The sequence below is a fragment of the Micropterus salmoides genome, unplaced genomic scaffold (assembly GCF_014851395.1).
Source record: "Micropterus salmoides isolate LMB-PRFRI ecotype aquatic unplaced genomic scaffold, ASM1485139v1 Ms_hic_scaffold_1, whole genome shotgun sequence".
Taxonomy (NCBI): domain Eukaryota; kingdom Metazoa; phylum Chordata; class Actinopteri; order Centrarchiformes; family Centrarchidae; genus Micropterus; species Micropterus salmoides.
The window spans coordinates 45,236,599-45,374,129 of NW_024040040.1; the positions used below are offsets into that span (position 1 = coordinate 45,236,599).

General features: G+C 39.9%; 5 protein-coding genes and 1 long non-coding RNA gene across 14 annotated transcripts; 2 read left to right on the top strand and 4 right to left on the bottom strand.

The window, feature by feature from the left end:
* The first annotated feature begins 12,725 nt into the window (after positions 1 to 12,725).
* On the top strand, positions 12,726 to 15,983 carry LOC119911851. The gene is made up of 4 exons (XR_005446056.1): positions 12,726 to 12,854; positions 13,346 to 13,396; positions 15,578 to 15,649; positions 15,832 to 15,983. It is a non-coding gene; the product is annotated as an uncharacterized LOC119911851 (long non-coding RNA).
* cdv3 (carnitine deficiency-associated gene expressed in ventricle 3) lies at positions 15,766 to 20,478 on the bottom strand. 2 transcript variants are annotated; one of them, XM_038730805.1, is made up of 5 exons: positions 20,049 to 20,478; positions 19,198 to 19,271; positions 18,550 to 18,686; positions 18,165 to 18,327; positions 15,766 to 18,068 (listed from the first exon to the last, which is right to left on the bottom strand). In XM_038730805.1, the coding sequence occupies exons 1-5, from the start codon at positions 20,232 to 20,234 to the stop codon at positions 17,942 to 17,944; spliced, it is 687 nt and encodes a 228-aa protein (XP_038586733.1). In that variant the 5' UTR covers positions 20,235 to 20,478; the 3' UTR covers positions 15,766 to 17,941. The 2 variants fall into 2 exon arrangements, with proteins under 2 accessions (XP_038586733.1, XP_038586726.1); XM_038730798.1 differs by having other exon boundaries at positions 19,198 to 19,274.
* Positions 20,479 to 22,322: 1,844 nt separating this feature from the next.
* On the bottom strand, positions 22,323 to 70,761 carry tmem108 (transmembrane protein 108). Of its 2 annotated transcripts, XM_038730791.1 has the most exons (6): positions 70,228 to 70,761; positions 58,002 to 58,252; positions 41,964 to 42,047; positions 27,838 to 29,124; positions 26,597 to 26,748; positions 22,323 to 24,680 (listed from the first exon to the last, which is right to left on the bottom strand). In XM_038730791.1, exons 3-6 carry the CDS (start codon positions 42,001 to 42,003, stop codon positions 24,564 to 24,566), a joined length of 1,596 nt encoding a protein of 531 aa, XP_038586719.1. In that variant the 5' UTR covers positions 42,004 to 42,047; positions 58,002 to 58,252; positions 70,228 to 70,761; the 3' UTR covers positions 22,323 to 24,563. The 2 variants fall into 2 exon arrangements, with proteins under 2 accessions (XP_038586719.1, XP_038586713.1); XM_038730785.1 differs by lacking the exon at positions 58,002 to 58,252 and having other exon boundaries at positions 70,228 to 70,760.
* A 1,802-nt stretch (positions 70,762 to 72,563) lies between these two features.
* topbp1 (DNA topoisomerase II binding protein 1) lies at positions 72,564 to 87,647 on the bottom strand. Its single transcript, XM_038730827.1, has 28 exons — positions 87,239 to 87,647; positions 86,886 to 86,979; positions 86,638 to 86,772; positions 86,408 to 86,551; positions 85,666 to 85,847; positions 85,199 to 85,392; positions 84,731 to 84,907; positions 84,440 to 84,606; positions 84,179 to 84,342; positions 83,592 to 83,836; positions 83,137 to 83,471; positions 82,412 to 82,584; positions 81,624 to 81,835; positions 79,559 to 79,875; positions 79,260 to 79,445; positions 79,058 to 79,173; positions 78,439 to 78,562; positions 77,461 to 77,619; positions 77,158 to 77,251; positions 76,876 to 77,077; positions 76,529 to 76,758; positions 75,684 to 75,826; positions 75,413 to 75,509; positions 74,705 to 74,868; positions 74,052 to 74,180; positions 73,842 to 73,931; positions 73,128 to 73,289; positions 72,564 to 72,794 (listed from the first exon to the last, which is right to left on the bottom strand). Exons 2-28 carry the CDS (start codon positions 86,970 to 86,972, stop codon positions 72,666 to 72,668), a joined length of 4,557 nt encoding a protein of 1,518 aa, XP_038586755.1. The 5' UTR covers positions 86,973 to 86,979; positions 87,239 to 87,647; the 3' UTR covers positions 72,564 to 72,665.
* Positions 87,648 to 89,164: 1,517 nt separating this feature from the next.
* LOC119911861 (dnaJ homolog subfamily C member 13) lies at positions 89,165 to 121,198 on the bottom strand. Of its 6 annotated transcripts, none has more exons than XM_038730848.1 (57): positions 121,029 to 121,198; positions 118,161 to 118,241; positions 111,111 to 111,186; positions 109,969 to 110,118; positions 109,452 to 109,493; positions 109,151 to 109,351; positions 108,829 to 109,035; positions 108,427 to 108,522; positions 108,156 to 108,247; positions 107,730 to 107,896; positions 107,219 to 107,298; positions 106,935 to 107,104; positions 106,801 to 106,833; positions 105,948 to 106,047; positions 105,672 to 105,779; positions 105,380 to 105,535; positions 105,236 to 105,292; positions 105,024 to 105,145; positions 104,728 to 104,803; positions 104,463 to 104,558; positions 104,212 to 104,352; positions 103,367 to 103,381; positions 102,424 to 102,506; positions 102,053 to 102,206; positions 101,736 to 101,839; positions 101,476 to 101,635; positions 101,305 to 101,367; positions 101,114 to 101,215; positions 100,831 to 100,935; positions 100,176 to 100,378; positions 99,785 to 99,869; positions 99,514 to 99,668; positions 99,148 to 99,193; positions 98,900 to 99,054; positions 98,604 to 98,805; positions 98,386 to 98,501; positions 98,118 to 98,196; positions 97,892 to 98,027; positions 97,506 to 97,690; positions 97,313 to 97,387; positions 97,069 to 97,188; positions 96,080 to 96,475; positions 95,880 to 95,993; positions 95,457 to 95,573; positions 95,005 to 95,182; positions 94,821 to 94,912; positions 94,635 to 94,734; positions 94,474 to 94,548; positions 94,271 to 94,383; positions 93,975 to 94,144; positions 93,819 to 93,861; positions 93,557 to 93,730; positions 93,267 to 93,446; positions 92,341 to 92,481; positions 92,100 to 92,243; positions 91,893 to 91,992; positions 89,165 to 90,288 (listed from the first exon to the last, which is right to left on the bottom strand). In XM_038730848.1, the coding sequence occupies exons 2-57, from the start codon at positions 118,226 to 118,228 to the stop codon at positions 90,191 to 90,193; spliced, it is 6,816 nt and encodes a 2,271-aa protein (XP_038586776.1). In that variant the 5' UTR covers positions 118,229 to 118,241; positions 121,029 to 121,198; the 3' UTR covers positions 89,165 to 90,190. The 6 variants fall into 6 exon arrangements, with proteins under 6 accessions (XP_038586776.1, XP_038586767.1, XP_038586796.1 ...); XM_038730839.1 differs by having other exon boundaries at positions 103,367 to 103,384; XM_038730868.1 differs by lacking the exon at positions 106,801 to 106,833.
* Positions 121,199 to 124,281: 3,083 nt separating this feature from the next.
* lztfl1 (leucine zipper transcription factor-like 1) lies at positions 124,282 to 130,885 on the top strand. 2 transcript variants are annotated; one of them, XM_038730889.1, is made up of 10 exons: positions 124,282 to 124,582; positions 124,891 to 125,015; positions 125,199 to 125,393; positions 127,627 to 127,684; positions 128,179 to 128,250; positions 128,346 to 128,411; positions 128,494 to 128,571; positions 128,883 to 129,041; positions 129,204 to 129,307; positions 129,843 to 130,885. In XM_038730889.1, exons 1-10 carry the CDS (start codon positions 124,580 to 124,582, stop codon positions 129,859 to 129,861), a joined length of 879 nt encoding a protein of 292 aa, XP_038586817.1. In that variant the 5' UTR covers positions 124,282 to 124,579; the 3' UTR covers positions 129,862 to 130,885. The 2 variants fall into 2 exon arrangements, with proteins under 2 accessions (XP_038586817.1, XP_038586810.1); XM_038730882.1 differs by having other exon boundaries at positions 124,283 to 124,582; positions 128,865 to 129,041.
* The last annotated feature ends 6,646 nt before the right edge of the window (positions 130,886 to 137,531 follow it).

The following is a 137,531-nucleotide window of genomic DNA, read 5'->3' on the forward strand; positions in this document are numbered from 1 at the left end:
ATCATGCCATTTCTATGAAACTGGTTAATTTATTGATTATGTAACTGCTGTGTTTGACATCAAATGTCAATGTCTTTACACTATATACACTTTTTATTGTTTAATTAAAGTTATTCCATGATTATTAAGGTTACTGAACTTTTGATTAATTTATAGTTTTAATTTATTATTTGTACAGTGGGATGGTATCCGGGAGCCAATTGAAAATACTTTTGGGTTTGCACCACCACATGCTGATGGAGAGGACACCCAGGTAAGAAAGTGAAAAGGATCTAACTTGAGAACAATTCTGTAGTTTGTTTATTCTATATCTTGTGTCACTTAATTATTCTCATTGTAATCTGCTAAATGTTCTTCACTGACTTTGCAATAACTGAAATGTCACTTTCTTATTGATCTTAATTTAAGGGCTAGAAATGTATTTTATTTTCTAGAATTGATGGCAATAAAATCAACTTTTTTTATTATGATTAATAGAATTGATGAACAGGCAAGTGAAAAGATCTACACCATGTATCATGCCATTTCTATGAAACTGGTTAATTTATTGATTATGTAACTGCTGTGTTTGACATCAAATGTCAATGTCTTTACAATATATACACTTTTTATTGTTTAATTAAAGTTATTCCATGATTATTAAGGTTACTGAACTTTTGATTAATTTATAGTTTTAATTTATTATTTGTACAGTGGGATGGTATCCGGGAGCCAATAGTAAATACTTCTGGGTTTGCACCACCACATGCTGATGGAGAGGACACCCAGGTAAGAAACTGTTCAGAACTCAAGGATTACAAAATACATAAACAGCACCCTTTGAATATTTCAGAATTTATCATTTGATGTTGCAAGTCAAACATACAATTTGCTTTTTAGCTTAAATGTTGTTGATCTTATCTTTTCCAGGGAAAAACAAAACAATGAAAGAGGACACACGGCAGGGGGCTCAACTCAACAGCTCATATTTTAAATTCTGATGGAGAAGTACCACCATCAGGAAGAGGAAGAAGCAGATTTGATCATTCTGCTACTGCTTCTTTTGACTAAACATTTTATTAAAAACATTGTGATATTTTCCTTTCATTTCTTAGTTTGGCTAATTTAACGTCAGTTAAACTTTATGGATCTAACCCCCCAAAAAGTTAAATTTAAATAATTTATCCCAATTTGAAAAAATTTACACCAACTATGACATATAGATAGCGCAAAAACAAAAAGAAAAGGCTGGCAATATATATTCTTCTTACTTTCAACAAAACAAATTAATCGTACTAACAGGTACTGTCTGTATATTTAAAGCCTGATATAACTTATCTATTTGAGCCACAGAGCTCCTTCATTCCCATGAACACACACACTGACTCAATCCCACATGCACCATCCTGCTGTCGTAAATACTCACTGCAGCACCAAATGTGTGGCCAGGTGTTTTAGGAAAATACAGAACCATTTTGCTAACTACAAACTATATATTTCAGAGATTTTAAAGACTTGCATTTAAGGAAAAAAAGACTTTGGGCAGAAGGTATACAAACAGGCTGTTGTAGTCGGAAAGTTTTGAGAGATGGGCAAAACCACATTTTATGGGATTTGTTACCAATTTAAAAAATATACTCAAGCCAAGTAAGAGATGACACTTACCAGACTGCTCAAAAGTGGGAAATGTCTGAGTTGAAATATCCAACTTTCAAGCTCAAAGCGTTCCAGGTGCATGGTGGTGCCTGACGCCGAAAGTGAACGAAATACATGGCTAATCGTGACAAACTCTTTGTCAAGTGTACACCTAATTGCACCCTCAGCACCGCCCTCTGTGTTAATTAATTTTATGGCCGAGTGAAGTTGTAATCCTCAAAAACTTCCTAATGTTTTGGCTTTTTTTTATATATTTTACTGAATAACTCTGCAGAGAAGATGATTTTCAGAGATTCTTTACTGTAATCAGCTCCCTAATAAACATACATTCTACATCAAACATTTCTACATCAATTTACATGCAGAACAGGTTTTAATATATGCTAGCATGAATCATTTTAATTTAAATAGATGGAAATACATTATGTTGCCTTTTAGTTTGTGTTATATGTGTGATTCCATGGAAGCTTCACAAGTAGGAAATCCAACTTCAAGTGGCTTTCCTAGTTGGAGTTTGCAATGAATGCAGCATAAATACAACATTTTTTTGCAATACAAAAGTGCAACAGACTCCACCTACACACATGGAGACTATAAAGCAGGTGAATGAGCAGACTGGAGGCTAATTTATGTTTAAGATGAGAGGACTTACACTACTGTGTCTGGTGGGATTCATTCTGGCAGCCACGGTAAGACAGTGAAGTAAGATCGGTGGATTTTCACAGAGATTCCTGAAAAAGAAATAACTTTAATAGATTTGAAATATTTAAACACTGCTATTGCTCTGTACATGTTTTTTCTTATCATCTAATGTATAACCCTTTAAATAAAAGTACTTCACTTCTTACTTTGCAATGATTTGACTTTGTGTAACTTGATTTGTTACCTAGAACTGAAAGGTAGTCTATGTTTGTCTTTCAAATGTTATTTAGTGTGCTGCACATTTACCATTGTAGGACTATTGCTTAATTAGCAGGTACTTGTTAAACATAGGTCTAAGAATAAGATTGTTTTTCAAGAATCAATAATAAGCTGGAGCATTAATCATACTTCTGCTGTCCCTATGAAACTGGTTTATTAATTCATTATTTTGCTACTTTGTTTACAATCATATGTCAAAGAGCTTGCAGAATCAGAACAAACAAAAAGGCAAAGGGATATTATGCAAACACCAAATATTCTGTCTTTGGTTTAGGGTTATATGTTTGTTTAATTCTATTTATTTTATATATTTGCTTTATATTTCATTTTAGTGGCATAAAGGAGGCACAGTTCAGAAGAAACTGCAACAGAAGGCAAAGCCGGTAGGTGAAAAAAGTGACAGCAGGAGAAAGTGATGTAATTGAGTGCCCGGTCCAAGAGATCACTGAGAGGACTTTTGTATAATGAGTGGAGGATGAATAGCAGTAGTTATAGCCAGTGGTGGAAGTATTCAGACTAGTACCACTATGTAGTAATACTGTTAATAAAACTCATTTAAAATGTTACTTAAGTACTTATCTACTTAAAGTAATGTTATTTTAAAGTTACAGGACATTGGCATCACTGCAGTAAAACAACAAAAATGTTTAGATGTTTAAAGTATCGGCACCACTTTTTTCACTATTAAAAAAGGAAAAGCACTAAGAATTTAAGATGTTGTAGTTGTCTTGTTAAGTCTTCCCTCAGTGACGTATAAATAGAAACACCTCAGTATAAACCAATGCAAAGAAACAAACAATCACAAAACCGCAGTCTGCAAACTACCTTAAGTTGAATGAACACCTCACTGAAACAAAACTTAACATTTTAACTTTCAGGAAGGTAGGAGCTCTATTTCAGGGCTGTTCAGCTACATTAGCTTTACTGTAACTAGCTAGACCTAATAAACAGGCAGCTATAATCATCTTTATTTAAAGAGCACTTTTCAAAAACAAGTGCAAAGGCAATAAAACACACGATAAAAAAAACAGGAAAACACTTGAGACTAATACGTTTAAAAATAAAATATATAAAAAAAAAAAAATCTCATATCAAATCGGGAAAGGCACTCCTATAAAAGTATGTTTTAAGAAGGGACTTAAGAGTTTACTGACTCAGCCGCCCTGATTTCCTCATGCAGGTTGTTCCTGAGCCTCGGAGCCCTGAAACTTGCTTGAGTTATGTAATCCATCACTTTAATAACATGACATAAACAAACCGATCAGGCATGGACTCCACTCAAGCAGGAACCTCCAGGTTTAAAAAGTGAAGCCAATGCTTAACACCTTGCCTTACACCTGCTTGGTTTGCAAGTATTTGATACACTGCTGATTTTGCAGGTTTTCCTACTTACAAAGCATGTAGGTCTGTAATTTTTATCATAGGTACACTTCAACTGTGAGAGACAGAATCTAAAACAAAAATCCAGAACAATCACATTGTATGATTTTTAAATAATTAATTAGCATTTTATTGCATGAAATAAGTATTTGATACATCAGAAAAGCAGAACTTACTATTTGATACAGAAACCTTTATTCGCAATTATAGAGATCATACGTTTCCTATAGTTCTTGACCAGGTTTGCACACACTGCAGCAGGGATTTTGGCCCACTCCTCCATACAGACTTTCTCCAGATTCTTCAGGTTTCGGGGCTGTCACTGGGCAATACGGACTTTCAGCTCCCTCCAAAGATTTTCTATTGGGTTCAAGTCTGGAGACTGGCTAGGCCACTCCAGGACCTTGAGATGCTTCATACGGAGCCACTCCTTAGTTGCCCTGGCTGTGTGTTTCAGGTCGTTGCCATGCTGGAAGACCCAGCCACGACCCATCTTCAATGCTCTTACTTAGGGAAGAAGGTTGTTGGCCAAGATCTTGCGGTACATGGCCCCATCCATTCTCCCCTCAATACGGTGCAGTCGTCCTGTCCCCTTTGCAGAAAAGCATCCCCAAAGAAAGAGGTTTCTACCTCCATGCTTCACGGTTGGGATTGTTATCTTGGGGTTGTACTCATCCTTCTTTCTCCAAACACGGCGAGTGGAGTTTAGACCATAAAGCTCCATTTTTGTCTCATCAGACCACATGACCTTCTCCCATTCCTCTTCTTGATCATCCAGAGGGTCATTGGCAAACTTCAGACGGGCCTGGACATGAGCTGGCTTGTGCAAGGGGACCTTGCGTGCGCTGCAGGATTTTAATCCATGACGGCGTAGTGTGTTACTAATGGTTTTCTTTGAGACTGTGGTCCCAGCTCTCTTCAGGTCATTGACCAGGTCCTGTTGTGTAGTTCTGGGCTGATCCCTCACCTTCCTCATGATCACTGATGCCCCACGAGGTGAAATCTTGCATGGAGCCCCAGGCCAAGGGAAATTGACCGTCATCTTGAACTTCTTCCATTTTCTAATAATTGCGCCAACAGTTGTTGCCTTCTCACCAGGCTGCTTGCCTACTGTCCTGTAGCCCATCCCAGGCTTGTGCAGATCTAAAATTTTATCCCTGATGTCCTTACACAGCTCTCTGGTCTTGGCCATTGTGGAGAGGTTGGAGTCTGTTTGATTAAGTGTGTGGACAGGTGTCTTTTATACAGGTAACGAGTTTAAACAGGTGCAGTTAATACAGGTAATGAGTGGAGAACAGGAGGGCTTCTTGAAGAAGAACTAACAGGTCTGTGAGAGCCAGAATTCTTACTGGTTGGTAGGTGATCAAATACTTATGTCATGCAATAAAATGCAAATTAATTATTTAAAAATCATACAATGTGATGTTCTGGATTTTTGTTTTAGATTCTGTCTCTCACAGTTGAAGTGTACCTATGATAAAAATTACAGACCTCTACATGCTTTGTAAGTAGGAAAAACTGCAAAATCAGCAGTGTATCAAATACTTGTTCTCCCCACTGTATGTGATGGGATTTCCTTAGCTGTTAAGCATTAGTTAGTACATAAGCTCACTGATAGCAACAGTATTAATATTTTGGTACAATGTTTAGTATGTGAATTGACCTAGTCATATTTTCTTTGTAAATATACATACAGTTATAACTTCAGTTTAGGCTTGTAAAGCTAAGGTTTTAATGCTATCCTAACCTGACTTTGACTATAAAAGGTTCATTCTTAACTTGATATTACTAGCTTGTTAAGTTTGCTTGGACTTTTGTTAAATGTGTTTAGAATATGGACTCACCTGCTCATGTCTTTAAGTATCATCACCCTGGCAGTATGTATGTATGTATGTATGCTAAAATGGTTGTCATCAATAGCAACACAGTATTAAGTACAAGTAAACAAGTGAGTACAAGGTCATCATCATTTTACAACATCAGATTAAGTTGCAAGTTCCCTTTATCGTACTTGCAAAACAAGCATTAGATACAAAAATTATATACAAAGGTGAATAAATAATAAGCAATAGAAATAAAAGTATTTTACATGGTGGAGTGGTGAGGATGAATTAAGTAGTCGGATGGTACAACAGCGAATACTGCAAGTCTTTTACTGTCCTTTGGACTCTGCGCATGCATCTCACCAATATTAGTGATGCTCCGTAGACTGTAGATGGATACCAATGACCTTTTGAGCCTGCTGCAGAGCCCTCCTAGGCTAGCTAGCATCAGCTCCAGAATAAATGTCTTTGAAATGTATTTCCACCACCTCACTGTTTTTATCCCTCAACTAGTTCTCTAAATCAAATTCTAACTGTATAAAGACAGACAGATTGTTTCACAGTAAAGTATTTCAGTGTTATAAATGAAGTGATATTTATATTTCATGTATATTTTGTATGTTTTATGTATCACACTGCTGCTATTAAAAAAAAAAGCTTAATTAATTGATTATTCAGCTTCTTTATTTGAAATCTGCGTATTTTGATAATCCAACAAACATATGATCAAACAGGTACTAAGCAAACACTCATATGTCATTGGACATATTGGACATAATTTTATATAATTTTACATTTTAATTTTCAGTGGCCACCAGGGATCAGAAGGCCGATGGAAAATCTGTTTGGGTTTGACATAACAACCAACTCATCAACGGTGGGTAGACTGACTAGGAGAAAGTGATTTCACTATTCTCAAAGAGCTTTTTGGAAGTCAAAGTATGGAGAGAATGTTGAATGGTCGTGGTAATGATGTTGCCTGCTTCTGACAGATTTGTTTAGACGAAACTTGGTATCCAATTCAAACAAAATATTAGCTGAGGGATACTGCAGATAAATAGATTTAAACCACAACATATTACTCTTGAGAGGAGGCTGGTACTTTTTTAGCTTTCTGTCTAGACACTGAGTAGCGCATAGGTTTTATCTTGTATGGGTCAATTGTTTTCCAAAATATCTACCAGTTCCAAAGAAGAGTATTGAGAGTAGAGAAGACTGGACTGAACATGTGGTATTTGTCCAAAGAGTGCCATTGATTTTTTAGTTATCCAACTGTCCTTTGATACAACATGCACTGTGCTGTTTATATGCAATAGGAGATTGTCTTGTTTATTTGTTGCAAATATAGACTAAAAGACTCTACATGACATCGTAGAACCAATCTTTGGATTAAAATGTTCTTTTTTAAATTTAGGACAATGAAATAACAACAGTTATTCACACAGTCACAGTCTTTTGAACCTGAAGACTTTCTGGTGTGCAAGAAGTAAGAGTTAAACAGGCCTTGAAGTACATTTTGATTTAATTAATGTGTTAACTTCCAAGAATCAGAGAAAAGGCTGGAGTAAAGGTCTAGAGCTTGTATAACACTGCTGCTATTTCTATGAAACGGGTACATTTCAGGTCCAAAGTTGACAACTTTACAGGAACAAGCAAACACACACTGTTGTGTCACTGTCATTAGGGTAAATATGTACTGTATACATTTATTAAAGAGCTTTTTACATGTCTTATGAACGAGCAATGAATTTCTATTTCAGGTACCAGAGAAAATCAGTGAAAATAATACGAGTATACAGGTAGGTACAGGTAACTTTTATAGAGTAACCATATGATTGAGTTCTGAGGAGGCGGCAGAAATAATGTGTTAGCAGAGACTTACAGACAAAGTGTTAACATACAACAACGTGAACTTTATATTCATTTATCATTTTATTTTCAGGTTCCAGATGTCCTGGAGCCAATTGAAAATACTTTTGGGTTTGCACCTCCACTTGTTGACACCCACGTAAGAAAGTGAAAAGGATATAACTTTAACTGAGAACAATTCTGTAGTTTGTTTATTCTATAGCTTCGGTTATTCTCATTGTAATCTCCTAAGTAAAGATTAAAAATGTTCTTCACTCAATAACTGAAATGTCACTTTTTTATTAATATTTATTTAAGGTCTAGAAATGTATTTTATTTTCTAGAATTGATGACAATAAAATAAATATTTTTTAAATTATGATTTATAGAATTGATGAACATGCAAGTGAAGAGATCTACACCATGTATCATGCCATTTCCATCAAATTGGTTAATTTATTCACTATGTAACTGTTGTGTTTGACATTAGATGTCAATGTCTTTACAATACAAACACTATTATGTCCTTGGGTTAAGGTTATTCCATGATTATTAAGTATTGAACTTTTGATTAATTTATAGTTTTACTTAATTATTTGTACAGTGGGATGGTATCCAGGAGCCAATAGTAAATACTTCTGGGTTTGCACCACCACATGCTGATGGAGAGGACACCCAGGTAAGAAACTGTTCAGAACTCAAGGATTACAAAATACATAAACAGCACCCTTTGAATATTTCAGAATTTATCATTTGATGTTGCAAGTCAAACATACAATTTGCTTTTTAGCTTAAATGTTGTTGATCTTATCTTTTCCAGGGAAAAACAATGAAAGAGGACACACGGCAGAGGGCTCAACTCAACAGCTCATATTTTAAGTCCTGATGGAGAAGTACCACCATCAGGAAGAGGAACAACCAGGAGATTTGATCATTCTGCTACTGCTTCTTTTGACTAAACATTTTATGAAAATATTTTCCTTTCATTTCTTAGTTTGGTTAATTTAACGTCAGTGACGTTGACACAATTGACACCTACTATGACAAACGTAGATAGCACAACAACTAAAAAGAGAAGGCTGGAAATATATATTTTTTCTTACTTTCAACAAAACAAATTAATCATACTAACTGTATACTATACTATAACATACTATATTTAAAGCCTGATATAACTTATTTATTAGAGCCATTGTTGTCCAAAAACTATTAAAACACATCATAGAGCCACATTGTTGCACTGGGTGACATGTTCCTTCATTACCATTACCTTCACACACACTGTAGTCAGGGCGCCTGCACATTTTTAACTTCCATACTTTTCGCACCATGTTTAAGAATAAATGGTTGTAAAATCAAACAAGTTGAATGTATGTCACATTCTGATTATCTATGCTATTACGTTGCCAATTACTTGCCAGAAGATTGTAGCTAGGTACTGTAGCTCATCATACATATCAATTTTTTAGCCGTTCAATCCAGACTCCCACACAGGAAGCTGGACGACTGCTCCACTGTCAGACATCTCTGCCCAAAGAGGAAGTACTATCTATAATCTCATTATCTACCCTTAAGATACTTAATAAATAATACTATATTATTGGTACCCCCCATATGTTTTAGTCTTTTATAAATAAGAACCAAACATTTGTTGAAAAAAGTTAAACCATTTCATTTTAACAGTCTGTGCAGCTATTAAAAGGTCCAGTGTGTAATATTTCCGAGGATCTATTGACAGAAATGCAATATAAGATCCATAACTATGTTTTCAGTGGTGTATAAAGACCTTACATAATAAACCATTATGTTTTTATTACCTTAGAATGAGCCATTTATATCTACATAACCACGGGTCCCCCCTTCCATGGACGTCGCCACATCGCATCGTCATGTTTCTGCAGTAGCTGAAAACGGACAAACAGCGTTGAAAAGAAGAAAAAGTAGTAATAATTAGAGCCCGACCGATATGGGTTTTTGGGGGCCGATGCCGATATTAAAGTGAAAAAGAGCCAATTTATGAACTGATATTTAGATTTAGAGAATGATTTGGATCGTAGACCCCTTTACTGTATAAACTACACTTTGAACAGGCCGATATTGAAAGCTGGTATGTATGTGGGCTATAAAACCATTATTATGTTAATAAAATAGATTACGCTCTCAAAAAGTGAACATGTAAACAATTGCACATCAATAAATATTTGTTGCTGGATGTGCAACTTTTTCAGCCGTCTGTAAACAGAGAAAGTGAGAGAGAATAAGCACGTGTATTTCACTTTACACATAATCTGCCACAATTCCAATGTAGCATATTCACATCTAGTTTATCCCTTTACCAGCACTCTCCTGACCAAAGTTATGAGAAACCATTTCTCATCATCTGTCTAAATCATGCCGTGTATGATACAGTGAGCTGCTGTTGAATGCATCTAATACAACATGACTCTCTACAACGAGGACTCATTTAACTAACGTTATAACTATAACCAGAGCCGTTACGGCTCTGACTACAGCGTTTCACATCTACAATGTCACAAAAAGAGCCTGAGCTACAGGAAGTCGTGTTATTTTCTTGTTCAGCTCACGTTTACGTGCATGTCCACCCTGGTTTAATAATTTCAGACAGGCAGACTATAACTGCAGACAGGCTGCTCGCAGATATATTTAGAATACGTCAGAAACTATAGTTTAACGGCTCATTACCGTTAGCGCTCCTCCACTGATAAACACGGCATTAGCTCTGTGGCTAATTTAGCAACGTTAGCTGCTGTAACGTGATTTTAGAGAATATTTAAAAGTGATGAACTAGAGATAAATGTGGACCGTTCACTAGAACTGCCACACTGTTTCAGAATAAATCTACAGTTACGTCTGTCAACAGCTTCCAACACCCAGCTACCGTAACATTAACCTGCTGTGAGCTGCTAGTGTTTTTATTATAATTATTTAAGTCATGTAATTAACGTGACAAAAGACCGACTCACCACTAAAACAGCCCTCTGCGTGTTTGCCGATTAAATGCAATTAGCTCATATCGGCCGGCCGATAAATCGGTTGGGCCCTAGTAATAATATACAGCAGGTGTCGGCGAATAAGTTTTATATCAGAGTATTTTTTCAACCATTAGATGGTGGATGAGAATATAACATAATATTGACTTTTGTTACTATGTTGGTTGGTTAGCTCAGTTGGGTCTCGCAATGGGAGGGTTCAGGATGATTTTTCTTTCTCTCTTCAACAAATGGATTCTGCAGCAAATGTTTCTCAGATCACTGCATGTGCCGCACTGTTTGTGTTTCAGTGTTTGATCCTCATCCATCAACCTACAGACGCTTTTTTTATTATATATATATCCCAGTATCTCCAGGCAGACGACATTTAGGGGAATCACGTTCTCTGACGGCTCTTTCAGAGGTGTGTCAAGCGGACTCTTTTAATGTCGTAAAAGCTCAGTTCAACTCCAAATACAGCATTACAGTAAACAAGTTTATCGTGCTTTTATTTTGTAGGCAAAACCACTAAAGAGGAAGTGATTATGTGAGTAACTGTTGCTGTCATGACATTTCAGCACCGCTATCAAAGTATTTATTTATTTATATTTTTTTTGCCGCTATCAAAGCACCATAATCTGGCAGCGGGTCAGATATTATGTTGGCGGGCAGTTTTGGCGAGGGTTAATAATCACAGAGAGAATGAATGTCTTTCCCTTGTCAATGTTTGTATAAACTTTATCTAATGTGTGTCTATGAAGATTCATCACAGCAACAAGGAACACTAACGAACCAGCGGTATCGATGACCCGGGCCAGCGACCCCACTGAGGTTAAATAGCTGAGTTTCCCTGCCAGTCAGTCAGAACTGAAGAAGTCCTTTGGATGAGGGACGAAACGTCTTCCAGTATCTTCAACCAAGTCCAGTTGCCCTTGATTTTAACCTTCGTTGGATAACTAATGTGTGGTTTATAATGGACTGTGGTGCAGAAACAGTGACAGAGTTTCACACTCTTGGCTTACATTTTCCATGTTATCTGTCAGTGGCAAAGACACAATAACATATGGTTGTACTGAATAATAAAGTAAATATAATTTCTCAATAAAATATACCTAAGGAAACCTAATTTCCTGACTGACTACTCTGCTGTCTCAGAAGAGACACCTTTTGTGCTCTGCAACCATAGCTCAGTGTATTTGTCTGATGACTACATCACTGCATAACTCTTAAATGTTCAGACAAGCTTAATATTTGGTTATTTGTGATGTTATGTATATATGCAATTCAAATATATTCCGGCATTTTCTCTCAAACAAACGGGACAGCGTGTAGCTAGTCCATCAATTTAATCAACTGGCCTAATAAATTTAAAACTGTTGAATGAAAATGTATTTTCTGTGAAAACACTGTGTACTAATACCCACAGACATCATTAATAAGGATCACTTTCTTTTTGTTAAGTTCTTCATTACAACAGAGCTGAACCTATTAGTGAACTATTTGATCAACAGAAAATTAATCGCCACCTATTCTGATAATTGTTGTACTCCTTCTTTAATCAAAGATGCCAAATATTCTCTAAATTTAAGCTTTCAAATTTGTGGATTTTCTTTGCGATATGTGATGGTAAACTGAATATTTTGAAGTATTAGCTTGACGTTTGGACAAAACAAGGTATTTGGAGACCTCTCCTTGTGCTCTGGGAAATTACAATGATATCTTTTGACTATTTTTTAGCATTTTACAGACAAACCATTAATCAAGAATATAACCTGCAGATGAATCGATAATGGAAACAACTGTTAGTCGCAGCACTATATTACAAATAAACCCAAAGTATTCAAAATGTTTTTCTGCCATTATTTTCTTGACACTGTAACATCCGTGTCCATCTGCATCTGATACCAGAAGAATGGATTCGGATTAGAAACAAACATTTGGTTATAGATTAGAGTTGAATATTATTTTAAATGTACTCCCTTTAACTTTTGGTGGCCCAATGTGACCACAATACCACTTGAAAAACACCCAACAGCAGGCAGATTTTGTGTGATTAAGCAATTTCACATTTGCAAACAAATATACCAATTTGGACTTTGATATTAAACTAGAACTTAAGTACAAAATCTTTGCAACAGACTCCACCTACTGACATGGACACTATAAAGCAGGTGAATGAGCAGACCGGAGGATAATTTTGCTCAAGATGAGAGGAGTTACACTACTGTGTTTGGTGGGATTCATTCTGGCGGCCTCGGTAAGACAGTGTAGTAAGACTGATGGATTTTCCCAGATTCCTGAAAAACAACTTAAATAGACTTTAAATAATTAACACTGCTATTGCTCTGTATATTTTGTGTGCTTATTCTAGTACTGCACTTGTACTGCTATTCACTCTGCAATGACTTGTTTCCTAGAGCTGAAAGGTAGTCTGTAAAGTCTTTCAGATATTTAGTGTGCTGTACATTTAAAATTGTAGGATTTAAATTGTTTAACTAGCAGGTATGTCTTAGTATAAGATAGCATAGTATAAGATTTTGTTTCAGGAATCAGTGATAAGCTGGAGCATTAATCATATTTCTGCTGTCCCTATGAAACTGGGTTATTGATTTGCCACTTTGTTTACAATTGTGTGTCAAAAACAGAACAAACAAAAAGGCACAAGGATATTATGCAAACCAAATGTTCTTTCTTTGGTTTAGGGTTGTATATTTGTTTAATTGAAGTGCTATAATATTTCAATTTCAGTGGCCTGAAGGAGGCACCATGCCGCTTTCACCTCAGAACAAGTCACTACCGGTAGGTGAAAAAAGTCACAGCCGGAGAAAGTTATTTAAATTATTTTCAAGACAAGTCCGGTCCAAGATATCACTGTGGGGACTTCTGTATAGTGAGTGGAGGATGAATAGCAGTATTTACAGCGAGTGGTGGAAGTACTCAGATCTTTTGCTTTGCAGCAATACCACTGCAGAAATACTCTAAGTAAGAGTCATGCATTTACAATTTTACTCATCATAGAGAATGGTAACAGCACAGACTGGTTATAACTGGTGAGAAATAACAGGACATTGGCACCACTACAGCAAAACTTACAGGTTTAGACTTTTAAAAGTTTTGGGACCGTTTTTTTCTTACCATTAAAAAAGGCAAAGGCACAAAGAATGTAAAGTGGTGTACTACACTTTAAAGTTGTTTTCTTGTTCAGCTTTCTCCTTTATATGTTTTTCTTGCAGGTTGTAAACTTAAACATGCTTGTTCTGCGATATTTCTGTCTCTTATCAAAATACTTCAATTAGCTTTATTGGCAGGACGTTTTAGTTCAAACATGTTGCCAAACAAAACTTTTTAATCTCTTACTGTTGTGAATCGCTGCCTGAAACACTTTTTTAGTTTTGTAAAACCTTTATTTTATGTGTGATTTTATTTTATTTTTTAAGTTACCTGCATTAGAACAGGTCTATATCAAAACCCACTATACCTACAGCTCTCAGCTGTCAGCTGTCCCAGAGAGACTAAAGTTTCTTTAAAAAACAGTTTTAGATTTGTCATAACTTTATTCTATTTGTGAAAATGAAAAAAAGAGCGATTTATACGTAGTTTTTGCACCACCTTGAACCAGGTCCAGATCTAAAACCACTATTCATAATACAGCTGTCAAATCTGGACAAGATTGTCCCAGAGAGGCTAAAGACTCTTTAAAACACAGTTTAAGATTTGTGAAAAATGAATTCTATTTGTGAAAATGAAAAAAATGGTGATTTATAGCCTATGTATTTTTTGCATGTAGACCATTTTGGACCAGGTCCAGATCAAAAACCACCATACCCAACGTTACAGATGTCAAATCTGGACTACACTGTCCCAGAGAGACTAAAGACTCTTTAAAACACAGTTTCAGAAAATGTGGAGCATTAAACACTTAATTTCCTGCATTCTGGAGAAAATTTCTGCGTGGCGGGAAATTTCTTTATTTATAGGCTTTAAAGGGAAACACAAAATTCAGGTGGTGGAATATAATGCAATATAATGCAATAATCAGAAGCTTTTTGTGCAAATAAACCTTTCTCTAGGTTGGTTATCAGAACATTTTTAACAAATGCTTTCAAGAAGTGATGGGGGCAGCTATTTAAGAAAGTGGTGGGTACATGTACCCAGTGTAAATGACATCTATGTAAAAATGTTCTGAAAAATAGCTTGCAGCAAGAAATGAAAATGAACCTGCAATGCAATTTAAATGTAGAATAAAGAAATGTGAAATGTCTAAACAAAAAAAGTAAAAAAAACAAGCTGGTGATTACTGCATTATATTCTGTAAGATTTTTATATTTCTGAATTGTCACCTGCCAGCTGAATTTCTCTATATAAATAAAGACATTTCCATCATGAATTGAAGCAGAAAATATCTCCAGAATGCAGGAAATTAAGTGTTTAATGCTCATATATTTCTTCAAAATAGTGTTAAAAATCTTCTCATCTTGTTTTTGACCATTGTCAAGTCTCGTGACACACTGAGTTTGCGTTTACAGCAAACAGTACCAGGTTAAATTAAGGAAAAGAAGATATTAAAGTGGGACCTTATCTGAAAATAGGAAGCCATCTCACTAAAAAATAATTAAAGCTCAAAGGACTTTTTGGGGGGCAAAATAAAGTCCCCACTACTTAATTTAGACCTTGGTCTCTGCAGTGGAAATGTAGATTCCTAGTTCCAAAGTTCCTGCTGTGGAAACACAGCTTCCGATAAGGGCTAAAAAGGGCATTTTCTTGCCATGAAAATAAAAATAATGGATAGATAAAGTTGGGTGGATGACATCTTAAATTCCAGTTATATAAACAGCCTAAAATATCTTGTAGGCAAACTCAGGAGATGTCTTATAGGATGACCATATATGTTGAAAGAATTTTTTTTTTTTTTTTTTCTTCGACATACTTGTCTCACAGTGTTACTGTAAATTTCTGAAATAATTTCTTCTTTTCCTTTAGCCCAATGTGTGGCACCCTCTTGGAAATGACGTTGGTTTTCCAACTTTGTCAAGTGAGAAAGATGGGGTCCAGGTATGAAAATATTCAGCTCTCCATTTGTGTTTATATGATGTTGCAAGTAACAGCTTTTAATCTGAAAAACGTCCTTGGAAACTGCTTGTTTTAAAAAGAGAGCAAGAGAGTCTGTGGCAGTTCTTACAAATATTTTATTGTAAGATGTATAACTTCAAATGTTGGTCATCCTGTCTTTTCAGGTGAACAAAACATGAAAAAAGACAAGACAGCAGACTGGCTCAACAGATGCAGACATGTTTGAAATTTTAACAGAGACAGAAATGACCATTTAATTATTCTGCTAGTGTCATTGCCTCCTTCAAATAAACATTAAGTCTGTTGTGTGAGAAAAGTCTCCCTTTTTTATTGTTGTATTGTATGCTTGGTCAAAGGTACCTGTTTTCCAAAAACTGATTTCACTTTTGATAACTGAGCCACGATTTATCAAAAATCACCACCTAACGATGATAAAATGAGACCCCAAGGGAATGATTCTGGGAGGGAAAGCGGGTTAACACAAGTCATAAGTTTACAAGAGGACAACACCACCTTTCCTCCGATTTTAAACGCTTAAAGATTCAGACAAGACTTCATTCACAAGGATCACTTTATTTTTTGTGTTAGGCTCTTCTCTTTTCATCACAAATATTAATCTACATCCACTCAAAGTGTCGCAGCAGGGATCATTGCTCCCCGACATCTTTGATGGAAAGGACAGAAACATAGAACAGAAATCCAGTTCATCTTCTCCGTTCTAAACATAACTATGCTTGCGATGTAGTAAAAACCCTTTTGATTTTAACTGGGCGTACCACTGTTTTGTAAGTGGAAAGTACTCTGTTGGTTTTATCGTTACAGACGAGTAGTCGCTGTAACTCTCTGGAAGTTAAGTTATGCACAAGCTACCTCTTCTACACAACGGCAATGAGGGCTGACACAGCACGTTTATTTATGAGGAAAATGGCCTTGATTTAAAAAAAAACAAACAAAAAAAAACAAAACGAGAAGTCTTAAAACTGGGGTTGAAATGTACCACTTTACAACACACTATAAAAGTTGTAAACTCAATATGGCCAAACAACCTCAACAACTATGCTTTTAAAGTGGTTTGCCGTCACTTTTCTTGACATCTGCGACCATCTGGTGTCAAACCACAGTAAAGCATTTGTTACCAAAATAATGGTTTCGGATTAGATACAAACCTTTAATTTCGCATTTGCTGATGTCTAAAATAAAAAAAGACCAAAATAAAGTAAGAGCAGCAAAATCAAACAGTGGATATGAAAGACAGTTAGTAGCTGTAATCATCAGGCAAACTACAAAAGCACTACATTCTTGAACAAAGGATTTGTTTGTTTGTTTGTTTGTATACGTTGTTTAGGGTTTTTTTTGTCACAAAGTGGTGAGATCCAGAGGCAGGCAGCAGCCCGTGTGACAACAAGCAAAGTTCTCTTCAGATGACAAAGCCGTTTCTATCAGTAAGGCCACTTTATATAGAAATTCTAAATGGAGGACCACAACCTATCGCTTCTTGTCCATAGATCTTTGCAGAGTGTCATCGACGTGAAGGAAAAAACACAAAGCTTCAAGTTTCTAAATGAAAAGAGCCCGATGGCCAGCTTGTACATGGGGAAGGGTTGTTGTTTGCCCCATTCACCATCACAGCAAGCGAGAGAGGGAAAAAAAATAAAATAAAAAGCAGCTCAGTCCACTTTGTCACCACCAGCTATACCGCTGAGGTAGGATCCCCACTCCCGAAGCCCCAACCGCAACACAAAACACACACCCCAAAATACCATGTGCGATTGGGTTATAATGATCTTGCAAAAAAATAGACATTTTCACAGAAGTTTGTAAAATCATCTTGCCTAAAGCTGTCTTCGATCCTCTGTGGCTTTATCGTAGCAAGTTGAAGTCCAGAGAAAAGTTGCGCCACACAACTGCTGCTCTGAGTACAATCCACAAAGGACTACTTTGTCTTTTGTTGCTGCTGCGTTGTTGTACGTTTGGGTGTATTAAGCTAATTCCTTTCCAATTATTCCCTCTTTCAACAGCCCCTTCAGATGCAGTCCTTCAGTTTTGCCAACAAAATGGATGTGAAGTGTGTTATCGATTTATTCAAAGAGAGTGTCACTTTATGTGCTGCTGTGTGTATGTATATAAGGCTCTGTGTGTGTGAGTAACCAGTGTGGTGATGGTGGCACCGTGAGCTCTGTCAGGACTGCAGTCAACACAGCTGGAGTTCAGCTTCCTTCAAGGGGCTGGGCAGGACCGTGCTGAAGGGGCCTGGGGACGGAGGGGGGGGCGGCTCTACTTATCCCCAAGGATGGCGTACTGGTTGTCAAGCTGTAACTGCTGCATAGAAGCGCCGCTAGTCTCCTCTCTACCACGGTTCCTGTGTTTGACGACCTCAAAGGTCTTCTCCATTTCTCTATCCCTGAAACACAGACATGTGTCACTTCAGTCAAACTGCAACACGACTTCAGCCTCCCAAACGTACCATGTGAAAGCATTCTCAACCAGCTCTACTTACTTGCGTGTCTCCACGTGCTTGGCAGTGGCCAGAAGAGAGGGGAACTGTGCGTCGCTATAGATCTCAGGAGGCCCTTGGTTGTGCACTCGTTTGGTGGTGGTCAGCCGAGCCCCTGGAGGGCGATATACACCAGCAGGCTTCGACTCCGGCACCTCTACTTCCTCTGTAATTACAGAAATGACACCTGTTAAGACATTTTTATCTTATCAAAACACACTACTAAGTTGTAAACCTTAAATTATTAAGGTTTACAACTGCTTAAGGCTGTGTACATGATTGTTTTATGATTTTTAATGTGTGTATGACTTGGAACCTGCTGGAAAAAGTAGCTCAGTCACAGTCTCCGATAACCCTACAGTATAAGCGTTGAAGTTGGTTTACCCACCCACGGGTGCAGCAGCAGGAGCTGGAGCAGCGCCAGACTTGTTCCACGGACCAGACACTTTGTCTCCGCTGACCAGAATGATCTCTCCATCCTCACCAACCTCCTCCTTCTCGTACTCCTCTTCCTCCTTCTCGTCACTGCAAAAACAGCCAGAAGACAGTTGATATTTTCCCCCGCTTCTTCTTAAAATTAGGTGAGCACATATTACACATTACTTAGATTTTGTAGCAAAATCTATAAAACAAACTATTATATGAACTAAAGACAGCGAAAATAAAAACGTTTTTGCATATTTTATTCCTAAAAAGTAATCAAGCAGTTTATTTTCCACTTATAAGTACTGTGAGTGTAAATCAAACCAGATAGAAAAGGTAGCATTTTCATATCTTGATAATTGGACTTAATTGCTATTTTATCACAACTGAAAGGCTAAAATAAAAATCTGATCTGGAGCCAGGCTAACTGTTTCATTGTAGCTACTGACAACTTATATTTAAATGTTGGCGGATGGGGGACCAGTTCTAGGGTTCATGGTTCTCACAGGCCCCCGACTTTACGACACCAAGTTAGAGATGCAAACGACAGCTCCTCATGTGGACAAGGACTCATGAAAACCAAATATTATTATTACACTTATTTCACTCTCACCTCATTTGTAAAGCTTGCAGCCGAAGCCCAGTGTAATCCACTTCTTTCTGCTCAAACTCTTTCCATTCCTCGTCCTCCTGGGCAGAAGGAAGCATTAACTTAACTCAAAATTACACTACAGTGAAATTACATTCGTAAGAGAATTCAACTTTCAGTGTTACCAAAAACCTAAGCTATTTATTTATTTGGCAATGCTTGCTTTAGTGAGGAAAACCATCTGCACACATGCCAGATCTCAGAGAATGGGTTACACCCGCCATAACAGTTTGGCTCATCGTTACACACCAGTGTGTTAAATTATTTAACCTTGTAAAACATAACTTAGCTTCATCACATAGCCATACCTTCATGTAATTTGAAGCTTAAAAAAAAAAAAAAAAAAAAAGGTAGTCGACGCTTTAAAACTCGTGACAAATGGCGGCCCGGCCTAGTTGGACAGCCACGACTGAAAGAAGGGAATGACAGCTTCTCCATGCAAATGCAAGGCCACTGTCACAGTACATTAGCTCACAAGTGGGCCTCACACGTTAACATCCAGCTACTAACGGAAGCTAGAGTTGAAAGCAGAAATAAACGCGTGTCATGGTAAATTGTGTATCCCTGTGTGCCAGGGGGAAACCATATGCTATGTTAGCTAGCAACCGGCGTTTTCTCCCAATATATAAATCCACGTTTTCCCTCCTCCTCTGCATAATAAACCGGTGAAACGTTAGAGAGCTGTCAGGAAAGAGGGCTACATTTAAGGAGGAAGACGATTGTGACGGGAGGTACAACATCTGATACGACACCGGCATCTGGAAAAGACGCTGAGGCTTTAAAAAAAAAAGTTACCAAAGAGCTGCGTCGGTTACCTTTTCAATCTGTGCGTCCGGATTCTCGTTTTTCGCCGATTTTTCCTTCTCCCTCTTGGTCTTTTTTACCACACTGGACGTGGGCCCCGCGGCGGACTCCTTGCCCTTCCCTTTCTCTTTCTTCTTCTTTTTATCCCGCTTGGCAAAGAAATCGTCCAGGCTCTTCTCTGGTGGTGCATCCGCCATTTTCAAAGAGCAACGTTAACTGTTAGTTAGCTATCCTGAGCAATGACAATATGGAAATGTGCTCTCAGAGGAATGAGAACAGCTGTTGCAACGATCAGAAAAGATGGCGTTACTTCTTACACTGACGGTTTAACTTCTGTTACAGCCTGATAAAAATAAAAAAAAAATGTCCTCTCTGGATCCCTGTCTGAAACGTAGGCTACCCTGTCAACCATGCCGTGCACAGGCTATTTGACAAATCTGTACCGTAACCCGGAAATACTACGACCCTGAACCGGAAATATTACGAACCTCAAACTCACAATATTTCATTTTACATTTATTGTATTTCAATTTTGAAAAAGACCTCGAAGATTAAGTGCATAACCTCTTAAATTTAACTTTAATGCTTAATAAAAAAAAATACAATCATTACTTTTTTGTTCAAAAGTACCATGTAACGGCTGGTTATACTACTGCTACTACTACTACTACTAATATTTTATTTATAGAGCCCTTATAAAAACCATGTTACAAAAACAATAAAATACATCAAACAAATAACAATATACACAGTAAAAGCAGTTAAAAGAAAAATAGATAAATAAATAAAATAAAAAGGAATATGGGCTCTCCTGTAAAAGTACGTTTTACAGAAGGAGTTCACCGACTCGGTTGCCCTATATGCAAGCAGTTGCTGGAATTCAGTCTAGTTAATGAAAGTAAATGATAGTACCACAGAAATTCAATTGGCAAAGTTATAAGCTCATTTCCTCAAGGAAAAGCTGTAGATTAAATAAATAAAAGTATATTTTACATCAATTTTATAATAAGTCAAAACATAGACTAAATCTAAATTCTCACCCTACTTACTATACTATCTTATTACTGATTTATTATCCCCTAACTTTGACTTTCAGAATTTACAATCTCATAATCTTTCATTATCAATCATTGTTTAGTATCTTATCATGTTGCTACTTATCTTTTAATTATTGGGTTCCATATCAACACACATGTTCTGCACGGAACACACGGAAATGTCATAATCTATTGCTATATACATGTTTCGTATTTTTTTTAATATTGTGTTAGATATTTTAATTTGTGTAAGTTTGAATGGAAGTGAAGGAGGCTGACATGCACCACATCTTCTTACCTTCTGTTGAAACTTGTGAGACACCAGGGCATGACTTTTATAGCTCATCGTTTTGACTTCAGAAGACTTGCTATATAATAATTTTTTGTTTGTCATCATATATTTTTATAATTTCTTTCTTAACAGTTAATCATTTTTGTCCTGGCAGAATTGGGCTTCCATACGAACCTGCATGTTTTGAACCTTTGTTGTATTTAATAGTATATTTTTTATTTTGCCTTTAAAATTTAAAATTTCGATCTCGATGGATTTCATTTTCAAATATACCTGATGTCTCAAGGTAAAATCAATGTTTGTTTTTGTTTTTATTTTAATTTCCAAGACCAAATTTTTTGCATGACCATTCAGTAACAGAACAAGAATACACCTGAGTGGAGCGGATGCAGTCATGCAATTGCACTTACACATCTTTTTATTTTGACTAAAGATACCTTCTTTTAGTTGCAATAAAAAAAGCACAAAACTCATGTATTAAATGTGTAATGTATAATTTATAATTTCACTAACACTCAAAAATGAAAAAAATGAACAGGCCTACAAATTTGTTAATAACACATAAAATTAAGCCTCTCCTCAGCAGTAAAGCAGGCTAGTAAACAGATTATTGAACTGACGTCATATTCCCAGAGCTGGAGGTCACTTGACCAGATGCAGCACTGATGCACAAAGAGAAAATTCCAGCTCACCACATGAATGGATGTGCTGTGGTTGGCGAGTCTGTTTATGTAGACTGCTTTGTTAAACCACCAAAATCAGTATACCATTAAGATATTATTTCCAGTATTATATTTAAATCACACACACACACACACACACACACACACACAGCATTGTTGGTTTATTACTTTCTTTGGACTTACATGTCCAAAATCCATCTGCCATGGCAATATAAGGAAATGTCTGTTGATTAAATGTTGTTTTCAAGAGAATAAATCAGACAAAGAGATCAGTAAGTGTTTTTTTTCTGTTTTATTGCTCAGCAGTAAAAAGTACAGTATATACTACAGTACAAAAAATACATAATGTTCACACTGTTCCACCGTGCCACTGAACGTTTTGTAAAATATCCACTTTTGAGCGTGCAAAACAAGAAGCCCAGCTGTGAGCATCCAATGCATGAAATATCAATATGTTTAACCGTGTTATTCAGCATTGCCTTTTAAATCAGTGATTTTAGAACAACATCTCACAATGCAGAAAATCTTTTGCGACGATAGAGGCAGGCAGCATTGATTATTGAATAAAACTGCAGCAATGCAAAGTAAAACAGGTAACAGAAGAAGGACCGCAGGTTCAATAATTAAACAAAATATTCAAACGTACTTTTTAAAATTAAACTGCCTCTGTATGTGCTTACAGTTAATATTCAGCATACATTATTTATCTCAGGGTTTTTATTGGAGATTTTTGACAGTATTATGTGGTCCAGCAACTAATTCACAATCATTCAACACTTCAACAAACAGTTTGCATTGATTGACAAAAACATTATTTATGGAGGGAGACATTTACAGGAGCAAGGTTGGTCTAATTGTTTCCTACAGCACTGAGAAACTGTTTCTCAAACTGGGATATCACCAGTAGCCACTCCACGATACAGACAAGAGACAGACAGACACACAGAGGTACACACAGAAACAGATACACACACACACACAAACAGATAAAACTGAGCAAAGTCTTGACTCAAAGTAACAGTGATATTTGATTAAGGGGGCAGCACATTTGAACTCATTCGTCCACACTTTACTGCACATTCACACAGTATGCTTACATGCACACACAGGGCATTCACACATACATACTGATATATAAAGGGGCAACATAAGGAATTAAGACATCTATGTGGTCCCTCTAAAGAGAAGCTGGTGACACATGAGGGGAAAGCTATTTTAAATCAGTCAAAACTGCAGGATGTTGACCCCAAATCACCTGAATATTCTGCTCAAATTAACCATTAAAATTTGGGCCCGTATTTATCAAACTCCAAAAGTTCAATTGTGGACTCAGGTGAAAGTTAAAATCCTTTAGTTTTACTCACAAACTTGAGAAAAGAAGCTATTTATCTAATTTCTCATGACTTCACAATGCTCTTAAATGCAAGAGAACTCCAGAGGTATCAGGGGTAAAAACGGGTAAAAGATTTTATTAATTTTATTTGCGATTGACCCCTTTCACATTGTCATTTGATATATTGTTATTATAAAAATATTAATTATAGGCGCTCTAAGTGTTTAATTTGTGATTCTGTCCTCCTCTGTGTTGCTGTATTATTGTGTTTTAGTTTTCTTGGGTTTGTCACAAGTTAAGCATTTTTTTAGGTATCTACAAAAGAACTCTATAAGTAAAATGTATTAAAATTAATAATCATGTACTATAACATATTTTTTATAGTAAAATTTTAATGTAAAATTTCAGGATTTCACACAGAACATTTAGTAAAAATATAATATCACTGAGTTAAAATAAAAGTGGGGGGAAAATGAACAACGGAGCAGATGTACAGTAAAGCAAATCTGTGTCTCTGATTGGCTATTCCTGCTCAGAGCATTCATGTGATTAATCATGTGATCACTTTAGAGCTGCTATTAAAAGTTGCTCTTACGCTTTGCTGTAAGTAGAAGTAAGTTGCGCGATAAATATGTGTTATTCTTCACTTTTATTAAATAACTTTTGTACTTCTAAGTTTTGCTTCATTTCTCAGTTTGATAAATATGGGCCCTGACCACCCCACCCCCCCAAGTACATAGGTTCTCTATTCAAGTTCAACAGGCTATAAGTATTTTGGGATTGACTTTAAAAGAAAAATAAAATGACAACGAACAGCTTTAAATGTTTTCATAGCACGTTTCTCTCGCTAAAGCAGATTTCATGTGGCAACATCCACAGTACACTCACCATCAAGCCACTGTAATGAAAACAAAACCACACATATTCTGTATTTTATAAAGACAATAAAAACCTTTTATCACAATTAAGCTTTTTGTAGAAAATGTACATCAGAAAAATATGCGGGTGCATTCTCATAGTAAATAGTGTCTGTTTAACGTCACTCTTCTTTCTGGTTGCTCTTTGTGTTTTTTTCATATACAGTATAAATTCAAAGTCTCTGAATATTTACCACATATATAAAATAGACAACAACAGCAGGGGGAGTAGGAGAGGAGAACCCAACAGTGTTTTTTCTGTCTCTAGATGGCAGAGGCTTTGTCTCTGTTGATGAAAAGGGTCTCCTGGCAGAAAGGGTTAACCAGGACCACGCTGCTGCCGCTGTAGTCTCCATTAGGGGGTAGACAGGTGTCATGCTCCTGCAAATGCGCACACACACACACACACACACACACACAAAGAAATTCAGCACAGGTGCCTAACTGTTAAACAATAGCTGTGATTCATGATTAATGCCTTGGGGCTCACCATTAGGGAACACACTGCAGACTACTATATCTAAGTCCCTCTACAGGCAATGAGCAGAATTAGACAGGGCTAGTGTGGAAGTGAACAGAATAAAATATGGGTTTGGTGAATCCCTGGGGCTTTTAAGGAGATGGCGAACAAAGATGACAAAGCTACATGAACAGAGATACAAAAGGGAGGCAGAGGGGAAAGCTTCTAAGCGAAGAGACAAAAGGGAGGAATGACTCAGAAGAAACAAGGCAACAGAGGGACTAAATGTAGGGGGAGTGATGTAGAAATGATTGTTGATGGTGAGTCAGCAGTAACAAGGCAGTGCTAGAGGGGGAGGGTGTGAAAAAAAAGATTTGTTTTACAGCAGGAATCAGGCCGTTTTATCAGCACAATCCAATCAAATCAAACTAACGCTGTCATTTAGGTTTCTGATCATTTCTCCCACAGTCATTTACCTATAGCACCGGGGAAGCTATGAGGCTGCTGCTCTACAGAGGCAGGTAAAGCAGGGTGAAAACAACACCTGGGTGTCACCAGGGGCATCCCACACATGATCCAACCCCAGCTTCCCTCTCCTGATGCCCCCACCGGCAGCAGAGGAATGCAAATTGAGTAACAGAATTTTAAAAAAGGACAAAGGCAGTGAAATGGTCACTGAAGAGAAGGTGACAAAAAGCATACAAACAGAACAAAGCAATATAAATTTAAAATGATATGGAAAAGAAGAGGAGGTAGATCACAGATAAGATAGGGTAAACCTTCTTAATAAAGACTTATCTTATCTTATACAGTAATACTAACTTGGAAAAATTACACCATTGTTATATACTGCCATTTCCACCAGATGGCGCTGTAACGTGCTAAAATTGTACAAACTGGTAGCATTATACAGGGGATAGGGGAATAATTAATGTAATCTATAACCATCAGCACGGTTGGGGTCACAAGTCAAAATATCCACCAGAGAAAACCACCTCCTTAAGAATGTTTGACAAGCCACCAACCACACTCTGTACAATTTAGGTATTAAGAAAAGGAATCACAGAATTTCATTATTTATATAATATTTATTCATGTAACTGCTCAATTATATATTTTGTGTATTTTATGTTCTGCCTTACATGGTCTATATGTTATTTTAAAGCCTTGTCTACACTGCCTGTTTTGTACTTCTGGTGGAAAATACTAAATCCCTAACTCAGTCAAATTTTAATTTATAGTCTTAAAAATCTGCCTTCAAAAAATTCAACTGTGTACTATGTGTGTGTAAACACCTCTTCATGTCTTCATGACTTCAAATTCCCAGAATTATTACAACCCGAGTGTCCTAATTGGTAGCTACAGCACTTTTCACATAAAGCTCTTTTATCAGCTTTTCACAAGACGTTTAGTTGGCGTAAGGTTTGGAAATTGTACTTTCTATATTTTAGAATTCAAGCATTTTAAAAGCCAAAAAGAACTCATTCATAAAAGTATACTGGTGCACGGGTATACTGATAGGACAATACCTTGAAATCCATTTACTAGATGTGAATCTACTAACCAGTAATCTTAATAGATTCCCTGGAGGGAAACTCTCTTTTAGCTTGTTCCCAACAGCGTCACTGTAAATCGTAGTAATACGGTGTCATGCTCAAGTGCACTTCAGCAGGCCTCGAGGCTTGCTGACAGGAGAAATTGGACATGGATCCTCTTTGTTGTTTTTATACTCATTAAAACCATTCTGCTGACTGATAGCGAAACATCAAGTAAATGTCCCTCCACTTCAGTGTGCAGTGCTGTACACTAATAGAGTCAGTGTGTCAGTAGTTTGTACCTCGCTCTCCAGAGTGTGTATCTCTCTGGGCAGCTCCACAGCGTGCCTGCTGAAGTAGTCCATGGTGATGGCGTTGTTCCAGTAGCTGAGGTTGTTCTCCTGATTTGACGACTTCTTCTTCCTCCTCATGCAGCACACCGTCAAAAGCACAGCTGGAGCAGGCATAGACAGGAAAGGAAACGGAGGGTTAGTACAGAGACTGTGAGAGTTTCTGCTTCAAATAGCCTCTGAAAGTGCCCACACTAGCTGCTGCTCAGGTAGAGGCTGTCTTGTTTCACTACAACATGCCACTGATAGAAGACATTGTGGTTGAAAGGAAATATCCACCCTGAAATTTGTTTCAAATGGCTACTGGTGGTGTGCCTTGTAGTAATTTTGAGCCATTGAAAACAACAAAACTATCCTTTCTCATACAAGAAAGTCATTTCTTATCAAAGGAATAAATCTTTACTTCTCCATCTCCAACAGACCAAAATGCACAAAAAAGAGTGTTTTGCCTAAGGTGCAACTCTGCTGCTCAATAAAAGAAACTCTCTCTCTCCTCTGCTGTTATTAAACTATTGCACTGTCTCCAATTTAATGCAACAAGATCAGGCCCTGGAGGGTGTCTGGGGGCTGTCAAAAGGCCTTCTAAAAAAGAGATCCAAAACTAGGAAAGTTGAAAAAAAAGTGAGTAGGCTAACACTTTTTATTCCTTAAATGAATAGTTTTGACATTTTGGGATTTTTTGGTTGCTTACTTTCTGAGAGTTACATGAGAAGATTGATAACACATATCGGTCTGTTAAATCTGAAGCTACAGCTAGCAGCCAATTCGTTTAGCATAAAAACGAATTGGCTACAAGGTGAAACAACTAGCCTGGCTCTGTCCAAAGGAAACAAAATCCGCCTACCAGCACTTTCAAAGCTCACAAATAAGCATCTTGTTTGTTTGTAACCTGTTTGTTAAATCCATATACCTTGTACTACTGTGGTTATGTGCTGGACCATTTCTTGGCTGGGTTCTTGAATTTTGTCACCTCCGACCAGCCTTCTTTATGCTAAGATTAACTTTAGCTGTAGCTGGCTATAGAGTCATATATTTACTGTACAAACTTGAAAGTGGTATCTATTTTCTCATCTAACTCTTGCCAATAAAGTAAATAAGCGAATTTCTTAAGATGTAAATATAATTAAAGTAATCTGACACTTATCACATTCATTAATTTCACTTTTTTCCCAAGCTGCTTTGACATCACTTACAACACGAGGACACAGGCACACTGATGGCCAGCACGATCCACACAATGTCCATCCTGCTGAAGCAGATGGTCAGGCGGGACTGCGGGGAGTTAGCGGTGGGGTCTGAGCTGTTGCCGGGCATCCAGGGGTCCTGGGTTGTGGCAGGCACCTGCCTGTTCTGGTATTTCCTACTGTCTGTGGAAAAGGGCTCCGAGCTGTTCCCCTGAGCAGCCGCCTCCTCGACTGAGCTGCTGTTAGAGAGCAGCCCTACATATGCAGTTACATTCCCGAACCAGGGTCCCAGAGGGGTACTGTCTGTGCTGTTATCTTGAACAACCTGACCATTACCCTCCTCAGTGGTGGTCTCGTTGGGTGCAGTGTGGTTGATTGGGATGATTGTTGTATTCTGTGTGTTGAGGCTGGGTCCAGTGGGAAGGGCTGGAGAGAAAGCAGTTGAAGTTAAATTCTCTGGTGGGCTTTTGACTGTAACAAGTTCAGTAGTGGGGTTCTCGTTCACTGCAGGCACCTCCCTCTGAGTGATGGTGTGGCGTGCGGTCCGCACCGAGGCACCCCAAGCATGCTCCCTGAGTTGGCCTAATGCTGGGTCAGCATCCATTGATGAAGAGGAAAGGGACGTCAGGGAGGAGCGGTGCAGATCTGAAACATACTGCCAGCTGGGGTTGGTGTGCTCTTCCACACTCAACGTCTGATGGTCTACATTGTGTGCAATTAGTGTGTCTCCTCTGTTTGACCCAGGGCTGGACATAACAGCCAGAGGGCCTGGAGCCTGTCTAGCAGTAGGTTCCACATCTATATTTGGGACCGCTGTGCTGGGAGATTTAGGGCTGATGCTGGCCTGATTAGTGCTGACAGTAAATGGGTTACGGACTTGAGGCACCCTGACCAAGTTGTGCATCTGGCCTTGGTTTACAAAATCAGAACTTGGCTCCAGGGGCTGATTCACATGACTTTCAGTGCTCACAGTGTTTGGGCTGACAGTCTTTGTAGAATGAATGGGAGGATCGTCATGAGCAAGGCTGGAAGTTTGGGTTGTGTGAAGCAAGGCCAAAGGTTGGAAGATGACACCAGGGAGTATGGTGTTTGCGGGTTGAGTGCCTTCTTTGGATGACCATGCCCCACTACTGGAGCCATCATCCTCGCGCAGGTCCAGGAGGGGAGGTTTGGGGGCAGCCATAGGGCTGCTGTGGGCGGCTGACATGGAGACAGAGTCCTGGGATGTGTGGCTGAGGTACAGCTCCTGTGCTGATGACACCAGTCCTACTGACAGTACTAGGAATGCTAGAACACCTGCAGAGATACAGGGAGAAAGCTAATTATTAGTGCATGAGGATGCAGAATTTCCTTTTGTCTTCATGAATTACTGGATCATTTCCTTGTCTGTATTTCTCTCAAGGATGTTGCAGTGCAAAGCTACAAGAGAGTGCAGCCCAGCAGCTGAAATTGACTGCTGAAGTGTTCAGAAGAGACAAGTAGCCTTGTCTTGCATTCATTATGCTCCTTAGCCTTTAATCTACTGAACCGCTGTTTGTCACTCACCTAGTTTAACTAGGTGATAACTTTATTAACTGCATTAATTCACTAGTCCCACTGTGTATGTGTAATTGTGCATGTATAAGGTAGCAGCCAGGACTGTGAGGATGCCTTTAGATACAGAGTTTAAACAAAGCTGCTTTGTTATCCTGCTGATGTATGCTTTAAGAGATCACTCCTCACTGAGGTAATAATATAACAAGCAATTATTTGATTCTAATCTCCAGGTAAAACTGAAAAAGGTAATTTAGTGAATTATATTCAGGCTTAAAAATCTTCTTGAAGCACGTCAAATAGTATTGGATATATTCATACATTTACAATAGAGATTTGATTTGATAATTTTCAGTACTTTGAGGTGTCTTTGTTTCTAAGATCCAGGTTAGCCAAGAATATGTCGGTAGACTGAATAAATACATTTTCTAAAACAATCAAGTAAAAATGCATTTGCAGCCAGTGAAATTGGCACTTGCTTCATGCTTAATACTAGAGACAGGGAAAACAGTGGATAGATTCATAACAGTCAAAGCGTCAAACTAGCCCACTAAACACGGCAAAACCGTCTCAGACAGCCCGACAGATTCACTTTCTCCAGCTCAATCCCATAAGGGGGTTGTGTAGTGACAAGCCATTAGCAGGTGCCTGTGGGGAATATTGGTCCTATTATGTTATCCAGACAGCAAGAAAGTCATAGAGGGAGGAACGTGCAAAGGCTTATTAATTTTCCCCTCTGCAACCTCCCTCCGTCTCTTATTGACACTGTTAAACACAGCTGATGTGACACATTAGTGGAGCTCCCACCGGGCAGTTTCTATGCATTCAGCTGAGAACAGAACATGCACTAACACAAAGCTAACCAAATCTAAATTCACATCTGAATGAGGTAATGTAGCATGTTTTTGCTACAGGATGCTGAACTGAAGACGGTGTGAGAATACTACAAGTTCCAAGGCTATTTTGACACGTTCATATTTTATTCTTAAGCTATTATTGGTCTATTGCTTTAAAGGATAAAGCTGGCACATTTTTCTAATTTTCAACAAATCCCATGAAAAGACCAAAACCAACAATGCATTAGGTTGTATCTCAACACTGTCTGACTTCTCTGTGGCAATTTCCCATAGCAGCTGGACATTGCAGGTTTTTAGAAAACTTTACTCAAACAGGAAGACACACTGCGTTCGTTGGGGACTATTTTTAACAGAGGAGTCATACATATTTGGTTTGCAAATGAGTGTGTTTATGGCTGCAGGACAGTGTATGTGGGAGTAATTAAAATTAAACTACAGAGTGTGTAATCCTGTTAATAATGGAACATGTCACCCAGTACAATATTTTTTGGGACAAGAATGGAACTCCATGGCACAGAGGAATAAGATGTATCAGGCTGTGTATGCACAGACTCATTGTTGTTTTTTCCTCTTTTCATAGGATTTGTTGACAATAAGAACAATTTAGAATATCGCCTACCTTTTCCTTTAATAATACTCACTGAAATAATGCTTATACTCATCTCTACAGATCCCAAATTCTTTTTAAAGCCATAATACATGTATACTGTCAAAAATATTATTGGATTTTTTTTGTAATACCACACAAATATAGTTGGGCTAATAAGATGGCCTGATGAATATCTTGCTTGTGTCAAAACAGAAAAAAGGGCATTCACATGAAATGACAAAGGCAATTATAAAATGCTTTGGCATTTACAAACCCCTTAAATGAACCAAAAAAACACAAAGTCTAACACCACCATGTGACCTAGATGTCATGGCCATCATTCAACTATGGTGCTCCAACAGTAACTATGGAAACCCTGTTTCCATTTCAAAGAGGGGCACAGGAGAACAAGATGGGATATGAGGTGAGAAAATTAGTTAGATATGTTGAATGTTTACAAAGAAAATGGGTAGAAAGGGACGGCATATTTTAGAAAAGTATTAATTTTATAAAACTGACCCAAGCCCAAGCAACAGTCAGTATCAGTATTCTCACATTTCTTTGCCATAGAAATCTTTGCCATCCCCTTTCCTCTTTGTTCACTGGGGGATTTAAAATACACCACAGTAGAACCCCAAAGCTCTGACTATTTAAACTCAGCCTCTGAATCATTAATCATTTTCCTCCATACTCAATCACACAGACTACCAGGATAGAGGGTCTAGGCCCTGTCTTCCATTAACCAAGCCTGTCACGTTTCTAATCCACGGAGCCCACTCCAGACTCATATCTGAGGAGATAACACACATGGCCATCCTTGATTTATGACTGCTCGTCTTTCCTAAGATGATCCTTTAGGCAGGGAAATGGAACACAGACAAAACTAACCCATCAAAGCTTAAGTATTTGGGCTACTGGTGATCATCGGTTACTTGAATAGTGGTCACATCAGGACAGATTTAAAAGGATAAGACTCACAAGATATTACATTTAAAAAATTATTCTGAACTGAGGAAGGTGCATGAACAAAAAACACAAGAAGAAAGAGACAACAATACAAAAAACAACATCTGAATAATAACATTATTGTGACAAAAGGTATAATATATCACATAATAATGTTTAAGATAGTAGAAGGTACCTCACATGCCTCAGTTTAATGTAGAGCATTGCAGCTGCAAGCAAGGTAGAGTAATAATTATGTATTTCAATGCAAAAAAAAGAAAAGAGGTAAAAAAGATAATAGAGGCAAATAAAGAGTGAGGATGTTAACAATGCTGTTGTCTGGCTTGAGTCATTCCTTCAGTCAGGTCAGTACCCAAACCTGACAACCTGACACTCTGCTTGCACTGAATAAAACATAACACCTGGACTCCCTTTACAGTGTTATATCAGAAATGGGCAAACTAAATGCTGTGGCACACACACAAACAGGAACATGTTCTTCTGATTTGTCCAGGTGATCAGTAACTTAGCATAAAACGTTTCGTTTCACCCTGATCTGTAACCAACATGGAGATTAATATTCATTTTGGACTTTTCAGTTTAGTCAAATCATATTTTATTAAAGATCACATCTAAAATGGGGGGCAGAATCTGCTTTTTAAATAAGCTTGCACCCAGACATCTCACTGCCCATATATTCATTAGTGCTGAATACATTGTGAGGATAACAATGGTCTTTAAATTTGGATCAAAAATGCATCACATTGTTATGCTTCAGAAACGTCTGAAGAAAATGCCGAATTTTCATACATGCTGATGCTACAAATACATATCCAAAATGAGAGGATTTTGTGAGAATCTGTGATTTTAACACCTGCTGCATATGATTTATGACACTGCACTGCTGTAGAACTAACTTTGTGTACAGTAGTTTGGGTTAACTTTGCTACTGCTAGCAGCTGCATTTCTCATTGGAATAGCTAGGTAGAACCAAGGGTGTCACTTTGTGTTGAAAAGTGGTGGGGACATAAGAGCTCAGATTAGGGGGGTTATGATACATTTGGGTCATGAGATGTGATGATGCACGAGAACAAGACAAGAAGATCTTTTATCACTATTTAGATTAAATATTTGATGTGGCAATATATGTGCGGGGGGTCTGGGTGTCCTCCCCCAGAAGACTGCATTGCATGTTTTCTTTTTGTGCAAATCAACCTTTTCTCAAAGCATTTTCATTTGTTAGTTAACATTTCTTGGTGCAAGCTGTTTTTCAGAACATTTTTAACAAATGCTTTCAAAACGTGATGGGGACAAAATCAGCCCCTTCAAAATGTAGTGTGGACATGTCCCCCGGTCCCCAGCGTAAATGACCCCTATGGCGCGAACCGACAGATATCTATCAAAATGTGGCATGTGGTAAAAAAAACAACAACATAGGCCTACCACACACAAATTTACCTCTAAGCAGTACTTTTACTGATTTCCAGCAAGACTTTGGATACAAAGACTTAGCCAGCTAGCTAAAGTAAGCAAGCAGCGCTAAAAAATTGCAGATAACGACACAGCGTGGTTGAAAGAAAAATAGAATCAACTGCCAATGGAGTAAAAACCCTCCCCTACCAATGTAACTAGGGTCATCTAGGGTTAACAGATTTAATAAGAAAATCATAAATGAGACATGGAGACGGAGTAGCATGTCCTGTAGCAACATTAGTCTAGCTTTATTTATCTCTCAAATATGCTAAAAGTGGAAGTCAACCAACAAAACCTGCCTTATGGTGTTTTCAGACCAAAAGCGAAGCGAGCGTTCAGGGCGGTGAGTTTACATACAAAGTCAATGCAAAGACGTGTAGAGCTGCGATTTCCTGTCGGGCGGCGCGAAGCGGGTGTGGCCGGCGACGCGAAGGAATTCCCGTGAGTTGAATATTTTGAGTAGTAAATGTTTACTTTGGGTTCATACAGTTGAAGTAATGGCGAGATGTGTTTATTCACCTTATCGCGTTAAAATCGTCTTCTCGCGTTGTAGCGAATGTACTCACGCGAGGAAAGCGTCGCGAGGCGAAAATTCGTGGTTGGTCTGAATGCGGCATTACAGCAACCCTGAGGACACAGAAGTACTGTAGGTGACATTTCTAAATCCTGAAAATATCCATCTTTAAGCTACCATGACATTGTCGCAACATGTTTTCCACCCCTCTGTTGCACATCATGGTACACATCCTCGATAGTTTGTAAACAACACATCCGTTTATTTTGACCTATATGTCAAATGTAAATGCTCCATCTTTGTATAGCGCCTTTGTAGTCTTTTCGACCACTCAAAGTGCTTTTACTCTACATCTGCATTCACCATTCACACACATTCATAGTCACCAGCAATTCGGGGTTCAGTATCTTGCCCAAGGACTCTTCGACATGCAGCCCAGGAGGAGCCGGGGATTGAACCACCAATCAGCCACAGTCTCCCCATTGTTTTTATTATATTATATTGCTGAATTTCTGTGTGTGCAGAGATTATATGTGTATTACATGTGTGTGTTTTTGCACATGCACTGTGTTGCACACTGAGGCAAATGGGTGTAATTTGTCACAACGGTTGGGCGTCTGGCTGATGGAGTGAGAGCCTAAGCAGGGTGAACACAGACAGAGAGGCTCGGCCTGCCTCCACAAAGACATGCAGCAGAGTAGTAGGCACAGCGAGTGAATTAAATAGGCAAATGATTGAAAAGGCCTGAGAAGTGAATTGAGCTTTATGAACATCCATTATTGAGTTGAAGCTCTGAGAAGAACATGAGAAAATTGGATATAAAGGGAAAGAATAGCGAGGTCGGACAGGGTGGGAAAAAGTGCGAAAAGAAGGCCAGAGGTGTAGTGGGGAGTAAGAGCGGGAGATGTGTGGGAGATTCATCAGTGATAAGACATGGACAAAAGCAAAAATGTTGGCTTTCATTAGACCAAGGACCAAAAAGAACATTTAATGGAAAATGGAGGTGTGAGGTGTGAGAGAGATATATATATATATATATATATATATATATATATATATATATATATATATATATATATATAGGCAGCAACACTTATCTACTCAGCATGATTTTTTCAGCATTCTGCCTATTGGCTGTTTTTGGCCTGTCATGATATTTTCTCACAAGCACAAGAAACACCCACAAAAAGAGTCAGTCCATTTTCAGTAGTGATTTCACAAGAGAGGAGGTGAAAAACAAGAATTCTCTGAATTTGTGCTCACAAGAAGACAAAAAACACCACAAGTGGTGTGTTAAATGTCAGTAGTGACATTGAATTAAAGGTCTTTCTCTTTGTCCTTCTACTATTTGCTTTATAGGCCTTGGAATTGGCACACAGCTTGCACTGTTATCACTCACACCAACCTGTTGCACTCACTATCTGCATCACCCAGCTGATTATCTCAGAATAGCACATGCTAATATCATGGAGACAAACAGCTCCCAGGTACTGTGAGATTATGCCCTCATTTATTTGAATAATGGTGTCAACCTGTTTTCCATTAACTAAGCTCAAGATGTATGGAGGGAGGGGCAATTTATGCAGGAAACCTGCTGAATTAGGGCTCTTTTGAATGCATAGGAAGCTGGTGACATTCGTCGAAGTCCTCCATTTACGCCATCAGGGACATCAATAAATCATGTTGCAAAGCAGGATCCTGCGTGCTGATCCAGTGCAGGCTTTGTCCCACCAATCATTCACTATTAGACTCAATGTCAGGGGACAGAGGCCAGAGCAGCTGTGACTGAATCTAAAGTTACACTAGTGAAATAAGAACGATTCATTCCTGCTGATGAAATTCTGCATGACATTTTTGCCATGGATCCACTCATGAGCTAAGACTCCACTCCAGAAGAACAATAGGGCACATGCATCATGAGTCCAGCCTAATCAATCATACTGGAGCACTTAGTGTGTGGTATGCTATCACTGCTTATGCACTTGCCTGTCTGCATGATCAATCTGTGGAGGGTGGGATATTTGTCTTTTTTTCCTGGGGTCACCTCATGCTACACGCAATGGAGAATGATGTGGGTTAAATGTACGGCAACAACCTGCCTATGAAGCAAATGCTGGAGCCAGGCTGGTTGTGTGACATCATCAGTGGGCAGCCAACAGCGGTACTACTCGAATTGGAGGCTCTATAGGAAGCCAAAAATAGGAGCTGTAAAATCATCCATCAATAAGGCTCGTCAGGCAGTACTTCTGGACTGTTATCTCTCTGCTCAGTCAGCATGACGGGGAATAAAGAAGTGCACATATAGGGAACAAAATGCATACATCCACGGGGAATCTGGCCAAGGTCACATGTACAAATGTATAAAACTGCAACACAACGATAAAATATTAAATACATGACAATATAGCATAATGATATCCTGTATCTTCACTAACATTACTTTTCTCTTTTTATTATTGCTCTGCATGCTTCTAAAATATTTAAATAATTCTTTTAATTTTAATCTTATATTCTTTTTCAGGGTGTAACCTCAGCTAGTTCAGGCATACCGTTGTTTGTTAATGTTAACGTGCACTGTCCCTAGTAAATAAACTTTTTTTAATTTAATATTTGATTATGGTTGTTTTAGAGGGTAAAGTTCATGGTGAAGTCATGGGATAAAAAAACAAAACAATAGTACAGTAACAACCTGGACATGCGCTTTTAGGAATTAGATGAAGTAGAAGAATCATTTACTTAATTTAATGCTTCTGGTATAAGATGCATCTGCAAGGAGAAAGTGTATCATCACACCTAAAATGTAATCTTAACAGCAGAAATGTTGGAGGGTGTACAGTATAGCTCAATGTCTTTCAGGTCTATCATTTTCAGGGGTCTCAGTGCTGTTATTTGGCATTACCTCTTTGGAGCCATTGTTTTAACCTGAAAGCAGAAACTGAAAAAACATATATTACTTAATAAAGCAAATTAGTAATTGCCGCTTTTCAAGATACCAAAAACTAAAATAAACTTGAATAGTTTCTGAAAATTTTATCATCCAACATGAAGGTCTAAATGTTTGAAAGACCTCTCCCCACAAACAGGAATAAAAGTTTGGTAGTGAAATACAAAATCTTTTAATGTTTTTCCGGCCTAAAAGTATGAATGAAAAAGAAAGAAGAATTTTAAAATTCCTAGAAAATGCAGACCGCAGTCTCCTGTAACTACATCAAAATGTTATGGTATCTTACTGATGAAGGCCTATGACCAGGGGCGGACTGGGCCAAAAATTCAGCCCTGGCACTGTAGCCACGCCAGCCCACCTTACCACGCATCCCCACAAACGCACATTCACTACTTAGGCTACATTTGTATACAGATGGTGAGATAATATAAGCAGTAGGCCTACTGTATGTAACAGCAAGGGCTTCACTTTGTGTTGTAAAGAGTTGGTGTCTGAGATTAGGGGTGTGATGAAAGACTTTGGTCATGAGAATAAGACGAGAATTGCATTTATTTATATTTTAACACTATTTTGAAGAAATATTCGATGATAAAATGTATGAGTGGGGTATCTGGGGGTCCTCCCCCAGAAGATTTGGAGCATTAAACTCTTAATTTCTTAACTTTCCTGGAAAATGCAAATTTGTTTCTTCTGTATTCAAAATGCATTGCATGTTTCTTATTGTGCAAGTAAACCTTTCTCAAAGCATTTTCATTCAGCCTACAAGAAGAACGGGGTTCTCTATCTGTACCGATTCCAGCAACGTCCATGAACACAGAAGCCGATTTAAACATTGCAGAAAAATGTTTTCTCACACACTGCTCTCAACATTGGAATACACATGAATAAAAACATTACTCACTAGCCTACTTAATTCTGCTCTCCTTGCCTTCACTTCTAATATTTCCACACAAGCAAGGAGCATACACCTCTGCTGCAAACACAGCAGCTTGCCCTACCTCTTCCTTTTTCTCTCTCCTTGTATTTGTCGGCCCTGTTGACTTTCTCCATCAGCAGTGGGCTGTTTTATGAAGTGGCCGAAATGACACAGCACTCGCGATTTTCACCCGCGATACCTTTTTCACCCACGGGTGCATGGAGGAGGCTTGTTAATGAGGAAGCCAATCGAAACCGAAACCAACATTGTACCCAGTTGCACCTGCACCAAAGTGTTCACTGTTGCGTTAGGCAACCTAGTCCGTGCTTGTGAAATATTCACCGTCTGAGTCTTATAACGTAATGGACTACCAGCTACACTGAGGAGTACCAACTCTGGGTACTATTTGCAATGGAAAACGGAGGACAGCGGGCCAAAACCGAGTCGAGTCGAGTCAAGTCGAGGCAGGTGGAAAAGAGGCTTTATAAACATAAGCCTATACAGTTCTGTGTCTATCAACAACCGTGTCAACGTGCCCTTGAACAAGACGCAGACCCTCTGCTTACACTCTCATTGTAAGTTCTTCTGGATAAAATGCAAATGTACAAGAACTTAACGGAATCACTGTATGTCCACCACATTATCTAATGGGATAAACATGTATAACTGCTAGTTACAAAGCCACAGGGCATTGAACCATAGTCAATAATTAAGGATGTCTTCTTCACCACCCAGCCGGCCCTCCATGGATCACATTTAGCCTTGTTTATGCTAATTACAACCACTCCACAGTAGCGACAAACCTCCACGGGATTCCCCCCAAATCCCTTGGGGAAAATGGAGAAGGCCTTATCTTCAGTGCTCATCAGAATACCAATGAGCCTATATCACATCATACCGGCACACACACCACAGCTATGCTATCTAATACAAAATGAACTTATATCTCACGTTTGAGGATAAAGGTTGACGGAGCCAAATCAAAGTAATCATAAGCCTTAAATGGAGAGTTTTGTTGAAGGTAGTTAAAGCCTTTCATTTAAAGCTTTGACGTGCCGTCAGAGCGAGCCACAGAAACAGATCAGATCCATCAGCTTCAGGCAGACAAAACCCTTTATCAGCAGGCCGACTGGAAGCTGTCTGACTAACTGCTGCTAAGATTGGATTATCACGCCTGGACAGAGCGCTATCTGCCCTGACTCACTTCAATGGACCCACTGTTCTTTTACAACTATTACTACTACCAACAGTACTACAATAGTACTATTAACGCCATCACTACTACCATCCAACTACTAGTACTAGAACAGTACTATGACTATTACTACCTATATCGTTATTACACAGCTAACAGCAACACTGCTGCTGCTACTACTACTATCCCTAAAACTACTGCAACTACAAATACTACTACTTCTGGAAGTCCAACCACTAACACTACTGCTATCACTACAACTGCTGCTACTGCTACTCTTAGTACTAATATCACTTTAACTACTACTGCACGTCCAACTGCTAACACTACTACTGTTACTTCCATGACTACCTCTTACTCTAGTATAACCATTGGTACAAATATCACTACTACTACTCCTAGTCAAACTGCTAACACTACTGCTACCACTAAAACAGCACCTACTGCTACTGTTATAATTCAAACCCTATTACTTTTACTACCATTACCACCATAAAATTGCATAAAATGGAAATACTCAAGTAAAATTCAAGTTCCTCAAAAGTGTACTTAAGTGCAGTACTTAGCAGCACTTAGGTACACTCAACCACTCCTGGGGCTTGAGCCCCCTTAAACGTATGCGTGGGCACTGTTCTCACCACTGCTACTCGTCCTCCTCTTCCTCCTGTGACTTTTCAGTGATAATGTGTGTTTTTATAAACAGTTAGGTTGTAAAGACAAAAACTATTGTTAAAACGCTGTGTAATCTTTAAAAACTGGATGAGTCAGGTGGTAACACGTAAAATCATTCATTTCACACTAAAAACACTTCCTTCCTGTTCAAATTTTGTAGCAGCACACTCAGCTTTCATGAATGTAGCTCTGCTTGATTAACAATGCCACGCTTCTTCATTCAACAGTTTCTTCATGACTGTCAGAAACACAGATCCTTCTGCAATTCATCATGTAGAAACATATACATGTCCTGAGCGTATTAATAGGGTGGCATCTTTACAGTAGCAAAAATAGACAAATTCCTTTGGTTTGCTCCTGGGTGTGTTTGTCTGCCATTCTGGGGAGTGTGTCTGTCCCGTGGGGGGAAATAGACAGATAGGACACATCCTGTGGACCGCTGAAACCCATCCTGGTGGAGGAGGACTGTATGGGCGGAGGAGAGGCGGAGCAGAGAGGGAGCTACGGATGTGAGCCCTGAGATAAGAGGGCAAGCTTTCGTAACAGGATAATGGCTTCCTGTTTGAATGCTCCACAAATTGTTTGTCAGGTTACAGCAGCTTTGAACAGCGACGTGTTTATCAGAGAATCAGGCGGAGGGAGAATGCGAAAACAAGCACAACAAAGAGTCCTTGTGCTGTTTACTGGGATAATGATTTAGCTACTGTGACTGTGACAGCGGCAAAGAATCTAACGGGAAGGAGAAACGTTAAACAGGAAGTTTTCTGGAATCTGGGGAGAGCACTGAATTTCAGGCCTGCAGATATACAAATCCATTAAAGTCACAGACACTACCAACGTTTTCCCACATTTAAACATTGAAACTGTTGCAACAACACACTTTGCCTTGTGTAATCATTTACACACCTACTGGTCTATCAATTTCTTTCATATTTAAGGAGCTGATTCAGGACACATTTTTGCTTTACTTTAAAGGCCGAGCTGCCAGACAAAACCTGATTTGCTATAAACAAGAAAGTCTCTCCATTGTTTCAGGTGTATTATGTCATCGCAACATGTTCGCATAAGCACAAAGGGAGCGCTGACAGAAGAACTCAAAACAGAACAGCCCAGTGGAAAAGAGAGAAACTCTTCCTGCTCTGATGCCATTCTACCCATTTTAGTTCTCTTCTATCTGAAGCATCTTTTCTCTTGCCTGCAGCCTAAGGATGCTAAGGCACATCTGTCTCCTGCAGATGGCTGGTCCAGAGAGAGAAATAGGAAATGTCTCTGCACTGCACATAAACAGAAATCTCTGAATCTCTTGCACAATGTGTAAAAACCCCCCAGCCCTGATGGAAGTGTAATGTGCCCATGGAAACTCAGGCCTCAACTGGATCTCCAACTGAAAGCAAAGCACAAGTGAGTGCTATGCTTTCAAAGAATGGATCTATGTGAACAAAACCAAAGGCTCTAAAATATGATCTTAATATAAAGTCTATACAAAGCTAGCCTGCAGCTTCGACTCCGACTTCCCCTCTTTAGATTAAACCACTGCAAAGTGACCTCGCTCCACCTGCCCTACAGCTTAAAGCACTTCGCTCACAGCAGTCCAGTCCAACTTTATCACTTCTAGGGGATTGAGGCAGATTTGTCAGAGACAGCCTTTGGCTCTGCTGCCCTGAGGTGGAGCTTGGGGGTGCATACCAGATATCATCAGCCTGTTTAGCTAACTGTCCAGGAGCCTGGTGGGTCCCAGTCTGACTCTCATGTTCCATATTCATGTGACATTCTGTGCTTCGTACATCCACTCCAAAAGCCTTGATCTTGTCTTTTGAATTTTAAGCAGCACAAATTCAAACTATAACAAGAACTAAGGGGATACAGCACTGTATGTACAGTATCTGATGTCTACATTTTGAGACTCCCTGAAGGCATTCATCAGGGTCTTCAGTATATTTTTTTATCCATGTACTGTATGCAGCAAGACTTGTGGTTCGAAAAAGCATCATTAAAGCAAAATACGTAAATATATAATAAATATTTGCTTTCTTGCTGGGAGTTTGATGAGAGGATGGATAGAACTTTCATGCCTTTTTGCTACAATGTCAAACTATTCCTGGAAACTCAGATTTCCCTGAAAGCCATTAGGAAACATGGGAATCTTTTACAGCCTGTAAAACATGTGTGTAATGCTGATGTACAGAGCAAAATACTATCAAATACTTGCAAACAAATCAACTCTTAATAAACAAATAAATAATAGTAAAGGTTTTTGGATATTATACCAATAATAATAATAATAATAATAATAATAATAATAATAATAATAATAATAATAATAATACCAATAATATACATGGCATTTGTGTTCTTAATTTCCTATTTGTATGATAAAAACAGGTCTTTCCCAGATATTTTCTATTTTGTCTTTGTATTTGCAATGCCCACTGACATTCTGTGTCCCTGGCTGCACTCTGTTGATGCCCTCGTCTCCCTCCCCATTGGGTCTACTCACTCAGCAGCTGGCAGCGCAGGACCTGCAGGCTTGTCTTCATGGTATCATGTGATCCGGCTCCTCCTCCACAGTGCTCATGGTTCTCTAGTGTTAAGACAGAGAAGAGAGCGCACAAAAAGACAGAGAGGTAAGATGAAACTCAGGGCTCAGGTATCAAAATCACATTCAAGTCATGGTCAAGTATCTGTGTGAGATACTGTGATTATGTCTGGGCAGATTTAATTGAGTAGACCCGGAAAAGGAAGAAAGGATTGCAGACATGATTGTGTGGATTAACCTTGACAGTTTAATCCTTGTAATAACTGCCAGACAACAGTTACACCTTTCACAGTGGATAATATGAATTACACCTAACAAACATTTCACAATAAAAGACCAGGTAGGAATGCAGTGGTGGTCAGCCTCTGTTACTAGTCTTCAAATTGGCATTGGCATCCTGCAGGCTGCGTTGGTCAGTAAAACCAATTATGGAGCATTAAACATTGACCAGTAGGCCTTGCTCTGAAACAGCCACTGCGTGTGTGTCAGAGGCACAAGTACCCAAGGGTGCTCTTTAGGAGAATGACTCACTGATGGGCTGTTAAATGAACAGCCAGACACACATTTTCTTTCACCCCCAGAGGTGTGTGTGGATGTGTATGTGTGTGGATGTGCATGTTTGCCTCCCTTTGTGGAAATGCCCTTGGGCAAGACACGTGGCCACACCACTCACCCGCACAATCCACACAAACAGACACATTGTTCTAAAGAAGTGCATTTGACCATACACACACACACACACACACACACACACACACACACACACACACACACACAGACACCTGAGCACTCTTCACCCTACCTGCATGAACACACTCTTGTGAGTGTGACATGTGAAATTGGATTTGCAACCCCTGGGACGAGGGGTCTGGTTGCAGGCAACCTGTAGCCTATTTCTGTGGGAGACGCATGAGATGAAAGGGACAGACAACAAAAGCACAGGGTAGTACGGTACTGATCCTTTCATAAGGCTTTATTTCTCATAAATGCAGCCTGTCTTTGGAGACTGAGAGGATGCTTCACACTACATCTGAGTCATCCTGTTTATATTGCTGCCATTGTGGCAAGCTTTTAATGCTTGCAAACTATGTGGAGCTACAACTCTGAACTATGCAAGCCCAGACTATTTTGAGATCTTCCAAGTTTGTTGAACATCTTATTTATATATAACAGTAACTAGGATCGATCTATCTATCTATCTATCAATCAAATACTTCTGGCATGTTTACCTCTTAACAAGGGAAACTCGAAAGCATGAAATAATGGGCACGGCACTGTAATTGGAAAAACACTCTATATTTTCCCTCCTGGCTCAACTATCCCATTACAACAGAGAAATTAAGAATAAAGTGAATGAAAACAATAATGTAAAATAAGCAACTAAATTGGCTGTCAAGGAACACTTTTAGATGGCAAATGCACACAATATTGTTCTTGTTCCAAGTGTTTAGAAAATGAAAACAGAGATGCCCGCTGCTGCGCCGCTCTTAACTCACAGCTTTGGCAATAATGGCGTGGGCTCAGTCATAATATAATGCGAGTAATTGCAAAAGAGATGAGGCTGCAAGAATAAAGTAGTAGCAGCAGAAAATGAGTTTCTTTTGCCAGCTTCACATCTGAAGAAATGACCACTCAAATCCACTTATAGCAACACCATAATGCTGCAGAGATAGAAACTCCATACCAGTGCAGCTCCTTCCCTGTGCTTTAATTTTTCTGGCGTCATGTTCCTGGCCTGATGTGCTCAACAGCACGGTGCAAAAAGAGCAGCTGAGCCTCTCCATGGTGATTACACCTCATCAGCGCTGCCAGGCCAACACAGGCTCACAGACACGGTCTTTAATTTGCAGGACACGAGGGGTAAGGCTAGGGGAAGGTGGGTGGGGGACAGTAGGGATCGTCACAGGGAGTGTTTCATTTATGCTTGGTATCACAGATCGGAGCAAGGTTTTTGTTTAGAAAGGAGGACAAGCTGCATTTACAAAAGACACGCTGCTCATGCTTCCTGCCAAGGAGCTGAATCATAGTTCAGCTCTGCACACACATGCAGGTAAAAGATAATACGGGATGACAGTCAGGGTCGCGGCACTGCCAAAACCCCAGACAGGTGAAGAGGTTCACTGACAGCTACTGACAGCATTGTTGCTACAACGCTTAACATCAACACAGAAACCTAGATTCAATTCCAGTACCTCAGACTTGATCGCAGATGGGAAGCTGGTGAGGAAATGTGTCCTTGTTGCTGCACAAGGGATGCTTACTCTGAGGATGCAAAAAAATGCAATGGCCCTGGCAAAAAAATATTAAGCTTGGCTCAACTTTAGCCACAACCATATGTGTACTTCTGTGGCTTATCAAATATGTGCAACAATGCATTCTTAATAGATAACTTTATAAGGGAGGCAGCTTAATTATTCTGTTTACCTCTTGATCAATAACTGTGCAAAAATCCTTCCTCATACATTGATCAGCCTCTCTGCATTGATTTGGTCTCTGATAAGCTTTCAAACTGTATGTATTGCTCAAACCAGACTTCCAGGATCATATTATATCATCTCACCAGTAACTGAAAGAACATGTTCACACCATTGTAGTGTTTTTTAATGTAGTGCTGTTCTGTCTGACCCCTGGGGTGAGGAACTCTGTGAACAGCATGTGTCTATGCAGGTCTATTAAAAGGTTCAGTTTGTAAGTTTTAGTGGCATCTAGTGGTGAGGGTTGTGAATTGCAACCAGCAGCTCACGGTGCATTCATGTGCCCCTCGGTTGGTCCCATTTCCACAGTTGTGAAGTCATCCTTCCAACTTTGGTATGGGCATGTGCTCTTAAGTCAGAATCAACATGGATGCTACTACAGAGATGTGTTGGATTAGCATTATCAGAACATTTAAACAACAACACAGACATCTAGTTCACTTTACTTGGAACAAACTAACCATATTACAAATTACATGTCTGCAAAATGTGTAGGCAATACGTTATTTTGTCCCATGTACACTTTATTTCTCTCTTTGCAATACAGATTTAAGCAGAAAAAAAAAAAAGATTCTGATATTGTGCGTGCAGAAGTAGCTACAGTGGCCGACACGCTCTGTCGGCTCTTGTACACAAATATGTGTGGTCCTCCATTTGTCCAAATTTCTCTTCTTTTCTTACCTCTAAAGAACTAGAGGACTACTACTACTACTACTACTACTACTACTACTACTACTACTACTACTACTACTTGTTTTGCGTATGTATTCAACATAGTGATGAAACGCGTTCTGTAGGGCAGTTTGTCCGTTTGGGCTACAGTAGAAACATGGTGGCACAACATGGCGACGTCCACGTAAGAGGACTAGCGGCGTATGTAGATAGAAATGACTCATTCTAAGGTAATTGAAAAGTTATGGATATCATATTGCATTGCTGTCAATAGATCCTCCTAAACATTAAACACTGGACCTTTAAGTTTCTCGCCGAAAAGTGAAAAGATTGCAACTTCATGTGTATCCGAGAAGGCAGACACAATAATAGAAGGATTCACAAATATAATAATGCGTTATACTGACACAGCTTTTCTTCTGATTTACAGTGTCAGCTTAGCACTTTGCACATAGCAAATCTAGCTTCTTACTGGAGAAGGGGGGGGGAGTGCATGGCAACTGACATGCACACAGACGGCAGCCATCACCATGGCAACCATACTAGTGCATTATATTCAAATTCATTCAGCAAATAAAAAGGGAGGAGATTTGGAATTTCAGAAATTCCCACTCACCATAGGCAGAGTGAGAAATCCAGTAACAATCTACTTGTCTCTTGGACTCGGTACAGGCTTTGTGTTTTGCGGTGCGTCTGACAGGCCCTGCCTGCCCTGCAAGCTCTGACTAGTGTGTCTAGAGGGGGCACAGACTAGAGGCCAAATCCAAGGTCACTCGAGACACAATGAAATTAGCCTGTCACTCCATTTCTCCGTGGCCACCAGCCGCAGGGCTAACAATGCTTTTAATTTTGGACTTTCCTGTTTTCTGCAGTATGTATAAGAGCCATGGCAGAACGCTGGCTGCTTGCCCACAGTGGCTGCAGCCTGAGAGCTTTTCCATAACAAGAGAGGAGGAGGAGGGAAGGGAAGTGTGGGAGTCAACAACGATGGTGTGAACTACAGTGTTGTGCTCTCAAAGTCAACTGATAAGTGGACCTCCAATCCCAACTGTTCCAAGTGATGCTTTTCTCAGAGTTTTTCGGAGTTCTCTACCAGCTTCTGTCTGAGGAAGGAGGTACAGTACTGTATAAGCTGCGGATTTTAAGTGATTGGACCAATATGTGCAGAAAAATATAGTGACATAAAATAAATATATAAATATAATATATGATATAAAGACCAAGAAAACTGGTCTCTACCATTGACATTTCTTAGAAAAATGTCATCTTTCAGCATTTACAGGAGACACAGGATCACAGCGGCACATATAAAAATCTGGTTACATTAGTGCTGAATTCATTGCATCAAAGCCCAGACTTTATGTGATCTCAGAGTGTTTATCTCCATTTCAAGTTGTGTGAAACCGACTTCCTTCAGCCCTGCCCTTCCACAGCGACCCAGGGGACATGCCCACTCAGAGGGCGTCCTTTTTTCCTTTGATGTTGTTTTACCCTTTGATGGAAATCAGCAAACAGTCCCTGATAGCAATGAGGCCCCAACCTGACGGAGACTGTGGCTGTAATTCAGGGTAAAGCTTTCCCTCAGAGGGTGTTGCTGCCATCTTTGTGCCCAACTTCTTGTCACCAATGATGTCAGACTTTAGCTTATTGTGCAACAGGGAAGCTGATTACTATACAGCTATGAATAATTTTGTTTCTATTCTGAAATCATTTTTTGACAGTGGAAGGGTTAAAATCCAGTGCCAGTGACTCAAGCAGAAGAGAGACTCTGGGGCCTTGATAACTTAATTGTCCAGCCAGGATAAACACAACAACTGAATGATTGATGATTGATTAGATGCAACAAGAGGCCTAAATAAAATGCAAGCAGCAAGAACTACAAAGCAGGAGTAGGTTTCCAGGGAGCTTTCTAATCCTTCGATCTCCGAAAGATCCATATTGCTGAGTCACTGTGGTGAGCTTTACGTGTGAGTGCTGTCAGTCGCTAAACCTGGCAGGATAAGTTGCTGGTGCTGCATCATGAAAGCTGGCAGGATGTCTGAGTTATCAGTCAGCGCCATCACTCCCGTCCCGTCCCGCAACACACTAGCCATTAAAAGAACATTAGGCTCCTAGCATGCCTTTCACTCTGACCGTAGCGCTGGAGGAGACACATCAGCCTCCCAGTCATAGCCAGTCAGTATACTCTACCTCACGTGGATACATAAAAGCGTGAAACATGTGAAAAACACTGTTACACTGTGTATGAACCTGTCAAATTCAACATGGTATTAGATTTAAGTGTGCAGAAAGTTTTTACTACTGATTTTGACTGGCCACATATGCAACTGACAGGAGGCCAGGGGCCAGCAACAAAGTTCATGTAGGGAGAGGATGGCAAGCAGCGCAACAACCACAATGTTCTTACTTTACACTTCAGTGCATGTTATATTAATAAATCAGTGCTTCAAAAATTCCACAACAAGCTCTAACGGTCCAAGGATGGATGCCATGGGCTGTACGTGACCCAACTTAAAACCTGGAAGATGTAAGTGTTGCCTTGTTTTGTGTTGTTTTACTGTTTGTTTTATAGGTTAGCTAACTTGGCGTTAGCATATTGTGCGGCTAATGTGGCTAGCAGGCTCGGCGCTGTTGAGAAGCCAATTGATAGAACAAACAAAAAGATTCCCAGTACGAATAAATTCATTTTCATTGTAAATTATTAAATGGATACATCACTTGCTTCTGACTGATTATGTCAAAACAACATCCTCTCCCACACAGACAACCTGAACGTGATGTCACAGTAAATAGTGAAGTGAAACAAAATGATGGCAGTTATCATCATCATTATCAATCTAGGGCTACACATTACCAAGAAGGGGAGTCTAGGTAACCAACACCTGAGTAAAGCTCTGTTATATGCACCAAAAATCTTCACACAAATCTCCAGGTATGAAACAGTTAACTCGAAAAACGCCTCCAGTTTTATGCTCATATGTCTCTGATGCCAGCATCATGCTTACACAGATAGATTTAATGTGCTCAGTGAGCAAGCTGTCAGCTCATATCCATGTCTTGGCTATAGTCCCCAGGTTAACATATTTTATATGTCAGTACTGAGAAAACAGGACAGTGTAGCATTAAAGATGATGCGCTTGTCAATAGACATTAATGTAGAAGCGATAGAGCACAGCACAGGAGCAGGAACATACTTTTCTGAGTGTTAGTCACTATGTTATCACAGATGTTAGTGGGATTTTTTCTCTAGTTTACTCTGAAGCCCTCCATCCTCATTGTGATACATGCCAAAACACAGAATCCCAGCTGCATACTCACATCACATCAACAGTGAAGGAACATACTGCAGCTCTCGCAGGATGAATGAATCTCTAACTCGTTCAGTGGAGAACTCCCACTCAGAAGGAGCAGTGCACCTGTGCTTAGGGGCAACTGAGGAGGAGGTGAACAGCATCACCGGCCTTTTCATTACTCAACACACTCGCACAGAGCCAGGACCAGTGACTAAAGCAATTCATCATGGGAATCATGGCTGAAGCTCTATCTGTAGGTGTGTGAACACACGTGAGACACAGACAGAGAGATAAATAGTAGCCAACTAGAATTCCTCCCCATTTATACAGCTGCCACAGAGACGCTTCCTGTGCACTTCAGAGCTGTTTTACATCTTTGGGGCCAGTCCAAGTAAAATCAGAAGCAAATTGCATGTCAGAAACGGATGCAAATTGATTTCAGGTTTAAAGTTAAATTTTTCATTTGCACGAAGGCCCTGATCACAATCATACCTGCAAGCTGCCCAGGACAACCACAGGCTGGTCTACTGACCACTGAGCACTGGAGCAGTTGGGGTTATGGGCCCTCCTCAGGGTGCGTGAACCCACTTTTAAAGAAACCTGGTTTAGATCCCTCTGGAAAATAACCAATTATTTGAAAAGTTTCAGTCTGGTTTCAGGAAGTACCACAGCACTGAGACTGCCCTGCTTAAAGTCACCAGTGACCTTTTAATGTCTGCTGATGAAGGTATGTGCTCAGTCCTGGTACTCCTGGACTTTATTGCTGCTTTTGACACCATTGATCACAACTTCATGTTCGACAGACTGAGGCACTGGGTGGGGATCTCTGGTACTGCCCTAGAATGGTTTTCATCCTACCTGTCAAATAGGAAGTTTTGCGTGTCTGTAAACAACTATGTCTCTTCGTTCTGTCCAGTTAAATATGGTGTGCCTCAGGGGTCAGTCTTAGGACCCATTTTGTTTTCCTTGTATCAGCTTCCCCTTGGACATATTATCCATAAACATGGTATTTCTTTTCATATTTATGCTGATGACACACAAATATACTTGCCCGTCAGATCCACAGACCCTGGAATGCTCAGTTCACTTAACAACTGCCTTTGTGAAGTTAAAAAATGGATGTCAAATAATTTCCTCCAGCTGAACTCATGTTTTTATCAACTTAGAAATATAGCAAAAATTCGATCTATGTTAACTTTTAAGGACACCGAGACCATTTTACACGCCTTCATCTCATCACGCCTGGATTATTGCAACAGCCTTTTCACCTGTTTAACCCAAAAATCTATTGATCGACTCGACTGTCCAGAACTCAGCTGCCAGGCTTTTAACCAGAACAAAGAAATATGACCACATTACTCCTATTTTAGCTTCATTACACTGGCTCCCAGTGTGTTTTAGAATTGACTTTAAAATTCTATTGATCACTTTTAAAGCTCTTCATGGCCTCTCGCCTTGTTATATTTCTGACCTTTTAGTCCCATACACACCAGCACGTACCTTGAGATCCTCGGGCAGAGGTCTGTTGTCTGTTCCAGAGTCTCGACTGAAAACTAAAGGGGACAGAGCGTTTGCTGTCAGGGCCCCGAGGCTCTGGAATAGCCTGCCCGAGGAAATCAGGTCGGCTGAGTCAGTGAACTCTTTTAAGTCCCTTCTTAAAACATACTTTTATAGGAGAGCTTTTCCTGATCTTATTTGACTTTATTTTATCCCTTTTATTTTATTCTATTTTACTTATTTTATATTTATCTTAAATGTGTATTTTAGTCTTTTCAATGTTTTCTTGCTTTTATCTTGTATTGTTTTTGTATTATTGTCTTTACACTTGTTAAAGCACTTTGTAACTTGTTTTTGAAAAGTGCTCTACAAATAAAGAAGGAGATAGGGCAAGTATACCTACACATCCACAGCCCAGGGATTGAACCAGCAACCTCCTGGTGACAAGCTCACTTCTCTAACCTTTGGGTCACCACTGCCGCATAAACTTCATTGGACCCAATTCTATGTCCTAAGTCTTTATTGAGTCAAATCTCACAGAAGTCAAGTCAAAGTCAAGGTTAAAATAAAGTAGTCATGTTTTAGTCAAGTTTTTAGGTGGTCATGTCTCACAGGAGTCAAGCCCAACCCAAGTCTCAAGTTTCTAGTCTGAAGTCAAGTCTTTAATAAGTCAGCCCCACCACCGTGGGGCTTGAAGTCCAAGTCAATTCACAAAGGGTATTTTTTTAAACAGAAGTCCAACTTGAATCTCAGGTCTCAAGTCTTCAGGCAGTCAAGTCTCAAATAACTGAAGTGTCACAGCGGCCAAGTCTTGGCTGTGGCTCAGGAGGTAGAGCGGGTTGCCCTTTAATCGGAAGGTCGGCGGTTCAATCCCCGGCTGCTCCAGGCTACATGTCGAAGTATCCTTGGGCAAGATACATAACCCCGAATTGCCTCTGTGTATACTGCCAGTGTGTGAATGCAGATGTTTGGAAAGGCGCTATACAAACATTTACATGTCCTCATTTTGTTCACTGAAGTCTGGCCACGCATCCAAGTTTCAAATCTCAAGTCTCAGGTAGTCAAGTCAAGTCTCAATTTAAGTAGTCTTCAGCTAGTCAAGTCTTGAGTCGAGAGAGTCTAGAGTTGAGAGAGTTGAGTCTCAAGTAAGGCAAATCATTTTTGTGAATTAAGGTCAACCTGAGTCAAGGTCTTGATTTTCAAGTCCCAAATCTTTGGGGAGGAAGTCTCTCAGCAATCCAGTGCAGTCTCAAGTCCTTATTGTGTTCACCTAAATCCTACCCTAAGTCCAAGTCTCAAGTCATGTCTTTATTAAGTCAAGTCTCAAGTAGTCAAGTCAACTCTCAATTCAAGTCTTCAGCTGGTCAAATCTCACAGCGGTCAAGTCCAAGTCAAGTCTCAAGTCCTCATTTTGTTGACCTGAGAGCGACCAAAGTATCAAGACTGAAGTCTTTGAGTCAAGTCTCAAACAAGTCAAGCCTCACAGCAGTCAAGTCCTCAAATTTATGAAATAAATCAGTTTGATTGAAGTCAACAATTTCAAGTTAAGTCTTTAGGGAGTCAAGTCGAGGCTGCACTAGTACTTTCTATGCTTTTTACACAGTAAGAGAATGTGTCAGACTCAGGCAACTTCACTGTATCACACTGGGCAGTCATTAAAACCAAGGGAAGGCCAGACAGTCTGACAGGTTCACCAGGGGATTGAATCAGTGGAACAAAGGGTGAGACAGGTAACAGAGCCCCAAGGAGGAACCTGTGACAGACTTGTTATATCACTGGAAAGAGGACACCACAGACTGAATATCAAGCACTTGGAATGACTGAAGAAGGAGTGCTGTCAGTGGATGCATTTGATTAGTGTTGTAGTCAGTCCTGACAGACCACCAGCACACAGTGTGTTTTTGTGCCAAAATTGTTGTTAAGTTTGACACAATGACGATTAAGACATTACATCATGATACTGGCAGACAATGGAGAATCGTCGCTAGAATCAAAGAGTAAGGGCTTAATATTTTGCGGTTCAACAATCATCCACAGTAAAAAATCCATTATAGAAGATTTGTCAATTAACAAAAGCCTAATTTGACACATTTTAAGAAAGGGAGTGAGCGATTACGGGAAGAGTAAATCATTTAGAAAAATATGTGGAAAGAGAAAGTGGTCACAGCAAAAAAAAAAAAAGTAAATTACAGTACTTCCTCAAAAAATTACCTCGATGTACTAAACATCGCACATAGATAAGCTGTTCAACACTATATCCAATTTGATGGATTTCTCCTATAAAACCTCCCGAGTGTGTGATATTTGGCTTTTTCTTTTAGTTATTGACGGTGCACAGACACTCATACACCTGGAGACTTTGAGACCTGTATTACCTGCAAATACTCTGCACAAGCTTACTACTCTCTCCTGAGAGAGTTCTTGAGCCGGGCAGTAAAGGAACAGACATTGAGATGCAGCTCACCCTCGCCACTGTCTGAGTCGTAAATATCCTCCCCTCTATCTCTGTCTCCCTCTCACTCTCTCCCTCTTTCTTCTTTCCGTCCTTATGTGACCCCCGACTGAGTGAGTGACTGCCTGCTACTGTGAGCTGCTTGCTGGTGATGAGGAGTAACGTGAAACTACAGCGTGTCACGTCCCGCTACGCTTGTCACAACCAGTAACACAATCAAAGAATAACATCGCTGCAAAATAGGTGAAAGTGGCTTAGGATGACAGTTAAATTCACCACACTTACTGGATGCATAATGACACTTGCCAGAGACATTCGGTTTTTGGTATATCGGTCTGAACACAATCCAGACAATCATGGAAATGCATCTTTAAATGCATCCCAGCTCTGCAAAGGCTGTTAGAACAAATCTATAGCATATCCCTATTGAAATAATAATAATGTAGTGATTCAATCCTAACAAACCCCCTTAAATATAAATATTTGATCACACAAAAGATTATTTTGACAGATCAAGCTGATATGCATGCAACATTACATAAAAAAGGATCTAAATAAAATGATATTAATCCTTTGTAGCAACGTTTGGTTGATAGGAGGTTGCCATGTGCTGTTTTCACAGGGGGATATTTCCTGTTTTGTGATTCTATACTAATGAAGTGAAATGAGGTACAGTCTGGACAAAGCACAGCTTCTAGTTTTGTTCACCAAGAAAACAGGACGGGAGACAGAACAGGTCAAAAGGCAGGATGAATACAAGGTTTCTGATCAGCAGCCTTTAAATGAATAATTAGACTGCATATGGAGCTAGGCTGCCTAAAAAGAATCTGTTTGCTAAAATGAAAGCAAGCCTTTCTTTGCTCTTTTTCTCTTTCAGATCTAAAACACCCAGGGAAAAACATTTGATCAAAGCGTCATCTTTGACTTCTGTCTCACAGCCAAATCTCAGACCGTTACATCTCACGGTGCGGCTGCAAGCTGTCAGATGGATTGATATGTAAAGTCTGCCTTCCTAGCTTTGCCACATTGATTATCAGACCAGCACCGCTCAATGAGGCCACAGTAACTGATAACAAGCACATAATCCTCCACGTAATGGCTGTCAAAGATCTAAATTTACACCAGGAAAATGGGCAGAGAGACCTTTGATGAAGTATTTGACCTCATCCATCAATGATTTTATCACTGGCGGATACATATGTCTCTATAGACTCTACTTCTTTCTTCAACTTCAAAAGCACTATTTTTCCTTTTGGAAACACTTTTTTTCAGAATTGATTTAGACTCAACTAATGTGGTTGTGACTACAGCTCTCAATTTCGCTTCCCAGAGGCTGAGACAGCCGGATTGTTGAGTGTCTGTTCGGTGATAACTTTCATTCCTGTGTGTTCTCCAGGCATGTATCCTTGGCAGGCTGGGCATGATAGACTAACTTTGCATAAGTGCATGGCTGTCTAACTCCCTGAAGCCGGGAGACGTCAGAAGGAGAGACTGTTACCGCTCTGTAAAGGGATCTCCAGCAGCGGCTCTAACACAGAGTTGGATGTTGTAGAAAAGCCCTGAGCTGCAGGGCCTTCCTTCTCCTTCATCTCCTATCTCTCTTTGCTCCTCTCCTTAATGTCATGTCATGCTTTCATCCGAATAAGCATCTTCTTCCCCTTCTTGCATCTTCACTTCAGGCTTGGTCTTCATGCACGAGTCCCTTGAACCATTTTAAAGCTGCAAGAGTCTAGAAGCTGGCAAATGGGGAATTTAATATATAATAAATAATAATTTAAAGAACTCCAACAAACAAGTAAACAGGAAATGTCAAGCTTTATTATAGCTGTGTGCATATTTTAGTCAGTTTGCACTGACTAATACTTTGGCAGTCAGCATACAAGATACTGATTCTACTGTATTGTTTTGTAGGAAATATAAAGCAAGCACAGAAGGATGTAGCTATGATTTCAGATCAGTATCATCAATTTATATTTTTTTGTTTTTCACTAGAGCCATTGCACTGCTGCCTTACATTATTTCACTTTTTACAAGTGTACCACCTCCATCTTCATTGCATCGTACACTGCATCAACACCAAATAAATTTGTTTTTATCAAAAATTCTTGTATTTACCATTTTAGCGTCTTTCAGCTGGTTGTTTTGATTCTGTGACCCTCAGCTTGTTTGTTCACTATTACCAATCTAATCAACAGGCAGCTGTTTTCATTGAGAAAGCTCTAAAAACCCACTGTATGCATCCTACACATCACTAAAGCATTAGAAAATTTACTTTCATTTGCCATTTCTCCAATGTGAACAAACTTAAAGTAAGAATTAGGATACAGTGTGCTACATTCATCCATCATGCAAATGTCAGCTCACAAAAGAAAAAGGCAAGCTACCATTATGACTGAAGAGGGATGTTTTTTTTAATAGAGAAACTGTCAAAATGCATGTAAGCCTTACTTGAGCATTGGAAATAATTCTGACTAATAAAGAACTACAGAAGATTGACAACAAAATCTTAAGAAAAGGTCATGTGCATTACAGAAAACTGATTGCACAGTAGAATGAGAGGGTCAATCTATGAAAGGGTCCCCTTTCTCCTGTTGTTACCTGAAAATCCCTGGGAAGCCACTCTGACAACAATTGGATAAAAACTTTATCTGAGGACACACCTGCCCCGCTCTACCTACCTGCTACATTCATTCAAAGAATTTTTAAGCATAAGTAATACACTTTAGGGTATTACTTTTAACACAGCTAACACATATCACGTCTAAAAATTTTAATTGGGAGATATATCTGTTAGTATGTACAGGAGGAGGTTAGCACTACATCATATATACTGTAAAGCCGGTGACGTGGGTGTCCTCTATCTGACAGCCGGTCTGGTAAAGGTCGAACCCCTGTCACGCCTCACTTTCTGCCAACGAAGGTGATGGCCGACCTGCTGGGGGCCAAAGTGCCCTTCAGGGCGAGCTGACATGGTTTGAGAGCATGAGTGAGATGACTCAGCTGGAGAAGTGGCGCTTTACAAAATGCTAAGCATGAGTCAGATTACATTTATTTATTTTGTGTGTTTTTTCAAAAGCTGAATGAGTAATTTGTTGAATTTCGGTCTAACATCCGAGTGGTGCATTAATATGGATTTATTCAAACTGCACCAGGGGAAATTCAGCTGTGAATACACATTCACTTTTAAAAATCACAGATTGGAACTGTAGGAGAGAAGAGCCACCTCCCTGAATAACACACTGCACATTTGCCTTATTTTGACCAAATCATTTTCAAATTTGTCAGATTTGTAAAATAATTTCATCATAGAATGAAACAAAATGGACGATTTAGTGCATCCTTCCATCTCCACCAGCTACAAAGAGGAAGAAATATGAAAAACTGATCCCTGAATGAAGAATTCATCATTAAAATAAGAATCTATAAGATAAAACTGATACTAAAGCGTGACTTTGTCTGGTGCAACTTTAAATTCTGATTTTGATTCACAAATAAGATTTTCATCCCGTTTTAGATTACTCTTTTATATTTGTCAAGGTTGGGAAAACGGTTAGCAACCTCTGTGGGACAATCCATCCAATCATATCTCACTGTTCAATCTGTACCCTGCTCTGATTGGTGAGGCTGAAGGTATTTTTAGCTCCAGATATTCAATAAAAGCAGACACAGGTTTTAAATTGAGACAAACAGACAAGCCAACAACACGGCAAAATAGCATGACACAGCAGTAGCACTGCAACGCCAAGGGTGCTGTCAGCCACCATCTATCCTCCAGCCTCCCAGCGGGCATCACAGTTAACAAGGCCTCCCTGAACGCACCTTACCCTCTTATATCAAGCAGGTGAATCGTAAAAGAAAGCCAGCGTTACTTTATCACAGAGCGCAAGAGCACAAGCACAGGTTTTGATACACTGAGTCACAACTTTTGGCCCAGTGAGAGGTGAAGCACTATTAGTGCACTGCAGCACAACTGCTGCAACATTACACTGAGAAGGACCATTTGTCAAAATGCCTCTCACTAGAAGTCCCCTATGTGAAGCAGTTTCTGAGGGGAGGAGGGTTAGTGGTTAAGACTTGTCCACTGGCCTCAGAAGAGATGGTGACTCATACATTAATAAAGGTTAACTGCACTGTCCAGACATCCAGGCTCTGATGAAACGATGGATATTCACATATGAAAGAAGGATGCAGTGCACTGTTGAGTTGGATGTCTAAAAGATTCATGTCATCTAACAAAGTATCATGAACGAACATGAAAGCAATTTTATTTGCCTTGAGGGTGAGAGATGAAAAATTTAGTGGCGCAAGATGACAAAATAAGGGTTGAACCCTCTGGGCGTGAGCCAAGCCCTACTCTTGCACGTTTTACTTAATGCAAAGTATGACGCCCGGAGTTGCCACAAACATAGATGGCATAATACAATAAACAAGCTTAATCCCTTCATATCAACATAACAGCTGTAACAGGGTGGGACAAAGTGCTTATTTCAACATGCTGAGTGTTGATGGCAAAAACAAACTCTGGGCTGATGGGCCTCACGTTCTCATTATCACTAAAAATGCTGAGAAATGTAAAAGACTAATAGAAGAACAGTTCCCAACCAGGGGATCAGACCCCCTGTCAGTTGTGGGATGATTTACAAGATTGGACAAAAAAAACAAACAAAAAAAACATTCAGACTTCTCTAATTGTTGTTATTTTTTAATTGTAAAATACTGGATATTTGACCAAATATTTATTATTATATAAGATCAGTTTGCTGGCTTCATTGCTGATGAGAACTGTGACATGAGCCAAAAAAGCTAGTGAGTTTTAAGATTACTTTTATCAAAATATTGATCCCGAGGCCAAGAATGAACTTCTAAGATCAAAACATTATAGTTTTACCTCTTCGTGCCTATAAAAACATTTCAAATTAAACAATGTGAGAAGAGAACATCACTTTTTGGTTGAACAACAACTAATAAATGTATGCAACCTCTGACAAGTAGTCTAAGTAGACTTTGCTGGTCTTTAAACAACCCCAATATGTTGGGAAATAAAATACTATAATCGTTTACGACTGAGACACAAAAACTAAAGAAAATGAGGTCACTATAAAAGGAAATAACTAACTTAGGAAATCCTATTGTTTCAGAACAATACTGTTCCATGCATTTCAAGAGGTAAGGGAACAAAAATGCGACAATAGGAAGTGAAATTTACTCTTCCCTGTAGACACGCACTATAGTATGAGCTAATAATCTTATTGAGAGTATCTATGAAACATACAGGAGCTATGTCCGGAGCTGGACAGGAAACAAGGCCCTTGATGCATTCAGGAATGTGGTAGACACAGCAATCCTGTACAAAAGAATTTACATTGCAAAGGAGGAAATACAGTACATATTGTCTACACTGTGTCTCTACACTTCCTGTCTCTGTTCATCGACAGCAAACATACCTTCTGCAGAAACAGTAAAGCACACACCTCAGAGAGTCAAGGAAGTTTCTCACTCTTTACACACACCCCTAATTTTACCTCTTGACGCAGCTTCTTGTCTGGTGACAATGGCAGGAACAAAAAGCAGTGGGGAGGGATGTGTTTTGGTGTGGGGGAGTGTATTGTACCTCGTTTCCTTAATTTGCGCAACAGAGACCGCTGAGAGCCAGCTGGAAGGAGAGAACGAGAGAAGAAACATCCGTAGAGAATGTTCAAGGTCCAAAGATTTCCCGCCGGGCGACCACGTGTCCGGAGATGGAGAGAGAGATACTGTTGTATTGTTCTCCTCTCTCCTCTCTCCTCCTCCTCCCCCTCTGCTCCATCCCCCACTATTAGTGAGACGGATTAAATCCAAGAGCTGCTTGTCCTGAGAGTGTGTCTGGCTCATACACACACACACACACACACACACACACACACATCGCATCAATTAGGCCTTCTCTGTGTGATTCAGGCTGACAGACGAAGGCAGATACACTCTACAAAAACATGACAAGGACAACTGGCCTAAAACTTGAGAATGTACTCATGGACGAGAAGCCCAGTTGCTCAAGACTGGAAGGACAAAATATGAAACAAACAAAAAAAATCTCTGAAAGAATGAAAACATCCTGCATACTGTCGATCTTTCGTGCTCAGTTTATTCATTTAATAAGTAATAATCATCATTTAATAATAATTTAGTAATTTCATTATTATTGGATTATTAAATTTAGAAAATCAGCCATCACCATAAACACAAGATCGTGTCTTCAAATTGCTTGTTTTGTCTGCCCAACGGTCCAAAAACCAAAGAAATCCATATAAAAGAGAAAGAGAAAGCAGCAGTGTTCACATTTGAGACGCTGGATCCATGAAATGTTTAGCATTTTAAGAGTCAACAACCGACTATGTGTGGCTAACGTCAGCATGCTAACATGGTCACAATGACAACGCTAACATGCTGTTTAGCAGGTGTAATGTTTACCGCGTTCACCATCTTAGTTTAATTAACTTAGCATGCTAGTTAGCAGCTTGTAACCACTCCATACATACAAGGAATGTTGCTAGTGTGGCTAAAAATGACAAATGATAATAAAATTGTTGTCTTTGAATTTTCTGACACACAATACATGAATCATTTCAGCACTGAATTCAAAGCAATCGGCTGCATGGTGTTTACTGTTTCTCTCAAAACTTTGAGGCCCTTCCGAAATATCGACCACCATGGTAACAATTCTGGTTTCAGAGATATTCATTAATCACTGTTGTTAAAGACTTATACCTTCACTGACAAACAGCCATTAATAACTTGTAGCATGCAAAAATAATTCTTCTGTGAAACTGGACTACACCGTTGATAATTGCTGTCCTGCTCACAACGAGCAAAACAAGGCAATTATTCTGAATCAGTCTATGAAACTGAGGGGGATCTGATCTCTGCTGATGTAGAAACCTCTCTTTCATTACTCTAACACTCCTGAATGGGAGCACACAATGTGTTTATATTGAGTAACTGGCATTATGGTTCAGCTTTGGTATTGCATTGAGCAAGTCTGATGTAAGAGGATCAAAATAGATCAGGGTGTGACCTCCTCTGAGCAATGCAACATCAAAACCTGCATTTAGTAAATCATGATGTTCCTATAGGTGTGAGGTAATCTTAAAGTTTGAAGAGTATGATGTTCACATAAGGAGCTTTAGCATGGATTACTGTCAAACATGCAACATCCATCAAATATCTCTCACAGATGCGGAGAAATAATGAAGCAATCAGTGCAACCACTCAGCACGCTAATTACCAACGCTAGCCCGAGACGCCCACAGGCAGCTTCTCAGAGTGTGTGTGTGTGTGTGTGTGTGTGTGTGTGTGTGTGTGTGTGTGTGTGTGTGTGTGTGTGTGTGTGTGTCAGTTTTTAAAATGATTTCCAGGAGAAAAATGTCTCACCAAAATACATTTAATTACCAGACGATGGAGAGCTCCGGTTTTCAGGGGCCATCACTCATGGCTGAATTAATGAATAGGTAAACAGCAGACGAACAACCCAGACTCAGCATGGTTCTGATGAGATCTGTGACACCAATAACATCACACATGCTCCACACACAGAGTCAGCAGTGTTTAATATTATGGATGAAGTGGTGGTTCGACACTATGGTATGCTGGAGATGGAGCTTTGAGGAAGAGCTGAGCTTGGGGGTGGTTTGTTTGGTAAGATTCGCAGAGTCTGTGATTAAGTTATAAACCACTGTACACGCCCTTTTGTTCTTACATCAAACAGGTAAATAATGAACAACATGAAGAAACTGATTACTATGTTTCATCAGAAAAGCCCATGTTATCATAAATCTTGTCTCCACCCATTGGGGGGAGTACAAAACACTCAGATGGGTGACAAATTAAGGGGGGGGGGGTATAATGCATACATGTATAGCCTATATGTAGGCTAGATAAATAACTGTATATATTGTTTTGTTTCATATGTTACCATATTTGGGCGGCACGGTGCTGCAGTGGTTAGCACTGTCACCTCACAGCAAGAAGGTCGGGGGTTCGAACCTTGGTCGTTTCAGGGTTTTTTTTGTGTGGAGTTTGCAAGTTCTGTCCGGGTGGGTTCTCTCCGGGTGCTCCGGCTTCCTCCCACCATCCAAAGACATGCGGACTAGGTTGATTTGTGATCCTAAATTGTCCTTAGGTGTGAGCGTGAGTGGTTGTTTGTCTATGTGTGGCCCTGCGATGGACTGGCGACCTGTCCAGGGTGTACCCCGCCTTGCGCCCGATGTCAGCTGGGATTGGCTCCAGCCCCCCCACAACCCTATACGCAGGATAAGCGGTTGACGATGGATGAATGTTACCATATTTTAATATATGCCTACACTTAATTAGGCTATATGTTGTGTGTGTAGCACGAAGGAACTACAAATTTTGTTTTGTTATGCAGCCTTGTGCTGTATAATGACAAATAAACAACCTTGTAGATACACACACGTTTACACCAAGAACATTCCACAGGGCATTTCTTGAATTTGCGAATGTAAAAATCAGCAACAAGATGATAATATGGCTTAATTTTCACGTAAAAAAAGCGTTGTTTAAGCACCAACCATCATTGATGTAAAACACATAGTTCACCTCCTCTCATCTTGTCAAAGTCTTGGAAACACGGCTTGCCGAGTACTTGATCCAGGATGTTGATGGGCCAGGTCTCTGTATAGATGTGGGAACAAGAGTTTCTCATTTCCTTTGTTTGGCCAATATAAGTGCCTTTTTGTCCAGACTGGACCTTTAGGAGCAGCCTTAAGTTAAAGCTGGGCCAACACGACTCCTATCCCGGCTCTCTTTCCTCTCCTCTGAGTGATCACCACACCTGCCATGGTACCTGATTTTTATTCCAAAAACCCCATCATCCTTTTCCAGTTACACATTTCAGCAATAAAGACAGAGACAAGTTTGAAGGAGCTACCAGCTGCTGCTTCTACAAGCGCTGCCGGTTGCCAAAGAATAGTAAAACACTTGTAACTTTTTATATACTATATACATTTATTATATTATTATCATTAATAACTGCATTTTTTATGTTTCACCATTCATTTATTCAGGTTTTCCCTTTTTGATTTTATCTTTGACACCTGTTCCTTACTGCAATGTGGGACTCAAAAAAGTATCCAGTCCGGGGTTTAAACCGACACGGAGCAGAGTTGCAGAGACAAATCCACCCCGTGACAAAACTGTGCCAAGCAAAATGAATGTCAATGGCATTCCAGTGGCCTGTTTATGGCTATAGTGATTAAATGTCAGATGCTTGGCCCCGCGGGGACACAGAGCTGACTCGGAGACAGATTAGCAGGTGTGTCAATCCCTCCATCACTTTGCTACTCTCTTCTTTGTGATTTTGGGCATGGGACAATACACTGGGATGAGCAGCTGGATCTATTATTAGTGGAGAATGAAGTGAGTGCCCAAGGGGCCGGCCAAACCTCACTGACATTATTTTAAGAGTTGCTGTGGTGACAGTTTCTGCAAAAGATGACTTCCGTGCCGCAGACGACTAAACTGTGCGAGCATGACAGTTTAAAGGACCGTCCCTGTGGTTTTCTATGTTGTAGATTATTTATTACACATGACTTAAATCAAAACATGGGGCTATGTTTTAAAACGTTGGATGTATTTTGTTCAGGCATCAATCGGTTTCTCTATTTTATGAATGAATGTACTTTTAAGTTTTCCCTCTTAATGAAGTAATCCATCACTTGCTGCTGTAATCCATCACAGAAAACAACAAGTCTGCATTCATTTTTATCAAAATTACATTATTGTAAAAAAATGTGCCGTTTCTCCCACTCCGTGTACACTGTTTTTATATTAAGACAGATTTATTTAGTGAAATGCACCGAGCAAGCACAACTGAAACTGAAATGTCATAGATTTTAACTCAGAGCCCCAGGTTAGTTAATAATGTGCTTTAGTGGTCCATACAGTATTAACAAGCATATTTGTAATTCATCAAATTACCAAAAGCTAAATACCACATGGTCAACCTGGTGCCTTCAGGTGGACTGTGGGTCCGGAGCCCTGGGGGCAGTTGCCCACTTGTCTGGATGGTACTCTAACCTTTATTGTTGTGAAGTAACACTGACAAAAAATAAAGCCATAAATAGCCAAAATAAATGGTGTTTGGTGTGATGGACGGTATTGGGCAAGTTACTCACAAATTTTAATTAGTTACCTATTACTCCTTGAAAAAGTTATATATATATATATATATATATATATATATATATATATATATATATATATATATATATATATATATATATATATATATATATATATATATATATATATATATATATATATATATATATATATATATATATATATATATATATATATATATATATATATATATATATATATATATATATATATATATATATATATATTTAAAGTGTCAATTTTCTTTGTTGCATTTCTGACAGAGTCATTGCTCTAGGCATGTTTTCTGCGCCCTGTTTTGCCACATCAACAAGGACTGAGTTAAATGAGAAGAAAAAAAAACAAAAACGCTGAACAACACCTCTAAAGCTCGACATGTTGTATCTCATTTGGTAAATCCTCCCACAAACAAAAGTGACAGGCTGTGGTTTTATAAGTTGTTATGTGCTGTAACTATGTCTCTACAAACAGCGGTCGGGCATATTTTTTCAGGCTAGCTGTTTCCCCTTGCTTCCAGTCTTTATACTAAGTTAAGCTGATGGCCTCCTTGCTCTAGCTCAGTAACAAACATAAAGGCATGAGAGTGGTTTCGATTCTCTCACGCTCAGCAAGCAAGCAAATAAGCGTAATTATCATATCTGTTTCTTGAGGAGGATTATAACTTTAAGGAGGCAAACACTGGTATGGTCCTTGGTAAAACTATGTGTGCAAATGAAACACGAAATAAGTGAAATGAATCCAACAGAACCAGATGCATAAACTGTCATTACAGTTTTGAAAGGGAGAGAAAATTCACTGCAGTTACTACAGCATGTTTGACATAACAAATACCACAGAGAGCTGCAGTGTTTTTACAGCACAAACAGCCTGCGCAGCGACCAGTGTGTCCAATTTATTTGCAGCTTCTGACAAACCCAAAACGTCAAGTCATCTCTTCTCCCCAAAGGACACTCTCCTCTTCGGGGGGGAGAGAGGGAGGGAGTCATTCCAGCAGCTTCAGCAGCAGTTTCACTTGGCTTGTGCTGCCTGTCAGCAGTGGCATTCTCAGTACATCCAAGATAATCTGGGCGTGAACATGGATCTTTTGGTTCAGTGGACCAGGGGCAGAACCACGTGAAAGTATAACTGTGTATAAGGCAGCGAAGTTAGCAGCGAAAGACACTTTAAAAGATGAAATATTTCCAAGTGCTTTGTTTGACTTAGAGCCAGATGTCTGCCCAGTGGATTTTGTTGTTGCCATGTTGCTCCTTCCTGCTGCCAATGTTGTACTCACTCATCATCATCGTCCTCCCTGCACGATAATGCCAGTGTCTCCATGGTGATGTAGCTGCCACAAACCACCATCACTGCTACCACTACCGGCACCACAAACACAACCACACAGATACCAGGCGAAATCCCAGTGTGTCATTTTACTATTACAAAAAAACAAAAACGCCACTCTGTATATGTAAATTAATTTGCGCGGTCAGCGCCTTGCTCCATCTTATTCAGTATTAATGCCGTCTCAGATTACCAGACAGCTTTCCAGCCCCCTGGGGCCACGAATCTCTTAGACTGGAGAGCGAGACAGAGGAGGAGAATGACAGCCAAACCATATAAACTGCTCTCTAATTGGGGGTGACAAGCGCTGATAGTTTCATATTTGAGGAGTTCTCCCAGAGGTGGTTAATGCAATGATTACAATGAAATGTCAGCTCCCATGACACCTTTGGCAAGGAAGACATCAGAAACATACTGTATAACCATTCTGGCTTGCACGCTAGCTGTCATGTAGAGTTCCTACAGTCCAATGAATCCTCCTTTTTCTTCCATCTCATATACATTTCCTTTTACCTTGGGCGACCATGCCGAGGACTTGGCTCTCCCCTTGCCAAGCACTATAAGTGAGGAACATCAGCCCCACTGCCCTTCAGCCCATCAATCAGGCTCTCCAGCAGGCATGAAATGAGCCATATGCTGCATGGGCAGGGCACAGAGAGAAAAACAATGGTTGTGTACGTTCAAGAGCTCTTGATTTCCTTTCCTGGCTTTCACACTGCCTCAACTTGGACTCAAACAGCTTGAAAAAGGGTACGGTAAGTCACAAAATCAAATACTGACTTTGGCAAGGATGATTACCATTGCAGAGGATATGTGAGTTCGTATGTGGAAAAGGAAATACATTGATACAGATAGCAGGGTAAAAAAAAAAGATGATCAAGCATTTAAGACAAGACAGAGGACTTGCGCACCCTCCCCCTGCCCCCTTTCCACCATAAGAATTTGCTGCGGACAGTGGCATAGAGCACAATAATAAGATCTACAATGGGGAGGGGTCTCCTCAGTCCCCAACATATGGTGCCACTATAATCTGCAGCCACTGTTCCGTGAGTCTGGCCGGTAGACAAGGTTTGATTTGAAATGATTTCATGCTTAAAAGCAAGACAAAAAACAAAGAAGATATACTATGAATACAATTTGAAGTATCCAAAATTAGGAATGACAACTATTCACAAATTATAAATGAAAGGATTTTTGTGCTTTTCAGTGAAGTTCAGCGCTGAAAGAACAAATTTGCAGATTGAAGAAGTTGCCAAGGAAACCAGAGACTCTTTTTTTAATAACTTGATATAATAGTACTTTTCTGGGTGTGAGGGTGGTGATTTCCTTCCTTGTGGGCAGGGGTCACAACCATCCATCCATTAGAGAATAGAGTAACCCCCATAGGTGAGCCCAGCCTCAGACCCCCTAATCATCAGGCTGACACCTGCTAGTGTTGTTGGCAACTGAGGATGGTTTTGCTGGGGTAACGTGCCCCCATGGACCTTCTCCTCCCATCAGGCCTTTTCATAATCCTATTAGACACAGTCATCTGCGCTGCATTAAAAAAATGTGGTGATTGATTCTAAAACACAAACCCTCTGTGTCCCGAGGAGTCCCCGTGTTTCACTTTTCACATGTGGGTATTATACGCCACAAAATATGAGACAATTTTATCCTTCTCCAGAACCTCTTTTGGACATTTCTTGTGTAACAAGACAGTTGGATTAAAAGGGTACTCAAATGTTAACAACACAAATACTCCTCAGGTGGACTGGGGGCAGAAAATAGATGTTGTGTTACTAGTAAGTGCCGGGCAACAAGGGCTTGTCTGTGAAAAAAAAGCTGAAAATTGTTTTGCAGGCTGAGGCGATCAAGTCTGGGGTTAAGCCCAGCCTTATGACTTTCTTATACAAAATGGCACCAGGGATTTTTTAAAACCTTTGCATTTCAGAGCATTAAGTATATAAGAAAACCCTTTAAATATATTCCTATACTTAGGTAGATTTATTACCTGATAAAAAATATTAATGCAACAGATATAGCTTCCTCTAGCTTTGCAGCCGTGCCTCATAGGTTTATAGACTTGTGTGTGAGCTTGAGTTTTGTAACTCTTAAAACACTGAGCAATCCATTGGGAATTATGGTGCAGCACTGAGGGATTATCTTGTAGTGTGACATAAGCAGGTTAAATATTTGACCACAAAGCAGCCCTTTGTTGAAATTAAAGCTGAAATACATATAGTTTTCTCCTGAGTAAATCTTAATTATATAAAAGTCTGTATGGTAAAGTATGCTAAAACACAAACAAGACTAATAGTCCGCATGACAATGCTAACATGCTGATGTTTAATAGCAGGTATAATGTCCACCAGTCAAGTTGTTAGCATGTTAACATTTGTTAATTAGCACTAAACACAAAGTACAGATGAGGCTAGTTAGTGTTTTTTAGCAGGTATTTTGTCATAAACCAAAGTTTTGGACAAATAAATTTTTAACTGGCACTAGATGAAAAGTCAGAGGATCACCAAAGTCATTAGGGTTCATCTTCTGGGCACCATGAATGTCCGTACAACATTCAATGACAATCCACACAATAGTTGTTGAGATGTCTGAGTCTGGACCAAAGTGTTATACTTCCTACACTGCTGCAGTTGCGGTGAGCTTGCAAATGGCATTGGGAGAATTCCCTACTGCAGCTTCAAGTAAATAACAAATGTGTGACAACATCACCCGGTTCAGCTATCACATTTTTATTGGATACCTACAACAGCGAAGTTAAATGAAAAATCCATCATTTTGCTTGAATGTGTGGACAACTACATTCCAGCTTTAACTCAAAATCTCCTAAAGCTAAAAAAAGGCCTTTGTGTTTTGAATTTTAACTCTCTAGGGATCTACTGCATTTGTTCCTCCGCCTGCTGTATAAGCGTTCAAATACTCCCAAAAAGCAATACTCAAAACGCCTTACATAGCACATTTAAAGCAGCCATTTCCTGTCAAGGAACTTATTGGGCTCTTTCACCCCTTGTGTCCCTCTTGGCGCAGAGGGTGACCATCAGTGGGTGGAGGTGCAGATTGGAGTGGCATGGCTGCAGCTGAGGAATGTGAGGAATTCCCCTTGTAAACACCTCATGCTCAGACGGTCCCCACGCTCTTATCTCCCCGTGCCCATTGCCCCCTTTAAGCATCATAATGGTTAGTTATCCATTACCAATGAATCTGCTCTTCCTGAGGCCTCTGCTTGGTCAGGGCAGGTGGGGTTGCTTCTACTCAAGGCTTTTATTTACCTGAGGCCCCACATGGTATATTATTCACCCTGACACCCCCCAATGGGCAAACAGAGCCTGCTCTGATACTACTGTATACAGTACAATGGCTTTCAAATGTCAACAACTTCAAATAGAGTTTTTTTTTTTCCCTTTCTGCACGACTAAACCAGGCTCATTCTGTTCCTATGGGAATGCTCTTTAGCTGATAGGACCATAAGTGGCTGGGGGTGGGGGTGGGGGGATTTATTTTTCTTCTTGGTTCAATTGAGCGGCTTTTGCTTTTTTTACAGCGTGGCACCTCCCCCTGCGGTTCCTGTATATGAGCTTAAATGAAAGTAATTTCGAAAGCAGCTGAAGGCCTTCGTTAATACCGCCTGGCATTTAGAAAACAGGAAAAGAAACGGTGCAGGCACAGGCCGGGTTTTTTCCTCCCTTTGCTTAGGCGAAATCCTGTTTTGGACACTTGCTGTTTTGACCAGGCTGGAGGAAGGTGCGAAGTCCATCCTGGGCACACACACTGTGCAACATGCGGGGCCCATGGGGGCTGCATTCCAACTCATGGTGTACCACTCTCTACCAGTCATGAGGGACGCTCACTCACAAGTGTGAGACCTGCTCACACGTAGACATTCCCCAACAGTTTCCCATCAGCTTGGACTTTCTGCTTCAAGAGTCAGAAACCAGATTTTCCCTTTTCCTGTGACTTCCCCCTGTTGGGTTTGTATAAGAGAGGTCTGTTGCTCTGGATGGGAAAGCTGATCCGGGTGTTTTTCAGAGTCAATGTAGACTTTTCCTGACATTGGTGATAAGAGAACAGCTGTGAAGATTGTTCAGCCGCTCCCTGATTCTTCCAAATGTCGACAGTAGATTTCGCACCAAATGCACATACTCCTTCATACACAACAAAAAAAAGGCAGGAGTTGTCGGGAATAACCGACAACTGAATGTGAAATGTTGACTGTCCTCTTTATGTCATTCATCCAGTCTTGACTTTCAGGGCGTTTTTTTGGGGACTTTTTCTTTAACCAAATAAAGAGTCAAATTATCCAGGGTGTCATGTGCTAAATACCCATTAGCTCATTAATCAGCTAACTCTTTGGTGTATAAAATGTATGGAACTATTGAAAAAATATCCAACACATATTCCAAGAGCCCAAGATGACGTCTTCAAATACTAAAACCTGAAAATATTAAAATAAAAATTATATACAGCAAATCCTCACAACTGAGTAGCTGAACACAGAGAATCTTTGGTGTTTTAGCTATGCCAGCAGTGTAGCTCTAACGTGTGGTAAAGGTGGTCCACCACTTTTAGTACAGACTGAAAGATCTCAACAAATACTATACAACTACAGTTCCCAGAGGATGAACCCGAATGAATTTGGCGATCTCCTATCATTTACTAGCAACACCTTGAGGTTCACATTTGTGTTTTTCTTTAACTATCTCATGCATTTCTTGACAACTGCTGAATGGAAAGCTTCAGCAGCCTCAGCTATACTTTGTATTTAGTGCAAATGTAAGCATGCTAACACGCTAAACTAAGATGGTGATCATGGTAAACATTGTATGCTATACAATAGCATGCTGGCACTGACATTTTCATTATATATTAGCATGCTGACATTAGCATTTAGCTAAAAGTCTGTGTAGACCAATTCTTGTCGCTTGATAAATGACTTCAACGCTGATAATCAATTAGCTGGTGATTAATTTTCTGACAAACTATGTGATGTAGGCTACTGCAGGCTAAATAAACTTGACTTAAGATTAACTTCAAACTATGTCAAAGCAATTTAATTCAGTGAAGGTTTGCTGAAAAAACAAAGGGATTTCGAGCTAATAATGTCAATGTTTTCATAAAGTATTTTTTTCCAATTCAACTGCAATCTGAGGATGAAGCTGCACCAAGAGTTTGCAGCATTGCATGATCTCTCTCTCTCTCTAGGTCCCCAAGCATCACGCCCAAAGAATAAATGTCCTCATTAGTATTAAGTGCTCTGCTCATATGTTCCCTAATACCCATTCATAGTATCACAGCATGTCAGCGCACCCTGAAGAAGCTGTCAGCTACAGATGTCAGTAACCCCGTTGACCCCTCTCCCTCCCCTCTCCCTCCCCCCACCACTGCACACACATGGCACTGGAGGATTGTCCCCCCAGAACAAAGGAATGGGGGGTTTGTGTGGAGAACAGGCATCCAAACATTCCTGTCACAATGGAGAGGGTGGCCGGCAGGTTCAATTAGTACACACTTTAAACTGTGCTCTATACGATCGACTATGTTTGGAAACAAAGCTGGAGATCCACACTCAAATGGGGTATTTGGTGATGCCAGTGTGTTCCTGGTAGTGTTACGTTTTAAGAGAGTTTCTCCTATTATCTGCTTTGTTGCTGCCATGTTGCCTGAGAAATAAACCACTTGAAGGGCAGGCAGGGCAGAGATCTTTAAGTTGCGAGACTGATGGCAATCTCTCTCTTCAAAAACTTCTTATTTTTGGAAGTAAACTTGCACTTCCACTCCTGAAAATAAACTGGGACTACAGCCAACCACCCCAAGGAATCTTTACTTAAGAACAAAATGTTACCCAAAGTCTAATGAAACACTTCAGAACCCATTTTCCTAATTACCCATGATACTCTTATCTAGGATTGTTGAGAGACTGAAACAGCATTGAGCCCCACACAAAACATGATCAGATGAATCCACTAAACTATAGGTATGTAATTATTCCAGTTTCCAATGAAATTGTGATTCTCCAGCTTCCAGAGAACTGACCAGCAGTAGCATAACTTCTGATCATGGCATTTCTCCTGATACCTTGCAATGCATTAAATGATGTTTTAAATCAACATATTAAGTTATATTGCAGTGGATGCAGGCGCTACTGACAGTGTTTTGATGCCTGTGGTTGTCTGTGTGTCATAATTGCCTGGAAACCTCCAACAAGGATTTCAACAAATCAGATGCTCACCATAATCAATACGCAGAGGTATTGTAAGAACAGCCAATAAAAAACACTACAGGCACAGAGCGGATGGAGAGCTGGCTGAGCTGAAGTAGAGAAATAAACTGATACTTACCTACACAAGGTGCGCCGTAACGTCGGGTACTTGGCGTATCCGAGAGAAATGAAACCCCAAAGCCGATGTGTCACACTTCACACCATCCAGGCGCACATGTTGCCAGTAGCCTACCCAGCAGAGAAATGTCACAATCGTGAGCGGCCACAAGAAGCGTGCGGACTGCGGGAGCAGACCTTGTCGCTGTGGGTCGCGGGACCGGGTGTCCAGGAGCTGGATGAGATGCGTAGGGTGCCACCCTTTAGCTGGACCTTTGGGACTCTGCGCCCACCTTTCCTCTCTCACACTTGACGCCGTAAATAGCGGGACGCGAAGCAAACTCTCCGCCTCGAGACAGCGTCATCCGCAGCCACTGGTGATGAAACTGTGATCGCTCGTTAATGCGTGGTGCGCAATTAAGAGGCGCGCAGGACGCCGGTGCCACCCACTAAAGGAGGTTTTCGTGGTGAGCGTACGGACAGGGAATTTTAATGAGGACCTCTGCAGAGTTTCCTCCCTCTTCTGACAGTCGTGCTCTATCCCCCGTGCTAATATTCACTGTCCCGACAAGAAAACCTTAAAGTTACCTTCCGGGTGGGGGGGCAGATTGACGAAGCAAAGCGTCAACAACACTCAACTCTTGGCCACCTGCCAGGCAGCAAAGTAGCTTATCCCACATCTTTGGGGCACCTGTTGACTGAAAACGGGCACAGACATCCAGACCAACGACTGTGACTGATATTGTAGGCTGCTTCTTCATGCTCTGCTGCAGAAACTACATACTGACGTTAAAGCTGCAGGACAGTTGATTTAGAGGAGCTGGAACAGCTGGTTAGTCGATTAATCAGCAGTGCTTTAAGTAAAACTTTTTCCTACAGCTTCTCAAATACCAAAAATTATTTTCTGAATTTTTTTCAGTTTTTGGCTCTTCATAGACACAACCTGGGCTCCAGAGTCTTATGTTAAGCAAATAACACAAAAAACACTAATCAATTAGAAAAGTGGCAGACCATTGAAAGGCCTATTCAATCCTGCTCCACACAGCCTCTCAGTCATACATGGTTAAAGAGTAGGAGAAACAAATAGGATGGCTGCACTTGCAATTGGTTGAGCATTAAACATCATGAGCATTAATTAAAAATAATAATAATGCTGTTGCAGATACAGTACATCTGGAAGGCTTCAGTGGGCTTCTTTACCCAGATAGGTTTAATGGGTTTTTTTTTTTTAATCTGGCGATTAAAACAGGGGTTTTCCAAACCTTTTAGTTTGAGATATACTAAAGTAGACACACATTAGACCTTTTGGTAAGATTTATCAGTTTAATACAGAGTGCTTCAGCTCAGTGGTTTTCAACCTGGGGGCTGGGACCAACTGAAAGATTCAAAAACATTAACAGGGTAGGAAAGGTGATGATTTTTACCCCTGATTTTTCTCATGAGATGCTGGATAGTTTCCCTTCTTCTGGTCTTAAATGTAACAATCTGAAAACCAGTGGTGAAACAGCTCACAGCTTATTGCCACATGCAACCACGTACCTCGTAATAGGACCATAAATGGAAAAGGATGGGAACCACTGCTGTAACTGAATAAGTGATTCTGCTGGTGGTAAAGAGTGCAAACCTCAATTAAGTGATCTCAAGCTACTCCTTTCTTTGCTGGAGGCCCCTTAGAGGTTATGTCATGCTCCTCTGTCCGCACAGCTCTTTCTCCTCTAATCCCACACCTCTCAAACAGATTCCCAACCCTGAATCTGTAGCGAGGCTGTCAGCTGGTCCATCTATTATGAGGTTAAACCACTTATCTGTCCATATGGGAGGGAACACGGGCACCTAACCTCAGCTGGCACCCTGGTATGAAACAGCACATTGCTCCACCAAAGGCCTAAATTAACACCGGGTAAACAAAATCTGGTGTTTACTGCACATGGAGATCAACAGCCAATCCAAGTGGCCCATAAACTCATGGGTGTAATATATTTGAGTGTTTGGATAGCTCATTTCAGCCACTGGATTAACTGTATTCACTTTTAACGACAAAAGAGGTGATAAAACAGCCCCAGTGAGAGCAGTTTTGGTTTGAATATAACGGAAATATACGTCAACCCCAAACATTAAATCAGTTATTAAATAGCCTGGTAGTCATAGTTTTTAAAGAAATAAAACGGCACATTAGAGACTCATTGCCTGTGGAACAGGCCTGAGTCTTACACAAAAGACGTATTGCCCCCTACAGGCTATAGAATATCATTGCACCCAATTACAAAATGTGACTCAACATTTTCTGCAGACCATCATTGAATCATCCATCACAGCTGCAGTCTCCGTGAAGGCAGCATTAAGATACAAAACAAGCGGTACATTTATTTTATTTTTAATACACAAGATAAAGAATTTTTTTTATTTACAATCATTTTCACAGACGTGAGAATTTTAATGACAATATTTAGTAGTGACATTTCAGTTCAGCCGTGTCTTTTTCAGACTGGAGTTGTCTGTGGCTGCTTTACGCTTACGTGATGGAGTGCCTGGAGCTTCTTCAGACGGAGCTTCAGTCAGGCAGTACAGCTCGATAGGTGGGGTTGGCTCCTGGAAGAAACAAAAAGCACAGCCTTGACACTGAATCTACTGAGTTAGAACTTAATTCTGACTTAATACCAATGAAGTGGTCTTCTTGCAAAATAATGTCCCTTAGAAATCCTGACACAAGTAAATGGTCTATAAAAGTGAGATTCTGTTGGCATTTAACTGCCTTAAAAGTAGCAGTAAAACCTTCAATGACATCCATTTTACACAGATCCAGCATGCAGGTATGGTTGAACTGATGCATCACCCTGTGACATGTACATAAACATTCCAATGAAATGATCTAAGATTTAGTAATTCACTCCAGTGATAATCCATATCAACAGCTCCACTAACCTGCATCAGGTAGTCTGCGATGTATTCTGGCTTCAAGCATGTGACTCCGTGGGAGGTAGCCTCAGATACATTGACTCTGAAGTCTCCGGGCTTCAGCCGATTAAAGTCTGCAAACAGGTGAGTGGTCCCCTTGTACAAGGACGGGGAGGGACTCGGCAGGACCTGGAAAATATAGCGGAGAGGAGGGTCATGGTTGTATTTGCGAGGTATGAAAACTGGCTAGTTGGCTCAGTCCATTCCCCAACCTTGTTTTTCTTTTAGATGTGTTCCAGCATAAGTTTAATTAATTTGACCAACATTTTTTCAGGCTTTTTTGGTTAGCTGCTGTTTCAATTCTCGCAGTCTTAATATTAGTTGTTTCACAGTGTTTTATAGCGGAGGTAAGCGACCTTGTCTGAAACAAAGACCACCTCTGCTAACATCATAAAAGGTTAGGAAACAAAACAAAAAAGAGGAGTGGCACTATTTCACACAGCAGAAGAAATATTTAGTGATTGGGACTGTTGTTTAGGCATCATCTACAAACTAAACTGATCACAAGGCAAAATGTGTCGAGATCAGAGTGGCTTACTGCCTCGGCTGAATCCTTTTCTGGAGAAAATGTAAAGATTCACAACTAAATGTAACCCTACTGTTCAATTTACAACTTATTTGTTGGACAGAGATTCTCCACAGGCCACTGTGTAAAACACAACAATAGGAACAAGCAGCAACCTTTGCCCTGCCAGACTGCAGTAACCGCCTGAAGCCTGATTCTCTGTTGTGGTCGATGTTTAACATGACTGTCCATCCACTGAAGGCTCCCTGAAAAGCAGAAAACGAAAACTTGGTACATTTTACCACTCAAGTAGTAGATAATACAATACGAAAAACAGTAATTAGGACTGTTCTGGTAGCAGTGTGTGTATGTTGCTGTAAGTATACCCTTTGCTCAGAGCGTCCCTGCAGGGTTTTTCTCCAGCGCATGGCAGCTAACGCCAGTCTCCTCTGCTGAGAGGTAATGGAGGGCAACGCATCCAGAATGGAGCTACTGCCCCACTCGTACTCATCCTCCTGGAACACAAACAGATGTAGAAATTTAAAATCTTGTTCAGCAAAAATTACACTTTGCATCAACCATTTTGTGAGAGTTTGATGAGTGAACTTCTGTGAAACTTTGGAAACGTTAGAAAACGTTAAAGTAAAAACACACATTTGTGATGCTCAATTCTATATGCTAAAATGTAGTTGGCTAGTATGAGAGAGTAGTCAAGGTAGTTTGTTTGAGTTTGAGTTTGTTTGAGTTACTTTTAACTTAATATTTTTTCTATTTTAGTTAATGTATGTTTCTGCTGTAGTTTATTTCACCTTTCAGACCATTTCATGCCGAACCATAAACCTGATACATGAACATAGCTAATGAAAACCCTGGACATCAAAATGGTCAGTGTTGGGGACAACAGGATATTAACTTACATGCTACCAGACACACCAGCTTTAAAGTTACAAATCAATACTGTATTCGCAGGGTGAATAACATCACAGCAAATACAGTGTTAACTGTCTGCTGGAGGCACTAAACAGTGAGAAATCCTGACCTGGATGAAGCAACCCACAGAGCGGCAGGCCTCCAGGTACGAGCGGTGCAGGATCCACTTGCCAGCCGCCATTGCTGCCAGGTACTTCTCGTTGCGCAGCGGAGTCCCTACGATGATGTGGGAGCAACTGGGGTCGAAAGACTGCTTGTCCAGGACTACACCACCTACAAAAAGAAAACTGTGGATTAGATATGCTGTACCTAAACTGGAGTTATAGTTACAGACCATATCATAAAAGATTGCTATATAAATGTATAATACTCCCTGAACAACAAAGTCCATATCAAAGTGTCCTTAATTCATCCCTTGCTGACTATAAGCTGCTGTGTGGGAGACCTATCACTTTCATCTTTAGTGGCAGAATTAAACACAGCTTTCTATAAAGAACTGAAGAGCATGTCATCAATCCGTCGCTTTATCCTTAATTTCTTTTTGTCAATGCTGCAGTTTGGTTGAATATATCATATACGCTTCAACAATGGTTCAGCGTGTGATGCGGCAGTGGTTTATTTGATAATACTGAGCTCACAACATTTTTGTCAGAGGAAGAATCTGCAGGAGGAAATATTCCCAGACCCTTGGGGCGGCTCCTCCATTTTAGTCATCAGGGATTAGCTCCTCTGACTTCAGGCTTGTGATATATTGCATTTTTTACAAACTGCAGCATGATGAAACACTGATAGAGCCCTAATTAGATGGTAGACTCACCAAGTTCCTCAATGAGGTGACTGTAATCAATGCGTTCCTGGGGACTGAGGGAGGACAGCTGAAATCTGGGTGGCTGCTTTTCTTCCTCTCGCTTCTCCTGAGAAAAAGAAAGGATCTTTTAACACCAGTAGCTTGTTTGACAGAGACAGTATATGGTACGTATTACAACTGATGTACTGTACATTAAAAACGACATGTTAAATATGTGATGTAACTTTATTAGTATGTGTATGCAGATGTTTGCAGACAAGTTGTTAATTTAAATCTTCACCTGTGGCTCCGGTGCTACTGGGGGGTTGGCGAGAGGGAAGGCGATGCTGGGGGCATTAGGAGTGAGGATGTCATTTTCTCGCTCCTTTGTTGGAGGCGTTGTGACTTTCTGGCCCATATGCTGGTCGATGACGTCACAAGCAGCTGGGAGAGGATACAGAGATTACAACGAAAGTCCAAATTCATCAGTTAAAACCAAACTTACAGTAAGTCAGAAGCCATGTGTTTCTATGTTTATGGTGAAACTGCTCGCTTTAGATGCAGGTAAATAAACAAACCTATCTTAAGGGTTAGAGGTCTCTAAAGGACATCACTACATTTATGTGTAATGTCCTGTGATCGTGGTAACTACTAGCAATTTACTAAATCAGGCAAAAACAACATATCAAGCCTAACAGCCACACATTTCTAAATGTAGGTATGACTTTGTTTTATTTATATATGTATACATGATAAAAAATACATGTTTCAGAATTAGCAGTATTCATGTAGCTTAAATTGAGTGGGACATATATGTGATTACAGTAACCTAACTGAAGCTTTGGTAATTTAATCTAACATTATTGGCATAATGATTTGTAATGTGAATTATTTTGTGAATTGTACCACAGCTTCTTTTACTCTTCAATCTTCAGCTGGGCTTTATTAAAGTTACTTTGGTTGGTTGGTTCAGTTAGCTAGGTAACAACACCACCCGGCAGTTAGCAAGAACTCATCTTTATGTAAGAATTACTTTATCTGCTGACACTTGTGATGTGTTAATCGCCTTTTAGTGAACACGTAAGTTATAACTACGCTGTGTTTTAACTTAAATCCAGTTGGTGCCACCGGCTCCTGATCTCTTACCCATCTCCACCAGCTCAGAGTCCGTCATGGAGTCCCTGAACTGAGGGCCGTTTTCTGCAGTGGGAGGAGGAGGATGTGCGAGGGGCTCCGAGTGTTGGGAAGGACTGCCAGGCCACTGTAAATTATCAGCCAGCTTGGCCCTCTCCTCCCTGGCTGTAGGGTCATCCCAAACGATCTGTTCACTCTGAGATGGCTCTGTGTTTATGTCCATAGCTGCTGCTCTGGAAACCCTGAAATTAGGACAGAACGAGGTGAAATGTTACCAGTTAACTTTCAGACGCTTTACATTAACGACTGTTACAGTTTGGACATAAACTAACTATCTTTTCACTACATGGCTCTCTTACCTCAGAGCTTCCAGGGTACGTCTGCTCCCACTGCGTCCCACACGGTTCCCATCGGGTGTGTAGGGGCCCGAGTCGGCCCCTCCTGATCCCATCCTGCTGAGCCTGACCGAGGTACGCCTCCCTGTTGTCAGCTTGGTGGCTGACATGATCTCCTGGAGCTGTCTCTGCAGGTTCTCTCTCATTTCTAGAGTCTCTGAAATGTCTGGACACAAGAGATAAATCATAAAATACGAGCAGAAGCTTTCTGGACGTAAATGAAAGTTGAAAAAAATAGACACCCACCACTTTTATCTGCAGCATCAGGCATCTCTTCTTGATCTGTGCTTCCGTCGCTTACACGACGCAAGTTTGTAGCTTCTTCTGTGGTGTGTTCACGCTGAGGGACCAATTAAATATGGAAACAGAAAGACTATTTAATGAGACACCCCTGCATTAATAAAGTGTGTCTTCATTAGACCTTACTAATAACATTAAATATTGATTCCCAAGAGAAATTCAACGCAGAACAAAATCTAATGTCCCACTGAATCTTGAACTTAGACACAACATACACAGCCAGAGATGAAACTGCATATTTAGACGCACCTTGTCATTCTTTGCCTCAGGGATGTCTTCGAGTCGTGTTCGTGTTGAAGGCGGAGATCTTTGAGAGCTGTTCGGCACCTGGCTGAGATTTAGGCTCATCTTGGGGTTGTAGGTGAAAGGATACAGAGACTCTGGGACATGCCGCTGCTCCTCAGCACACTGCACAAAACGACAGGTTAGCTTGTTGGCTCTAAACTTCTGTGTGTTGATTATGTACTGTGTGCGCTGTCACAAGAATTAACTGAATGAGACGATTGCAGAGGAAACATAGCTGAAACTCCCATGTGGCTACACGATTAGCATATCAAAGCTGTTTTTGATTAAATATTCTGCTTTTGTTGGGGCGATAATTATTTCCCCCAGGTGAAAAGTGAATACTGAATGATAACTGACGGCACAAAGCGGCACCCACCACTATGAAAATGAGATCCCAAATTAAATCAAGTGTATCGTAATATCACTTCTGTATCTTCTTGAGGACATAATTTCTTTACAAGCTTGTATAATGACAGTAAACAAAATATTTTGCCTAATTCTTCATGAGAGCGGCATGGTGGTTACATTTTTGCCCTAATCCTTTTCTTTGTGGTTTATGGACGTGTTTATGTTCTCGGTTTGAAGGAAAGCAGCTTAAGTAAATTGAAGATTAATCTGAATGTGGTTTGTTGAAACGATAATTCACTGATCCTTTAGAAATTTAGTAATTTTTCAAGCAAAAATGCCAAATATTTTAGGTTTCACATGTGAGGATTTGCTGCTTTTCTCTGTTTTATATCATGATAAACTCAGTATCTTGAGGATTTAAACTGTGATCAAACAAAACTGAACAATTTAAAAAGATCACTTTGGGAACTGCTCTACAAAGATTGTCAGTAAATTGTTTAATATGATCCTGTGCAGTGCACTTAAGAGTAAAACAAATGTTGAGCAGCAAAGTGAAGCTTGGGTTCCATTTATATTTTCTACTGGGGAACATACCGCCTGCAGCCAGTACTGGGAGACCACATGCAGCCCTCGCTCCTTCACTCCTCTGTATTCCCGGGTGTTGTCCCCCACACGGCCCTGGTAAATGTAGTGTGTCACCGTATCATCACAAGCCCACCTAAAATCAAGTTCATAAAAAGATGTTTGTACTATTTGCATCCATATTTACTGAAATAACATTCAAATCTTTCTTAAAACAATCCTGACGTATATGTACATTAAAAGGGTTAAAGGTCACTGTAATCCTTCCGTCTGTCCATAAGCCTCTATTACCTTTTAATAAAATGTATGTATTTTTCCACAGAGGACAGTTTGTCCCCCATCACTCACAGATAATTTGCTTTAAGGAGTCTCTTTGCGGCCAGTATGGACAAAAAGAATCATTACAGGGGTGTGATTAGCTCAGTTGGTAGAGCGTGCACCCCGTGTACAAGTCCAGACTGTGGCCCTTTGCTGCGTGTCGCCCCCTATCTCTCTTCCCATTTCCTCTCTATCCATTATCCTATCAATAGAGGCAAAAATGCCCAAAAAAGAATGATTACAACGAACATTATCCCTTTATACTGTACAAGAAGGCACATCAGGATAATTGAAGCACAAATGTGTTGAATACCTAAAGTCAGCTCCAAGTGAGGCAGCGATGGCATTGAGCTCACTCTGCATTTTGCTCAGCTTCTTTCCCACACAGACAACAACACCAGTCAGAGGACTGCCTTCTTTTTCTGGTACCTAACAAACATCGTATTTGATAAATTAAGTGATTCTGAGATCAAGTATGCCAACAGACAGAGTGTATGTTTTTGTGTTTAGTTTACCTCTTTCTCAGTCGCCTTGGAAAGTTGGGGGCTAGCAGAGATGGCTTCCATATCTGTGACGCTATTTCGGGTGCTATTGGCCATAGCCACCTTCAGATTCCTGTTGATGACATCAGTCAGTGGGGTCTCCACCCTCTCTCCTGGTTTGGCTCTTCCCCCTGGAGTCTCCAATGCTCCCAGCGCATCCTTAACAAAAAGGAATAGTCCATGTATTTACAGGATTATCAATCAAATATGAGTGCACAATTTATTGCTACAAACCTATAACATAAAGCAAAAACTGTAATTCTAGTCCCAACCTTGACATTGAAAGAGGGCCTGAAAAGCTGGTCTCTGCTGAGGAACCGAGAGGGAGTGTCCAGCTGCAGCATGGTTTCCTTCTGAAGGGGGTTCCTTCTGCCGCCCTCCTGGTTTTGTTTTGGGGTGCCGACATCCTCTTTAGGCTTCATCTCGTCCAACACCGAGCGGAACACTTTGCTCCGGAAGCGACCTAAATCCAGCGGGGTCACGGCCTTACCGCTCTGGAGACCCAGCAGAGGGATCTCTGGAGACGAACGTGCTGGTGGAGGCATGGCTGGCTTCTGGGAACCTCCAACGAAACTTTCATCATCCCTCTCTGTAGACAAAGACAATAAAGTAATTTTCATAGCACAGAAAACTTGGTCTAAAATCAGACTCAAATTAGAACAGCAGAATCACATCCAACAACCTCTACAACCAAATGATATATTAGTTAATCCAGCCAGGTTCCTCAAAAATAACTGGTGGAATTTCCATGGAAATACATGTAATTTTAATTTTCAATTAACCTCTCAGATAAATTAAAGGTTCAGTGTGTAAGATTTAGTGGCATCTAGTGGTGATGGTTGGGAATTGCAACCAACTTTTCAGTCTACCACTGCCCCCTAAACTTTCATAGAGCGTAGGACAGCTACAGTGGCTGACACAGCACAAAAGGTGTCTCTTCTGAAACAGCAGAGTGGCCAGTCAAGGTATATTTAGGTATATTTATTAAGAAATTATATTTACTTAATTATTCAGTAAAACCATATGTTATTGTGTCTTTGCCACTGACAGATAACATGGAAAATGTAAGCCAAGAGTGTGAAACACTGTCACTGTTTCTGCACCACAGTCCATTATAAACCACACATTAGATAAAGTTTGTACAAACATTGACAAGGGAAAGACATTCATTCTCTCTGTGATTATGGACCCTCACCAAATCTGCCCGCCAACATAATATCTGATCCGTTGTCAGATTATGGTGCTTTGATAGTGGCAAAAATATAAATAAATAAATACGGATTTATATTGATAGTGGCGCTGAAATAGATCTCACTCATGACAACAACAGTTACTCACATAATCACTTCCTCTTTAGTGGTTTTGCCTACAAATTAAAAGCACTCAAAGAAACTTGTTTACTGTAATGCTGTATTTGGAGTTGAACTGAGCTTTTATTTTGAAAAATTCTGAATGACATTAAAAGAGTCTGCAGCCTGCTTGACACACCTCTGAAAGAGCCATCAGAGAAAGTGATTCCCCAAAATGTTGTCTGCCTGAAGATATTAGGGAATTGCAAAAGTGTCCGTAGGCTGATGGAGGTGGATCAAACACCAAAACAAAAACAGTGCAGCACATGCCATGATCTGACATTTGCTGCAGAATCTGTTTGTTGAACAGAGAGAGAGAGAAAAAAAAAAAGGTTGTCCCAAGGTGGGATTGAGCACTCAACCCGCAGGTTGCGAGTCATGCGCCATACCGACTGTGCTAACCAAATAATATGTTAATGTTAGTGTTAATGTTAAAGTCAATATTATGTCTTATATTATCATCCACCATCTAATGGTTGCAAATAAGTGTTGCATTGGAGCAATATTTTCAGAGTCCTGCTGTATAGCATTACTACTACTACTTCTTCTTCTAACGTATGTATTCAACATAGTGATGAGTGTCTACACTGCCTGAATTCTACCAGAAGTAGAACAAGAACGTAGTGACGAAATGCGCTCTGTAGCGCTGTTTGTCCGTTTTCAGCTACTGTAGAAACATGATCATCCAATGTGGTGACGTCCATGAAAGGGGGGATCCGTGGTTATATAGATATAAATGGCTCGTTCTAAGGTAATAAAAACATAATGGTTTATTATGTAAGGTCTTTACACAGCACTGAAAACGTAGTTATGGATCTTATATTGCATTTCTGTCCTCAGAAATATTACACACTGGACCTTTAACGCATGTAAGAGAAAAAGTAATTTACTACAACTATTGTCATCCATCATGTTTTATACCCAGCTAATGCAAATAAAACATGCATAAACAACCACATATAAGCTTCAAGCAAGACACTTTTCTAACCTGGTGAGGGTGGCAGGTCAACTAGAAAACGCCCCTCCTCCGCCCTCTGGCCAGTCCGAGCGGATTGTAGTATCCAGTGCATGGTGACGGCAGGGAGCCCCCATTTCTTTGCTGCCCGGTACTTTGTACCTTCGGGGCTCTGCAACACCAGATGAGTGCTGGCCAGCATGCCTTTCTTCTGGTTGGCCAGGCGCACAAAGTAATCCTGGACGCTGCAGGAGGAAGAGAAGACCCAGATTTAAGATTGGTATGTCACACTAGGCAGGCAGGGCACATGAGGACAAATGTATGCAGGAGAGAGAACAATGAGCACAGAACCGGACTTCCTCTAAATTCTTCTTTTGACATTCTTGTCCTGAATACTAAAACAACTGCTATTCATAGTTTTCACGCAACGTCACATTACAAGGAAAACGCTCCCTTGGAGGCAAAAAAGACATTATTTTCCGCTGCCTGCCAACCAATAAGCAAGTGATACACACTGTTACTTTGAGTTGCTGGAAATGCTGGATGGTTGTTGTGCTTTTGGATGCGCTAATCGAGGAGGAGACAAGCCTGGGCTGTGTTAGGTGAGGGATTTCCCACAAGGTAAACATACTGTAGTCAAGTGGCGGCAGGGACCTGGTGGCTTTTAACAGTAGAAATGCGTCAGAGGGTGCTGTAACGTTATATGGATCGGATATGCCCAACACTTGCAGTTAGTATTCATTTATTTCTTTTTCTTCTATTGAAAGGTGATCCAAATAAAATTTGACTGCTTTTGCGGTGTCTCTAGGGGGGAGCCATACCTGGCTCCAAGGTGCTTGGCCAGCTCCACCAAAGACTCCCTCTCTGCTCCGGTGAACTGGCTGACAGAAAGAACGCAATCTTTGAGAGGAAAACGTCCTTCCATCACAGGAACAGGGGTGAACAAAGGGTTAGAGGACAGCTGCAGAACACACTCCTTCTCCACACACATGGCCTGAAAATTAACAAAAGCAAAACATCACTGATACAAAATCAATCAACTAAATTCAATTGTGCAGGGCTGCAACAAACTATTAACTATTACTAATTATTTCATTATCAATTGATCTGAAAATAACTTTTTAATTTACAGATAGCTTAGTCTTTAAAACATAAAGACAACGTTTCCAAAGTTCAAGGTGACGTCTTCTGATCGATAGTCCAAAACTCAAAGATTTAATTCAATTTAACAGAATATAAAAACAGAGAAAAGGAGTAAGTTCTCACATTTGAGATGCTGGAACCGGAGGATATTTGGTAGTTTTGCTTGATAATTTACCTTAACTATTAATTATCAAAATATGTCAATCATCTGACAGTTCATTTAATTATTAATCATGTACACAAGAAACACAAAGAAACTCTTTGTCAAAAGGATGATTAACTCATGTATTTGCCCCTTTGTTCGACCACCTGACAAATCAACAGATGACCCTGAAATCACCATGTATGCCTCACCCTCCTCCCTACGCACAAAGATTTTAAAACAATATAGATGTGATCTTACCAGCCAGGTATCAGTGACCACCTCGTCCACTGTAGCCTCCACTGAACAGCCCAGCAGTGGGACCACTGCATAGTCTGCCACAACACGTGTTCGGCCCATCAGCACCCTGCCTCCATTTTCTGTCACCAACAAAGAAAGCTGGGCTTCGGACTCAGAGCCGAAGCCCACCAGAAGGAAACCTTTCCCCAAAAACAGGCCTGCCTCGCTGGCTTCCTGCAGGGTTGAGTCATGCACTGGTCCTCTGGTCTGGTTTTGTGCCCACGGTTCAGGCTGAGGCTCTGCAGCTATACTGACGGACCTCCTGCTGCTGCCCTCTGCTGGTGGAGGCATTTCAACTGGAGGATAAAAGGAAAATGAGATTAGCTGCAATATATAAAACTATATCTTGTAACATCTCTTAATGGTATTTCAATTACACTAGGCCGACAGGGAATTCTTCAACAACAGATACTTACCTACTGTAGGGTCATCATCCATGTACTGCGAGAGCAGCTCTTCCTCTGCTCTCTTATGCCTTGGAGTGCTGGGACTGGCCACGGGGGGACCAACTGAGGGACGGGAAGTCGGAGTGCGACGGGCAGGCACAGACACAGCAGCTGGAGCAGGGGGTAGACAGTCAGGGTGGAGGTAACCTGCCTCTGGAAGTAGACTGCCTTTGTTGAAACTGTCCAGCAGCCACTGCACTGTTACTACATGGGGTCTGGAAAGTAACATACAGACATAACATCAGTAACAGTATTTTCTATCTCATGGCACACCTTCTCTGAATGTTATAGTTTCTACTCTCTTCTTCATTTCTTGTTTTGCAGGTGTGTTTTCTTAACTGTGACTACATATGATTCTGCAAACCAACATTACCATTAAGGATATATAAATAACTTAAACTTATCTTAAACCTGTTAAAATCCCTAAGGTCCTCTAATTAGATCAAATATTTTATTTATATTTTATTTTTTATTTTATACAGATCTTTTACTGTACGTGAGGAGGCAACTTGTTTTCATGTTAAGTAAAATAACATTCTTCATTTTGAAGTTCAGACCTATGTGTTGCTTTGGAGAGGAAGTTCTTGAGGTCCTGGTCCAGCTCTCCCATGACCACATGTGTGAGTTCCTCACTGAGATGGTTAAAGCGCAGACCTCCCGCAGCGTTCACCAGACGCCGTAGCTTCTCCAGTTTCTTCCCGGGCAGGCCACACAGATACAGCTGCACAACATTTAACACTTGTGAAATTTGCCTTTCACAATTTTAATCAAGAGTTCACCACAAGTCATTTGAGGAAAATAAATAGTCTTCTACTTACCTTACAGCCATCCAGTAAATCATCAGCTGGGCAGACGGTGAGGTCAAGACTATCGATGGGATCAGGAGCTTCCAGGTGGCTGATGGTACCGTTGGTGAGGGCTGTGTCATTTATTGTCATGCTGGCATTGACAGAGATGTGACTCACGCCCAACAGAGATGAACCCTCTGGAAAAAAAAAAAATCACTTTATAAGAGGTACCAAATGTTGTGCTCAACCTCCATCACACCATTAGGATGAAAAAGTAAAATTTTTAAATACAGTAAACAGACAAATCAGTCTAGGGCTCACCCTCCTTCTTGCTGGTGCCCGTAGGTGTTGAAGTGTGCGGTCGAGTGGTTTTTGTTGCGTTACGCTCCACAATGTACCTGCTCTCGTCTTGACAAAAGCCCTTCTCTATGCTGTCAAACAGCCAGTGCAGGGAAACACAATACACGTTCCACTTCCGCGCACACTCGTACTTCTGACCTGCAAACAAATACTCAGAGTCAAACTGACACCAATGAGGGTACCATAATCAAGAATACAGCTAGAATGACTATTCCGACTTTTATTTTGAAACAATGTGATTATTAGTTACATTCATTAAGATGTTTTATAAAATAATTATTATTTTCAAATTCAGCAAAAGCTATAATACAGAATTTAATAGATATGTATACTTAACTACAATGACAAGTTACCTAATGTCCGATTACTGAGTCTTACAGACATTTTTAATTGGAAGAAATTGGCCAGTTGAAACTGCTGGTGACTTGCCTGTTGGTTCACTAACGATGAGGTGGGTGCACTCATTCATTTTGAGCTGCCCAGTGTAGGTGGCTCCATGCTGCTCACAGAGCCGCTGCACCTCTTTACGCTCCATGCTGGAAAGACCTGTTACACAAACAGTACATCCACGCAGCACAGGGCACAGATAGTCCTCAATGGGTAGATCTGTATACCTGAAGAGACTGAAGGAGGCAGAACAAGGTGTTCAAAATAATTAGAATAATATAATAATAATTATTATCTAAGTTAAAGTGCATTGTTTTATTATTATTATAAAATTTTCACAATGTTATATTACAATTGTATAATTTGATGGACTCGTGAACCTCCAAGATTTTTACAATAAAGAGTACATGGAGGAGTTTATTTGGGCAAGAAAACATCACAAAAATCACTATGTATCTTTCTGAAGTGGACATTAGAACATAAATGTCAGTTTTAATGAGAGTGCATACCTGTCCTGAGATTTCTCCCAGCAGGCTTTGACCCATGTGGGCAGCAGGATGGGTTTCCCCAGGCTGGCAGCTACCAGATATTTCTTGCTGCCCACCTCTCCTGCTATCAGGTGTGTAACAGATACATTTAGGTCAAGATAGACCCGTCCACCCATGAGCTGCACCAGATCCATCACCTCTGTCTGTAGAGAGACAGACATTCAGAGACAAACATATAAAATACTTTAGAAGACATTGTGCTAACTTATATTTCTTCTTCTTACCCCCCTTTATGTATTTTAGGTTGAACATCTATGTACCAACAGGACAAGCTCCTTTGATATGAATTGGTTTTCAGACCTTTTCAGACTTTCACCATTAAGGGCCATGAAAGGTACGTCTTTGAAGGTGTTGCACTATTTCATAACAATGATTAAGGTTGCATTCATCAACATGTGTGGCTTCCTATTTCCTACTAGCTCTTTTCTGTGTTCCCTAAAACTATGTATTTATTTGTTTGTATCACCTACAACAGGCAGCTGAGAAAGACACCTAATATATCCCCACCCTGCCTGAGAGAGCACCTTTTAAGTTAAGATATTTCCAATCCTTGATTTGTATCTGCAATACATCATCCTGATTTTATCCTTTACTATTTGTTTATTTTAATTGTGCCGATTCATGTTTTATGTCTTATTCATATCCTTGCTGATGTATTTGGTATTTACTAGACTGCTGATTTTAAAAGATACAGTGAACTAACCCGTGTTGTTTTATCCAGGCTGGTGCAGGAAATAGTGATGCCAGCCATGGCCATGTTATAGACAGGCTTCTCTGCTTTGGGTACACAATGTTGCTGCTGCAGGCAGTACAACACCACCAGTGGACTCACCACTCGGCAGCCAAGCTACACGAAAAATAACAAAGAGTGAGACACAGAAGAGTTGTGAAATTCAAGTTCCAGGTTTTGATGCATCGAATGTTGAGTTATACCTTTGTGCAGTGCAGAAACCCTGGGGTGGTGAAGCTGCTGAAGACAAACAGAGACTTGTCGTTCTGGTCCATCTGTAGAACAGCATCTTCGTCGATGGTTTTTAAGTATTTCTCTGACTGCAGCGCCAAAATGGCCTGTGTAAACATGAGACAAACATTTTCATCAACTGCAAACAACGAGACAGCAGAGCAGTGGCAAAAAATGTGATCATCAATAATAGGTTTAGAGGCAGATAATGTGAGTTTACCTCATAGGCCTTGACAGCATACTCTGTTTTTTTCCCTCTATTTTCCACAAACTTCACAATGAAGCCTTCCCTGTCTCCTTTGGACATGGTCAACCTGTATGTGAACAAGGACCCGTGAAAAGACTGGCATTAGCTGGCCTTAATAGCAGCAGTAGCCTCTGAGTCGACAATTATCACTCACAGAGAATAACGTCATGCCATGACTATGCGTCTTCTTTTAAAGCTGTTGACATTTTAGCAAGCAAGTACTACAGTGGCTATAGACTGGTACAACGTTATTTTTATTTATAAGTATACTACTATCTTTAAAATAGCAATTCGCGTTAATGTTAACTTAATTAAATGCTACTTACGTTAACTGTTAACTTTACCTCCTGATGGACCCAGACTGTCAGGAAACTAAAGAGTCTACACTCTGACTAGTCATGGGGAATTAGTTTAACGTTAGTACGGCTCGTCAACAAGAAACGTTCCGAAATATAGCAGTTTATCTAAAGCTACTGTCAGTTTTAGACAGACTTGAAAGAAACTGTGTAACCGGGTTAATGTTAGCTTAACGTTAACATCGAAACATGCAGCCGGTAACTTTACGCTAAAACGTTAAAAATGCTTCAAAGACATATTCATATTATCATAAACAAACGGTTACTAGTCTCCATAGTATTGAAGACATTAAAATACATTTTATATTAATTTAATGACAACAGTTTGGCAAAATACATATATCGGCTTTGTTGTTGTTATTCGCGCCAACGGCGTAACTTCCGGTGTTGCCTGCTAATTTGACCGTGTGGAGTCGTACAGGGTCGCGGGGTTTTAACCATAGACTGTAAAAGTATTTTACGTGTAAAAATAAAAAATAACCAAAGTGATACGAGTATACATTAGTTTAAATATAAGCAGAATAACATATGCATAAAAAATGAAAACATTTAGTAAAAGCCGATTGGTTAGATTCATGTCAATGGGCTATACTCATCTGCACTATAATGGCTCAAATCCTACATTTCTGATCCCATGTGGCATCATATCACATGAACCTAAATAAAAACCATGTCTAGATAGTTTTATATTTAAAAAAAAATCATATTTAATTCTAATCAGCAGCTTTAGTCCAAATTATTATTTTTATAATTAATTATTATAGGCTTCTGAGGCAAGACCAAAATCCTAATTTAGGATATCTATCAAGCCCATTTTATAATATAAATTACTTATATAGCACAAAACAAGTCTACAAATATAAAATCAGATCCAGCTAGAAATACATATCCAGCCAGACTTATTAAATTAATGTACACAATAATAGCTTTAATTATTTTAATTAAGAATTTTTGCAAACTTTGCAAATGATGAATTTAGAGGCTTATGTGAAAACAGCACTATTTAACATGGTTTAAACCATTTTAGACATGGGCCTATAGCTTCATTCAATATATATGTATTATCAGACAATCTTCCTCCAGAAAAGAAATGCATCTCTCTGCAACCTTACTGTTGACATATTTCTGAGATGTACAGAAAAAGACAAAATATTTGCATAATATATACATACACAATATAACAAAATGTAAAGGTCTGTGCAAGTTTAAGATAGACTATTCTTGTGGTGGATGAGTTTCTAAACTAAAATTGTGTATCCTCTAAAAGTAATAAAATATGCAAGCTCCTACATGCAACCAATATTTTCTCTTCAAGTTCAAATTTCTTAAAAACAAAATTTTGTCTTTAATAGTGGAAGTTTGGAATGTTAAATTCTGTGAGCAAAATGTATATCAAGGCGCATGTCTGTAGCCAGGAAAGTGAAGTCATGGGTCCATCTTTGACTAGAAACCTAACATAAAGTCTCTAAAACAGTTTAATCAATTAATTAATTAAAGTTTTCTACTGAGTTAACTATTCAGATATGTTGTCTTTTTTCATTTCCCCCTGCAATGTGAAGGTGTAAATAAAGTCTCAAGACTTTGTCCACACTGAGGATTAAAATGATTAGATTTACTTAAAAGTGGTTTTGCCTTTATAGTGGTAGAATTTTAATATCCTGACTCTAAAAGTACCACAATCAGCTGACTTAATGAGCCTGCAAAAGATCAGATCATTAGGTGATGATGTCATAACCTGGCTTGGAATGGAAATCCAATCCAATTATTGGATTATTTAACCCTCAATACAGGAATACAGAGAAAATACATTAATTTTGATCAAATTTGACAAAACAATAAACAGCTCATTCTGTTAAGATGTGTGACTTCGACAAACAAATGTAAATACCAAAGAACAACAGTGTGGGTTCCCTTTTATTCTTAAAATTTTATGTACAAGTGCGACTGATTTATTTATTTTTTAATGTACATTCAATATAGAAAGTTTATATACGCAATATTACATTGAACATTTCACAAATTGCACTAGTCTTTCACATAGATTCATAATCAGAGTCATTCGTCATGTCTTAGTAGAAGCTCATTTCCCGTGGTTATTATTCACTTATAAATATTCTAGTGCTTTTTGCATTCTGGGGGAAGAATTACTTTATAAAATATGAGGCAGAAAGGGTAGCCTTCAAAGAGACAGCAAAATGAACTAAGAATTAAGATCAGAGGAATAAGAGGTTGGACATTTGGAGAGCAGATCTGTGTCAACTTTGGGTGGATCGAACTAGACCTGACCAAACCAGACAAGAGGTCAGCATCAGTACGAGGCTTCAAGACACATTTTCTTGTGGGTGCAGACTTCATACACTTATTTTCTGATTTTAACATTTTCCATATGAGACTATTATGTAGACTAGCAAATGACATGTTTATGTAATAGGTGGATAGGTCCTGTGCACTAATGTGTCACAAACGTGGCCAACGGCCCTCTGTTCAGGAATTAGTGTAAGTGTAGCCAATCAGGATATGACAAAGAGGAATAAGATAACAGAGAAGAGCAAGTTAACCTACAATAAGCCTCAGTCTTCAACTGTCTTTCTCGTGAAAAAACAAAACAAAATCTAGAGTAAAAAATATATTCATACAAAAAGTAAACTCTTCTGTGTGTCATTAGAACAAACAGGAAAAGTAGCACAGAAACAAAAAAAAGTGTTTATGAAGACTTGAGTGCCATTGTTAAAGGGGAGAGGAGAGGGATACTGGAGGTGGTGTTGCAGAGGATTTGGTGACGTTCAATGACGACCTGCTCTCCTCCATCTTTCTCTCTCTCCATCCCCTTGTCTGGGAGCTGAACAGTCCCATACTCTGAGCTGCGGCCGTGAAGCTGCAGGGCAGTCTGGGTGCCTGAGCGTGACTGTGTGTGTGTGTCCATCAGCCTTGGTCTCCAATATCGTTGTCCACGGGGGGTGGGACGCTGGGCATTACCGTGGTGCCAGTTCCTGCTGTAAGGTAACCTGCCACTCCTGGACCTACAGATGGCGGGAAGATAGAAAAGATTCGGTTTAGGTGTGACTAGGCGGAAAAACTGGCGCCACTAGTGGTGAGCTACACAATGACATACTGAACTAAAATACTAATATATGTATGGAGGAGTGATCACTTCTGATTTCGGGCCAATTATTAGATACTTTTAGCAAAGGTTCAAGGATGGGTGACAGGGTTTGGAAAGTAGTGCAGCATTTATATATATTCTTTTTAAACGTAAGTCAAAGTACGTGTTAGAAGTACATCGATTTCCAAATGTGATTTATGCTTTTGTAGTTTCCTGTTTGTTTGGAAAACTTTTTTCTCATCTAACTTACATTTTTGATGTTTTGGTTATTTTGGAAAACAGAAATTACGCTGTCACGTAAACAACCCTTTCTTATTCCTTTCACTTAAATAAGTCTTTAATAATTAAAGATCAGTAAAAAGTGGAGTGTTTCCGATTTTAGTTTAATTATTAAGAGTAATTTTAGAGGTTTATAACCGAACCTATGAGTCTATCAAAGTTAGCATAACATTTTATGACACATATGGCAATCTGGACTCATGTATATTCATAAAGAGGTGTTTTGCATTTGCATGAGGGATACACTGTGGTTGTAACATGAAGAAAATTGTTTGATGTTGAATGCTGAAGTAAATTTGATGTGATGTAATGTGAAGCAGTTACTTTACTCAGTAATCAGGCTCAGGTGAAGAGAACATGAACAGGAATATGAATGCAAACATATTTTAACGAACTTTATCTTTTGGACATAGTAGACATAATAGACTTATCTAGAATAACCGTGGAGGTCAGACGTAGGGCAGACTCTAAATTACATTTGCCTCTAATTATTCTTTGGTTTACTTGTCTTCTAAAGGCACTTTTTTTCTTCCATTGAAGGCTGCATCCTGCCAGCAGTAGTAATTTCTTCAGGCTTTACTGTTTTCCAGCCCACAGCGGACTGGAAATCCCCTGGCCATTCCCAAACCACATCACATGGACACTAATCACATTCATGTGTGCGAATGTCAAAGGCATTTTTTTTGTTCATTCCTAAACTTTAGTGTGATAAAGAACTGGTGGATGGAGATGAACATGGTATGAAATTGTCAGCAGAGTGAAGATGGAGAGGTGGGAATGGAAAATTAAGTGTGGGTCAAAGATGGAGGAAAAGAGGCAAGGGATGGCAGTAGGAGCTAGGTCCAAGTCTACCTGCATCAGAGGAAGAGAGAGGAGGGCTGTGAGGACCCAGCTTAGGAGTCTAGAGCCCACCTCGCAGTGGGCTGCTGGCGGCCAGGAGAGAAGGAGTAGATACCCCTGAGGAGGAAATGTGGAGGACAAAGAGGAAGGGAAGGGCAGAGCCGGGAAGTTATAGGACGTGGAGAGAGAAAGGGTCGCAGGGTTTAAGCACAAGTGAGGAGTCAGCCACAAGGTGGTTATTAGGATAAAGCAAAGCATTAAGATTCAATAACAGCTCAGAGAAAGAAACCTACCTTTTAAACACTCACAGAAAAAAGTTAAACTGCTTTGCTTGTTAAGAAAATGTCAGGTTTTGTGATGCAGAGTGTTCAATAGCAGGTTAAGTTTATAGAAAGACTGTACCTGTTAGGTAGCCTGCGGTCTGAGACTCTGAGATGAAAAGATCATGTTTCTGGTCTTTGAAGGCACTCCACACTGAGGATCTTGCTAAAATCTCATTCACCTGCAAATCGGTGAACGGAAAAGACTTTCAAATAAGACAAATAACTAGGTACTAATCATCCAATGGTTTTATCTGATAATCCTTCTGGGCATATATTCCCACCATACCTGCTCTCCATACTGCAGACTGCGAGTCATGGACTTGAGAGCCTTTACTATCTGGGCCTTGGTAGCTGAAGGGTTTTCTAAAGTCTCCAGTCCGATTCCTTCTAGTAGCTTCAGGAGGTATGGAACCAGCTCCACTCTTAGAGCCTGTTCAGTTCATTAACAAAATACATCAGACATTTTACATGGTCAATAAACATGATGCACACAACGCAATAAAAAAAACAACAAGGATGAAGTTTACCTGGGCCACTAGTTCAGTTTGCTCCTTCTGGAACATGCGGTTGAGAGCTTCACAAGCCAATCCAGCCATGTCTGCCCGACATTTCATCCCAGTCATGAGGGGGCCGATGGTCTCTAACGAAGCCATGGAGCGCACACACAGCTATACAACACAGTTTTAGGTAATGTTAGTATATCATGGTGCAGAAAGGAGACAAACTTGTTATAAAGTATTCATTTTTTAACAAAAAGAGTGTTATATTTTAAAGAATCTGGGCTCTGGTTTTCAAGTGGCAATCTTTACAATCAGCGCTCAGTGATTTCAAATTGCACTTCCAAAAAAATAGACTTTTGTGAGAACTTTCTTTTTTAATTGGTCAAAATCGACACAGCAAAAGGCAGAGATTGCCTCACTGTAGTATGTTAAGTCAAGCTCAAGCTAGAACCTCTAGGTCTGAAAAGTGAAGGCAGTCTCTCTAACTGCCAGCAGGGGGTGACTCCACTGGTTGCAAAAAGAAGTCTGACTGCATTAGAGTCTATGATAAAATGACTTCTCACTTGATTTATTACCTCACTAAATACTGTCCAAATTAGTTTATGGTCTCAATCGTTACTTTCTAAGTCTTCTTTAATACAGCATGATGTTCACTTTTTAAATTATGGTCCCATTTAGAGGAAAACAGAAGATAAAGCAGGGTGTGCTTTAGGGAATGGCTACTTTATGATTGACAAGGCGCCACCACAGCGACCAGTCAGGCTTAGCAATGCATATCCCTCTCCAACCCCAGCCTCTCGTCACTTCAGGTTCCAAAAAAACTAAGATGGCGACATCCAATGTGCCAAACCCCAGGCTTCAAAACAGTAGTCCCCATACCAATGGGTGATGTCACTGTGGCTATGCCAACTTCTTTTATACTGTCTATGATCGAGGTCCAAGTGACTCCTCACCTCATTGTCTGATAGCACGTGGATGAGGCGGATGGCGCTCTTGGGCACAGCGTTGTTCTTGTGGTTCAGCGCCGCCAGGACGCGTGGCAGGTGACCCAGAGGAGGTACCTGGTCGGCCAGCTGGCTCTGTGTGCTGAACAGACATACTGCTGCCGTCGTAACTGTCTCCAGGGCCTCACCCTGCAGGAGACCAGACATGTCAGGAAGAGGTGAAACTGCTAGTGTAAGAAAACAGAGTAAGTGAAAATATAAAACGTTGTGTGTTTCTGTTTCTAAGTGAGGCAGCTCACGTTGGGGTTGTTTTTCTCTAGCAGCTCAGTCAGGGTCTCCAGGAGGGACACCAGGAACTCTCGAGGCTTACGTAGCACCCAGCCTGGCTGAGCAATAAAGATACGCAAGAAGACTCCACCAACTTCTAGCTCGCTCTGTCCTGCTCCATAAGCCACTGTGAAGTCCTCTGGCAGCTGAGCACACAAAGCAAGAATTTATTATGACATGAAATCTTATATTACTGTTTTAGTTAGTATTATATATAAATATTATAGTACTTACTCTCCAGTTCACATCAGGATTATCCTTCTGCTGTTTAAAGTGCCTTTAAGAAAGTAAAGAACATGACATTAAGCATAATATTAGACAGTGAGAATACTCCAATATCTCACACTCAACTAGCTATTTGTTAAATATGGTATCAAACTGGGCTCATACTCAAGCATCATCTCCCGGACAGTGGTTGACACTTTCTCCCTTGAGCTGTCATTCCAGATGAGTTCAGGGTTCTCGTGTGTTCCCTCAAATATGTGCACTGCTGCCTCAGCGTTGTCTCGCATGGCGTCCATGAACACACCAGGAAGGAAACGCATCAGCATTAGGCGCACCTGGCAGAGAGCAAATTAAGAAAAGGATTAAGGAGATGAGGATATATGATGATGCAGGGTAATGCAACAAGGACAGCAATTATTTATCTTATTGATTTTTTTAAATTTACATCTGTACAGACTGACCTTTGGCCCGACCAGCTTGTCAGAGGTCATCTTGGAGAAGAGCTCTGCAGTCTGTGTGCGAACTTGGGGATGTGTGCAGTTACAGAAGAGGTCTAGCAAGTAGATGAGAGCACCTGGGGAACAAACAGATTAACACGAGCATACATGCACTGAAAAGTCACAAAAATGTGGAGCTCTCTTCAGAAAAAAATAATTACACTGACCTTTGGCCATTGCCTCTTTGACTATCTTTGTGTTTGAAGTCAGCGCATACAAGGTTTCCAGCACTATCTGCCTGCCTAAATGATGCAAAAATGCACACATTTTAGTCCAAAGATGCAATAATACATTGAGTATATAATTCTGTTTTAAAGTGTCTTCTTACTGGAGGGGAGTGAATGCAGCAGCAACAGAAGGTTGGACAACACCAGCGACTCAGCAATGTTGCTAACACATTCTTGGTTTGATGTCACTGTATTCACAACCTGCAGAGGAAACCAATGTCATTAAAATGCAGAGAAGGGCATATTGGGAACCACAGCAATGAGATATCAGAACCAGGAACCTCTACCTCCAAAACCAGCTGCTGTACTCTGCCAGCTCCATGAACCCGCAACAAAGAGAAGAGCAGTTTGAAATGGCCGATGCACTCAGACTCCGAACCTGAAATTATGCAAGGACAACAGCTTAGAAAAGAAGCTCCAAAATAAAGACTCATTAACAACAAGAAGCTCTTCAGACAAAGAATTTCTCACCAGGGTTGTTCTTGATGACATTGCGGAGAGCCTCTAAAGCCATCTCCGCGAAGCGAAGCCTCTCAGCATGCTGCTGGGACTCCACTTTGTTGCTCTGACTCATAGCCAGCAGAGTATGTAGGTACTGGGCCTGAGAGCCTACATAGTCCAGAAGACTGGCTGCAAATGCTTTGGGGTACTAAAACCAGAGATTGCAAAACACATTGTAGGATGACATTCCAAAAGATGTAAAGTCTATTTTATGGGGAAAATAAATAATCAAATAGACCATTAAATGTGAAAAAACTTAAGTCAATGCTACCATCAATATTTCCAGTTATAATAAATATGGCTATTCATGCTTTATCCCCTATAAAACCCTTTGGTAGACAGAAGACTGATGTGAAAGGGCAAACAATAAAAAAAAGGGCAGAATGAATGTGGCTGTAAGACCATCTTGTTGTTCTACTTACCTCAAGGGGAAAAGTTGGCTGCTCATTGTAGACCCGGACAAAGATCTCCCCAACTATCAGCTCTTTGCTGTGATCGTTGAACACAAACTCTGCACCGAAGCTTTTATCATTTTCTCCCTTTTAAGAGATAAGAGAATGCAGAAATAACTTGTTTGTAGATTATGCTGATATTATCAGTAATATCTATATAGCTATATTAATGTACGACCATGTATGAACAATTAAATAAACAACTATTTCCACAACATGAACTTCAATAGCCATTTAGATCAATCCCAAACATGGGTTTAACTTACATCACTGTTCTGTTTTATATCCATTTAATATCAGAATTGAAGCTTGCCACTTGTTATGCATCGTTTGTTTGGAAATTTAATAAATTAAGTTAGGAAAATAAAAAAAGAGTATACATGTTATTCCTACCCTCTTGATGTTTCCCTCCTGCTGACGCTCCAGGAACTCCAGCAGCTCGGCTCGTGTTCCATTGTTCCAGATCAAGTACGGGTTCTCCGAGTTACTATTCAGCAGCTTCAAGACCTAAATACACAAAAGGGCATGAGGAACTCAGTTTGGTATTGGGGGTTTATGTATATCAACGCTTTGTATCCACCCGTGCAACGTACCTCAGCAGGAGTTCCTGTTCCCAGCTTCCTTGAGATGTATGGTGTCAGCATGGCTGCTAAGCTCTTGCGTATGGTGGGGTTCTCCGGAGGTATGCTCTCTAGGCCGTTGGTCTCTGAAACAGGATTGCTCCCATCTGGGGCGTGTGGGTTCTGGGTGTAGCCTCCCAGACGGCTGAGAGCTACCAGGCTGAGCTTGGCTAGGCTGTTTGCGACCTCCTGCTGGTTTGTGTCCTGGCTAGCCTGAACGCCGCTCTCCTCCAGAGTGTAGTCGTAGTTGAAGAGGTGGACCAGCAGGTGCCAGAGCACACCAGCATGATACAGATGGGTTTGTAGGAAGAAATCCACTGCAAAGGAGCTCACGCACTGTACAGCTAAGGTGGCAGTTTTTGGGAGACCCTGAGAGGAGGCGAGGGGGAGAACATGAATATTGAGAGAAATACATTTGTAAATATTTGTTTATGAAGCTGTCTGCTTATAGAACACATATAAAGCTAACATCAAAAGGTGCTACATGTAGCATTTTAATATTACTAAACAATTAGCAGATAATGAGATCATAAACAAGCAAGATGACTTTAATAGAATAATAGTGGTGGCCTCAAAGGAGCTGCATTTTGTACAAATCCAAGATGGATTCAAATGAAAAATATATCTTTATGGCAAAAACGAGCTCTCTGTTAGAAACTGTATTAAAAATCATTTTAATGCAGCTTCTTAAAATGGAAGATGTTGATAGCTTGTGCTAAAGACATACTTTCAGCATTTTTGTTCTCTTTAGTAAAGCAAAAAAGGAAATTTTAAATGTTTTGCAACTGCAGCCTCTAAAATGCTATTATTGGGTATCTAATCTAATTTCTACATGGTTCAAGATCTCACAGATAATCTTACAATGACATTAGTGTTAAAAAATAGTACAGATAGGGGTTTTCTTTGTAATTATAGACAGAAAAGTCATAACAAAGTAAACACAGCAAGAGCAGGAGTCTCACCTTTCCATAGAACAAGATGTGACAAAGGTCCCTGATGATATTTGGCAGTTCAATTATCTTTTCCCTGCATTCCTCAAACTGGGCTGCTACACTGTAGCACTTACAGATGTGCCCGCACACCTGTGGACCATTAAAGTTTTGAAAAAGTGTTAAAGAAATCACTATATGCAGTACAATACTCATCTCTTATAAAGAGGGTGAGTGCAGGTGAATGAAGTGACTCAGTGCTTTGTAATAATTTTACCTGTACAGCCATGTCATCAGGCTTGCTTGATGCAGTTAATACAGCAACACACCGAGAAAGAGCCTCCAACAACACCTGATTAAACACAACAATTTATGATTTATTCAAATCAGTTCTTCACAAACCATAGTGCACAGGTATAATGTTTCATATAGACTGGATAATATGCCAGGATTTGTGATTGCGTGTGTACCTCAATGCCATTGTCGCGGCGCAGCTCCTCTGCATTAAGGGCCGAGCAGTTCACGGTGTGGAAGGCCAGTTCAACAGCAGCCGGGAGGAGAGGGGAGGTCTTGGAGAAGAGCTGGTCATCCTCCGTTTCCATTGTGATTGTTTTGATGAGCATGGGATAACCGGCGTATTTGTAAGGTTCCAGTTCTGTAGACAATAGAAGTTGTCAGAGGAGAAGAGGTATTTGTTTCAAATATCTAACATAATGATAACATAGTGATTAAATTACAAAAAAATAAAATAACATAAAATAAAATAAAATAGTGCCTGAACTTGTTTCTTTCAAAATGTATAGGTAGAAAGAACAATAGCAAGAATGAAAGAAAGAAAGTTGATCCAGCTACATACCTTGTTTGTGTCGATTGAACAGGATGCTTTGAGTTTTGAGGATGAGGATGATGTTTTCTGGGTCGGGGCCATCCAGGATTCGTGCAGACTTTGTACAAAGGAACTCGTAGGCTTTGTTGACTTTCTCAAACATGTCCTAAAAAGAGTCAAGTTGAAATTAAATCAGCAGATAAAACTATGTAAGCCCTTAAATACATATCATGTCAGTAATGGTCGTAATACGTACCCTGCCCTCTGGGTTCTTGTCAGGATGGTACTTCTGTGCAAGTCTGAAGTAAGCTTTCCTGATTTTACTCTCCTCGTGCCTGAAGACAAAAATTACAACATTTTGTGAGTCCTACAATCTAATTCCACAAGTTATCTCATCCCACATCCTACCAACTCCACCATCCTTGTCATCCCACTCCACATTTTCTTGCTACCAAACAACAAAGTTGATTCAGGATACAAGGTGAACAGTAACAAGTGATAACATAAATCAAAAGGCCACTCACTGCCCCTGTCCTTTGGGGAGGTTCAGAACTTCATAGGCGTCATCTACAGACATAGACGGGGGCTTTTTCTCCACCTCCCTCTTCCAGGCTTCAAGAGTGTCTTTTAGCAGCTTCACCTGTAGGGAAAATGGTGGTGGATCATAACGTTAAAAGAAGAAAATACAAGCAGGACATCAAAGTACAAGCTTGGATAAATAAGGGGGGAAAGAGAGACATACGGCATCTCGAATGGGCCAATTAGGGAAGCGAATGGTGTCACATAGATGTCTGAGGTAGTAGATGTTGCAGAAGAGCTCGTTGTCCAGCTGAGGGAAGCTGATCACGGGGATGGGGCAGTACTGGTAGAGGGCCCGCGTGTTGCTCTGCAGCCTGGGGCTGAAGTCAGCTACGTGGGCAGCTATCTTCTCGATCATCATACGCCTGAAACAGAGAGTCCACACAAATTTCTATGAACTTTCACTCTACATTACCTTTAAGAGTTAAAAAATGATGCATGATGGAGACTAATATCTACCTCATCTCGCTGCTCCAAATGGCCTCAGGTGTGTCAAATTCTCCAAGGAATATCTCCGAGATGCGCTCAGCCTCGTAGTTCTCCAGGTAACAGACCATGGCCTCAGGCAGCACCGGACCCAGAACACTCCGCTGAACTATGTCCTGACCCTTGGACTGGGGAGGAGGCACAACAAACACGTGTTATTTTCAAACGGATTCATAAGATACAATGTGTGAGGGGATTTATTAGGGAAACATCTACTTTACCTCCTCTGATTTGAAGGCTTGTTTCAAATGTGTGTACTTGAGGAACCTAAAGAAACACAGGAATGTCTCGATAGGTCAGAGGTAAATATCAACAGTGCATGTTACTAGACTATCCACATGGAGTTGTAATATTTCATTTCTAATTTTTAATTGCATCAAGTTTTTTCATGAAGCAAAAGCAAAACTATGTGAACAGAATAATTACCTTTATACAATATTATATAAATACATTTATGTTTTTAGACAGTCTGGTGTTAATTTTTCAGTCATCATTTATTCATAGCAATAAAAATACTAAATATCTCAAAGTATCTGGGGATAACTTTAGCATGTTCGGATATTTCTGTGCCATTTATTGTGTTTCACCTTGCAACAGGAAGCACGTTGGAGCCTGTGTACATCATGATGAAGAAGAAGACCCCAGTTAAATAGAGGCGCTGCAGATTAGGGTTGTCCTGCATCACCAGGTACAGCACGTTGGCCACCTTTTCCACCAGGATGGGGTCAAAGGTCAACAGCAGCTGGCGTGGACAAAGAAAAATATGACACCAAGACCATCAACACTTACATTCAGCAATTCACCAGAGTGGATACAACAACCCTTATATAAACAATCAAAATCAGATTGTGCAAATACCTGGACAATGTGAGGGAGGCAAGCATTGTCACTGACCATCCTCTTGATCTTAGGTAACGGACGGATAATGGCATTATCTTGGTCCCTGAGTAAAATTAAATAAACATATGTGTTAGTCATGGCCTAGAGGTTGAATTGAATTTAATTTAATTCAAGACCTTTATGTGCGCGCGAGGGCAATTTGTTTTGCCGCAGTAGCAATAAAATAGACATCACACGACAATAATGACAGCAATGACAATTAGCAATACAGGGTTGACACATATGGGTATATAAGAACATAAAAATGGAATGGAATGGAATTATATTATAACATCATACAAAAGAAATTTCCAAAAAGGATAGTGTTTTCTCGACTTACAACCACAGAGGCACTTTCTGCTATACCCACCTGCTGGGGTAGTAGGAGCACATGGTGATGAGCATGTTAAGGATTAGAGTTGCCAGGTCAGACTCGTTCATCACGGCCTGTCCAGTGGCCAGGAGGCACCATTTTAGCTGTGGGATGGCCTGCAGGGGACGCCAACCATCCATCCCCTGAGCCCAGCAGCGTGTCTTTGCGGTCAGGACACCTGTGCTCCAAAACTCCTGCATCTGGAGAAGGAAGAGTAAAAACATATAACAAAGACAAGCAGGCCTGGCTGCTGCAAAAGAAAGTAAAAAGCAAAAATAAAAATTTTTAAACATACACGGACAAAAAAAAACCCATAGCAAATGCAAGAGACCAACTAAAATGAAAGAAATAACATCGGGGGAATGCAATGATTTCTCAATATGTCTCCTTTAACTAACCTCAAATTACATTAACTGGACATTTTCACTCAATTATACAGATATATAATAGATGTGATAAAAATAACAAATTAGTTTCAGTTATTTCATCCATGTAAAGTACTTGTACAAACAAGTAACCTATTACGTTAGACTGAAATTTCTTATTTTATTACATTTTGATAAGTTGTTCTTAAGAGGTATTTAACTCTGTTTTCAAATTTACTGTGCAAAATTAGAGAAATCCCAGTTTTTGACCTTTTAAGATCACATACCTCCTCAAAACTGAAAGGTCCTCTTCTTTCCTTGTCTGCATTACCGAAGTACCACTCTTTCTCACTCTCCCGCTTCATGTCTGGGGATGCCTCCAGCACGTTGCTCTGTGTAAATTAAAGACCTCTGTTTGACACTCCAGACAGATTAATTTCAGATTTTCACAAGTGGTTCGATGTTGAATTAACTCTCACGTACAGTATATCTCAGAGAATTACAAAAAAATAAAAAATTAATACACACACACTTTTTCATATAATATTATTTTTTTAAATTAAATTTTACCTGTAGGGGCACAGTAGCTCTGTTGGTATGCAGATGAGCCAAAGTGAGAAGGTCCACCAATATACGCACTCCATTTGAGTCCATCACCTCCTTCACATTTTTCTGCACAAAAAAAATAAAAAAATATTACTCAGGACGGAGAATAAATGAGCAGGTGACTCTAAGAGGCACTGTTGCTTTTAACAGCTTACCCTGTTGAGAATGAGTTTGTTGAGGAAGAGGATGAGTCTGTCTCTTTCCAGTTTGTCTGTACACTGTAACCACACAAGAGTATTTCAGGTTTAAGGATTAATTAAACACTTACATAAAAACACATCCTATTAAAAACTATAATAGTTCTTGCAGTAACAGTTTGTACTCACTCTGTCAAGCATGCCCACAATGTATTTTGTGTCTGTGAAAGGGCCAATCTCCTCGTAGCACTTCCCATAGACTATAGCGAGCGCCTGCAGGCACAGGCACTTCATTATAACTTTGGGTGTAAGCAGAAAGCGATGGTAGAGTTCATTGAAGAACTCATATCTAAGAGCAAAGAGAGGGAGAAGCCTTGTCATCTTTCTGGATTCACTGCAGAATGATAATATTTGCGCAGTTGGTTCGTGTTGTTGTATTGTCGCCTTACGATCTCTTGATGGCACTCGATTCTTCATTTTCATCCTCCTCAAGCAGCAGACGCAGGTAATAATCCCCGATCTTTATCTCATCTGACAGGCACTCGTATTTCACCTGCAAATAATAACATGTTGCTCACAGTATGTGTATTACTTCAGAACAAATAGAAATACATAATGTATGTCTCTCTGGGATTCAAAGAAGCTTCATGATATCCTGTTCTAGTCTAAAAGTGCTCTGTATCAGAGAAATTGATGGTTATAATTAAATAAGAGCCATGATAGCCAAGGCAGCAGTGAGTGCTAGATACTCCAGCTGAGCACAAACCTCAAACTCCTGGTGGTTCCAGGAGATGACGGTAGCGCTGCCCAGCTCGCGGTCCACGCTGAAGGCGCGCATCTCGCCCTCCAGAGCGTCTCGCAGCTCCTCCCTTGTCTTCAGGTTCCAGATGAGGTTGGACTGTGCATGGTCGAGCTGGAATCTGAAAAAAAGGTTTTCAGCCTGATATATGACTTGAAGGTTGGAGTTTTCCTACTCTGGAGTTCCTAAATAGCTGGAGCAAACTCTATCATCTGAGTAAGACAAAAGCAGGTTCAGTATAACACATGAACAAAATAATAGTTTAATAAAGCTATCCAACGAAGGTTAAAATCAAGGGCAACTGAATAAAGCTGTTTAATAAAGCTGTTTTTCTCTACCTGTAGTAGAAAAGCTCCCAGTTGACTTCAATCTTTATTCTCTGCCGTCTCTTCCTCAGGATGACAGGCTTTTGGTTTGGGTTCTGAAAACAAATGAAAGATGCAAAAATTCAGTCTGTAATTTTTCAGCTTAAGACATATAGAGAGCTGTGAAGTTAAAATGAGCAACATGCGCAACATTTTACACAGACAAGAACACCAGAAATGAAATTAACGGAACCAGTGTGTATAACAATGTAACATAAAATGTGGTGGAGAATGGAGAAAGCCAGATATTAGAACAATGAGACAAATTAAGCCATCCCAAAACAATGTCGTCATCGCACCACTAGAGTGCACACAAAAGGTTATGACACACAAAAACCAAGATGGGATCCCATAATTGGGTGCTTTCCTTAATTCTTGCAGGGCGAGACAGATCTTTGGCGAGACTGCACTTTATATACCATGTGAAGCATTTTGTGCTTCTCAAAATTAAATTCTCATAAATGTGTTGATTCCTGTTGCAAAGATGTTGCTACTCAAGCCATACAGTTGCAAATATCCTGCATAATCAAAAATGTTGTGAGCAATGTTCCAGAGGCCTTACAGGCTGCTTGGCAAAGGTCCTTCAGTTTATGCTAATTATACTCATGTTTCAAACTGAATGTGGTCATTATTTATTGATGACTAAACACTACAAGTACTCTGAACATGTCTTCTATTGGCAGCAGGACAAGAAGAGGCGTGTTCAAATCTATGCTTTTCTTGTCTACAGTATAATATATTATAGACTTATTTTTGTTCTCTAGCATCTTTTTGAAGACGCACAATAACAGGTCATCGCCTGACTGAATTAAAAAAAACACACTCAATATGTCACATGAAGATGGAAAAATGGTTTGGTCAAGACAAAGAACATGGAAAGAAAACAAGATTGATCCCATTGGTCTGTCCTACTTACCAGGTTATTTCTGTCCTGCTGCAATGTTTGGCAGCAGATACCACACAAGACAAGGGGAGGGTGGGGCAGAGACAATACAGAGGTTATTGTTCCTCGGATCAAACAGAGATTAATCGAAACAAAAAGGGTCACAGGTCACTAGAGTACATCATACTAAGAGATTGACATGCAAAACTATCACTAAAGCCTTCAGATTTATTAGTGTCCACTAGATTATTATATTTCCCAAGACTACCTAATTAATTGCTAACTATATATATATATATAGTTATATATGTGTGTGTGTGTGTGTGTGTGTGTGTGTGTGTGTGTGTGTGTGTGTGTGTGTGTGTGTGTGTGTGTGTGTATGTATGTATGTATGTATGTATATTTGTGATTAGGGAATATTTCAAGCAAGCAAGCTGGCAGTAGTTGCCCAATGTTTTATTAAACAGTTCAGATGACAATAATAACACAATTCCTAACACGTACTTTCTATAAGAACGACCAGGTTCAGTCTGAAAAGCTTTATGCCAACTACGTGCAAAACCTTTTCATAGCTTAAGAAGAAATGTCTGCCTAACGTATATGAAAATTTGCACAAGCAGTTTGAACAGCAAATATGCATCTTGAAGTGCTGTTTCCCCAAGGTCAGGCAGCTTCAGAGCTGGCAGCGTTCTCTTCAAGCAAAGTGACAGCAGCAGCTTAAAGGTTACTGAGTTTGCCTCTGAATTCTGCAGTAATAATCAGCATCAGCAGCAGGAGCAACAGTTAAGAGACACCTGAGCAGACAAAGTCAGCAGCAGCAGCATGTTTGATAGGTAACAGGTAAATCAGTCCCTTTGTAAAAGAAAATAAATCCTCACCTCCTTCTGGGCTATGCCCATTTTATCTCTCCAGTGCATCAACACTAGATCCGCCTTCTCCTTGGCAAACTTCTCCACCTCTTTGGCTGCTTTGCCCGCCATCCGCTGCCACTCAGGCACCTTGTTTCGATTAAGCTGGTCCTGTGGGAAACAAACATAAAAACAACAATTATAGATATAAAGTATTTCCAATTTGAGCTTTTCATTCACGCTGCAAAAATGTACAGATGTGATGCGTTTGATCCAAATACCGTGGCGATTTTCAAGTTGTCACGGATGTGCATTCTGTCCACATCTTTCTCTGGGACTGGGTCAGGACTGTCCAGGTAAGCGAGAAGGCCTGTTGGCTGAGAGCACAAAAGACATAATTAACTGGGTACCACAGAAAAGCATTGGCTTACATCCTGGAGTGCTTTGTCTGATCACCACCATTATACTAATAGCTTCTGCCATGAATATTGAACAGGCATCAGATATTTGTTTAATAGTCTAAACTGAGCTGATTTGTAGCTTTACCAGTATCCTCTTCAGGAGGTTCATCGCAATAGGGTTCTCTGCCGTCCACAGGCCCACAAGGTGACGACTCAGCTGCCTGATAAAGAAGATGATGACAAAGAATTACTTTATACGTCCCCTTGGAGGGAAATTAGTTTATTCACTTCATATGTTATTAGTTTGGTGCAGTACTAATACTGGTATAGATCCAGCGCCTATTAGGTGAACCACTACCAGTCCACATTCTGAACAGCTGGAACCAATGAATCTAAATGACTAAATTATTGTGCGAGTGTGTGGATTTATTGAGGTTGGACCTGTTGGTAAGCATCCGCTGGTCAGCGCTGATGGTGAACAAAGAAGTGTGCAGATGCCTTGGAAGAGCCCCTTCACTCAGAGCCAGCTCCTGCATCTTAGTAGCTATTTCCTTGTCTCCCTCCTGAGTTTAAACAAACACAGGTTGGTTATCATCATAAACCATAAACACAAAAGACGATTCAATCATCATCATACCCACAGAAAAGTTTACCTCGATAATGGCCTTCATCACCAGGCCCGCTCCCTTTACTATCGCCATAGAGGGATGCTAGAGAGAAGGACAATATAATTCAAGCATTCACAAGCATCTACTGAATCTCTACCAGTCATTTCAAAAGGATATTGACACAAGTACCTGGAAGAGTTTGAACAAAGTGCGTCCATTAGAGGCAACCATCTCAAGCAGCATGTCAAACTGCTGCCCCTCTGTGGTTTCACTATAGGGGGCGCAGAGGGCAAACGTTAAGAAGTCCAGCAAGGAGCTGATGACCAAAGCTCCTGTTCCATGGTCCTGGAAAAAAAGACATTGAGAGCTAAGATTTTGGATAGAAATCAAAAATGAGAAACTATATAAAAGAACTTCTAAATTTCCAAATTCTCCTGAGCTCAGGCTGCTACCAGCTTACTGACAATAAAATGAAATGTACCACATTTGTGATGAATTTTTCAAGGAGGTTTTCCAGGAACTTCTTGGAGGACAGTAGAGAGGCTTTGTTCAGCTGCTCCTGCCTCAGATCATAGTCATCGTGCATCGGCTGGAAAGAGATAAGAAAGAAAAGATGTCAGCCAAACAGCAAGATATCAGTCAGTGGAGCTGAGCATTTCGCCCAAAATCCAAACATGCAGAAAAATAGACAAATATGTTAAATGGTTGATATTTATAATGCATTTGGTTGATGTCTAGATATTTACTTGATACTTACACACATAAGGGCACAGAGCATGTCTACAGCAGCATGTGTCACGCCATTGTTGTTCCTTTTTAAAGCTTTTACCGTCTTTACTCCCAACTTTTCCCTGAACCTGGAACACACAGACATACATTCACAGATTTACCAATGCTACTAAAAGTACCATGCCTTGAAAACTTTGAGTAATGTAAACAACAGAAATACAAAAGAATATAAACCATACAAATACTGAATTATTTAGAGGTCTGGGGTTGGATACACAAAGTATTCATTGCTTCAGAAGTGGCTTGTTTCTTAAATGTGTCACATCTTCCACTGAACTACTAAGTGTAACAATATAAAAGAGAATTTCCTTAAAGTAAAAAGAAACCATTTATGTATTTATAGTGATATGAGTCTAGTGGTTGTGTGAGGAAAACACCAAGCTACTCTAGCAATGAATCTGTAAGGGAAACCAATAATGGCTCATTCTCTTCAGAGGAACAAATAATAAATAGTAAATAAAGTTCCTCTCATACATCTCAGTGACCCGGAAAGACTACATTCTTTCTTAAATATTGTGATATACAGAAATGTTAAGGACAGAATGGGCAAAGCAGATAGTGGAAGAGAGATGGAGGCACAAAAATAAGAGTATGAGATGACGGGAGTGGAAGGTCGAGACAAATCGAGGCAGACAGTTCGAATGAGGGACATAACCTCCCGTCTGAAGTGCCTGTCTAAAACCTGAGATGAAAGCGGAACAAAGATAAAAGAGAAGAAGGCTGATCGACAGACAGCTAAGTAAATCTCTGGAAAAGAACAAGAAGGAAAAGAAACAGAGAAAGGCAAAAGGGCAGACTGAGATGTATGGATTCATATTTACGTTGCATCTGTGACTCCAGACCCTTGACCAGACCTTGGAATGACAGAGCATGCCTGTTACAAGCAGCTCAACAAAAAACTTTAAACAAATAAAAGCAGGAAGATAAAGTGAGATAACTGCAACTGTATTCTTACTTAGGCAGCTGTGTGAAAGCCTGGAAGCCAGCCTTTGAGGCCACCAAGCGTCGAATGGCCTGAAAATGGCTCTCTAGCTCAGCGTTAAGAGCCGGCAGCTCAACCTCCTGGGATAAAAGAGCCAGGATGGCATTGTTGATGAGCTTCTCTTTGTTCTCAGAGAAAAGACCCTGAAAAGAAAAACAGATAAGAAACGGAGAGAGGGACGAAGACGGGGCAATGAGTGTGTATCCTGCACGGGCACAAGGATAGACATAAATCACACAGGAACTGAACGCACTCACATCTTGTGTTACTGCATGCAGCACTCCACTGTAGGATATGTTGGCGTTGAATCTGAACACTGCATCTGCAAAGTTTCCATCTAAGCAAAGGACGGAGGGATGGGATAATTAAACAAAAGAATATACCACCTCAAAGTAAGACTAAGAGGCTACACACTGTACGTGGGCACAAACATGAGAGGCACAAACTGAGGCTAAGCACAGCAGAGTTTTTACGTAAACGCTAACATGCTGATGTTTAGCATGTATTAAGCTTACCAGCTTAGTTTAGCATGCAACCATGTGCTATTTAGAACTAAACACAAAGGAATGGCATTAGTATTTGGTAGTGTTGGACAAATTGAAATCTTGACCTAACAGTGGTGCTAGACGAAAAAGATAAGGGATCACTAAAATCAGTAGGATTCATCCTCTGGGTACAATGAATGATGTCTATATTTTAATGTCAGTCCATCTAATAGTTGAAATATTTTTTTGTGGACCGAAGTGGCGAACCAACCGACCAACTCACTTGGAGGTGCAGCCAGGAATTTGAGATGCAAACTCTCCACCTCCTCATCCACGGGCATGCTCAGTAGGCCCCATCTTTGCCCTCGCCGCGTCGGGGCCATCTTGACACACACGTCCCGGTTGCCTGATGCACGGACTCCATCAAGTAGGCTGGCTAAGAGGGAGTCCCTACAGACGCACATACGAAACAGACTCAGTTAAATGCATTAGGCATGATCTGTGTAATGGAGAACCAACTGTGAGCAGACAATAACAGGAAAGAGTTAAGGCTGTGCAGCAGACACGCACACAAGGAAATTACTCATCTGACAAATAAGGTCAACAGTACAGAAAAAAAGCTGAGAGACTTCAAAACATTCAACAAACGCACAGGGCCTGTAGTATCACTGCAGACATAAAGAAAGAAAGGTGCGTTCAATCTGTGTACCTTTCTGTGGAGGAATACTTCCTGATCTGACCTCTGATGAATTCAACTGTAAACACCTGAGGGTTGTCTACATCACAGATGAGTGCAAATACCTGAAGGCAGATGAGGACAAGAGTGTTATCCAAGCTGTGTCACCAGTGCAGTTCATACATAATGAAACAAAGACAGGCAGTTCAATTAACATTTATCTTCACAGGAGTGCAACTACACAGAGCAAAATGTTTTTTGAGTGTGAACATTTCAGCCTAAAAGTTTTATGACTTGTGCTCACCTCTCCGAAGGGTTTGATGGTGACTATGTTGTATGAAGCTGGGTCTCTCTCCACAAGACAGGTCTCTGTCAGGGCCAGTATACGCTTGACAGGCTCCTAAAGAAAGACCAAAGATAAGCCATAACAATGAAAAAAAATGATTAAATGTATAGTACTTAAAAAAATAAATAATAAATGCAAAAAAGCCAGTGAATGGTACAAAACTCAAAACTTTCCAATAACAGTATTTAACACATTTGATACTTAAATGTGGATCATTTCACAATACTAAGGGCTTTTTAAGGATCAACAGATGTGCTGATACTGCTGCAATCTGTTAAGGGAGTCCGGGGAGGTTCCTGGACCTCACTTTGAGAAACCCAACAGCACTGAGAGGAACAAGGAGAAGCAGATTGTTCTAACCGAGTGTCGAGAGGTGACCTTCTGCACCACAAACTCGGCCAGTGAAGTGATGCTCTCGTCCGAGCTGTACTTCCCCAACCTGTCCGTCACGAAATCCTCGAAAGTCAGGGCATCCTTCCTCAGCCGTAGCATGATACCGATGAAGTTCCCAGCATGCTCTATGGCGCAGCGGATGATGTCATCCCGGTGCTCTGAGGCAAACAGATGCTGAGAGAAAGAGGCAATGGGCAAAGGGAGGGAAAGGAAATTTTTATTTTGCTTCTCTTAAGACAGACAGACAGACAGACACACACACACACACACAGAAACTCTGATTGCATACCAGCCTGCTGAAGCCCCCATAAAGGATGCAGAATCCTCCCTGGTAATCAGAGACTTCGACGAAGCCCTCGACATTACGATAGTCGTAGGAGCACACCACCCGGTTGGTGTGCGGGTCGATCTGGTCGATGCCGCCTGGTGTCACTTCTAAACTCACAGGCTTGCGTATGTCGCTCCAGTGGTGCTTGTAGCAGTTGTAACGCTGTTCAACACACGTGTGGGAAGATATTCATTTTGGGGTCACCACACTGGCAAACACATACTCAAATTAACATTTTTTCTTTATAGATCTCAGTACTTACCCTGCCAGTTATTTTTCCTTCTGAAAACTCTGTTCTGAATCTCTGTGAATAAGAAAAAAACAAAAATGTATTACATTTTAGTGCCAACTTAGAAAGCTAGCTGTTGAAGCATCCTTGTGTAACACTTATGAAGTGTTGTCATCTTTGCAAAATTACAAACATTTAATTAGCTCTGGGAGAAATCCAATTCTCAATGCTGTTTTCAAAACACCTCAGCACAATGACTTTTTTGTCTTTACAGCAATAAACTGATTCACATATCTGATAAACACCTATAGTACAGTGAGTCAAAGGGCCTGTGATTTGCAAACACTGCATTCCCAAACAATGAGCTGTACATTACGTGACTTTGCTGCGATTTAGATTTTGTCAACACAGCTAAATGTCCAGCTAGGAGACATCTCAAAAGCATGGAAAACCCACATTAAACACCACTTCAGAGACCATTTTAATGAATATATTTATGAGGTCTGATTAGTCATTGTGAAGAGATGCAGCTGTGAGTGTTGGTCCTCACCAGAGCTTCTGTGAGCAGTTCCGTCCGGTGCTCTGTTGAGAACTTGAGCGTTTCAGACTTCTTGCCGCTCCCTTTGCGGAATGTGAGGTTGAACTCTGTTCCTTGACCTTTTCCTACTGGACCGATGCCACAGATGTCTCCATAAGGCCACTGGTACCACAGACAGCAACAACAAAGAGATAAACACATTGTTATAGCCACACACAAACAGTTCAAACATGAAAACATATATTGAAACATGTTACTTTAAGTCTCCCTGCTTAGAATTTATAAACAGTATCTAAACATGTAATAAAGGGTTAGTACTGTAAGCAGATTAAATGTTTATGTATTTATTAACAACTGTAACTCCTCCAACAGGTACCCATACGTATATGAACAGATAAAGAATGGCCAATACAGTTGTGATAAATTCTTTTTAAGAAAGTGCTATAATTACAGACAAATCCTGTACATTAATAAACACTTCAATGCCCTTATAGCTGCTTACAACTACATTTTAGTGTGTAATAAACCATTTATTAAATGTTATAGTACTGCTTATGAATGCTAAACAGGGGGACTAAAGTACTAATGTTATTTTTACACTGCGTAATGTAATTATTCCTTTAAAAACAACCACGATTCTATTTCATGCATTGGTTAATGAGTGAGGTTTCATGTCTATTGGGTATTTCTGCTGCCACACCACCAGACTGCAGAGCAGCCTCATCATCCTCAGCACTGCTCCATTGACTATAGTTTATTTCTGTCTAACATTTTAATAATTGCTTCAGTATTAATGTAAATTGTCTGCTACGTAGCAGAAGGGAGTTACAAGCTCAATTTCACTCTATAACCTGTTGTATTGTGACAAAATAAATCCTACCTAGTGATTACAAAATGTCTCATGTTCTAATCAGTGTAAAGACAAGCTGTTGCGTGTTCACTGCAGAGCTAAAAGCTTAGCATATTAGTCGACTCAGCACAAGAAGTAAAAAATACTGCGTTTTAGCTTTTGGCATAAGACCAGTGTACTTTAAATGGATGTGCGATAGTCACATGTATCCAAGAACAGCAAATTCCACAGGCAACTGCGAGGTACTGATAGCTACAGCAGAGAAGACCTTCCTCTACGACAGCCTGCATACACACATACTGACCTGATTTGTTACTTCTAGCGTGGTAGGATTGTACGTGGTAATGCCATGCGTCCCCACTGAGAAGACTCGCTTGTACCTGGAACACAGAGATGGGATGAGTCAGAAACACAGCCTTCCCATCACAGAGCGCACATGGAAACCAACAGCACAGGCAGCCACATAACATTACCAGTGAATGCTGGAAAGAGACTGAATGTGTGGCGGTCTTTCATACATGTGGGATTTAGCTGAAGCAAAGCTAACACATCAAGTTAGCCCTGATAACCCTGAACAGGTGGCCACAAGCTTTCCAATGCGCTAAATATGTCTAGGGCTCAGTTAACTGATGATATCATCCACATACAGGTTTATAATGTCAGTTTCCAGAAATTTGTATGAGACTATGGTTGAGATAAGGCACAAACAGGGTTAAAAGATGATCAAAGAAAGATAATAAATTACCACTTTCAAAGCTGCAACAGCAGGACAGTTAGCTGTACTGAAGGTGATTAACATTTTGCCTTAATTCTCACCATCACCATTCAGTAAAGACATGTTATACCAGACTGAAACAATGCGGCTATGGTTTCTGATTATTTACCTATCAGACCCAGCCACAGAAATTTGCTATTCTTTCTTTACATTGACCACATTAGGTGTCTCAGTGAATTTTACATTTAAGGTCACAAAGTTTTACATGGTACCAGTTCTGTAATGAGTCACTCTTTGACACTGAAGCAGCTAACATTTATTCATTGGAACTGTTATGAGAGTGGGTTTTGTCACATAGTAGGAAGGAAGTGTGAAATTCTATTTCTTCTGTCTTTCTGCATGTTACTCTGAGTGAATGTGCATGTGCATGAGCAGGCGGGCATATTCTGTGTACGTGCTTGATCACGGTGTGGTTTGCCCACAGTTTCAGTTGCCATTTCTGCCCAATTCAAAACTCTGCCTGGTGTTTGATTTGAAAACAGGTCATTTGAGGGTTTTTGTTATGTACAAAAAAAAGGTTTGGTGAGTTTTTTAGATTGGGGGAGAGTCTAGGTTTAAGCATGGAGTGTGTTGAAGTGCATGTAAGGATTTATCTGTATCTGGTATACATACAGTGAGGAAAATAAGTATTTGAACACCCTGCTATTTTGCAAGTTCTCCCACTTAGAAATCATGGAGGGGTCTGAAATTGTCATCGTAGGTGCATGTCCACTGTGAGAGACATAATCTAAAAAAGAAAATCCAGAAATCACAATGTATGATTTTTTAACTATTTATTTGTATGATACAGCTGCAAATAAGTATTTGAACACCTGTCTATCAGCTAGAATTCTGACTCTCAAAGACCTGTTAGTCTGCCTTCAAAATGTCCTCCACTCCATTTATTATCCTAAATTAGATGCACCTGTTTGAGGTCGTTAGCTGCATAAAGACACCTGTCCACCCCATACAATCAGTAAGAATCCAACTACTAACATGGCCAAGACCAAAGAGCTGTCCAAAGACACTAGAGACAAAATTGTCCACCTCCACAAGGCTGGAATGGGCTACGGGGAAATTGCCAAGCAGCTTGGTGAAAAAAGGTCCACTGTTGGAGCAATCATTAGAAAATGGAAGAAGATACACTAAGACGTCATGGTTTGAAATCACGCATGGCACTGAAGGTTCCCCTGCTTAAACCAGCACATGTCAAGGCCCGTCTTCAGTTTGCCAATGACCATTTGGATGATCCAGAGGAGTCATGGGAGAAAGTCATGTGGTCAGATGAGACCAAAATAGAACTTTTTGGTCATAATTCCACTAACCGTGTTTGGAGGAAGAAGAATGATGAGTACCATCCCAAGAACACCATCCCTACTGTGAAGCATGGGGGTGGTAGCATCATGTTTTGGGGGTGTTTTTCTGCACATGGGACAGGGCGACTGCACTGTATTAAGGAGAGGATGACCGGGGCCATGTATTGCGAGATTTTGGGGAACAACCTCCTTCCCTCAGTTAGAGCATTGAAGATGGGTCGAGGCTGGGTCTTCCAACATGACAATGACCCGAAGCACACAGCCAGGATAACCAATGAGCGGCTCTGTAAGAAGCATATCAAGGTTCTGGCGTGGCCTAGCCAGTCTCCATACCTAAACCCAATAGAGAATCTTTAGAGGGAGCTCAAACTCCATGTTTCTCAGCGACAGCCCAGAAACCTGACTGATCTAGAGAAGATCTGTGTGGAGGAGTCGGCCAAAATCCCTCCTGCAGTGTGTGCAAACCTGGTGAAAAAACTACAGGAAATGTTTGACCTCTGTAATTGCAAACAAAGGCTACTGTACCAAATATTAACATTGATTTTCTGAGGTGTTCAAATACTTATTTGCAACTGTATCATACAAATAAATAGTTAAAAAATCATACATTGTGATTTCTGGATTTTTTTTTTTTTAGATTTTGTCTCTCACAGTGGACATGCACCTACGATGACAATTTCAGACCCCTCCATGATTTCTAAGTGGGAGAACTTGCAAAATAGCAGGGTGTTCAAATACTTATTTTCCTCACTGTATATGTTCGTCTCCATGGCACTATTTGATTGGACAGTAACAATGCTGACTTGGCTCCTCCTTTCTTGCATATCCTCATTAGGCCTGGATAGCATTCAGAGTTCTAGTGATGTTACCAGCTAGTCCTATCAAAAAGAAGAGTAAAAGGAAGTCAAACTGAGACGTTACTTCCGCATAATGCATTTGTGTAAGGAGCACAAGACTAACACAGACAGACAGGACAGGCAATGGCCTGAGGCAAGGCCAAAGTGGAGTATGAGGTCCAGGCTCATCTCACAGCCAGTCTCCTTCCTTCTCCACAGTTATACACCATGTCCTTTTTATGTACCTTCCCCATCAGTAAGCCTGCACAAATGTATTCATTCCGTTCTAACAATGTCCACTCACACTGAGGTTTCCTTTCTCTGCGTCCATCATCTCCATCAGACCATGTCTCTGTCCTTACTCAGTGTGCCGTCTCGCCACACGAGCTTGACCTTGGTGCTAAGTGGCTGGCTTAACAGGGTGTCAGCACAAACTTAGTTAATTATTCATTCTCTGTCGGCTGATGTTTTTTTTCTTAATTCTGTCTTTGTACACAGGCAATATCCAACCCTCTCTGGCTAGTGCGTGTTTGTAAGGCTAACAATGAATCACATTTTTGCTCCGTGGGTCTTCCTTCGTGACCACACAACAAGCTGGATAACAAAGATAGACATTATAAGATTTTGGCGAAATTTGACATAGTTGTGATCTGTTTGTCAACAAGTTTGTCTTGTATACGAAGTCACAATATCAATTTATTTTAAGCGGTTAGCAGGAGTTCGTCTTTGAACATAATGAAAGCATGCAGCATAAAGATGACCCTGGAGGACATTCCTTTGAAAGATAACCAGCAATCCATCCATTCATCCATCGTCAACTGCTTATCTGGCAAAAAAAAACCCAGCTGATTTTCTGACTGAAGCGAGCCAATTACAGTATATATATAGAAGTGCCTCTCTCGCCAAGTCCATAACAAAGTAATGCTGTGATAAGTACATAAGAGGAGCTGGAGCTTTGTCTGATGTCTGCAGTAAATGAGTACAGATTTATTATAATATCTAGAGACCAAGGAATCTGAATAACCTCATCAATGGTTTTGCCTGTTTTGACCTATCTACCACAAATCACATATAATTGCTAGTACTGCTGGCAAATTACGCTGCTGTGGTTGAGATTTTCATTCATAGAAAAGATATGAAAATTAACTAAGCAGAGACTTGAAACAACCTTGTGTTAGGTAGGCCACAATAGTATGCCTTGAAAGATGCTCACACGTAATGTGATAAATATGTGAATTGTACTAAATGGTCCAAAACAGTGATGTGGTCCTTTAACTGTTTCATAAAAGGAAACAAGCACACTATGACCTTTCCAAATAGTTTACACGACACATATAGTTTGCAATAAGTAACAGGAAACTTTTCATTCAGTCCTACTGTACATTCTTGGAGCTTTTCCTTCCACAGTTTCATAATGTATCACATTAAGCAATTTCCTGTGTCTGACTAATCTCGCTTAACTGCCGCCTCTTCTCTCTAAACAATATTTCTCACAAGAAAGACTGTGTTTTGTTCAACTACATACAAAGCTAGGACAACGCTACATAATCTCCCATACAAGAAGCTATAAACACTAGATTTTAGAGATGTAAAGAGTGGTGAAAGGTGGGCTGAATGTGAGCATCAGACCCAGTGTGCAATGACGGGAACAACTGAAATAACTGAAAACCTTGATAATTATCACAAGTTACAAAAGGTAGTTACAGCACATTGTATGTACTGGTACGTAAAAGGCTGGGCAAAAAATATAGCTTAAGAACCTGTAGCAGCTAGGCTTGTTTATTGTTCAAGAACAATATAGGGAAGTATGAACAGATTCAAAAAAGATTCAAAAGGAGATTGTGAAATTGTAGAGAAGTGCTGTGCTTTAACGGCAAATCCCTTAATTGACACACAAAACTCAGAGACTCCACTTGAGTCAAAAATCATGCAAATGCCCATCATTAGGACGACACACACACACAGGCAAATCTAATATGCTCTACAAGCTAGAGTCACAAGACTTGAATTAAACATGATCATGAGCACAGAGCAACGGACAAATGCTGTTGCAACACTAAAGCAACACTAAAGTTAAGATCTATTGTAATTTTAACTGTTGTAGGAAAAGTGAGATAGATCTGAGAGTAACTCAGTCTCTCGGACATCCAGTGATTTTCACAAATTTGATTATGTCACCATACATTCTGAAACACTTGTTTTAGACATGTAAAAAAGAACCCAGACAAAAACAGTGGAAACTATAAAGCAACACATCAGCATTGCTTTTTGTTTAAAATTTCCCTTCAACTCCCTGCAGAACAGATGACCGATATATGATTCGACAGTCTCCTGACCAACCTGCTGCCATATACACTACACTTACTAAAAATTTGACAAAAACATGTGCAATGAAAATTTGTGTCAAAACTCACAACTAGGAGCTAACACCTGATTTTTCTAAATGCATTTTAATTCAAGTAGACCTGGACCTTTTTATATCTGCACTTGAAGGAATCATTAGTCATTTACATGGAGTACAGTTCTTGGAGAAGTTGGTGCATCAAGTGATGATGAATACCGTCTAACACACTCACAATTAACATGACAAGTACTTTTATATATGGCCACAGGGGCATGCTAATCATAGATGAGTCTAATTAAAGTTTACTCTTGGGAACCTGTTCTGTATTCACAGTGAAGAGCTGTGCTCCTCTCATCCTTGGCACAGTAACTGTTGAAGTCTTAGCTGATCCTGTAGTTACCTGAACACTTTCCTCTATCCAAGGCTAATTAAACCAATAGGCATAACCTGGTACATTTAGCAAAGTTTTGCAAGCAGTTATCTTTTCCTGGTTTGCTACTGGCATAAAGTTACAGTTTGAATGTAATGTTTTTATTTGAGACTAAATTTTACAATCCACAGTAGGCAAAAGCAGACCACTGTTTCTGATGTTGGTGTGAAGCAAGATGAAAGAGGATATCCTGACATAACACCTTCTCTTTCGCTTTCTGTTGGCATTTTAAAGCTCTGTGTGCCCTTTTCATGCAGCAGACGGCCAGACGACGAGGTTCTACTGATTTTCACTTGACCCATTGGCTCATACGAGGCCGCTGTGAAAAATGAATCTCTGGTTTCCACCATTTGCTGAAATACCACTGATAAAACAAAACAAAATGACATTACACAAGCACCAAAAACAACTTTCATTTTTATTTCTCTCTGTTCACTCGCTCTCTCACAGTTGCCTACTAATATCCTGTGATCTCTCATCTTTCTGTCTCTCCATTCAGAGAGTCAGTTAAATGACCTTCAAATGTTAATATCCTAATATAAATAATAGGTTAAGATAAATGAAGTTTCCATCCTTGCTAGAGATGCCTGTTCACCAAAGCCGGGCACGTTCAATCCAGGCCAGGAGGAGGGTCACGGACCCAGGTCAGCTGACATGCGTCGACCCATAGGGAAATGGTCTCCACTGTCCATCACACATACATCAACACTTGTCTCTGACAGACACTTCAGGAAGCATTGGCAGGATGAAGCTCTGATGATGGCTAATGCTCTGCAGCCCTGCTTAAGTTACCCAAGTCAATAGCAGGGGTTAATGGGACAAAGACATTTGTGAAAGCAGGTACTGGTAATGTGATCCCACTGGCTCACTGCTCACACAGGAACTCCATCCTTTAGCTTTGAGGGCCACCAAGTAGCTATAACATCCCATCTACTTTTAGGCCAACACTGGCTCTAATGTGTAACTTAATAAAATGAAAACAAACAGATATCCCATGCAATGAATTCAGACATTCATTTAGACATACAGTTATAGTATGTTGGCCTCATTCTCCTGTAATGTAGTGTAAAAATTCACATCTTTTTTTATGTCCAAAAAACATAAAATCGTGTTAAAATAAGGTCAACATGTTAATAGCTTCACCAAACACACACTGCACCCACATGAGTGCAGACATTTCCTTCCTGTTCTAATAAATTCAGATAAATGGCCAATTTAGGAAAACAGTATGTTAGAAATGCTGTTAAACATCTTACATTGGGTGTATTACATGACAAACAGCTGCGGTATTATAATATCAGTGTACTGTACTTTCCTGTACTGTGATTGTGCTGTGGCTGCCTTATGCCTACTCAAGATGTAACACAGCTTAATCCATCTACTACCACTCCTGTAAAAAGTAGGCTGAAACCAAATGTACCTTTTATGAAAATATTAAGATAAAGAAGAAGGACAAAGAATTATATATATACACTTGGAAAAAGAAGCTTTTCAAGTTTTTGTATGTATGTACAAAACATGAAGTTAAGTACATGGATGCCATCTTGCTTAAGACTTGGGTTAATTTTGCCTTGTAAACCAATAAAAAGAACATGTGGAATATACAATGCAACCAGCCCATGAAATCCTATGGTGGGGTTAAAATCAGGTTAAAAACCAAGTTGTGGGTCTTACTTTCCCCTCCAGGAGTGTTTGGTGGTGTAGAAACAGGCCAGGTCTTTGTTGTCTTTGAGGACATTCATCTTTTCAAAGGACCTGAAAAACAGGAGACAAGTTATTATGACTACAATCAAAAATTAAGCACTTTCACATTTCCAACACAAAAAACAGTTCTTCATTTGAGCATTACTTGAGGGAAAATATAAATAATATTTTTAGTCACATGGCTTAAGGGAATGATGAAAACTAACTGCTCTCCATGTCTCAGTTAATGTCAAGAATACACCAAACAAGCTGCACTTTTACAAGTAATCACGCCATCTAGTTTATGTAACACACATTCCGATATACTGCCACACACGCTTCACACAGGTATTCAACATTTTGCAGCTCGAAGGGAAAGACTCCCACAGGACGCTCCCTCAGCTACAGAACTAATATGTGTAAACTGTGATTATCCAACAACAGAGCGTAGTCCGTCACTCCAGGACCGACTGATTCTACACCGTCATTACCTCTCTTATGAGCCACAGCATCACTGCAGCTGGTAGCACATGACTTTGATATCCTCACCCTCTCTTTTATGTGTGTATTTTCACAGGCTCACTTTGCAAATAGGCATACCTGAGGAACCTCCGGGATACAACCTGCTCAGCAAAACAAAGAGAAAGTAAAGGTCTTTCATTCCAGCCTGAGCATGTGTCAATAAAGTCTGGGGCAAGGCCAGTGTGGCCTATTTATCTATTTAGATAAACAGGGGTTAGGCTTTGTGTTTTGGCTCAGTGTCTAATTTGTGTGAAAAAGCACTGTAGTTTAAATTTATGACAGCTAGACACTATCAAATCTGGACATTAAATTAACTGGGATCCATGTTCTTGTCCCTTATATTCAAAGTGTTTCCTTTTCCAAATAGAACAAAATATAAAGCATCAGCAGGATGGTTAAGAGTAATACTTTGTGACAGATTGTTTCTAACAAATTAAAGATGAAGCCATCAAAGATAAACTAGTCAACAGACCAGTACAGAGCAAATTCAGGGAATAACTGCCTCTCCTTAGTGCAGTTATTTGCTGGCAGCCTGCAGTGTGACAAGGGGAACATGTGTCAGCACTTTGCCAGGATCCTGGAAAAATCTGACTCTGGTTTTCCTTCCTCTCCGTGTGCAACTGAAGCAGGGAGCAGCAAAATAGCCACAAATGACGGAATCTACCATTCACCAAGGGGACAAGTGTCTGGTGTTCAAAGAGGGCAGGATGCAAATACAAGCTACTCTCAGGTGCCACCACACTGGATGAGGACCGTTACAAATTAGCCCGTTTTCGCATCTCAATAATTGATGCCTGTGTTGGAGAAACAAAGGTGCAAGGAACAGTCGAGATCCAAGTTTTGCATCAACATTTTTTTTTTTCAAACACGCATTCATGGAGCTGCATAATGAATGTAATCCAAAGCGGGGGGCTGATGGAAGGCACAATAGGAGACGTTAGCAGCAAGCAGTGCACAACGTGCTCTTCGCTGCTGCAGAGGGCAGAGACGTTTGTATTATATTACTGTGATGAGTGTATACAAAACAAACACAAAAAAAGACCAAGGCAGACTCCAGGATTGGGTCATGTGATTACCCCTCCCAGCTCTTCCAATCTGTATGCAGATCAATAGCAAATTATTCATAGAGTTCAGCAAAAAAAAGAGAAAGACGATAAAAGTTAATAGGAAGACAACGCTCAAAGCAAAGCACACAGCATGATACCTTGTTCCAGACAGGTCTTACAACTTTCTGAAACTTTAACAGCTTCTGATCATTGCTAACATAACTGTTGCCATTCTGTGGATCTCTATGAAAGTCTGTACAATCCCATAGTATCTACTGGTGCTTGCTACAGCTACAGGTTACTGTGTCATAATAATTAACACTTCAGACTGTGCAAACAGCTCTTTTGCTGTTTGTTTTCTACCCTGTTTCTCACAGCTCACAGGAAAAACGTTTTAGAATAGGAAAACTGCTCCAGCATCAGGGTGAGTACAAAGGTCAAACCATGACACCCATTACATCATTATATGGACCTAACCATACAAAGTTACCTGAACTGACAGTACAATGAAAGTAAAAGATGAGCCAAAGCAGCGCACTGCCCACCAAAACAACATCTAGATCTTCAGATTCACCAGTTAATCTGATCAAATATTTAATATAGTCTTGACATATTCAAAAACATAACATGAATGTCTTGCTGGTTTCTGCAAAGTGGTTTTCGTCTTTCTTGCTGCTGATTTTTCTGCACTGAAGACATGTTGTAATGTCCTCCAGCTATTTGCCAATAAAATGAAGCAATCTCTCTACCAAGATAGGAAACTTTAAGGTCAGAAACCTACTCTACTTCATCTTATGTGGTTCCCTAAGGATTGCATGAACCACTTGTTTGCAAAGTATAATACACTTTCAGATTTTTTCACACGTGACAAGACAGAAGACAGACAAAATGCTTTAAATTGGCTAACGGCGAGTCTTAAGTCCATTTGAAGGATGTGCGTTGGCTCCCGATCTGTCAAGTAAATCCATGACAAGCAGCATTACCTGGCTCTCAAGCGGCTAGCCATACTTCTTCTGCAGCGGGCCTACACGATCAACTGTCTGGCTAAAAACAAGCACGACAGCTCCGTTTGTGGAGATGTCGACACTACTGCTTCACCTAACTAGAATAGCAAATATCCCAGAGACATTTTGTTATTAGCGTTTGTTTGCCAAATGCAGAAAAAAGGGGGCTGTGGCAGGCTAATGTTGGGTTAGCCACAAGCTAGCGGCTAACTTGCAGCGAGGATCAATCAAGCAAACATGTAGAAGATAGCTTGAAGACAGTGGCAGCTGGTAGCAGGGGCGTTTACCTGTAAAATCGCTAACGGGTGTTATTCGTAGCCGTCCCTCGGCCCCCCACCCTCCTCTGAGTGCGTCCGGTGCGTCTCAGTTTTCCCACTATGATGCTGAAGGTGCTCAGTTACGGCTTTATTCCCCCCAACAGGGCTCAGGACGCTGCCATACTCCTGATACCAAAAGTGTGCTACTGCGCAAGCGCGAGGCCTGCCTGTCATGCGGCTGTCAGCTGATTGGTTTGTCGGGACGCGGGATTATCGAGATACCTGACCCCAGATCAGTTCTTCTTCTTTTTCTTCAGTGTTTGTATTGATACAGACAACCAAAACTGACCGCGGAGCAGTTCTATTGTGCGGGGGTACTGCGGACTGGGTTTAATAGCAGAATCTTTTGTTTAGAGAATAAATGATAGTTTGGAAACCAGGCAGATTACACTGAATATATTTCCCATCCACCAAAGAGTCAAATATTGATAGTGGTCATAACTTTGACAGTCACCCTGCTATTAATTGATTATGACTGATCAATTTAATGATTAATTTAATAAAACTTATTACACAATTACAACTTATTACATATTTCTACATTTACACCTCTCTAGCCTATACTTTCCTTCTCAATATTTACAGGAGGTTGAAAGGGTAATCCAACCTGTACATTTGTTTTGTTTTGCAGGCTTTTACATATCAGTACCAGGGGGAAGACGAATTGTTGTGCCCTCAATTGACACTGTCCCACCAATGCAGCAATACATCTTATCAGGGTAAAGTTCAGCCAGTCTAAAGTATTTGATAAGTTTAACCACATTAACCCTACATGACTGACACCAGGACAAAAATTAACTGGCCACACATACACACATGCAGACACATACACAAATGTGTCTTTTTAAAGTCAGAAAAAGTTATTTAAAAGTCTCGAACTTATAAACACCATCCCATTGCAAAATGTATTTCCCGAGGTTCACCATTTACAGTAATATGTCAACTCTGTAAAAACTGAGTAAACACAATTTTAAGTAGCCTAAATGTTACACTACAGCAGTTTACTTAACATGCATCTGTCAACTGCTTGTTTGTACAAGTCCATAATGTTCTATTGTATGCTTTTGTTTATTCTGTTTTTGTGCTCTAATGCATACATCTGCTCTTGCAATTTCCAAAATGCTTCTGTTTGCTAAAAGTATTTTGTAGATCAGCTGCAGATATGACATCAACATCCACTAATTATGGTTCGCCCACAAGAGCTAAATACATGTAAATGGTGAAAAGTAAGCCCCATGGTCTAAATGACTGTAAAATGTCAGCACCAATATATGGGACTCTCACAAAAATTCAGTGCTAATCCATGACTTGCAAACCATCACCTAGTGATGTCTGTCCCCTGTCTGAAATGAAAAGTGACTCACCGCGATTGAAGGTAAAGGGGAAACATCTTTGCATCTGTGTCTGACTGATGTTGCACAGGGAACTTGTGCGGGGCAGCACAGAGGGGTCACGTTATGCGGCATCTGATTAGGTGACCAACCATGCGCTGCCTGTTAGTCTAATTTAATTACAGCTAGAGAGACATGAGGAAAAAAGTTTCCTTCTTTTTTCTTAGGAACCTCCTTAACAAAATGGATAGTGGTCTCCTTTTGTCTTCAGTGACATAAGGACACAGTGCAACATAATCTCTGATGTTTTGATTTGGCTCACACAGAGTCAAATGTGTTTAACCACTTCCACACAACCTTCCCTTACTCCCATACTCAAAGAGAAGTGGCTCCAGCATTTCAATGTAGCACAAGATTTCATGGTCAAAAAGTGGAGCATATGAAACTTCTTTTCTAACTCTATACTGCCATCTACTGTTGCATACATTGAAGCACACCTAATTGCTAGTTCGGTGCATACAGTCTTGCCTACATTCTGGACATTTAATTAACTTATCTTTTCAGATAACCAGTAAATTACATTCTTAAGAAATTCCATAAAAAAGTATTAAGGAGACAAAATGATCAGACCTGCATTAACTAAAAATACAAAATTATTCCTTTTAGAATAATGGTGCACAAAGACGGCAGGCTAGATGTTTCTAACAAACATTCTCATTAGAAAATATGTTAAAGAACTTTGGCAAGGATAATATGAGATAACAGAATATGGGGGAGATTAGAGTTGAGCTCATAGTTTTATATCTTTTATGCACAAAAATGACACAATGACAACAACTCACATTAACTTAGCTGTAAAAACATTTTCAAATTAAAATTATTGAAATTTATTTGACAGTTCAAGGTCAAACAGAGTGCCACACCAAAGTGAGAAGTCAGCTCAGCCTCTGAACACGAATTACACTTTCATGTTTGTGAGAAAAGCTCCTTCACTTGCTGCCACTTCCTCCTCAGTGTTACATTATATGCCAGGCAAGAAGGAAATTGCCAAGCCACGTGCTTGCTTCCACTGTGTGAATTTAAGCCCCTTTTTCCATAACAATGTTTTCCTGTTTGAGGTGACATTCAGTTAACTTCTGTCACCATCTCACTTTATTTTAAGATCAGTTTCCCCAAATTATATAAATTATATTTATGACTTCTGCTTCCAATCTAATAGAATAGAGGTGACTAGATTGGTGAATGTTAATGAATCTCATTAAAAAAAATTAATTTAAAGAATGTGTTACCCCAAAAAACAGGATCATTCACTTCAAACTGTTTCAGAAAGGAAACCGTTCTTAATGAAAAGTTTGGATAGGCAGGTCTGTGTGTTATCATGAGTAACAAGGACATTGTTTTTAGAAAGATGCTTATAGGTTTTGGAATTTTTCAAATGAAATTTTTTTTTCTTTTCTTAAAAATTATAATACTCTCAGTGGCAGATATCTTAAAGCTTTTCCAACAAAAAAGAAAAATACAGAAACAGATGTAAAGTAGCCAAATGAATGACTGTTTACTATTTAGCCTATATTTATTCTCTTTACAAATGTTTATTTATTCATTGTTTGTTTATCTTTAAAGTGTCTTTTTATATGCATTGTGAATTTCACAGTTGTGGGCTTAATAAAGGATTTTGTAATTTTATTGACCAAATAATGATTTGCATTGTATAATATTTCTTAAAGGTGGCCACCATTAATTGTCAATGTTTCTGGGTATGTTTTTGTGGCTATTATGACAATGCTGATTCATTAATTGTGCATATGTTTATATTTCAGTAATGATGACCGCACCACTTGTTGTTCCGTGATGTACGTAGCGCCGTTGAACGCACCCCTAGTAACCAAGGCAATGACGCTATTCTCAAGGCAAACACTAGCCGGATAGCTAGGCTAGTCAATCGGTCTGTCTGATAATCTTACAGCTATGATTTAACCCCGTTAGAGAATTGACCGAGTTATGCTTTAAGTATAATACAGTTTACTAGAATCATCGACTCCAGTAGCTTTAGCGACTTTAGCTTCTTGCCAGTTCGCTGTGTGGCCTGACGTTAAATCAGAGGCTGAAACAAACACCCATTTTTCCTTTTGGATCTGCTCAGTCTAGACTAGCTAACGTAGTAACATCAACGTTAGCTCCAAAGCCACCATGGTAAGTAGCTGCTATTATCTGCTATTTATGGATTGCGTGGCTACCTGTTTGCTTGTAGAAGTTAGCAAGCTAAACGTCTCCCCTTCTCTTTTGCGAAGATGAGTCCACATCTAGCAAGCGACTCCATAGGTAGCACTTTGTATGTGCAAGCTCATGTTAATAGGCCCTGTCACAGCAGGGGAAAAAATCCTCTTCAGGCTAGCCTATCAGCTAGTTAGTTGTGGTTTCCATTACAGCCTCTCTCTGTCTCTCTCTCTGTCTTTCATGACAATCGTTTTACCAGTTTCTCCCTTCTTGTCTCCATGCAGGCTGAATTTGGCTTTAATGAACACCATCAGAATGAAGTCATCAATTACATGCGATTTGCACGTTCAAAGAGGGTCCTGAGACTAAAGACTATTGACTCATGTTTTGAAGAACTCAAAGATAGCAGGTGACTGGTCATACTTAGGGTTTTGGTACCATTGTTTGTATGTTAATTCAACTTTAATAACTTCAATTTAATAAACTTAAGATGCATATTCAATAGAAGGAAAACATTTAACACAGTTAAGTGCTTTGCAGTTCAGGTGGACCTTTAACATACACCTGTGTGCATGTATGTTTCTGTCTGAAGGCTGGTGGACGAAACCTTCACAGTGGACGAGGTGAGGGAGATGCTGGACGGGCTGCAGGTAGTGGTGCGTGGGGAGGTGGAGATGGAGCTCATCAACACAGCCCACACTAATGTGCTGCTGCTCAGGCAGCTCTTTTCCCAGGCCGAGAAGTTTTACCTTCGACTGCAGAGTGATATCTCTGAGCTGGAGAACAGGTGAGAAGTGAGGAAGGAAGAAGATTCAGGCTTCCTCTAAATTGTTGAGTAAATAGACTAACACCCAGTAAACATTTGACAAAAGGAAATATTTTATATTTAGTGTGCACAATTATTATTATCTTGTTCAAATTAAGATGCTTTGCTGACATCATAAACTGTGTGCAAAAGATATGGATCTTTTATGCACAAAAACGACCCAACGACAACATGTCACATTCAGTTAGCTGTAGAAACATCATCAAATTAAAACTATTTAAACTAAATTATCAGTTCAAGGTCAAATAGAGCCACACTTAAAAATAAGTCAGCTGGGCCTCTGAACACAAATTACACTTTCACGTTCCTGAGATAAACTCCTCCACTTGGTGCCACTTCCTCTTCAGTGTTACATTATATGCCAGGCACAAAGGTAATTGCTAAGCCACATGCTTGCTTCCACTGTGTGAATTTAAGCCCCTTTTTCCATAACAGTGGTTTCCTGTTTGCAGTGATATTCAGTTAACTTCAGTCACCATCTCACTTTATTTTAAGGTCAGTTTACCCAAATTACAAAAATTAAATTTGTATTAATTATATCTGACTTTCTGCCAGTCAGATAGAATAAAGGTGAGTGGTGCAGTGAATTTTAATGAATCTCATTAAAAAACTAAATTTAAATAATGTGTTACCCCAAAAAACAGGATAATTGAATTCTCTTCAAATTAAATATTTTGTTTCTTTTAGTCCATCGAAAATTGCAGAAATCTCAGCAGCCGATATCTTAAAGCTTTCCCAACAAAAAGTAAAACTTTCTGCATTGCTACTTACCTCTAGTGGTACATAAAAAAATGTTATTTTGTAATGTGCGTGAACTCACTCTTCAGTTCTTACATCCAGCAAATTTACATATTGTTACACATTTACAATAATTAACACAAGTACTAATGTTTAATTTAAAAAGTTATAAAGTTAATATATATACCACAGTATATAGTATACTGTACTGTTTTTTTATACTGTAAATTATCATTAGCAGCTCATGTTATATGTGTGCATGCATTTGAAGTGTTTGTGGGCACGTGTGTTAAAATTAATTAATTAATCTATACAGTAAACTTTAAATTACCTAAAAGGCCGTTCTTGCTGTTCTTACCAGGCAAATATGCCAAAAGTGCCTTAAAGTGTTTTTTCTATATACAAGCCTGAACATAGAGCAATGCAGGCATGTACATGTGAGTCCACTAAGAAAGATAAATCACATTTGAACTGTTGTCAGAATCTACTTTGCATTCTTAACATTTTGGCAAATGGAGTATTAAGGCTTTTTTGCATAAATATATTAATACAGATTCACAATAATTCAGAGGATACATAATATCAAAAGCAGTTGTGTGAAATGTTTGCCTCGTTTCACAAATTTGAATGTCAAACTAAAGCTTTGCCCTGTTCCTCTTTTTGTCAGTGAGATGGACGGAAGCAAGGTTTTTCAGTAATCTTCACTATCAGAGCAAATGTTCATAAATTCACACCTCTGCAGCTTAACATACGATCTAACACTGTTGGCCAGTGAGATCATTGTAAAGCTCAACGGTACACATACACAGGTTTGAATTTACTTTTATGATATTCAGGTGAACTTAATGTAACGTTTGACCTCTGCAACCTTTCACCTTGTTAAAACTATGAGCATGTTTTGAAAGAGGTTCTTTTGTTGTAGTGTGCACATGGTGGGTGGATAAACAAGCTCTGAAGCTTATTTTTTTCCTGCAGGGCCTTACGTGACTGATAGGGTGTTTAAAGCAAGGAATACGCCCCATGTTACAGTCTACGTGTGTTCAGCTGCTGTTTTCAAAACCACATTTAAGCTTTTCAGAGTACTGTTCTCCCCACCACAAGCACATATCTCATAGCATAAGTGCTAAACTGCCATTAGGAACAAGGGTGTTTGTTTTCCTTGCCAAAGATACACAACTGCCAAATAGCAGATTATTGTAATGTCAAAAATTATAAACATCTTCTACTTTGTGGTGGCAAGGCGACCGTTGTGTGAGGAGAGAGTGCACATTTTCCGTTCAGTTTCACTTTATTCAGTGTTACTCACAAAATATTGACGTTAACTTTCCATACTTTGTATTTTAGAGGCAAAACAATTTAGATAATATTTGATAAGATTTCAAGATTTATTTTGTACTCTCTGTAACTTTCTTCATTGTTCCGCCATCCAATTCTTTGTTCTTCCTGACCCAAATAGGGAGCTGTTAGAACAAGTGGCTGAATTTGAGAAGACTGACTTTAAAACCGCTGATAAGGTGAGTATAATGTGCAGCTCAAGACACATGCAGACCATGAAACATCACCATCAATGTAGTTGCCATTAATCATGTGTCAAGGATATTTACACCCACATGGCATTCAGTAACTAGAGAGCAGTGCGGCGTTCCTTTGCATTTTAAGTAGTTTTATATGTCAGCTCGTCTGCCCTTCACACGTAGCCGTGCGGTTCAGAAGTCACTGAGGTTGACTTGTGGTTTTACTATGCAAGGGGAAAGAAAAACAAATCATCTTTGTAATACAATACTGTGCTCTTTTATGGGCTAAGCTATTCACACCTTTCTGATAAGGGAGACCCTAGTCAGACTCACGTTTCTAAGAAAAGCAAGACTAGACAGATATAAAAATGGTGTTTTCATTTCCATACTCATGTACTAGTAATAGCAAGATATATCCAACATGTTTTAGACTAAGGAATAAGAGCTGTTTGGTCATTGCTTCAGTTGTGAAGTGTTTAATATTGCATTCCCAGATAAACCAGGAAACAGGCAAACCCAAGCTGGCACCACTGAATGAAGGTGGGGTGTCTGAACTTCTTAACAAGGTAAAGAAATATATTGCATGAATTACATATACAGATTTATTGTAGAAAGTTTTACCATCATTATCGTATTTATACCTATCTTAATATTTATTCAGGAGATAGCAAGACTACAGGAGGAAAATGATAAACTGAAAGCCAGGCTGCGGACTATAGAAACCCAGGTATAACAGTTAGCCATACATTTTTTAAACGCACAGCATCAAGTTTATACCGTTCACTCTCTGATCTGATTAATGTCTCTAGGCAATGAGTGCACTAGATGAGAAAACCAAGGCAGAGAGGGCTCTGAAGGACCTTCAGAAGGTGCATGGTGAACAGCAGGTACTGTTTGGAGTTCGGCGTGCAAGTAACATCATCTTCTTTTGTGACATTTTGAGTTTGCTTTCCATTTTACCTCTCATTTATTTATTTTTTTACTTTTCATTTTTTATTTTACTGCATCTGAACATTTGCTCTCATTTGATTTGATCTTTCAACTTGGACTTCAAATGGTATGTATCCCGCTGACCACAGTGTTACTTTTGGCTGTCAATGTGAATAGGGTCTAGATTCTGTAGAGTGGCGATGACTGCCGTTTATTCTATCTGAACTTGTGTTTTTTTTCCCCCTTCAAGCTGGCTGCTCAATCTCAGGAGATCAGCAGCCTCGAGGACACAGTGGCAGCTCTGAGGGAAGACTATGAAAGGTCTCTTAGTACCAACGCTGTCTCCCAGAAAGATCTGCAGGAGAACCTGATATCTGCCAGACACGACCTTTTGCGAGTGCAGGAGCAGCTGTCATTGGCAGAGAAGGTACATCTCTGTCGTCTTTACCAGCAAGTTAACCCCCACCAACTGTCAAGTGTTGGTCAAATATGTTTGGGGCGGATAAACTTGCTCTACTGCCCAGTTATTGTTGGGGCAATTGATTAGGTGCAGTGAGGTTCTGTGTTTATGTATGTGTGTGGTATGCAGGAGTTGGAGAAGAAGTTTCAGCAAACTGCAGCCTACCGCAACATGAAGGAGATCCTAACCAAGAAGAATGAGCAGATCAAAGAAATCAGAAAACGATTGCAGAGGTGGGTATTCATCTTCAAGAAGAAAACAATGCAAATATCATCCCTCTAGATGGTGGCATTCTTAGAGGGCAATCGCTGTCTGAAGAACAAAACAAAACAACAAAAAATTGGAAACCCTGTGGTCCTGTGGAATCATGTTTTTTTTTTTAAACTTAAAATGTCACTTCACCCTCAATACGATATTATTACGATGCTTATGTCACAATATGATATTATTGCGATTTCAGACATATTGTAATGTATTGGAATTTATTACCTTTTTCCAACTTCAGATTGTGTCCCCAAAGGAAACCTCTTTTTCTAGTGGACTGAAAATGCAATTTATTTTATTATTATAGAGCTAAAAAGTAAAATTCTCATGTACAATTTATATAATAAAAATTCAATGCTTAGCCTCAGCGTATCAATACAGTATTGCCACGAAAAATATTGCAGTACTATGCTGTGTCGATCCCCCCCCCCCCAACACCCCAACACCCCTCCAAAGCAATGTGTCTAATTTCAGCTTTGTAATGCTGTTATTGCTCTGTTTCAGATATGAGCCCAACGAATGAGTTCTACCCAAGGCAGCTGGTTTTCCAGGTGTCCGGAGTGTAAGACGGGACCAAAATACATGATGGTTTAAAGAAGAAACCATCATTTCCACTGCTGTAAGACAAGAGAGACAGAAAATAGCACTTCCACGAGGAATTGTTTATTCATGCTTTATCTGGCATCTTCAGTAGTTATTGGCTTTTGTAAAGTAAACGGGAGCGGGGAGGTTGACAGTACACACAACTGAACACGCAAATGAAGTAGTGACAAATGATAGCCTTCTTCAGCTGTGCTTTTTTTCTACGTCTCAATTTGGAGCTCACGTACAGTAGCTAGCAGACTTCCCTCAGTGCTCTATGCAATTATTATCATGTCCCTGTTTGAAGAGGCCTTGTCCATTAGCTGAATTTGACAGATACGTACTGTCTGCCTGAAGCTTTGCAGTCTTATCTATCTGATGGTTATAGGTAATATTTAGCTTTCTAGCACCAGGTAATTGATTGTTGATATGTTGATATGATCAGTCTTACTTTTAGAAGCCCGTTTTGTAGTCAAAATTCAAACCTTATTGAGCTAGACCCAGAGTTCCAAGCAAACCCTAAGCCATTTTTTAATTAATAGTGAACAGTTTAAGTAATGACCCTTTTGGTCAACCTTGCTTTAATTTGTTACCCAAACATTTAGTAGCATTTCACACAACAAATATTTCCAATGATCTGACATTCTGTGAAAGTCTGATCATTGAAAATGTACCAAATTTCTTGCATTCATTTTTTTTGCTCTTGCATATTAACTGACATGGATAGTGATCTAGAAAGATTTCCCTACACAAAGGGCATAGAATATTTTTGTCTGGAATCTTTAACTGTGTACTTTTCGTATTGCTGTGGGTGACGGGGTGTAAGAAAAAAATCTATAAATATACATGATGTTCATGAAGTAATGCTCTTGTAGAGTATGATACATCTACCTTGTATTACACTAGATGTGCATTTGTTTGTATTGTGCAACGTATGGGGTAATAAAAGCTGTTACCAAATAAATGTGTGGTAATTTTTAGTGATTTAAGTCATCGTAGGTTGTCATCATTATATTGCTTTTAATTTTTCACTTTAAGTTTGGGATAAATTTAATCATCTAAACATCACTTGAATTCACTGAAGATTAAGAAATGGCTTTCTGATTTGATTGTAATATTTGAGCTGTAGTACATGTTCTGGCCTCATGAAAATATCAGACAGTAAACATGTCCCGGAAACATGTCCAGTGTGTCTTCCTCCTCTGGCCCACTGCATGCTGGGATAGGCTTCAGGGGTTTGTGACACAAATAAACAATACAAAAGTGGAAGAATTAAAAGGCAATATGAATAAATGATGATTGATTTAACACTACATAAACATCAATGTTTGTGGAAGTGACAAGGGGGCACCATACTACAACAATGCACAGATTACTAAAAGACATGCCTCTTCATAAACCAAGAAAAGCTGTACACTTAAATAACATAGGAATGTATGATCTCAGTGGCTAAATGCGGCCTTAATTCATACAATTCCTGTTAACAGGTATACAAAGTATTAAAGAGGATATGGACTGTTTTCAAATAAAAGCTGCAGTGTTGCTTCATTGGTTAACCACTGTATGGTTTTACAGGCCAGTACATCTATGAATACTCCAGTCTCTCTTTTCCCCCAACATTATTTTTGTCACGTCAGCCTGACAGACTCTGAGGACAAAGTCTAAAAAAGTGGAAGAAGAAGATTTGGTTGACATACGTCCGGGACTGAGGAGGCCACGGTTACATGGTGCACACTTTAGTCACTGAGCCTCCGGGATCCCCTGATACCTCAATTATCATGACTAGAGTGGACACAGATAGCGTGGAAGGGAGTATAAAGTGACTTTAGCAACACAGAAGGTAAGGATACTTATGGTGAGATATTTTTCTCTATTGGACAGGACGAGTGTGTAGAGAGAAAAGTTGGATGACATGCATTAATAATTGTCCTTGGTTAGACTGGAGATATTGCTATTACAGTACTTGTTTTGCATGCCGGCCCACCAGGCTTACATACATTTTAACTACAGTAAGCATGGCTATTATGATGGTATCTTTTTTTGTCCTTGTATAATGCCATACATGTGCTGAATTAAAGATAATGACCAATTTACTTATAGGTCATTTTTGAACTGATTAAACATCAGGAAAGGGACACAAATGATTGTGAGATACATCCTTCAGTTGTTTTTATCAAAACTCTAAATTAGGGTGTTATTTTATCACTTGCAGTTTTTTTTTATCACCTGGTCTGACACATTGCAGTTGCAAGTTTGTTGTTTTGAATTCAACACATTTAATCTCTGTATCTGCTCATCTACTTCAAGTATCTACAAAGAGACCTCATTGTTTTTGCCTTGTGTTAACCAAAGTAGATTGAGATAGTGGCAACATAAGAAGCAAAGTGGGCATCAGTCAGTCAACCGTCAACCCCCCTTGTTGTTTTCAGTGAAACTCATCAAGCCACAGTCTGTTCTGACTTCAACCTGTGTTGGTTTTGCATCATGTGCAGGGGTTGTATGCATGGTGTACTTTTCTTCCTATAGGTGCAGAAAAAAAGGGGGGGGGGTTAAAGGCTACCAATGAAAACCACATGTAGTTAGCACATGATATTTAACACATTTTATTAAAACCTTTGTCCTGCTGTCAAAGCACGAGATTGTAAAAGGTGATACATGAAAGAAAAGGCATATAATTTCTTATCCAAAGATCAGGGGATTGTGTTACTTTTGAGTGCTTATGCATGTGAGTTGATACTTGCGTGTGTGCATCTGTTTTCTGTTAGTAGCTGAACAGTGACTGTCATGGGAAAACTTCTGATAATTTCAGATAGGATGCAAATGCTGAACAGTTGTCTATCAGTGCATGAAATAAATCACAGCGAGCAGGTACACAGGAAGTGGTGACGAGTTTCTCTCAGCACCAAACTCAATCTCTTGCACTGCTGAGAGCAGTGACAGTGGCAGTACTTTCCCACAATATGGGGCAATTGTTAATATAATGTATGTCAGAGAGTGGCGTACCCATTCACAGTAGCTTCCTGCTCACTGACAATGCATCAAAGGGGTTTTCTAAGTTTCACTGGCAAGACAAAAGCTTCGGTTTTTCTCCAGAATCATCAAGCAGACTTTTGCTGGAAACATAAAACACATTTCAAGAGAGTTTCAGAATGTACGGTGAAGTCCAGAGTGCTGCATGAAGTTTAAAAATAATGACTGTGATTTTTAGAGGAATAACAAATTGCTTTAACTGTTCAGTCCTGCATTACAAATGCATGTTGTATGGCCAAAAAGCTACTACTATCTTCCTGCGATGAAATATTTCCCCCAGCAGTAGTATCACACAGCTTCATAAAGAAAGCAGAGATAGACTATGCAGCACATGGTATGTTTACCTTTAATAAAGGTTATGCCCTGTACCTTTTAACGAAGAAATAACCCTTTCTTAGCCATACAAATGAAACGTTGAATTCATAAGTGAAAAAATGTGCATGTGTGTAATATCTGTGTTTTAGGTTTTCCCAGAGATCTTTTGCCTCTGCTCCATCTCCTGGCTCCTCAGCCTTATCTCCTGATCAGTAGGCGTTGGCTGTATGCATGTGGGTTGTGGCCCAAGCCAGTCTAGAGGCAGTGATCAAGGTTGTAAAAGATAATGAGAGCTAACAGGTCCCAGGTTCCAGGGGCTGCTCCATATCACTTTAAAATCTGAATCTCACACTTACAGAAAGTTGCCACATATTAAGATTAACATATCACTTCTGAGAATGATTGCTCAATGTGTTAGTTTTTATCTTGCTGATATAATTTTCCGTGAAATATCACATCCTAAGGTGAGTTCAGCAAATGATGCAACACTCAAGCTGGTATTCTGTGTCCTTTAACTCTTCTAGATTTGACAGTTCTGCTTAAAAAGAACATTGAGAGGATAAGTAATGCGGAACAAGTATATGATTTACACGATTACCTGATTAAAAACTGCTGAATCAGGTTTCAGGTTTGAGTCAACATAGTCTTATTACAGAGACATCACGTGCATATCGTGAAAATCAAGAAAACCTCTATCTAACTATGCAATTATTTTAGACCAAAAATAAAACATGACATGGCTGTGTATTGTATTTTACACTGCACTTTGAGCTTGACGACTATGATTGACATATGCTTCTCATTTGACTGTTTTTCTCAGGATCGTGAATTCAGGTATAAGTTGTAACGGTTTAGTAACTGCAGGTGCATTATTTGACCACATGAAGGTTATTATTTGTAAAACTCATTGAAGTGGACTAATTACAGTAGATGGGTTTCCCCCCTTTCTCATTATGCACAGCACCGTGTTAACTAGCTAAAACCCTGCGGCCTGCATAATGCAATACTGGTGACTAATACATGGCTTTTCAACCTTGTCGCAACCTGTGAATCGTAGGCCTGAAAATTTTCACTACCAGTTAGAGGGCTGTCAGGTCATATGGCATGTGAACCAGACTATTTATAACAGCATAGAGATAGAAGAAGCTCCCAATTGACTGAAGTTATCAAGTATTTCAAAATTCGAAATTAAAGTTATATTACAGGATACAGTATATAGAGTATAGAATGTTAAGTTTTCACATTGCGGTCATAGACCTACAGTAAATGTTAAGAAACAGACATCTGGTGCAGATTTGGTGGCTTTTGCTGTCATATATGTGTGTTTTGTGACCTCTCCATTGTGAGTATCTGTGAGTATCACCAACGGCTTCTGTATTATTCATACATGACTCTGAGATGATACATTAAGTGCTTAATCAAATTCATGGTGATGTATAAAACTGAGGCGTCTTAGCACAATAACTCTGCCAGTTGCTCTTTTCTTGCAAGAGCATCAGGCCGTTCGTTTGTGGAGTTAGCATGTTTCCTCCCCATATATCTCACAAAAGTGAATACACCCTTCACATTTTTGTTAATATTTGATTATCTTTTCATGTAAAAACACTGAAGAAATGACACTGCTACATTGTAAAGTAGTGAGTGTACAGCTTGTATAACAGTGTAAATTTGGTGTCCCCTCAAAACAGGACAGGTTCCACTCAAAACAGACCTCGCCATGGTTGACCAAAGAAGTTGAGTGCACGTGCTCAGCGTCATATCCAGAGATTGTCTTTGCGAAATAGACGTATGAGTGCTGCCAGCATTGCTGCATAGTTTGAAGGGGGATCAGCCTGTCAGTGCTCAGACCATACAATGCATCAAATTGGTCTGCATGGGTATTGTCCCAGAAGGAAGCCTCTTCCAAAGATGATTCACAAGACAGCCCGCAAACAGTTTGCTGTAGACAAGCAGACTAAGGACATGGATTACTGAAACATGTCCTGTGGTCTGATGAGACCAAGATAAACTTATTTGGTTCAGATGGGGTCAAGCATGTTTGGCTGTGTGTCTTGCCAACAGCAAAGCATGGTCGTGGGAGTGTCCTGGTCTGGGGTTGCATGAGTGCTGCCAGCACTGGGGAGTTACAGTTCAATGAGGGAACCAAGAATGCTAACATGTACTGTGACATACTGAAGCAGAGCATGATCCCCTCCCTTCGGAAACTGGGCCGCAGGGCCGTATTCCAACATGGTAACGACCCCAAACACACCTCCAAGACGACCACTGCCTTGCTAAAGAAGCTGAGGGTAAAGGTGAAGGACTGACCAAGCATGTCTTCAGACCTAAACCCTATTGAGTATCTGTGGGGCATCCTCAAACGGAAGGTGGAGGAGCACAAGGTCTCTAACATTCACCAGCGCCGTGATGTCGTCATGGAGGAGTGAAAGAGGACTCCAGTGGCAACCTGTGAAGCTCTGAGGGTTAAGGCAATGCTATAAAATAATGGTGGCCACACAAAATATTGACACTTTGGAGCCAGTTTGGACATTTTTACTTAGGGGTTTAGACATTAATGGTTGTATGATGTGTTATTTTGAGGGGACACCAAATTTACACTGTTATACAAGCTGTACACACACTACTTTACATTGTAGCAAAGTGTCATTTCTTCAGTGTTGTTACATGAAAAGATATTATCAAATGTTTACAAAAATGTGAAGGGTGTACTCACGTTTGTGAGATACTGTATACATACACATACTGTACACACACACACACACACACACATACACGCACACATGTAGATGAACGCGTTAAAAGACTCTTTGTTGCCTGGAAGCATGTAAAATCAATGAATGAACCTAAGGGCAGTCTATGTATTCTACAAAAATAATAACAGTACGCATCATTGCAAGAGATAAGTGACACAATATGAAATGTCAGCCATAAAGTTCATAAGGTCACAATCGAGATAAAAATCAGTAGTTCCTAGTATTCTCTTTGCATAGATTAAAATTTGTCATTGTGTATCTAATCTTCAACTTGGGTCCTATATATGGCATTTAACGAAGGTTAAAATCAAGGGCAACTGGACTTGGTTGAAGATACTGGAAAGACCTTTCCAGTATCGTTGGATAACTATGACCTGGATGACTGAGAATCTTCATAGACATATATGGCATTGTCTTCTATTTTTGTGTACAAGTGAATACATTTTAACTTTGACCTTCTACAGTATGTCATGCTCTCTTTTCTGCACACACAGCGTTTTATATGGCCACCAGTCTGAACAACGCAGTCAGTTAGTTTTGGTGGTTAGTGTTGTTGTGTGAGTGAAACCTCTTGTTCTGCCACTTTCTTCAACAGCTTGTTCCCAGAAGGAAATTACGTTTGAGATCATGACACAGCCGTTTCCCTGGGCCTCAGTGTGATCAAAACCGAGAAACACAACCAGCTTTTGGTAGAAATCTGAAGAGCTGATGGCTCACACGCTCTGCAAGTGTTCACGCGATTATATCAGGCCGGGAAGTGAAACTGAGAACCCTACTCTATCCTACAGAGAACCATCACAGGGGCCAAAACAGCCCCAACAGAGTAAGACACACAAGGAAACACAACCAGAAATCTCAGTTAAACACATTCCTTGGCTTATAAACTAACTTTCTAAACTCTTTTCCTGACCTGGTCCTGATTACTCAAGATGAGTTTGCTTATTTCTTAGTCTCGATTTTGTTTGGACTTCCGATGAAGCAGATAGTGGGGACTTTTTACTTGTTTTTTAACAGTGTGGTCAGCTATGTGACTGTTTGTCATTTAATTTATTTCCCTTTACGCCAAGGAATACCAATGAACTTTGTATTTCCCTGTCCTCACAGCAGGTTCTTGTTTTTTCATGTCACATGAATGCATTTTAACTTGGCAAGAACTGATACTGGAATATGGGCTTTTGTTTTTTTTGTACAGTGCAGCGCCTATGCTACTGTATGAAGCTGAGTCATGCAGTTAAATTTTACTCGGAACAAACTCAAATCCAGCCAAAGACATAGTTTGACATTTTGGGAAATATGCATGTTCACTTTCGTGTTAGAGAAGATCAATACCACTGTCATATCTGTTGACGCTTAGCCACCAGATTGAACTTAACAAAAATAGTGGAAATGGGGAAACGTCTAGCCTGGCTCTCTCCAAAAGCTTAAAAAATTCACCTTCCAGCACTTCTAAAGCTGAATCATAAACTCCCATATATTTTGTTTAATCGGTACAAAATAAGTTACCAAACTATAA

Coding starts and splice junctions, on each gene's coding strand:
- cdv3 (XM_038730798.1), bottom strand. CDS start 20,234: ATGGCGGATGCACCACCAGAGAAGAGCCTGGACGATTTCTTTGCCAAG. Junction 19,275..20,048: donor CGGACGCACAGATTGAAAAG/GTAACCGACGCA, acceptor CCTTCTGCCCAG/GAGGACGAGGAATGGAAAGA. Junction 18,328..18,549: donor TCCTGCTGCTGCACCCGTGG/GTGGGTAAACCA, acceptor CTGTAATTACAG/AGGAAGTAGAGGTGCCGGAG.
- tmem108 (XM_038730791.1), bottom strand. CDS start 42,003: ATGAAGACAAGCCTGCAGGTCCTGCGCTGCCAGCTGCTGA. Junction 26,749..27,837: donor TGTGCCTGTGTCCTCGTGTT/GTAAGTGATGTC, acceptor TGCCTGCTCCAG/CTGTGCTTTTGACGGTGTGC. Junction 24,681..26,596: donor TACACACTCTGGAGAGCGAG/GTACAAACTACT, acceptor GCGCATTTGCAG/GAGCATGACACCTGTCTACC.
- topbp1 (XM_038730827.1), bottom strand. CDS start 86,972: ATGTCCAAAGGAGACAGGGAAGGCTTCATTGTGAAGTTTGTGGAAAAT. Junction 85,848..86,407: donor GCCTGGATAAAACAACACGG/GTTAGTTCACTG, acceptor GTCTCTCTACAG/ACAGAGGTGATGGATCTGGT. Junction 82,585..83,136: donor TGGTCACTGATACCTGGCTG/GTAAGATCACAT, acceptor GTTAATTTTCAG/GCCATGTGTGTGGAGAAGGA.
- LOC119911861 (XM_038730839.1), bottom strand. CDS start 118,228: ATGAATGTCCTCAAAGACAACAAAGACCTGGCCTGTTTCTACACCACC. Junction 97,388..97,505: donor GCCGCGACAATGGCATTGAG/GTACACACGCAA, acceptor GTGTTTAATCAG/GTGTTGTTGGAGGCTCTTTC. Junction 94,549..94,634: donor GCTGCATTCACTCCCCTCCA/GTAAGAAGACAC, acceptor TGCATCATTTAG/GCAGGCAGATAGTGCTGGAA.
- lztfl1 (XM_038730882.1), top strand. Junction 128,251..128,345: donor TGTCTGAACTTCTTAACAAG/GTAAAGAAATAT, acceptor ATATTTATTCAG/GAGATAGCAAGACTACAGGA. Junction 128,572..128,864: donor AGGTGCATGGTGAACAGCAG/GTACTGTTTGGA, acceptor TCCCCCTTCAAG/CTGGCTGCTCAATCTCAGGA.